The 123,846-nt window shown below is 53.2% G+C and overlaps 3 protein-coding genes across 4 annotated transcripts; 2 read left to right on the top strand and 1 right to left on the bottom strand.

Moving 5' to 3' along the window:
• The first annotated feature begins 5,212 nt into the window (after positions 1-5,212).
• On the top strand, positions 5,213-22,254 carry SPATC1L (spermatogenesis and centriole associated 1 like). The gene is made up of 4 exons (XM_058523316.1): positions 5,213-5,492; positions 13,063-13,413; positions 20,466-20,617; positions 21,685-22,254. The coding sequence occupies exons 1-4, from the start codon at positions 5,294-5,296 to the stop codon at positions 22,009-22,011; spliced, it is 1,029 nt and encodes a 342-aa protein (XP_058379299.1). The 5' UTR covers positions 5,213-5,293; the 3' UTR covers positions 22,012-22,254.
• Positions 22,255-23,591: 1,337 nt separating this feature from the next.
• Positions 23,592-42,394, top strand: FTCD (formimidoyltransferase cyclodeaminase). Its single transcript, XM_058523368.1, has 15 exons — positions 23,592-23,666; positions 24,506-24,673; positions 25,401-25,584; positions 26,453-26,581; positions 27,478-27,566; positions 27,706-27,885; positions 29,079-29,216; positions 29,438-29,569; positions 34,839-34,900; positions 35,394-35,523; positions 35,684-35,845; positions 39,289-39,332; positions 39,555-39,693; positions 40,920-41,015; positions 42,196-42,394. The coding sequence occupies exons 1-15, from the start codon at positions 23,592-23,594 to the stop codon at positions 42,280-42,282; spliced, it is 1,815 nt and encodes a 604-aa protein (XP_058379351.1). The 3' UTR covers positions 42,283-42,394.
• A 7,733-nt stretch (positions 42,395-50,127) lies between these two features.
• On the bottom strand, positions 50,128-84,341 carry COL6A2 (collagen type VI alpha 2 chain). 2 transcript variants are annotated; one of them, XM_058523310.1, is made up of 28 exons: positions 84,270-84,341; positions 68,886-69,025; positions 68,136-68,734; positions 67,848-67,868; positions 67,024-67,089; positions 65,244-65,297; positions 65,109-65,153; positions 64,780-64,806; positions 64,519-64,545; positions 64,370-64,414; positions 63,576-63,629; positions 63,194-63,256; positions 62,455-62,517; positions 62,112-62,201; positions 61,389-61,451; positions 60,756-60,818; positions 60,472-60,534; positions 60,055-60,117; positions 59,740-59,790; positions 59,345-59,380; positions 58,987-59,049; positions 58,806-58,868; positions 58,604-58,639; positions 58,308-58,353; positions 57,905-58,057; positions 57,221-57,673; positions 57,032-57,070; positions 50,128-51,606 (listed from the first exon to the last, which is right to left on the bottom strand). In XM_058523310.1, exons 2-28 carry the CDS (start codon positions 68,995-68,997, stop codon positions 51,008-51,010), a joined length of 3,057 nt encoding a protein of 1,018 aa, XP_058379293.1. In that variant the 5' UTR covers positions 68,998-69,025; positions 84,270-84,341; the 3' UTR covers positions 50,128-51,007. The 2 variants fall into 2 exon arrangements, with proteins under 2 accessions (XP_058379293.1, XP_058379292.1); XM_058523309.1 differs by lacking the exon at positions 50,128-51,606 and adding an exon at positions 52,173-54,006 and having other exon boundaries at positions 84,270-84,323.
• Between the last annotated feature and the right edge of the window lie 39,505 nt (positions 84,342-123,846).

The following is a 123,846-nucleotide window of genomic DNA, read 5'->3' as shown; positions in this document are numbered from 1 at the left end:
ACGTGTGACCTTCATGCCTGGCATTTTCACTTGGAATTTCTTGAAGACCTGCTTTCCACACTCAAGAGGATGATGGTGACATGGATAACTTCAGAGTTACTTATTTTCTTTAGTGAAAATAACTGTTAGTTTATGATGACTATTGATAGCAGATGATTTCCAGCCTTCCTTGGGGGACAGTGATGCCCCAGGGGGTGTCTGAGACCCAAGCTCGAGACAAGTGGGGAACAGCTAGTTTACATGGCTTTAGGCAGCCTCAGACAGCTACCCCACAGCCAGGCCCTTTATGGGTGTGAGATGCAGTGAGCCTGAGGCTTGTGTTCTTGATGCCACTGTGGTTCTCTGGAAGATGGAGGAGCAGGGCCTGCCCTTGGTCCATCCAGGAATAGGTGAGTATTGAAATGGCCTGTGGGTGGCCAGGAGATTTAAGGACAGAGCCTCAGTGGCCTGTTGGATCCTACTGGCTGGTCTAACGCACGTATAATTGGAGCCCCAGAAAAGGGAAGGATGGAGGCGGAAACACGTAATCAGGGTTGAAATGTTCCAAATGTGAAATGTGTGTGCCCACAGATCTGTGAGGCCCAGCAGACAGAGGCAGAATAATCACACAGACCAAAAAACCAGAAGCAGAACCCACTCCAAAGCACATCATAATCAAACCGATGAAAACCTACGGTCAATAAGAGTCTTAAAAACAGGCAGAAAACCAGACATGTTACAAACGGGCGAACAAAGATAAGGATGATGCTGACTCCTCAGGAGCAACGCAAGCTGGAAGACAGTGGAAGGGCATCTCTAAAGTGTTGAAAGGAAAAGCTGGTCAACTTAAAATTTCATATTCACAGAAAACAAAAATGAAGGCAAAGTGGACCTCTTCCAGACAGACCGAAGTTGGGGGAATTCTCCAGCAGCCTTGCCCTACAAGAAATGTTAAGTTGTTTAGGTTGAAGGAAAGTGATACCAGATGGAAACCCCGGTCTTCACCGAAGAATGAAGAGCACCAGAAATGGTAAGTATGTGGTAAATGTTCAAGGCTTTTCATTCTTCATTTAAAGGAATTTCTTCAAAATATAACTTTTAAAAGGAAGAATAGTAATGGTGTTTTAACATAAAGAGAAGTAAAAGCTATGACAACAATAACAGAAGTGATGTTGGAGGATGGAGGTTCACTGCTGTGAGGTTCTTGCCTCATATATGAAGTGGTACGTCATGAAGTGGGATGTTATCTAGAGGTAGACTGTGATAAATGAACCCATTGTAAACCCTACAGTAAACCACTGAATTAAAAAAGAAGTATATCTAGTAAACTAATACAGGAGGTAAGATAATCCAAAATAAGGCAGGAAAAGAACAAAGAGCAGATGGGACACATGGAAAACAAATAAGAGAATAGACTAAAACCCAACTCTTATTTATGGACTGCAGTTTGTTCCCCACCTTCATATGTGACTGCATCTGGATATAGGGTCTTTAATGAGATAATTAAGATTAAATGAGTTCATGAGGATGGGGCCCTAATCAGATAGGACTGGTGTCCTTATGAGGAGAGAGACACATCGGGAGTGCACACACACACAGAAAAGGCCGTGTGAGGACCCAGGGTAAAGGCAGCCGTCTGTAAGCCAAGGAGAGAGTCTCAGGAGAAAGCAACCCTGCCAACACTTGGATCTTGGACTTCTAGGTTCCAGAACTGTGAGAAATTAAATTTCTGTTGTTTAAGCTACCCAGTCTTTGCTGTTTTGTTATGGCAGCCCTAGAAGACTAATACATCAACCATTTAAATAATCTTATTAACTGTAAAAGGCTAAGCACTCCAGTTAAAAGGCAGAGATTGTCACATTGGATGGAAAAGTATGAGTCATCTGTGTTGTCCATAAGAAAAAAGTTTTTTTTGTGAGGAAGATTGGCCCTGAGCTAACATCTCCCAATCCTTCTCTCTTTTTTTTTTGCTGAGGAAGACTGGCCCTGGGCTAACATCCATGCCCATCTTCCTCCACTTTATATGGGACGCCGCCACAGCATGGCTTGACAAGTGGTGCGTCGGTGCACATCCGGGATCCGAACCGGTGAACCCTGGGCTCCCGCAGTGGAGCGTGCACACTTAACCACTTGCGCCATGGGGCTGGCCCCTAAGAAATTTTAAGTATAAAGATATAGAGAGGATAAAAGTAAAAGTTTAGAAAAATGTATAACAAAAACACTAACAGGAAAGCAAAAGTGCTGTATTAACATCAAGGTGGATTTCAGGAAAAGGAATAGTACCAGAAATAAAGGGACTTAGTAACGACAAGAGTGTCAGTTCATCAAGAAAACAGCAATCCTAAATGTACATGCACCTAATAACAGAGCTTCAAAATACATGAAGCAAAAACTGGTTGGATCTGAAGAGAGAATTAGACAAATGCACAATCAAGTGGGAGATTTCAACACTTTTCTCAGCAACTGTAGACACAAACTCTTCAACCAACTCGAGGTAACTGGCTTTTATAGAACACTTCACCTAACATTTTTCCCAAGGGCTCGTGGACCATTCACTAAGGTAGACCATATGCTGGCTCATGAGATGAGTCTCAAGAAATTCAAAAGGGTTGAAACCATGCAGAGTGTATTCTCTGACCACAATGGAATTAAATTAGAAATCAGTAACAAAAAGAGATTTAGAAAATCCCAAATGTTTGGAAATGAAACAAGACACTTCTAAATAATCTATGCTCAAAAGTGGAAGCACAAGGGAAGTTAGAAAACATTTCAAGCTGAGTGAAACTAAAAACATGACATATCAAGATTTGTGGATTGTACTAAAGCAGTGCTTAGAGAAATGTTTGCAGGCTTATATTTGAATGCTGTAAATTAGGTTAAAATCAGTGATCCAAGTGTCCCCCTTAAGCATCTTAAAATCAGAGTCTGTAGAAGGAAGGAAATACTAGATAAAAGAGTAGATGTCAATGTTATAGAAAATAATGGAGAAGATCAGTGAATCCAAAAGGTGATGCTTTGAGAAAGTTAACCAGCCTCTAGTCTGATCAGGTAAGAGCAAACAACCATCAGGAATAAAAAAAGGATACATCACTACAGATCCTGCAGACATGGTCCAGCCTGCCCTGCTGAGCCTACTGTCTTGCTCTAGATCACACTGCTCCCACTTGCCCTGCTGGCTTTACAATCCTGCTGCAAAAACCTAATGCTGTTTCTCCACTTTCACATTTTGGTTTTCTGCCTTGGCTGGATCTATTTGTCCTCAGAGGCAGAGGGGCTAAAAAGGAAATGTCATGAACTACTGAGTGCCAGTATTGCACAACGTAGATGACATAGACAAATTCCTTGAAAGACACAGTTATCTAGATGGGTATGAGAAGAAATGGAAAATTTAAATAGCCTGATATCTATCCAAGAAACTGAATTAGAAATTAAAAACCCTACCCAGGAGAAAACTAGGCCCAGATGGCTTCACTGGTGAATTTTATCAAAGATTTTAAGAAAGAAATGACAATCTAACAAACACACCCGGAAAATAGAGGCGGGGAACACTGCAACTCATATTATAACGTCAATATGACTTTGATAGCAAAACCAGACCACGACATTACAAGAGAAGGAGATGCAGATCAGTTTCCCTCATGAACACAGAAAATACTTAACAAAATATTAGCGAGTTGAATCTGGTGATGTATTAGAAGCACAGTGCATCATGATCAGAAAACTGGCAGAATGCTGATAGGCCATTGGCTGGAGGGGATATGATGTTGAGAGGGTTTTCTTGGGGTGGGAAAGAAATGGCATTTTAAATGCGATGGGAGGAGCCAGTGGAGGGGAGCCACTCACATGCCCGCTGGCCTTGTCCTCAGGAGTCTGGGGGTGGGGGCATTTGGCCTCAGTCCTGGAAGCCCCTGCACACCCTTCCTCAGTGGGCACTGCCCACGTTCCTGCTGTCCTTGTCTGATGTGAGAGCCTGTGGGTCCAGACGCTGGTCTGTTTGGGATTTACAAATCCTCTTTCTCCACAGAGCCGGGGTCAGAGCTGACTCCTAGAAGTGACATTACACTATCTGGGCACTCTGGGGGAAGCGAAGGCTTTGTTCTGTCTGGAGCCACCTCTACCCACCGCCTGCACCCCGGTCCCCTTGCTGCTGAGTAGGGCAGCCCCAAGCATTGGGGCTGAAAGGGATGAAGGACATGCTGGTTCCAGTTTTGGACTACGTCCCTTCTCACGAGCATCGGGAGATGACCCATCTGTTGCCTCATGGCTGCCAAAAAGAAAACCAAGACCGTCAGAGCCAGGAAACAGCACTGAGTTTGTTTTCCTTGCTGAGTGGTCAGTTGGAAGAGCGAGGAGTTGGGGTGGGGTGCATGGTGGTCACACTGACTGAGGACTGAAATCCGCACTCGGGTGGGACTCCGGGGGCCACAGGTCTGTGGGTGATTGGTCCTGATGGCCCTCGTGCCCTGGTCCGGGGGGTCTTTGGTTGGGTCCGGGCATGGTCAGTGTCCCAGATACTCAGCGCTCGCAGTCCGTTTGGGGGCGCTGAAATGCTGGGACCCTTTTCATGAGGGGAGTGCGCTCAGCAGGCGGCTAACTGCCAGTCCCTGCGGAGCCCCCCTGAGCTTGTCTCCCTCTGCCCCCACGGCTCCCTCCTTCCTCAAGTGTGTGTGCCAGGGGCGTGCCCTGATAAATGTCTTCACCCCAGACACCTGCCCGGGTTCTGGGGGACTCAACCTGCCAGCCTCTGAGAGCCCTGCTGGCCCCATGGAGTTGGGAAGCCTCCCTCGTGGCGGGAGGGCCGATGCACCCTGGGGGGCAGCTCCACGAGTTGCTCAGAGTAAAGGCAGAGTCCCCACTAAGCCTGCAACTCCACACAGCGTGGCCAACACCTCCTTCAGCCCAGTGTTCTGGCTGTTCCTAGAACGTGCTGGAACATTCCTGTCTTGGGCCTTGTCATGTGCCGTTCCCTCTGCTGGGCAGCCCTTCGCGTGAGCGTCTCAAGCACCCATCTAGAATTTGTACTGTCCGCACTCCTCTCATCCCCTCCTTGTCTTCCCCTCGGCACCCACACTTGGCATCTTCTCCGCCTTCTCTGCATCTGCCTGGTGGGCGCGGCCCAGAGGCGTCTGTGGGGTGGGGAAGCTAGGGGTCGCGGGGCCAGGGCGCCGCCTCTTTAAGGGCGACATCACAAGGCCGCGGAAGGCCGGGAGGCCGTGGAACTCCGGGCTCTTGGGCTGTTCCTGGAGCCTCCGTGGCTCTGGATTTCCACCTCCATGGGGCCACGGGCCCACACCTGAGCACCGAGGAGGTGGCCATGGCTGAGGGGAGCGAGCTGAACAGGCTGATGAGCGAGAACGCAGACCTGAAGAAGCAGGTGCGCCTCATGAAGGAGAACCAGATGCTGCGGCGCCTGCTCAGCGAGAGCTGCCAGGAGAGCTGCAGCCGCGGGAGCCGCGACCTCCTCCTCCCCAAGGCGCCCGCCTACCCCGAGGACTGCTCCCCCGCCAGTGCAGGTGAGGCTGCAGGCCAGGGTGGCAGGGTCCTGCTGGCAGACCGGGGGTCCCGGGCACCCTTCCATTCCCTTGGGTCTGAGTAGACCGAGAGCGAGGTGCCCATTCTGCTCTGTGCCCTCAGGGAAGGCCCTTCTCTCTGGGCCTCGAAGTCCACGCCTCGAAAATGGGGTGGGGGGGTGGTCAGCCACTTGAGCTGGTGGGTGTGTCCATCAGGGACAGCCACAGAGGTGCTGCCACTGTGGTTAAAACAGGACTCACGTAACCTCCCAGGTCTCCAGGTCACCCAGGTCGGCCCAGCTAGGCCGGGCCAGCTGGGCAGCTTGCTCTGCCGCACGCGTCTCTCTTCTCTTGGGATCAGCGGGCTGGCCTGGGCAAGCTTGTCTCCCGGTGGGAGCAGGTGTGCCAACGGCACTAGCTTTGAGCCTCTGCTGTGTCTCACCTGCTCACACGCCATCAACCAAAGTAGGTCAAGCAGCCACCCACGGTGGGGGCCCTGCCGAGGCCCCTGGCCTGGGAAGAAGTGAGCGTGGAGCCGTGATCCAGCTCACCATGTAGTATCCACTCCAACATTCTATGACTTTTTACAGAAAAAATAGGCTTTGACTACTTTCTACAAAGTAGTTGGTTCTGTTTTAAACATTCTCGTGAAAATGTTCTCTTTTCATACCTGGAAAGTGTGACTTAGGGCACGGTTGATGGGCATGACCTTGGTCTTTGAGTGGTATGGATGTGGACAGTGGATGGAACCTCTGCTCCAGTGCTGCCCGAGGAGCCCTGTGACCAAGCGAGCTCAGTGGCCCCTAAACACGGCAGCCTGTGTGATCGCGGTGGTGGAGTGGAAGCCTCGTCAGTGCCCTGTGGACCTGCTATCTGGAAGGAGGAGCCCCTTGACCGGGCTGTGAAATGTTTTTCCGTTGTTGAGGCTCTTTCCAAAGCTGCTGCCGATTGCCCAGTGGGATGCCTGGGATGCTCCAGAGACTGGCTGCTGGGACCTGCGTTGGGTGTGGTCACTTCCCAGAGTCCATGTGAACGCCTGCCACCGCCTCTGAGCAAGCACGGCCAGTGTGGAAGGCACACGTGGGAGGTGGCTGTCACTCTCTAGCCCCTGCATGGAGCTCGTGGGCACAAACCTGTGAGCGAGCGTGCCCCCAGGGTGCCAGCGTCCTTCCTGTCATCTCGACACCTTCAACCTCAAGGGGGACCTTGAAGAGGGAGCTCGGACAAGCAGGGGGTCCTCATGGGGGGATGGCAGGAAGAGGAGAGTGACATGCCAGAAGGGGCAGCCAGGGAAACCTGAGTCCCCAGGGCCCGGGCAGCTGGAGGCCCCATGTCCTGAGCTCCCACCAGCGGCCAAGGCACACGCTTGTCACTGGACGCTTGCTGAGGAGGGCCTGGCCTCACGGTGCTGTGTCCCAGGTGTGAGATCCTGCAAAGGGTCAGTGCTGCCTTCTCAGGCCACGGGGGATGTTGTTGTGCAGTGGCTGCAAGAGGCACTTGTCCCCAAGTAGCATGTGACAACGGCACTGTGACAGCTGCCAAGAGTCACGTGCCTTATTCTCCTTTGTTGTCCTTCATCCCAAGAATTGAGTCAGGGCAGGGCCCTCCCTCAACTCGCTGCTGCGCCTGGTCTGAAAGGTGGACCTTGCTCAGGCTGGGCTGTTCCTAGAGGGACCCTTGTCAGAGTCTGACTCGGGGCTGAGTCTCCCGGATTGTGGTCTGCACCCCCTGCCTGTGGGCAAGCCCAGATCTTGCCGGACATCGGTCTTAGGAGGAGCTGCAGCCCAAGGCCACCAAGCCTTCCACCAAGAGGCCTCGGAGTCCCAGCTGCAGGGTGTGGGCCGAGGTCAGCATGGGCCCTGGCCATCCTCAGGGCCACCCCCCTTCCCTGGGGCTCTGGGATGCTGCGTTCAGGCCTGGCCCCAACCCTCAGCGTCCTGCAGAGGGTGAAGCCTTGGCCTTGGGACTGGAGTTTGGAGAACCAGCAGGAGTTCTTGCACAAGCTGCAGAAGTCTGTAAACGGGAGCCACCGCACAGCAACGGCTCACGTTGCCCACCGTCCCTTAGCGTCTGCGTTCAAGACAGGATGTACTTTAAAAACTGTTTTTCTTATTCAACAGCATGTGCTCACGGTAAACTTACAAATGCCCCAGGAGTACATAACATTTAAGGCTGAGCTGCGCTCCCGGCCCCACCCCCAAAGGCAGCCACAGTCAACATCTTCTTGGGTTTCTCTCTGAAATTTCTGGTGGCCGGCCGTTCATGTGTGTATCTAGGGATCTGTTTGGTTTACCTAAGTGGGATGCAGGTCTTCTCCACTTTGATGCTGCCCTGACCGTCCACCTCACCATTGTTGCCCATCGGTCCGCTTCTGTAGATCACGGAACACGCTTTACCGCAGAGAGCAGACTGTGCCATGTGGGTTCCCCACCACTCCTTCAGCCTGGACCTCACGACAGGCAGCGCCCTTCCCGCTCTCTGTGACCACAGACGGCCTCACATGTGCCTCTGTGACCTCTGCGGGGTGACTGCCGGGAAATCCTTGGGTCGATGGCTGTGTGCAGTTGAAATGTTTACACAGACACTGGTAAATGTTCTCCAAACCCCAAATGCCCCAAACGACTGTGGCCTCTACACTCTGCCAACAGTGGAGCAGGGTGCCTCCTGGCACCTTCTCAACATCCAGCATCAGGAACAGCCGTGTCTGTTCCTGCGGAGGGATGAACGAGGCCTCCCGCCGGGGTCTTCTGGGGCTGCTGCCTTCCCTTGGGTTTTCGAGCATGTGATGTATTTTCAAAGGGACCAGAGGGAGCAACAGGCTCCCCTTCTGCCCTCCTGGCCCTGTCCCTTCTGGGGCCTCTCTGCCACTTCCCTGCAGATGGTCTGGTCCCCACACATCGCCGGGCGCATCACAGACCAGGACCCTCAGTGCTGGGGGCTCCTTGTTGTTCTTGGTGGAGGATCCGATGGTTGTAAGCAGAGTTTGGTCTTCTCTATGGACGACTCTCCGCCTCTTTCCCTTGAACATCACGATACGGTTGTTTCTGTGTTGTTATAAATATGTTTTTAAATGGCTGTGTGATACTCCAAAGATCAGATGAACTACAATTTAATGAACTCTTCACCTCATGTTTGAAATCACAGTTCTTTCTTACCGTGAGGTAAATAACACAGCAAAAAGAATTTTATGTTTCGGGTTATTTCCTTAGCATGTGTTTCCTACAAGTAGAATCTCTGACTCAGAGAGCAGCTGTAATTTTTTTTCGCCTTATTTCTTTTTCTTACATTTTTCTATGGTGTTTTTATCTGTTTATTCTTCCCTACACCCAGGGGATGATTACATCCATTGCAGCTATATTAACCTATTTTTGCTCCCAGTTTCTTCAAGTCTCTTTAGCTATCCCATATATAAATCTTTCACATTTATTAATAAGTTTATTCCTGGAGCACTTTATGTTATTTGTTCCAGTTACAGATGAGATTTCTTTTCCATTGTATTTTAGAGTCGTCAGTGTTGATGTGTTTCGAAAGCTGTTGATTTGTAAATATCCATCCTCTATCCTATATCTGGCCACTTCATAAGCCGTTTGTATTCTCCCATGCTTTCTGTCTGCGAGTGCATCGTTTACAAACGAGCGTTTTAAATGAGATCGACAGTGCATGTACTTGTTACTCTCGTCTTTATTCCTGAGAATTCTCAGACCCCTGGCTTCGGCACCTGCCCCCTGTCCTCTTGGTAGGCAGTGGGCAGTGATGGCCCTGCCTGCCCAGGGGTGGGGGACATGCAGGCTGGGTGCTGAGGAAGAGTCCTTCCAGGCCTTACTTTTTTTTTTTTTTTTTTTGTGAGGAAGATCAGCCCTGAGCTAACATCCGTGCTAATCCTCCTCTTTTTGCTGAGGAAGACGGGCTCTGAGCTAACATCTATTGCCAATCCTCCCCCTTTTTTCCCCTAAAGCCCCAGTAGATAGTTGTATGTCATAGTTGCATATCCTTCTAGTTGCTGTACGTGGGACGCGGCCTCAGCATGGCCGGAGAAGCGGTGCGTCGGTGTGCGCCCGGGATCCGAACCTGGGCCACCAGTAGTGGAGCGCGCGCATTTAACTGCTAAGCCACAGGGCCGGCCCAGGCCTTACTTTTATAGAAGAAAAAAATTGAGAAATGGCCCATTTTGTTAAATTTTGGTGACCTTGTTTCGGCATTGGTGGAGGTGACCTCAGCTGCTTCCGTGGCTGGTCCTCGGGGTCTTGTTACACCTCCACTGAGAGACCCTGTGGCTCCGGCTCGGGCTGTGGCTGCTGTGGAGGTGGCTTCGCCCAGGTTTTCTGGGCTCTGCTCCTGCTGAGTCTGGGCTGCGGTTTTCTGGCTGTGGTTACATCGCAAGGATCTGATATCAGAGCTGTGACGGATTCATGACCTTAATCAAGCATCTTCTCAGGTTTCCGGGTTCTACCCTCACTTACGTCACATAGGGATTATGATTTTATTTATTTTTTTTCCCCCAAAGCCCCAGCAGATAGTTGTATGGTCATAGCTGCACATCCCTCCAGTTGCTGTATGTGGGACGCGGCCTCAGCATGGCCGGAGAAGCGGTGTGTCAGTGCACGCCCGGGATCCGAACCCGGGCCGCCAGCAGCGGAGCACACGCACTTAACTGCTAAGCCACGGGGCCGGCCCAACACATAGGGATTATGAATTGTCCAGGAACTTGAAAGAACTCACCCAGGCCTGCAGTCCTTTGCAGCATAGTTGTTTTCTAACTTCTGGATTTTTCTTCTTGCTTATTGGTCCGTTTAGATATTCTACTTCTTATTGAGTCATTTAAAAATAACTTCCCAGAAGAGTTCTCCTTTCGTTGAGATTTTCAATTAATATATGGTTGTATATAATAGTCTTTTATAATGTAACTGTGTTCTTTCTAGTCATTCTTTTGTGTGTGTGAGGAAGATCGGCCCTGAGCTAACATCTGGCAATCCTCCTCTTCCTCCTCTTTTTTTTTTTTTTTTTTTTGCTGAGGAAGACTGGCCCTGGACTAACATCCATGCCCATCTTCCTCTGCTTTATATGGGACGCTGCCACAGCATGGCTTGACAAGCTGTGCGTCAGTGCGCGCCTGGGATCTGAACCAGCGAACCCCGGGCCGCCGCAGCAGAGCTCACGCACTTAACCGCTTGTGCCACAGGGCCGGCCCCTTCCTAGTCATTCTTATATCACTTTTCTCATTTTCAACTTTATTCCTTGATGTTTTCTGTTTCTTTAATGTAGCTTTCCAGTTTTGCTATCTTATTGACTTTCCAGAGAGCTGTTTCCCTTCCAGTTCTGCTGTCATTTTCATTGTTTTATAACTTTTGCTTTCCTTAAGAGTTCCTCCTCAGATCTTGATTTGAATATTTAATTTTTTGGTGATTTTTAAAAAGTAATTAAAGGATTTAAGTTACTAATTTCACTCTAACTACAGTTTTAAATGTACTGATGTCTTAATATATAGTGTTCTGATTTTCGTTATTTCTCACTAATCATTTTTTCTTATTTTTATTTCTTCCTTGGTCTGATCATTACTTAGGAGAATGCTTTTAATTCTGAGGAGACAGGGTTTTCTATTGACTCTTGTTATTCATTTATAGTTTTATTATAATGTGGCCTGAAAATATACCTACTTTTTGGACTTGATGGAGGATTTAAAATTTTTTTTTTTAATGTTTAACACAACTTTATTGAAGGCTTGGGGGTAACAGAGGGGATCACAATTCACCAAATAGAAGCTGAAAGTGAAGCCCATACCCTCCTGACCACCACAAAAACCCCTTTAAAACAGGCGACAGGTCCCCAACTCCCTGACGTGAGCTGTCGGCCTCGCCCTGCTGCTGGGACAGCCACCTCCCCCGAATGTTGGTGTCCTGAGCACAGGGCTCCAGCCTCCTCTGGCCAGCCAGAGGAGGAACCCAAGCCTGGGGACATTTTTTTTCCTTTTTTTTTTTTGGTGAGGAGGATTAGCCCTGAGCTAACATCTGCTGCCAATCCTCCTCTTTTTTGCTGAGGAAGACTGGCCCTGGGCTAACATTTGTGCCCATCTTCCTCTACTTTATGTGGGATGCCACCACAGCATGGCCTGACAAGCGGTGTGTCAGTCTGCGCCTGGGATCCGAACCTGTGAACCCCGGGCAGCCAAAGCAGAGCGCGTGAACTTAACTGCTACACCACCAGGCTGGCCCTGGGGGCTTTTTGATGCCTCAAGTGTGGTGAATTCTGGAAAGGTGTTCTGTGGACAGTTTCTGGGCCATGTGGTTGGCTGGGGTGGGAGGCTGTGAGGCCCTGAGCGGGGCCACCAACAGACTGTGCTGGCCGTGTGGGCGGGTGGGGCAGGACACACAGTGCTGCCTCTCCTTCTCATGAAGGTTTTTTCTGGGAAAGCATTGCTGGAGGGAGATAAGTTGTCTCCTGAGTAGGCACATTTTAGGATACAGTTTTTCAATATAGCTCTTAAAAAACACTTTCTCAAATATATATTTGCCTTATTGCTAGGAAAACAAATTCATGACATGAGGGTAGAAAAGGATTTCGTAAATCACAAAAGAATCGATAAGTTAAATTCACATTAAAATTTTAAAAATTCTGCATGACAAGAGTCACCATAAAAAAGATTTAAATGTAAGCAACACATTTTATCAACTAGGAATTCGTATGCAGAATACAAAAGGAACTACCAGAAATAATTTTAAAAGACTACCCAACCAGAAAAATGAGCACAGAAAAGGCACAGGTAATTCACAGAATGGAAACCCGAGAGGCCAATGAACACAGGGAAAGACGTTTGCCGTCCCAGGGATTAGGGAAAAGCCATGTGTCGTCGTCAGCCTGGTCTACAAATACTGAGGACTGATACGAGTGTGGTGTCGGAGGCCGCTGGCAGGCAGGGAACTGCCACCGCTGTCGTAGAAAGCAAGGAAAGTTAAACATGCACACACCCGAGCCCAGGTGTGGATAGCAGAAGGTACTGCTGTGAGCAAGGAGGCATCAAGGGATGCCGATGACAGTGTTGCTTTTATAAGGAAACCTGGAAACAGCCCCACGTGCATCAATAGGGCAATGGATAAAAAAATTGCTGTGTGTGCATGTGTGCGTGCACGTGCATGCACACATGTGCCAAGAAATGATTAAATGAACCACGCAGCTACCAAGTGAATGAACATGGGTAAATCTCAAAAAAGATAATGCTGCAGCAAAAAGGTATGTTGCAGAATAAAACATGGAGAGGATGATCTCATTTATTTAAAATGTAAAAAGCATATAAAAGTCACTGTCGATTATATTGTGCGTGGATGCACAGATGGGTGGGAAGTGTGTGCGGGGACGCACACTCACTGTGCCCATAACCCCAAGGCTGGTAGCTTCCTTGAACAGGGGATGGCGCACACGGCTGCTGCACCCGCATCCATCACCTTCTCTGGGGGAAGGGGAGGGCTCTGAAGCACGGGGGAGAGCGGGCAGGTGTCAGAGCCTTGGCTGGGCCTGCGAGTGTTCTTGAGTGTTTTAGGAACAGCAGACTGACTTCTTGTCCCTTTCCTCCCTGTCGCAGTTGCAGATTTTGGAAGGTTTGCCAGTGTCCCTGAAGCGCCCTCCCAGCTGCAGACCTCCTCCCTAGAGGATCTGCTGTGCTCGCATGCGCCCCTCTCCAGCGAAGATGACACCTCCCCCGGCTGTGCCACCTCCTCCCAGGTGCCCTTCAAGGCTTTCCTCAGCCCCCCGGAGCTGCGTGCACCCCGTGGCGCTGACAGGAAGCTGTCCTCGCTCCTGAGCCCCTTGCAGGACCCGCTGGTGGACAAGGCCCTGCTGGAGCCCAGGGAGATGGTACGGCCCAAGAAGGTGTGCTTCTCGGAGAGCAGCCTGCCCTGCGGGGACAGGACCAGGAGGAGCTACTACCTGAACGGTAACCGCCAGGCAAGGGGCACTGGGGCAGGCACGGGGCGGGTGGCCGGCAGTAGACGAGGGCAGGTTTGGGTGGCCCTGCTGGGCAGAACTTCTCCATCCAGCCACACAGAGGGAGCAGAGTGAGGCTGGGAGGCCAGGGTCCTGGGCTGTGTCTGTTCAAATCTGTTGCCCATTAAAAAAAAATTGAGTTGCTTATCTTCCTAAGATCAAGTTGTAAGAGTTCTTTATGTATTCTGGATGCAAGTCCTTTTTTAGTTATATGTTTTGCAAATATGATCTCCAATTCTGTGGCTTTTCCATTTTCATAACAGTGTTTTTTGAAACGCAAACTATGTAATGAAGTCTAGTTTATTGATTTTTTCTTTTTTATAGTTTATGCTTTTTGTGTCCTATTTAAGAAATCTTTGCAAAACTCAAGGTCACAAAGATTGTTTCCAATGTGTTCTTCTAGAAGTTGTATAGTTTTTTATAGTTTTAGGTTTTACATTTACATTTCTGATCAATTTCGGGTTAATTTTTGTAGAGGGTATGAGGTTTGCATTAGATATCCACTTCTGCCAGTGCCAGTGTTTGAGGAGTTTATCCTTTTCCCACTGAATTGCCTTGACACTTTGTCAAAAACCAATTGTCCACATATGTATGAATGTACTTCTAGATTCTCCATGCTGTCCTATTTATCCGCGTCTGTGTTGATTCCCAAACACATTGTCTCAATTATGGTAGCTTTATAACAAGGCAGCAAATGAGGTTCTTCAACTTTGTTCTCCTTTTCAAAGTTGTTCTGGCTATTCTAGGTCCTTTGCGTTTCCACATGAATTTTAGAATCCACTTTGTCCATTTCTACAAAAAAGATTGTTGGGGTTTTGAGTGAGGTTGTCCTGGTTCTACAGCTTAATTAGATCAATTTTCAGAGAAATGACACCTTAACAATATTGAATCTTCAGATCTGTGAACACTTAAATAGCTCTCCATTTATTTAGGTCTTTAAAAATATCTCTTAGCAATGTTTTATAGTTTTCTATGTATAGATCTTGCTCAATTTTGTTGAATTTACACCTTAGTATTTTATATTTTTGATGCTATAATAAATAGTATTGTTTTTAACAATTCAATTTCTGATTGTTTGTTTCTAGTGTATAATAACACAATTGATTTTTGTATATTGACTCCTATGATGGTTAATTTTGTTTGTCAACTTGACTGGGCCATGAGGTGCCCAGATATTTGGTCAAACATTATTCTGGGTATTTCCTTGAGGCTGCTTTTGAATGAGTTTAATATTTAAATTAATAGACTGAGTAAAGCAGATTGCCCTCCTTAGTTTGTGTGGGCCTCATCTGATCAGTTGAGGGCCTGAATAGGACAAAACGGCTGACCATCTCCTGAGGAAGAGAGAATTCCTCCTGCCAGACTGCCTTTGGACTCCAACTGAAACATCAGCTGTTTTTGGGTCTCAACCCTGCCAGCCCTCAGAGGGGAACCCAACATTGGTTTTTTTGGTTCTCAGACCTTTGAACTCAGGAGTGGAACTACATCATCAGCTCTCTTGGGCCTCCAGCTTACTGACTCACCCTGCAGATCTTGGGACTGGTCAGTCTCCATAATCACATGAGCCAGTTCTTTATAATAAACACACACACACACATATACACACCCTATTGGTTCTGTTTCTGTTTCTCTGGAGAACCCTGACAAGTGCAACCTTGCATTTGGCAAACTTACTCAATTCACTTATTTGTTCTAGTGGCTTTGTATGTAGATTCCTTAGGATAGATGATCATGTCATTTGTGAATAGAGACAACTTTATTTTTTCATTTCAAATGTGTATGCCTTTTGTTTCCTTTTCTTGTCTTATTGCATTGGTTAGAACCTCTGGAACAATGTTGAATAGAAATGGTAACAGTAGGGATTCTTGTCTTTTCTTGATGTAGGGAGAAAGCATTCAGTCTCTCACCATTAAGTATGATGTTAGCGAAGGTTTTTGTAGATGCCCTTCATTAGGTTGAAGAGGTTCCCTTTAATTCCTAGTTTGCTTAAAGTTATCATGAATGGATGTTGGATTTTGTTGAATGCTTTTCCTGCATCTATCAAGATGAGCATTTAGTTTTCATTTGTAGTCTGTTAATATGGTAAATTACCTTGATTTATTTTTGAACTGTAAACCAACCTTGCATTCCTGAGATAAACTCTACTTGGTCATTACCTATTATACATTTTTGTATTATTGGATTTAATTTGCTAAATTTTTATTAATAATTTTTGCTGTCTGTGAGGGATATTAGTCTACAGTTTTCTTGTAATGTCATTTTCTGGTTTTGATATCAGGTTAATGTTGTCTTCAGTGAATGAGGTAGAAAGTGTTCCATCGTCTTTAATTATCTAGAAGAGTTTGTATAAAATTGGTATTATTTATTCCTTAGATGTTTGATAAAATTCAGCACTGAAACCACCTAAGCCTTGAGTTTTCTTTGTAGGAATGTTTCCCCGCCAAAGATTGTTTCCTTAGTTGGCATAAGGCTATTCAAATGATCTATTTCTTCTTGGGTGAGCTTTGGTAGTTCACACACAGAAGTGAGTTTTGTGTCTTTTAAGGAATTGGCCCATTTCATCTAAGTTGTCAAATTTATTGGCATAAAGTTGTTCCTAATATTATGTTATTATCCTTTTAATGTCTGTAGGATCTGCCATCTCTAATTTCTGATAGTGTTAATTTTTGTCTTCTTTCTCTTTTTCCCTAATAAGTCTGGCTAGAGGTTTATCAATTTTATTGACTTTTTTCTTTGAAGAATAGGTTTTTGGCTGGATCTTGGAAGGCCCAGTTTGGACTAGAAATGATTTCTAGAATATCTCAGGTGTAACTTGTCTCTTCTACCTAATTTATGCTTTGGGGGGGATGGGGAGAGAAACTGATTCCCTGATGAGAGGAATGTATTACTATAGAAGGGGGAGTTTGCACCCTGCTGCTCCATGACCCTCATCTGCCCTAACTTGCTTCTGTGCAGTGTATTAATTCCTGGGTACCTTCTGTAGCCTTGCACGGTGCTTAGGGAAGGAGTACACTGGAAACTACAAAACACTGTAGAAAGAAATTAAAGAAGACGTAAATAAATGGAAAAACATCTTGTGTTCATGGATTAGAAGACTTAGTATCCTTAAGATGGCAAACTCCCCAAATAGATCTAAAAGTTTCAACACAATACCTATCAAAATCCCAGCTGGCTGCTTTGCAGAAATTGACAAGTTGATTCTAAAATTCAGATGGAAATGCTAGGGACCCCGAATAGGCAAAACAATCTTGAAAAAGGAGAACCAGATTGGAGGACTCACACTTCTCGGTTTCAAAACTTACTATAAAGCTATAGAAATCAAGACTGTGTGGTAGTCATTAGGACAGATGTACAGATCGATGGAATAGAATTGAGTCCAAAATACACGCGTGAATTTATGGGTTTGGTGTTCGACAAATGTACCAAGACAATTCAATGGAAAGCGAATAGTCTTTTCAACAAATGGTGCTGGGACAAGTGGCTATCCCCCTGCAGAGAATGAAGTTGGACCTTACACCACATATGAAAATTAACTCAAAATGGATTGAAGACTTAAAAGACCTAAAAGAGCTAAAACCATAAAACTCTTAGAAAAAAACATAGAGATAAATCTTATGACCTTGGATTTGGCAATAGATTCTTGGATGTGACACTAAAAGCATGAGCAACAAAAGAAAAAGCAGATAACATTGGACTTTATCAAAAGTAAAAATTTTGTATTTCAAAGGAACGCCTTTCAAGAAAGTGAAAAGTCAACCCACAGAATGGGAGAAAATATTTGTAAATCATGACTCTGATAAGGGAATAGTATCCAGAATGTATAAAGCACTCTTACAACTCAACAGTAAAAAGGCAAACAATTCAATTAAAAATGGGTGAAGAACTTGAATAGATATTTTCCCAAGGGAAATATACAAAGGGCCAATAAGCATGTGAAAAGATGTTCAGTATCATCAGTCATCAGCAAAGCGCAAATGAAAACCACAGTGAGACTCACCTCACACCCGTGGCTGGAATGAAAAACATGGACAATAACACATGTTGGCGAGGACGTGGAGAAAGTGGAACACGTGTGCACTGCCACTGTGGGAACAGTCTGGGCGTGCCTCAAAAAGTTAAACGTAGAGTTAACATGTGTCCCAGCAATTCCGTTCCTAGGTGTACATCCGAAAGAACTGAAAACATTTGTCCACACAAAAATTTTTATATGAATGTTCATAGCAGCATTATTCATAACAGCCAAAAAGTGGGAACAGCCCAAATGCCTGTCAGCAGGTAAATGGATAAGCAGAATGTAGTCCATCCATGCAATGGAATAGTATTCAGCCATAAATAGGAATGAAGTTCTGATACATGTTACGATATGGATGGACCTCGAAAACATCATGCTGAGTGAAAGCCAGACACAAAAGATCACAAACTGTATGATTCCACTTATATGAAATGTTCAGAATAGATAAATCCATAGGGACAGACAGGGGATTAGTGGTTGTAGGGGCTGGGGTTGGGGGGAGGGGGTTTGTGAGTGGCTGCTAACGGGTACAGGTTTTTTCTTTTTGTTGATGAAAATGTTTTGGAGTTAGATTGTGGAGATGGTTGCACAGTTCTTTGAATATAGTAAAAACTGCTGAATTGCATTCTTTAAGAGAGTGAATTTTATAGTATGTGAATTATGTCTCAACAAAAAAATTTAGGAGTGATTGAGGAAGCAGTGTCCCCTAAGGCTCAGTTCCTTTGTCCGTAAGTGGGGTCTAATGCCCCCTCGAAGGGTCATTGTGAGGATGATTCAAGTCACGGAAGGACCGGAAAATGCTCCTGGAGGGAGGAAACAGACGCAGGCGCTGCCAGGTCCGCATGACCTCAGCGCAGTCGGTTGCTGGCTTGCCTCGCCGGTACCTCTGAGGCTCCAGCTCCCATCACGCCGACTAGGAACCTCCCTTGCTGGTTTAACCCCGAGGTCCCAAAGCTCGTTGGAAGCTGTTGCCTGTTCTGAGGCTCCAGCTGCCTGAGCGACCACCAGGTCACTTTCTCGACACCCTCTGTGGCTCCCATTTCCACGGGCCACCCCAGCATTTCTCCTCGGCCCTCAGAAGCCCGGCCCTCTGCCCCAGCTCATCTCCTGCTTCCCCACCTGTGACCGTGCGACCCCAGGGCCCTGCAACCCTATGGCCCTCTTGTGGTTCTGGGTCATGTGGCTCAGGTGGGCCCCCTGCCTGGGGCGTCCACACCCCTGCGGCCTCTCCCTTGCCCCACTGCCTCCTGCAGAGCCCACCTGCCCTGAGACCTGGACTGTCTGGAATGCACCTCGTCCCTGGACGCTCCCTGCTCAGTGCCTGCACAGGCATGGCCGAGCATGTGGAGGGACAGGCACACCTGACCTGTTCCCCGTGTCTATGCAGCAGCCCGTCAAGAATGGAGGAGGCCTGGTACCTGGGCTTGACAGGCCCGTGCTGACTGGCCGTTATGTGCTAGGAGTGGCCATCAGGGTCCTGCAGCGGTGACGGGTGGGACACCGGGATGAGTGGTTACATGGCACAGTCACAGGATGCGGCTACGGGAGAGTGGACAACTGCCCGAGGTCGCAGGCAGAGCTGGTTCTGGAGCACGGCCGCACAGATGGCCGCACAGGGAGTTCTCCTGGGCTGGTCTCAGACAGCTCGGCGACTCCCCAAGGCCACAGAGCACCGCCAGCAAGGGTGGGACTCAGAGCCCACCTTTTCACGTGTGGGGTGTCCCGGGTGTCGGGGGCCTGAGCCCCGTCAGTGGGCACAGGTGTTGTGGGCAGCAGGACCTGGGAGCCGGCTCTCCACGCAGAGCACCCAGCCCGTTCACGCACTGCCTGCCTGCTGGACAGACTGAGCAGGGCTGCACCCGGCCGACACTGTTGGGGGGTCTGGACCATGGTCAGGTCTGGAAAGGTCACGGGGGCTTTAGGGAAGGCTTTAGAAATGGGCATCCTCAGGGTGACACAGCAGATGGTGGGGGTGACGGGCCTGTGGAGCTGCAGGGGCGGGACGTGGGTGCCCAGAGCCCTACTCTCGGGGGGCATCCCGGTTGGCATGGCGACCTGGCCACAAGCACCTTTCCTCGCTCTGCTGTCTCTCAGTTTCTGGTGCCTCTGACAGTCACAGTCGGCAGCGTGGTTCAGAGCACACCGGCTTTGGAGGGTATTGACAATTGTTTCCTGAATGACTAGGATGGCAGCAGAGGCTCCTCGGGAGATTTGGAAGCAGGTTTTGGAAGGAAGGGTGGTCGATGTGCCCGGGTAACGTTGGGGAAATAGTTAAATGGAATCTCCTGCCAACCCAGCAATCCTCCCCACGATCGTGGGGAAGAAAGTTTTCTTATCAAGTAAATGTGAAGTGGCCGTGATGCAGAAATTGCCAAGACAACAGAATCTCTCCTTCTGCGTAGCTGGGCAGGCTGTCCAGTTACATGCATCACACACGTGTTCCCAGGTTGACGGGTACCCGCCTGCAGGTGGGGGACCCGCCCAGCCCACATGAGTCCACCTGGTTGTGGGGGTGGGGCCTCTGTGACAAGCAGGGGGTCACACCTTGACCCTGGTGCCTGGGCAGACTCCCCGCTGACAGGGGGACGAGGAAAGCAATCCTGGGCTGTGAAACAGGATTTTACAACGTTTACATCCATCTCAAAGGGACAGAGAAATGACTTAGGATCACAGGTTCCTCAGAGAACACTAAGAAAAGGGAGGAGAGGAAAGGTCTATCCCGTTTGGGAACAGAAAGTGCAGTTTTCTTTTAACTTTGTGTTCACCCCACAGTGGGCGCGGGGGAGAAGGGTGCCCCCACACCTCGATCATGACCAGGTCCTTAGGGAAGGCCTGCCAGGGGCCCCAGAGCCTTCGCCCCAAACCCACAGCGGCGCATTTAGGTCGTCCTTTCCCTAAAGTGGATCCTGGAGCGCAGGCAGGAGGGGGCAGGCGGCCCTTGACCTCCGTGTCCCGACCCCGGCCTGACTCACCGACCCCACTCCCCGCAGAGATCCAGAGCTTCGCCAGCACCGAGAAGGACGGGCGCATCGTTGGGGAGATCGCCTTCCAGCTGGACCGGCGCATCCTGGCCTTCGTGTTCCCGGGGGTGACCCGGCTCTACGGCTTCACCGTGTCCAACATCCCAGAGAAGATCAAGCAGGTGTGCCTCTCTGCCCGGGGTCCCCTCCCTGTCTCCGGTCACCTCCCCTGCCCTGGGGTCCCCTCCCTGCCCCGGGATCCCCTTCTTGCCCGGAGTCTCCCCTGTTCCCGGAGTCCCCTCCTTACCCCAGGTCCCCTCCCTACCCCGAGTCCCCTCCCTGCCTGGGGTCTCTTCCCTGCCCTGAGACCCTTCCCTGGGGTCCCCTCCCTGCCCCAGGATCCCCCTTCCTGCCCCGAGTCCTCTCCCTGCCCTGGGGTCCCCTCCCTTCCCTGGGTCCCCCCCCATTCCTGGAGTCCCTTCCTTACCCCAGGTCCCCTCCCTGCCCTCTGTCCTCTCCCTGCCCTGGGGTCCCCTCCCTACCCTGAGTCCCCTCCCTGCCTGGGGTCTCTTCCCTGCCCTGGGTCCCTTCCCTGGGGTCCCCTCCCTGCCCCAGGATCCCCCTTCCTGCCCCGAGTCCTCTCCCTGCCCTGGGGTCCCCTCCCTTCCCTGGGTCCCCCCCCATTCCTGGAGTCCCTTCTTTGCCCCAGGTCCCCTCCCTGCCCTCTGTCCACTCCCTGCCCCAGGACCCCCTCGCTGCCCAGGTCCCCTCACTGCCCCAGAACCCCCCCACTGCCCCGGGAGAGGGTCCCCTCGCTCCCCTGTCACCCATGGTGCTCACAGCTGTAGGCCTGGTGTGGCTGCGGGGTGTCCGAGGCACACGTGCCATGGAGTGTGATGAGCCTCTGCCATGAGCACCTCTGCTCGCACCGTCTGCTTTGCGCCCTGGGACTGTCTCGAGTGGCCCCCGGGGCACAGAGCGCTTTGATGCTCGGTGCTGGCAGGCAGGTTCCTCCTCCGTGCCAGGGATGGAGCTCCCTGCTCCTGTCCCTGACAGTGTCATTGGAGGGGGCTGGGAGACTCGGCTCGGTCGGGGTCGGGGGCTTGGCTCTGGGCCTCAGCTTCCCATCTACGCAGCTTCATTCATGAAAATCTGGTCACTGTCCCCCCTGGCCCCGGGTCTCGGCCTCGGCCTCCCATGGCCGGGCGATGTGGCCCGGCCCCACCTGCCCCCTGCGCTGTGCCCCCAGACGTCCATCAAGTCCCTGGACGGCTCCGTGGACGAGAAGAAGCTGCGCGAGCTGACGCACCGCTACCTGACGCTGACGGCGCGCCTGGAGAAGCTGGGCTACAACCGCGAGGTGCACCCCGTGTTCAGCGAGTTCCTCATCAACACCTACGGCATCCTGAAGCAGCGGCCCGACCTGCGCGCCAACCCGCTGCACAGCAGCCCCGCCGCCCTGCGCAAGCTGGTCATCGACATCGTGCCCCCCAAGTTCCTGGGCGACTCGCTGCTGCTGCTCAACTGCCTGTGCGAACTCTCCAAGGAGGACAGCCGGCCGCTCTTCGCCTGGTGAGCCCGCGCCCACACGCCCTTCCTGCAATAAACGTGTTTGTTCCAAACCCGGGGGCCACCGTGCCTCCTGTGCGTCCCCTCCGGCCGGGGGCAAGGGCCATGTCCTGAGGGAGCACCCAGGGCCGCAGGCAGGCGCCCGGCGCCGGAGCAGGCACCTGTCATGGACCGGGCCGGGCACCTGGAGGTGCCCACAGCCCCACTGCGCCCACACCCGTGTGGCACTGTCGCACTTTATTAAAATCATCTGTTGACTTGTCTGCCTTTACCTTTGGCTCTTTGAGGGCATGGAGAGCGCCTTGGTCACTGCTGGGCCGCAGGTGTTTGTGGGATGAAGCCTGGACAGAGCCTGGAGGGGGAGGGGCTGCGGCTCAGGCAAGGCCCACAGACCCCCAACCTCGAGGACCTTCCCCGCCACCATCCTCTGAGGTCTTAGTTCCTCCCCTTGAAAGGGCCAGCAGGTCCTGACCCAGTTTGGGTTTCCCCAAACGCAGAGCCTGAGGCAAGGATTTGGGTGCACACAGGATGGCTACAGAATCTGCAGGACCCCGTGCAAAATGAAAACGCAGGCCCCTTATTCAAAACTTAGGAATCTCAAGATGGTGACAGCAGACCATTAAACCGAGTGGGCCCGTGCCCCTGTATAGGTTCCCCGGGGAAGCCAGTTTATCTGGGAGATGATTCAATGCACACACGCACCGTACTCCCCTGCCCACTGGAACCTTCCAGTCCCTGCCTCTTCTGAAGTCTAGAGGACAGGTGACTTCCTGGGCCCTGTGGTCAGGTCCAGGGCCCAGCGCTGGCACCTTCTGGGGCTTGGCTTCACCTGGAAGGTCTCCGGTCACCTCTCTGCTGTGAGGGTGAGGGTGAAGGTGTTGGGGTTTCTGGGCCAACCTCGACATGGAGTGACCTTGGTCCTCACAGCCTGCTGTGTGCCAGATACCCCAGCACCTCAGGACCATGTCTTAGCTCGAGCTGTCATAACAAATACCACAGATGGGGTGGCTGAAACAACAGACACTCATTCTCTCCCAGTCTAGAGGCTGGAGTCTGAGGTCCAGGTGTGGGAGGGTTGGCTCCGCTGAGGCCTGTCTCCTTGGTATGTAGACGGCGTCTTCTCCCTGTGTCCTCTCATGGCCGTCCCTCTGTGTGTGTCTGTGTCCTCATCTCCTCCGCTCACAAGGACACCAGTCAGACTGGATTAGGGTCCACCCTTAGGGCCTCAGTTTACTTAATCACCCCTTTAAAGACTCTATTTCCCCATACAGTCACATTCTGAGGTGCTGGGGTCAGGGCTTCAACATACGTTTTGGGGACACAATTCAGTCCATAACTGACTTGGTCTCCCCCTCCCAGCCGCTGGACACCAACCCCCGGCTGAGGGGCTCCCCGCGACCTCGAGGGCCTCTGTGGGGTGCACAAATGCGGCACCAGGCCTGTCTAGCAGAGGGGGGGCTGGCGGGCACTTCCTGGCACCCCCCGGGCTGCAGGCTCTCTCTGTGTGAGACTCGGCGTCGGGCGTGGGTTTGGAGAGCTGCCCTTGCTGGGCCTTTGCCATCTGCCCAGCGCTGTTGAGGCTCCCGCATGCCCTCATGGGACCCGGAGGTGGTACGTCTGTCACCCACGGTCCCCCGTGTTCACACAGGGGAGCCGCAGCTGGTGAGGACCGGCCTGCCCCAGGCCTCTGGGGGCCTGTGGCTCTTCTGGCCGCCCCAGGGGTGGCTGCTGGAGGGGTGGGGTCCCAAGGGCCATATGGCTGGGATCTGAGACCCAGGCATCTCCTTGCCCAGGCCCTGTGGTCACCCCCGCACTGCCACGGGGTGAAGTAGCCTCAGATGCTGATTGCCCCAAAAGCTGTGCAAGGGCACCTGTGTCCAGGAGGACGACAGATGGGGTGCAGCCTGCTCTGGGGAGGGGCCTGTGGGTGTCCATGTGCTGCTGGGATGACGAGGTCGGTGGGTATTTGCAAATAGGAAATGCCCGTCTGCTCAAAAATCATTAAGAACTTCGAGTGGCGCCCGGCCCTCTGTGCACAGTGTGCTGTGCTGCTGACCTGGGGCATGCGGCCCTCCGTGGGGAGCCTACGGCCCTGGGGAGCAGCAGCCAGCAGCTGGCGAGGTGTGTGGGCCCCATCCCACACACCTGCACACACCACCACCACTCTCCTGCTGACCAGCTGGGCCAACCTCTGCCCAGAGCCAGGTCCAGTGCTGGGGCCTCGCCCATGACACCAGGGTCACTCAGAGGGTCACTCTGGAAGATCACACAGATGGCCATCAGGTGGCCCTGGGCCCAGCTGGCATTGGATCCCAGGCTGACCTGGCCACAGCTTGGTGAGGACTTGTCCCTACTGAGGGTCCAGGTCACAGATGCTTTCTCAGGGGAGCCCACCCCCAGCTGGTGGAGCCAGCCCCCCTCCGCCGTGGTCAGGGGTCGTGTTTCTGCCCCCCCGGGGTCTGCTCCTATTTGCACAGGGCCCTTGGCTATCCCTCCTGCAGGGACTGGTGGTTAATAAGCAGCCTGGCCGAGGGGAGGGCCCCACCGGGCACTGGAGAGCGCCGTCCCTGCGTCCCTCCTTCTCTCGGCTGCCGTGTGAGAGGAGCGTCCTGACCATGTCCCGGCTGGTGGAGTGTGTCCCCAACTTCTCAGAGGGGAATAACCAGGAGGTGAGGCACCCGGGGTGCCAGCTGGGGGCAGCGCAAGGGGCTCAGGGCGAGGAGAAGGGGGCTGTTTGGTGTGCAGTTGGGGGTCACCTTCTCTCAAAAGGGATGTGCCTTGTGGGCATGGGGGCCTTAGAGGTGACGGACCGGGGGAGGAAGGGGCAGGGGGTGGGCAGTCAGGCTGGGGTCCTTGCCGGGTTTGAGGGTCCCGCGTGGTTACGCCTCCCCTCCCCGCGCCTGGTGAGGCAGGAGCTGTTATCACCCCTGTGCTCCCCTGAGGAGACTGAGAGTTGGGCCAGGCCACCAAGGGCCACCGAGCAGTTGGGCCTTGAGCCCCTGCTCCCAAACCTGGGCCATCCTGCTGCCTCAGAAGGTTCTGGGCCCTTCATGCTCCTCCCCGATGCAGAAGCTCTCATTGGAGGCCGCTTGGGAGGCTGGGCCCTGACCCTCTGACCTTGGCCTGTAGGTCACCTTGTCTGAGCCCCAGCAGCCCCTCCCCCTGGGTCTGCTTCCTGCCTCAGTTTCCCCTGGAGGGTGTCTCCAGTTGCCCCCTCCTTGGCAACTGTGGCCTGGCCGTGGGTCCCCCGGGCTCCCACTCTTTGGGGAGTCCCAAATGCTCAGCACCAGCTCCTCAGGCCCGTGTTTGGGGGGACAGGAGTGGCATGGCCCCCTTGAAGCTCCTGTTCCCTCTTCCAAGTGGGGAAACTGAGGCGTGGGAGGGCTTTGTCCTCAGGTGATCGACGCCATCTCCCAAGCCGTGGCGCAGACCCCAGGCTGCGTGCTGCTGGACGTAGACGCCGGCCCCTCCACCAACCGCACCGTCTACACCTTTGTGGGGCGGCCCGAGGACGTGGTCGAGGGGGCCCTTAATGCCGCCCGAGCCGCCTCCAGGCTCATCGACATGAGCAGGCACAAAGGTGAGGGGTCCTGAGCGTCGGGCCTGCCCTTCTGCCCACAGGGCACAGCGCAGGGTGTGGGGGCTGACAGCCCAGCAGGCTTCTCCCCAGGGGACCCTAGAGTCCTCAGAGGGGTCTCAGGTGCAGCCCATGGAATGTGCTGTGCCAGGCGAAGGTGCGTGGTGGCCCCCATCCACGTTTCAGGGGGTCCTTGAGAGCCGCTGGCAGTGAGGCTCACACTCTGAGCAGGCCCTGGAGGGGGAGGCAAAGACACCGCTCTGCTGGAAACTAGCCTGTCAACAACCCACAAAACCAAGCAGATTCGCTGGGACAGGCAGGGTCAAAGGTTGCTGGACACACAGGGAGCTCGTCAAAAGGGCAGGGTCTGGCCGCTCGCAGGCTCACAGCGGGGGAGGCCAGGTCCACGAGGAGCACATTCCTAGGTGATCCCATCTGGTGAAGAGAGAGGAGGCTTATCGGAAAGCGAGGAGCCGAGGGTGGGAGAGACGGGGGGCTAGAGGAGGCTTGCCGTCTTGTGGGGACTGCTGACCCACAGCAGGGGGCTCAGGTTATGAGAAGGACGCAGGGACCCGCAGCGACCAGGGAAGGGAGGGCTGGGCGGCTGGAGCTGGGTCAAGACGGCCTTGCAGCCTGGTCAGGCTCACTCGGAAAGTTATCTTTGTGGCTTTTAGGAGAGGGAGGGTTTTACCACAAAGATGGCAAAACACTGGGGCCTGCTCCCTCTCCCCGGCCCTCTGTGGTCAGCGTGAACAGCGGGGTGTGTGGATGGGGTGCAGGTTGGGGCTGGAGAGGGCGGGGGTCCGCGGGAGCCCATGGGGCCCACGCCCACCCCTGAGCCTCCCCTTCCTCAGCCCCCTTCTTTCTGCAGGGGAGCACCCGCGGCTGGGCGCCCTGGACGTGTGCCCCTTCATCCCGGTGAGGGATGTCTCCATGGACGAGTGTGTGCTCTGTGCCCAGGCCTTCGGCCAGCGGCTGGCGGAGGAGCTGGGAGTGCCAGGTGAGTGCCCCCAGGAGGGGCGCCCCGGTCCCTCCTCACTCCACGTGAGTTCCCATCAGCAGCAGGGTGTCCCTCACGGTCTCTGCTCTTGACTCCTTACAAATGCTGGTTATTACAAAAAATCTGCCAGGAGCGAACTGATGCGCAGGGAAATATCCGCTCCGTCCGCAATGAGATAAACGCAAATAGGAACCGCGAGGCCGCGCCCCGGGTCAGGGAGCAGTGGGGCTCGCACGCATTGCTTTGTAAAGTGATTTAGCAAGATGGACTGAGAGCCCGAAAAAGCCTGTGCCTCCCAGTAGCGTAATTCCACTTTGGGGAGTTAACCGAGTCAGGAACATGCCGTGGGACAGATGGAGACGAGCTGGAGGCAAAGTGCCTGCCCAGCACAGGACAGGACACAAGAGCACGGGCGCCATATCCAGCCCCGCGCAGCGTAGGCCCCCACATAGACTGGAGGTGACCCTGCCTCGGTGACCAGTGGTTGTGGACGTGTTAGAATTTTGTGGGGAGTTTTGTTTTCTTTTCTCTGTGTTCCTTGATTTGTGGTCATATTTATCGTACAATGAAAATACACTGTGGGAAGAAATGTGAACATCCCTCCATCCTGCATGTCCACTCCTAACTCTTGTAATTGTGGTGATGGCTTTTTCGGGGTTCTGTGCAGGGGGAGCAGCAGAGGAGGGGTCCTGGCCCATCATGAGTGTCCATGAGTGACCGCCCACACCCGTCCCACGAGGCAGAGCAAAAGGGGTGCTCCCTGTGAGACGAGAGCCGTGGGAGGGCTGCTCCCAGGGTGAGGGTGGCGAGATCGGCCTGCCTCATTTCTCCTCCGGCAATGGGGGTTCTGGACTGCACGCCGGCCGAGGGCCTGATCAGTCCAGCCCCCCTTGCAGTGTACCTCTACGGCGAGGCAGCGCGGACGGCCAGTCGCCGGTCCCTGCCGGCCATCCGGGCCGGGGAGTACGAGGCCCTCGCTGAGAAGGTGCTGTGTCCCAACAGAGGGTGGGCAGGTCTGGGAGTGGACCCTGCAGGGGTGGGTGCCCTCCTCCTTCCCCCTCCCCAGCCCCAGGGGCACCACCTCCCGTGGGGGACACCCCACCCTAGGGTGAGTCTCCCCACAGCTCAAACAGGCCGAGTGGGCACCAGACTTTGGCCCCAGCTCCTTCGTCCCCAGCTGGGGGGCCACTGTCACAGGGGCGCGGAGGTTCCTCATCGCGTTCAACATCAACCTGCTCAGCACCAAGGAGCAGGCGCACCGCATCGCCCTCAACCTGCGGGAGCAGGGCCGTGGGAAGTGCCAGGTGAGCGGAGCCGGGCTCGCGGCCCACTGTCCCCGCGGAATCCCCGGGGGCCGGAGGGAGAGGGTCAGAGGCTGGGCTGGCCGTGGCGTGGACCCGCTGACGAGTCCAGCCTCAGTGTCCATACCACGCAGGGCAGGGCAGGGTCGGGGCTCCAGGGTTTGAAGTTGGGGAGCATGTCTTTAAATGACATTTCCATGGAAGCAGGCAGGACTATACCTGTTGTTATAATATTGCAGCATTTTCATACTGATGGGAAAACAGGTGCTTCTGAGCCCCAGGTGCCCCCAGGTGCCCCCACACACCCCCAGGTATCCCTAGGTACCCCCAGCTATTCCAAGGTCCCCCCCATACTCCCAGGTACACCCAGGTATCCCCAGGAGTCCTGATCTGCCAAGTCTGCCACAGCAGCTGTCACCTAGTTTGAGCGTCACTCCTGCAGAAAGTCCGAAATTGGACTCAGGTAGACAGAGAGACACCTGGGGAAGGAGGTGGCGGGCGACGCCCTGCCCACCTGTCAGCACCACTCCCCCACCCCGGGACCTGGGTCCCGCCAGGTAGCTGATTCCCATTCCGCAGACCCAGTTGTCTGTAAGCACAACACAAAAGCACAGCGAACCCCCACTCCTTCTTCACGGTCCTGCTGGAGTCAGTTGGAGGTCAGAGGTCCCTTCTCAGGCGGACTGAGTCACCCCAAGGAGCAAGGGGCTGAGAGCCGGCCCCTGGGGTGAGGGGTGGGATGGGAGGAAGGTACCGAGTGCAGGAGTTTGGAGTTGGGTGGCGCGGCGCTGGGCTGGCTCCCAGGACGTGGGTGTGGGTGGACACTGGCCGGGAGGCAGGGCCTGGCCTGAGCTTGGTGACTGTAAGGGGTGGGCATTAAGGTGCCTGACTCTTTGGGGCCTCAGTTTCCCTGTGGTGGGTGGGCCCCACCCCAGTGGCTCAGATGAGAGAGCCGGAGAGCGAGCAGGAGAGCCACACGCTGACCGGCCATCCAGGGAGCGCCACACCAGAGACACGCACTCTGCAGGCCACGGCCGGCCAGCGTGCTGGCTGACCCTCTATGGTCCCCCTCTTCCAGGCATCTGGGGAGGAAGGGAGCCTCAGGCCAGCGGGGGGACGCAGGGCAGGTGCTCTCTGTGCAGGGTGCCAGGACAGGCTGCGCAGGGCCCAGGCTGGGAAAGGCTTTTCCTTTGCAGCCAGGACTCCTGAAAAAGGTTCAGGGCATTGGCTGGTACCTGGGTGAGAAGAACCTGGCTCAGGTATCCACAAACCTCTTGGACTTTGAGGTCACGGGGCTGCACACGGTCTATGAGGAGACCTGCAGAGAAGCCCAGGTGAGCAGGGCAGGTGTCCCCTGCCAGCTAGGGGGTCCGTCCAGATGACAAGGGTAGGTGTCTCCTGCTGGCTGGAGGGGACTGTCCAGGTGAGGAGGGCAGGTGTCCCTTTCTGTCTGGGGTGGGGATCTGTGCAGATGAGCAGGGCCGGTGTCCCCACCACCCTCTAGGGTGTTCTCAAGCCCACCCCCACAGGTGTTAATGATGCCTGGTCTCTGTAGGAGCTGAGCCTTCCGGTGGTGGGTTCGCAGCTGGTGGGCCTAGTGCCTCTGAAGGCCCTCCTGGATGCCGCCGCCTTCTACTGTGAGAAGGAGAACCTCTTTGTCCTGGAGGAGGAGCACCGGCTCAGGCTGGTGGGCTGGGCTCCACGTGAGGAGTCGGGCTGGCAGGGAGGCGGGAGCGGGCTCCATGCTCCAGGGAGCAGGCCCCCACACCCACAGCTGGAGGCCCCCACACCCATGCCCAGAGCCCCATCTGCGGGCCAGGCCTCACTCCTCCTTTTTTGTTCTGTTGTCCATGCTTAGAAGATGGGATCATACTATTTTCATTTTGGGGACACTATTGAGGTTTTCTTTGTGACCTAAAATATGTTCAATCTTGTAAAAATTATGTGGAGAAGAGAGTACACACAGCTTCCTTCTTCCCTTCTGGGGTCTGTCTTGGGGCATGTGGCTCTGATGAGGGACGTGCACCTCCCCTGTCACGCCCTCTGTGCCCCTTGCACATCTGGATTTGGGTGTGTGAATCTACCTCCCTTACTGATAGATGATTATTTGTTCCACATGACACCTTGGCCTGGAATTCATCAGGGCTGCAAGGCCTGCTCTGGGTGCATGTACTTTGCTGTTCTGTTGCTCTGGCCTCTGGGTCATTTTGTTTTGAGGGCCTTTCTGACAACGAGCGCATGACTGGATTTCTCTGACAGTGTCATCTTCTGGTGTGGAGTTGATCCCTGAGTATCTGCCTACTGAGCAGACACCTCTAGACTTCCTTTGTCCTATTTTCAGGCATGTGGGGTGTGGGTGTGGTTTCCTTCTGGTTACGTGGCAGAGTTAGTCTAGTTTTTAGGTATTTAGGCGATTACCTTTACAATGTTGACGTATTAGCCAATAACCACTGTATATATAGGAGAGAGACGGTGAGTTTTACATGAGCCAGGGTGAGGACTATAATCCCGGAGAGCAGCCTTCACAAAGGAAGAGATTGCTCAGGAGAAGCACGGTTTTCAGTACAGTTTTATACCTTAGAACACAGAACATACATCAAACACACCCCAGATACATCTTCATCAAAGTCTCCAAGAGATACTCAGTTGCAGATTAGCCGGTCCTCCTGACCCTGGCGGCGGGAGAGGAAACTTATCTTTAGGAGCACTGATAACGGGGGTTGAGGATTCTGGCCTCCTAGGAGGGGAAGTATGCATCCTTGTCTTCAAGGAGTGCATTCTTTTACTTTAAGATGATGTTTAATGCATTCTTTACTCTAATGGTTACAGCAGATGTACAATGTATGTTTGATAGGCTATAAATCAGGCTTCTTTAGTTCAAGCTGGATCAGGTTTAAACCAGAATAGCTGACCCATATACCTCAACATGTGAAAATTTCTGATCAATAACCTAATATATTTACCTCTACTTTTTTATTTTAAAAATTATCCAAATTTTCTAATTTGTCAATTTGATTTATCAATTTTTATCAGTACACTGACTGCCTTCTATGAAAATGAGAAAATAAATACACAGGATTTACTCTCATCATCTCCTTCTCATTTCCTGATTTTTTAGAGTTATAGTATTTTTTTAGGGGGAGTTCTTTTCGTGGTTAATTATTTTTCATTTTTTTTATTGTGGTAAAATACACATAACATAAAATTTGCCATCTTAACCATTTTTAAGTGTACAGTTCAGTGGTATTAAATACATTCACAATGTTGTGCAGCCATCAGCACCGTCCAGGATGGGTTTTACTGTTTCTGCAAAAATGGTCACTAGGATTCTGACACTGACTGCACTGATTCTGTGCATTGCTTTGGGTAGTATTACCCAAATGCACTTAACATCTCAGCAGTGTTAAGTCTTCCAATCCATGAGCATGGGATGCGTTTCCATTTATTTATGTCTTCCTTAAATTCTTGCAGCAATGATTCGTAGCTTCCTTGTACTGGTCTTTCACCTCCTTGGTTAAGTTAATTAATTCCTAAGTATTTTATTCTTTTTGATGCTATTGTAAATGAAATTGTTTTTGTAATTTCTTTTTCAGATTGTTCATTGTTGATATATAGAAATGCAACTGACTTCTGTGTGTTGACTTTGCATCCTGCTATCTTGCTGCATCTATGAGTTCTAGGTGGTTAAATTTTTAAGTTTAAGTAATATACTTAATCCCTTAGCTCTTTATCACTGTTAGACAATGTCTGTGACTCTTGGTGAAGAAAAATGAAAATTAATGCACTTCTGTGAGCACTCGTCTCTGCTCCATGTTTAAATTGTGGTGTTATTTTTACATTGTCAAATTTATAACATTTACCTTTTGTAACCATATTCACAAATATTAAATATATTATATATTCACAGATATTTATCTTAGCTCCACGTTACGTCAGTGAGGCCCTTATGCGCCTCTGTCCTTTCATGCAGCCTCCTTACTGGTCTGTTTGTCTGGATTTCACAATCAAGCAGATTTTTAAAGAAAGGTCATGGGGGCTTTATTCTGTGGGTTCTAGCATGTTTGGGAATGTCTTTCTGTGAGTTTATTCTTGGAAGACAGTTGGGCAGCCAGAATTCCAAGTCACTTGTTTGTCCCTGAGAGTGTTGCAAACATCTTTACTATCTTCTGGAATAAATGTCACACAGTGGGGGGGGAGTGTCTAAGGCCCCATGGTTGTCTCTCACCCCAGGTGGCTTGTTCTTTATGGTGCCTGAAGAATTCCTTTTTTATCCTTGAAATTCAGTGACTCTGCCGTATGTGTCTTGGTGTTGATTGTTCTACATCGTGCTTTTGTGATTTACAGATTTCATTCTTGTTTAGTTTCAGGAATATTTCCTTCTGTTGTATTTTTGACCCAGTTATGTGGTTCTTTTACTTTAGAGACACTGATTTCATTGCAGTAGCATTTTGTGTCTTCTATATATCCTGTCTTTTCTCTACTTTCTTTCCATTTCTTTCCCCTATAGTTACTGTAGTTTTCTCAAACCTGGCTTCTAAGTCACTGACATGCTTTATGGCCAGGACTGTTGTCTTTCTAGCTGTTACAAATTTTAGGTAACTTTTTGTTTGGATATCGTTTCCTACTCACAGAAGAGGTGCAGGAACAGTGCGAGAACCTGGAACTCTCCAGATCCACCAAGTGTTGGCATGTTGCCCGTTTGCTCGAACATTCTCTCTGTATTCGTGCATCATCACGTTGTTCTTTTCGGGACCATTCGACAGTAGCCGAAGACCTTGTGGCCCTTTAGCCCCTGATTTATTTAGGGTGTATTTCTTAAGAACAGGGACATTCTCTTACACAACCACAGTACAATGACCAAAATCAAGAAATTCAACATTAATACAATTCTAGGATCCATTCTATGGACCATAATCAAATTGTGTCAATGTCCCAATAATTTCCATTACAGCTATATATCCTCCAATCCAGGAACAATCCAGATGACACAGTGCATTTAGCTGTCATGTCTATTATCACCTTTGATCTGGAACAGTTCCCGTCCTCCTTGTCCTCCCTCGACCTGGACATGCTTTTTGAGTGCAGGCTGTTGGTTTTGTACAGTGTCCCTCCCTGCGTCCTGGTCTCATGTTTCTCATGACTAGATGTGGTTGGGTGTTTTTGGCAGGAGCAGCACAGAAGTGATGTGGTGTCCTGAGCGTCGGGTCGGGAGCCCTGCACTGCCCGTTTATCCCCGAGTGGTGACATGGATCCCTTGACAAGGAGGTGTCTCCCACCTGGGGTTGTTCACTGCAATCTTTCTGCTTCTCCTTTTGCAATAAGCACTCTGTGGAGAGGTACTTTAAGAATATGTAAACACCCCATTCCTCTTGAAATTCCAGCCACAAGTTTTAGCAGCCATTGATGATTTTCTAATTTCATCCTTTGTAAGAAAAAGCTTTCACCTCTCCCAGTGTTTGATGCTCTTTTCTATTTTTTAAACATATTATCTTATATTCTTTATCTGAAAGTTCTGATGTCAGCAGCCTTTGAGCGTCTGATTTTGCAGATTGTTGTGTCTGCTGACTCTTTCTCAAGGAGACTTGCTTCTTCCTGTGTTGTGTGATTTTTGATTGTGCGTGTGTATTCTTTGGCATTTTATCTGTGGTAATTCTTGGACACCTGGGTTTAGAGTTTTTGTTGGCCTTTGTCAGGTGCTTGGGGGTGTTACCACGTGGGACCATGTTGGACTGAGTCTCTTCTTTGGATGCACACAGGTAGAGAGTTCTATGGGAACCGTGGCCCATATCCCCATCAGGGTGGCTTGTGGTCAGAATTCCCAGGAAAGGCTTTTTTCCTGCTTCACCAAAGGAAGGCAGAGACTGGGAAGTATCCCAATTATTTCCTCCAGCGGGTGGTTCTTCTCTTATTCATCCTTGGAGATGTCCTCTTTCAGGGGTCTCCAGTCGGACCCCACTGTTGAGGGCTGGAGCTCTCCCCTACTTCAGGATGGGCAGGCCTCTGTGGTTCACCTTCTGGTTGTTTCTCACCTTGAGTGATCTCCTTTACTTCCCACCAGCTTAGCTAAACATTTAAATCCATTTAAAGAATTTTGTTTATCTTTCTGAGGTTTTCTGCACCAGGAGGGCTCTGCCATGTTGCCTGCTGACTCTACAGGCCAACTCTCAGGAGGCGCTTTCTGTTTCCATGTTTGTGGGGAGACCTCACGACACCCCGGGGCCCCACGGGCTTGTTTGTCTCGAGCAGCACCTGTCACTTTCTATATGTTGTAGAAAATGTCGGCCTGTTTGGCTCAGAATGGGCTGAAACTGTGTGCTGGCATATAGCCCCATGAAGTGTCTTGAATGTTTTTTGGTGGGAAGAATTCTAATCTTAAGTGGGGATTGTTCCAACTTTATTTTGAATTTAGGTAAAATTCACTGTTCCTCATATAACAAGTCTTACGTTCAGGCGAATCAGGCAGCTCATGGACTTTAAGAACCAGTGAGACACTGACACCTGAGGAATTAAAATCTTGTCCAAAGAGGCAGATTTTGTGGCCCTTTCAGCAATGGCCTCATGCATATGGTGTCACCTGTGGGACAAATGAGAAGGGCCCGTGTGGCTTAGAATGAGGGTCAGTTCACTGAGGGATCACCAGTGGACACCTCCTTTCTCTAGGCCTCAGTTTCCCTGTGGGGTAACACGAGTGGGCGGCTGTGTCAGGAAGACTGCACAGGCTGCTCTCTGGGCGGGGGCTTTTCCACGGGGGCTCAGCTTGGACAGGGAGCCAGGGGTCAGTGGGGCTCGTAGTGGGCAGGGAGTGCAGTCAGCTATAACCCTGCCTGGCTCCCCACACAAAGGATCAGGGCAGGGAGGCCACCGTGAGCTGAGGCGGGACCCTGACCAGTCGGTGGCCTTCCTCATGTGTGGGGGATGGGCCCTGTGACTCGTCCTCACCAGCCCCTCCTTTCTAGGTGGTCAGCCGGCTGGGCCTGGACTCCTTGTCACCCTTCAACCCTAAGGAGCGGATCATAGAGTGAGCAGCAGCCCCTCCACATGGAGACCTGCCTCAGTCCTTCCAGAGCCTTCTGCTTGGTCACTTATTTATCAGCAAACAGCAGGGTGCCTGTGCCAGGCATGGGGCTGGGGGCTCATTGGGGGGATGCAGTGAGGCCCCAACAAGGTCCCGCTCTGTCCTCACGGGGGCTCCTGGGTGTCCCACAGCCCCACCCAGGCTGCAGCCGCTCTGCAAACTGGGACCATGTCCCCTCCCCCGTGTTGGTGAGAGTGGGGCGTGGGGGGTGGCCTGGAGTCAGGGACCTGGCTCTGAACCAGCCCCACCCTCACAGCCTGGGAGTAATGACCTAGGACCCCGTCCCCATCCCTGAAACACCTAGGACCCATCCCCATCCTGGTATAACCCAGGACTCCAATCCTTGTGTCTGTCTTGGCATGACCCAGGACCCCGTCCCCCATTCCCTGCCCTTCCCTCCCCTCCCAGGCCTCACCGAGTCATCCCCTCCCCACAGGTACTTGGTCCCTGAAGGTGGGCCTGAGCAAAGCCTGGTGGACAAGCCCCTGCGCACCTTCATCCGTGAGGTGGGCGCCCGCTCAGCAGCCCCAGGGGGTGGCTCCGTGGCAGCAGCCAGTGCGGCCATGGTGAGTGGGGACTGGGGGTGGGGTGAGGGCCAGGGGTGAGGACAGGGGCAGGAACAGGGGTGAGGACAGAGATGGAGTGGGGGCAGGGACATGGGCGGGGACAGGGACAGAGATGTGGGCCTGGGGTCCTGTCCCGTGCAGCTGGCCTCTCTATCCATAGGGTGCTGCGCTGGCCTCCATGGCCGGCCTGATGACCTATGGGCGGCGCCAGTTTGAGCACCTTGACTCGACCATGCGGCGCCTGATCCCACCCTTCCATGCGGCCTTGGCTGAGCTGACCACGCTGGTGGACGCTGACGCCCGTGCCTTCCAGGCCTGCCTGGTGAGAGCAGAGGGGCTGCAGGGCCATGGAGGTGGCCCTGAGCGCGAGTAGGGTCAGTGGACAGGGTGGGGCAGAGTCACAGAGAACCAGCAGGGAGGGTAGGGGGCTGCTGCAAGCTCAGGTGTCTGGAGACCAGCAGTGGCTGGAGAGAGGGACAGTGGTCTGGCCGCTGGTGGGCCCCTCCCTCTCCTGCTTGGGCAAGGCTGAGTCCAGCGGGTTTGAGGGTTTGGCACAGGCTTGCCCCTATGTTGGTATCTATGCTGTGGCAGGGGTGGGGTGGGAGGGAGAGAAGGGCACCTCTGGGGGTCAGCCCAGGCTCAGCGTCCCCCTACCCAGCTGCCCCCTGAGCCCTGAGATGGGCTGGCACCCAGACCTGCCATCGCCAGAGGAAGGTCCCCAAAGAAGAGCTCGAATCCCAGGAAAGGCAGACAGCAGAAATCTTGAAAGAAGAAAAGCCGGTGATTAACTGTCTCAGAGAGATCAGAGAAGACATTTCAGCCACAAGACAAAAAGGCCCCCATGGAGAGCCGGGACATCTTCACCATCATACGGCGTGTTTGCTCCAGAACGCTCATCCCAGAGGGGCCGGGCGTCAGGCGGGCGACAGGGAAGGGACGGCGCTCAGAACCCAGGGCAACGCTGGAGAACGGTTGAGAGGGTCAGAGCCACGAGTTCAAGGTTGAGAATCCCCCAGCATGTCGGACAGCAGTTCATGACGGAGGGGACCCAGGAGAGGCGGGAAAGCCGGAGCTCAGACTTGGCTGGCCAGTGAGGACGACCCCCCGGAAGGTGTGAGCGCCACAGACTCACCCCCCAGAGGCTTCAGGACACGGCTGCCTTGCGGGCAAGACTGGGTGTGAAGACAGGGCTCAGGACAGGGGCCAGGGCTCAGATTTCCACGTGACCTCTGGGGAACGTGCGTGTGGGCTGTGTGCCCCCAAAGTGAATGCTGGGTAAAGTTCATGTCCCCAGGAGGAAGGTAGAAGTACTGATCACCTTATTCCATTCGTGTTTTTAAACGTGAATTTCACTCATTTGCTTTTTAAAATAGGCAAAACCTTCAGGAGGGTCAGGACTCTCCGGCAGAAGGGCAGCCGAGAGCAGTCCCAATGCCCGTCTCCTGCAGCGCCCTGCCCCAGTCCGCCCCAGCCAGTGCGGCCTCCAGAGCTGCCTGAGATACTTGCAGATATTTGTGTACATTCGATTTTCCTTTTCTCTCCTTTCGTACGCAAATGGCGACAGGCGTATTCTGTTTTGCCTCTTGCATTCTTCACTTGACGTTCTGTTGGATCTTTCTACATTGGCGCATGGAGACCCTGCCCTGGCTGCCCAGTGTTCTGTGGATGCAGGGTTGTGGCGTCTTCGACCAGCCTGGCTGGGGATTTAGGCCATTTCCAGTCTGTACTTGGGACACCGCAGGGTGGACACCCCTGACGTCCATCGCTGGGCATGCGGTGGGCAGTCTGCAGAGCGACTCCTAGAAGGACTTGCAGCCCGAGGTGGGTGCGTTTCTCATTTCGAAGGAGGCCACCACGTGGGCCCTGTGGAGGTTGCGTGGAAGGAGCCTCCGTGTGCGAATCTGCACTTCTTGTCTCTCAGCCATCAGACGTGGTTACTGCGGCGCTGTCCTGGCATGTGCTTCCCACTGTGAGCTGGGTGGGGCCGTCCTCACACGTGTCACATGGTTCATGTCCTTTCTCCCAGGTCACTCTCAGGGCTTTTCCTTACTGCTGACCAGGACCTTTTTGTGAACTTGGGAACGGTCTGTGCACTGCCCCAGTTTGCTCTTTGTCATCTGACTTTGCTGGTTTCTGACGATAAGAGCTTTGTGTTTTTGTTGCGGAATATTCAGTCTTTCATCTGCTCTTGTCAGGGTTTCATGTCATGGTTAAACGGCCCCCAGGCCAAGCGTATTGAACTTCTCCCATGGTACTTTCTAGACTTTTATGGTCTGATGAACTTCAGATGTTGAGAGGTGTTTAAGGAGAAACATCAGTTTAAACACAAATATTAAAAAAGTGTGGCTACCCACTGGAGATGAGAAATGAGATGAATAAACAGAAAACAACTGGAGAGGGAGTAGAAAATGGAAATCTAATCAAAAGGCATGAAAGAAAAAGGAAAGCAATCAGCAAAGATGTGTGGCTGAGAGAAAATCTAGAATACAGTGTGAGCGTGAGTGATGCCTGGTCGACAATCGCACATGGACGCGAGGGGGTCAGTGCCGTGTTGGTTATGTTCCCTGAGAGCAGCAAGAAGAAGGACTTGAGAAAAAATTAAGAAAACATCCTTTCCTTGCACCAAATACATAAATAATTTCCACGTGGGCTAAAAAGCTAGCTGTGTACCTCTCCCCAAAACAAACCTCACAATAAATTAGAAAACAGCTCTAACTCTGGCGGGCAGGCCTCTCAGCTGGACACAGATGTGGCCATGAAAGGTGGACTTGACTGAGATCAGCAAAGTTCTGCCCCGGGGAGACTCCAAAACACCGGGGTCTGGCTACTCAAATCTTCCTGCAGCCAGATGACAGCCGGGGGTTAACGTGCGCGTGTGTGAGACCTGATCCAGGTCCCCAAGGCGGACACCGGGAGAGCGACGTGTGGTCGTGGAGACGGATGACAGGCCAGTCTCCAGGGACAGTTGGGACCTTTTGTGCATCGACCACAGTTATCAGGACGACAGAATCTGGTTCTGGTCAGGTCTGGGGTCATTTGCTCTCACGTGTGGCTGATGGAAGGGTTGACTGGTAGCGACTTTTGAGCAGAAATTTGGCCAAATATACAGGACTGGACTGGCCACAATCCCCACCCAGCTGTGCCCTCAGACCCATCCAGAAATCCGGCGGGTGGGCAGGGCTCGACGCTGGGTGTGACGGGAGAGCCCAGACACGGCCGTGCTCACGGCACAGGGGTGTGTGGACGAGGGGAGGCCGGCCCCACCAGTGGCCAGTCCAAGGAGAGCGAGCTCATTGTGCAGAGAGGACAAATCCCGACGTGGCCACTCCTGGAGGAGAACTGGGTCGGGAACGGAGGAGGGGCTGAATCTTTTGCTCCTAGACTCTGGGGGGTCACGCAGTGGCCTGTGTTAATGCACAAGCAGTGACTGGTGGGTGCTGTAGGAAGGGCTGGGCTGGAGGACTCACGGACCCCTCTGCCCCTGAGGGCACCGCGCCCTCTTCTCCAGTCTCTTAGCACCCAATGTGGGGTCCCTGAACCAGGTCGCCCTCCTCTGCTGGGGCCCAATGCCAAAGACTTTAAACTGTGGAACCCCACAGAAGCACTGTCCCCAAAGTGTGTCTGTGCCCTGTGGAAATGCCGGCTCCCGGGGTGGTGACGTGGGTGTTGTCACGAGGCTGGCCCTCACCCCGCCCAGGCTCTCCGTGTGGCCGTGGGGAGACGCCCGCTGCTCACCCCACACGTTTCTGTGCTTTGTCCTGGCAGGAAGCCATGAAGCTGCCCAAGAACACCCCTGAGGACAGGGACAGGTGAGTGCAGCAGTGGCTGCGGGGGTGGTGCCCCCAACCGTGGACACCTGGTTCCTTGAAAGGACCTCAGCCCCATTTACTCCTCCCTCTGGGGAGTGTTCGTGTTGAAAGACTGTCTCCTCTATTGTGTCCCCTGATTAACCGCTCGGAGAGTAGCTGTCTGGCAGGTCGGCCATCCCTGGGTGCCCTGGGGCTCTGACCATCGACCCTCCACGGTTTCAGGCGCTCGGCCGCCCTGCAGGAGGGGCTGAGGCGGGCAGTGGCCGTGCCCCTGGCTCTGGCGGAGACGGTGGCCTCTCTGTGGCCGGCGCTGCAGGAGCTGGCCCTGTGTGGGAACCTGGCCTGCCGGTCGGACCTGCAGGTATGAGAGGGGGCCTGGCCTCCTGCTGTGGGGGAAGCACATGGGGGGTCATTGGGCAACCACAGCCGTTTACTGGGCATTTACTGAGCCAGGCCTGGACTTGAGCACTTCACAAGGTGGTCTCGGCCAGTCTTGTGCAGCGGGGTCAGCTTGTTTAGCCCGTTTTAAGATGAGGAATTAAGGATCTTGTTCCAGGTTGCGTGGCAGAGAGGCAGCGACTCAAAATCAGAGCAGGCTCTGCTCTCTGCAGCCCGTCCTGAGGCCCCACGGTTGACAGGGTTTTACAAAATAGACACCTGTTCTCAGTGTCTGGTCCTGAGGCCCCAGAGAAGTGTCCCCTTCTTTCCTGGGGAGGCAGTCATTTGTGAGTTGTCGAGAATGTTCCGGAAGCCACCTGCCACAAAGGCCGAGGTTCCTGCCATCCCAGCTTCCTCCTTGGGCCCCAGCCTGTGCTTGGACCATCTCCTTGGCCCCGTGGGGTCCTGTGAACGTCTAATACACTTGTGCTCACTCATTGTTCAGGACCCCACCTGTGGCCAGCTCTGGCCAGGGCCACAGAAAGGCTGCGTTCCGAGCGTGGGTCAGGGAGGCCGAGGCCAGCAAGACTCAAGCCTGGCTGTTGAGTCGTCAGCTGAGGGTGGGCCTTTGGACGCTTCATGGCCTGGGGGGCCTGAGAACCCCCCAGGGAGGGCCAGGCTCCTGTCCAGTGATGGGTCTCCTGGCCCCAGACGACCGTGCAGATGCTCACCCTGCCTGAGTGACCGGCCGCTGCCCTCACTTCGTCTCCAGTCACCTTCATGCCCGGGAAGCCAGGCTCAAGAGATTCCAAGACCTGCCCCCCACCCCCACCCCTGTGGCCGGCAGGCACAAGGCTGGGCTATGACTTAGACGCGTAGGCCCCAGCCCGGCCTGAAGCTGGTGCGCTTGGACTGCGCCATGCTCAGATGAGAGCGGCCTGATTTCTAAGCTTGAAGGTGGAGGAAATCGGGCCGTGGTTGTTAACTCTGCCTCTGGGTGGGATCAGGCCAGGGCCCACTCCTCTCTGTGGGGCGCAGCCAGGGCCTCCTTGGATGGGCCGCCTCATAGGGACTCTCAGGCCGCTCGGTTTGCTATCCTTAGGGATGAGGAGTGAGGCCCCAGGCTGCGGGCCTGTGCCGGGGGTGGGCAGGGTGAGCCCACCCTCCGCCCAGTCACTGATGACCAGCCCTGCCCCGGCGCTGTTGCAGGTAGCAGCCAAAGCCCTGGAGACAGGCGTGTTTGGTGCGTATTTCAATGTGCTCATCAACCTGAAGGACATCACCGATGACGCGTTTAAGGACCAGGTGAGCAGGAGGCGCGTGGGGGCCGGGCCCACAGAGGGGACTGGAGATGGCCTTCAGGGCCGTGGTTTGCAGATGTGGGTCCGGGGCCCCGGCCAGCAGATCCTCGAGGGAAGTGTCCATCTGATGAGACGTTCCTCCTGCGTCCTGTGGGTGGACAAGGCCTGGCCTGTGGACCGCAGGCATTGGGGGACGGCCGTTGTCCTCTCTCGGGGTTTCTGTGGAGGCAGGTGGCCCAGGCACCAGTTGGCACCCCCTCTTCCCCTCCCGTGGGGCTCTGGCTGGGCCTGGGCCAGTCCTGTCTGGGGACCGGGGAGCTGTGGGGATCAGAGCCCCTGTGCCCTTGATGGAGCTGCGGCCTGGCCACCCCGGCCTGCCCACCTTGCCCACCTGCCCGGTGGGGCTGCCCAGGGCTGGGGTCCCCCAGGAGGGCTGGACCATAGGACCTGCAACACAGGCCTCAAAGAACAGTCGCCACCCACGAAATTGTCTTAGCTTCAGCACTCGTGATAGTTTCCTTATCGTTGTTACTGTTGTAAAGTTCACAGAACATAGGATTCACCGTCTTAAAGTGTACAATTCAGGGCGTTTACACATTTATGATGTTGTGTGACCACCACCTCCATCAAGTTCTGGAACACTCTCATCACTCCGAAGGAGACCCTGCACCCGTTAGCAGTGACCCCCGCTCCCCTGGCCCCAGCCCCGCCGTCACAGATCGGTCGCTGTGATTTTGTGATAATCTTTAAAAAGCGATTTCATGGCTCAAAAGGGGGGCACTGTGGCCTTCTCCTCACCTGCCTGCTTTAGCCAGGCTGAGCTTGGCCACCCAGGGAAGTCACTGTCCACCACGTGGACACCACATGGGCGAGTTAAAGGACAGGCCACGTGAGCCCCTCTGGGCCTCGGGATGCAGCCCTGCCCTCGGCAGTCGAGGCTAAAGTAGGAAGACCAGGAGAGTCAGGGCCTGGGGCCTGGCTGTCCCCACATCTCAGGACAGAGGGGCCTCTCCCATCCCCACTGAGGGTCCCATGAGGAGCTGGGGGTCCCCAGGTCAGGTGCTCAGGATCACCCCAGAATGGACAGGCCAGGGAGCATGGCCAGAGAGGGTGCAGGGAGGGGGCAGGGCCAGAGGGTTCCGGTGGCAGGTGCAGGGTGATAAGCACGCCCTTGCGTCCATCAGGTCCACCAGCGCATCTCTAGCCTCCTGCAGGAAGCCAAGACCCAGGTGACACTGGTACTGGACCGCCTGGAGGCCCAGCAGGAGTGACGGCTGGGCGGGCAGCCTTGCAGGACTCTGCGCCTCTCAGCGACCCCCTCTTCCTTCTCGATAGGGTCCAGCCTCGCTGATCAGACAGGGCAGCCTCTGAACTCGGTCCCCATGGGGCCCAGAGGGGTGGGTGTGGGGACTGGGTGGGAGCTTATCTGGGGTTGGCGGTGTCACCCTCTGTCACCTGTGACCTCCAGTAAAGTCATGACACACCAGTGCCTGGTTGTGTGTTTGGGGTTGAGGGAAGGGCCGAGATGAGTGTGTAGGGATGGGGGACCCTGTGATGAGTGAGTGTGGGGAGACAGGGTTGGAGGAAGTAGGGGTGCAGTGCAAGGTGACACACCGGCTCCAGGGTCCCACAGACATGTGTGAGATGCCACCAGGGCCTGAGCCCGGCCACAGGTCACTCAGCGCAGGGTGCCTGGAGCAAGGTGGCCTCCGGGTCATGCATGGGACAGAAATCCCCACGGGGACAGCAGGGCTCCTCCCCTCACATCCTGGGATGCACTCCCTGATGGGTAGGGAAGCGGTGGGCCAGCATCTGGGGGAGGTGGGGAGGTGGCCAGGTCCCAGTTACTCGCGGGGTAGGCGAGGATGAGGAGGAGCAGGTGAGCCGAGAGTTCCTGGGAGGTGACAGGGACACTTGGGCCAAGTTCCCATGTCCTGGCTTGGAGGGGGTGAAGCCTTGGACCCAGGGTCCTGGGAAGGGTGGGTGCCGTGTGCCAGGCCCTGACTTCTCTCCCAGTGGAAGCTCAGGGGGCTGAGGCCTGGTGATGGGGATCCCCGGGGGGTGGCTCCCCTATCTCCTAGCTACGGCCCCTCTGCCTTCTGCCACATCCCCCTGCAGGGCCTGGGCAGGAGGGACGGGGGTGGAGGGTGTTGGTGATAGCCCCAGGGCTGGGGCAGCAAGTGGAGACCCAGCCCCGCCCCGGGCAACCCCAGGTCCAGGTGCCACCAAGCCAAGCGTGATGGCCGTGACGGAGGCAGGGCCACGGGGTCCTGGATGGGGACTCCCAGGGGAGAAGGGCAGGAGATGTGCAGTGGGGTGTGGGCTGCAGTGGTCCGACCCTGGTGGGGGACACCTGGGGAGGCCCAGCTTCGAGCCATGAGTGAGCGAGGGTTGGCTCTGCTGTGGGGGAACCAGTCACCACCAGCTGCAGGTAGAGGTTTCCATTTCGTCTTCTCAAATAGGCCATGCTGGGATGCAGTACAAGCCCAGGATAATGCAGCGAGTCCTGTGGAGAAGCCTCGCCACCCCGTCCCACCAGGCCCCCGTCGTACCCTCTTCCTGAAATCACTGAACCCCCTCTTTTGTGCCCTGTAGTGTTTGTTTATGTGACACAAACACGTGTGGGTATAAACTCTTAATTCCTCCTCCACTCCACAAAGAGAGCAGGTTATACGCTGAATTGCGTTTCTACTGCACGAGGTGGCCTGAGACCCACGTCTCAGTGTTTCGAGAGACTCTGATTTACCATATGTTGTACTTTTCCCTGTATTTTCTTAACCGTTTCACTGTGAAATATGACACATTCAGAAAGGTGCTCAAAACAGTGACTGATGGCTCAATGATTTGTGACAAAGTGTGTCCTAGGAGGCCATCTCCCCATCATGGAATCCTCCTGACCTCTGACCCCCACAACCCTGCCCCACGGCGACCGCACCCCTGCTTTCCTGTAGAGCCACCAGGCACAAGGGTTCAGTGTTCTCTGTTAGCTGACTTTTAAATGAAGGGTTCGCACGCTCCCCGCCTGGTGTCTGGCTGCCTCCCTCAGCACCGTCTGTGCAAGTCCCCGTCCTCCTTGTGCGAGTCCCCATCCTCTTTGGGGTGTGGGGTGACCGCATGCTCCTTGCAGGGAAAGTGCTTTGTTTATACCTGCTGGTGCACGCGTGGGTCGTGTCTGGTTCTGGCATTGCCGAAGTCCTGTGTGAGGCTCACACGGTTGGTGGAACTGCTGAGTCGTGCAGCGTCGCCTTCCCAGCTGCTGTGCTGCTGCGTGCCCCACGTCCCCCCATGTTCCCCACGTCCCAGTTCTCAGCACTGAAGGTGGAGTGTGTCCCCGGCTTGTAGACATTGGGCTCAGCCACACGACTCACGTTGGCTGATGGGATGTGGGCTGAAGGGACAGCACGCAGTGCCTGCCCGGCCGTGGGAGGCTCACTTGTCTCTGCTTGCCCCTCTGGGGGCTTCTGACCTCCACCCCCAGAACACCTTTGCTGAGCGCCTGCTGCCATCGGCCTGAGCCCCAGAATGGACCCACAGGGCGTGGAGCCTCCCCACTGACCACAGCCCCACGGTGTGAGTCGGGACTGAGACGATCCCCAGAGTTTTAAGTGGAGCTGCTCCAGTTGGTCCATGAGTGGAATAAATGCTAACTGTCCATCCATCCGTGGGACTGTGTGGCTGGTCGTTACAGAGCAGTCGCTGACTGATACGCTTCCCAACAGCATGTTGTCAAATTGGGGCCTTTGCCCTGAGAGGTGGAAGGTGAGCGTCCTGTGGCTTCACGTCTTTTGTTCTCTCTGAGGTTGGCCGGCCGTCTTTTCACGTCATTGATGCTCTACCTCCTTTTCTGGGGTCATTTGATGTGCCTGTGTCTCTATTGAGCACGAGACTAAGTCCTGACACCCACCAGCCTCCAGCTCCTTCTGGGGGCGTCTCCTGCCTCAGCTGCGCCTGCTGTGGCCCTACACCCTCAAATTCCTTCCAGATGGTTACTTACACGTAAAAAACAAAAAGTATGAATGTACTTACTAGACAACAATATAGGATATTAAAAGAAAATAATTTCGAGAGTACATCCTTCTTAAGCAAGGGGAGACCCCAAATACCTTAAACACTTGTTTCTGGTAAAAGACATCCTAACCCAGGGAAATGACAAGAATCCTATTGGAAGGAGACAAAATCCAACCCCTGTAACAGGCAAAGAGTTATCATTGACCAACATAAAAAGCTCCTACAAATCAAACTGAACAGGGTGGCGCACCCTGGAGAGAGCCAGTGTGTGCACGTGTGTGGTGAGTCTGCTTGTCTGCATGCACGTGTGCATGTGTGTGAGCACGTGTACATGCGTGTGCGCAAATGCAAGGAAAGCTCCTGGGGGGTTCCCAGCCGTGGTGACTCTGGGGGAGGGTCTGCAGGGGGAGGGTCACCAGTGCCTTGGCTGTATTTCTTCCCTTGTGGCTTGAATTTGCTGGCAACAAATGCATGATGGAGTACTACTTCATATGAAACACACCCAGGGTCTCCCTTGCCCCTGCTGATCGAGCAGGCCAGTGGGGGTCACACTGGGAGCAGAGGGGTCTCAGGAAATGAGGAGTTGACACACCGTGTGCTGCCGACCCTGGCTAGAGGAGCTGACTCTAATCAAGGGCCTCCCCGATCCAGGGCATGTGCCTCGCTTGGGTTCATCCCACAGGCTTGGCCTCAGCTCCCCATCAGCCGCCCCCCACCCTGGGCTTTATGGGTGGAGAGACCGAGGCTCGGCACGGTTTCAGGTCAGAGCTGGGCTGTGACCCGAGCGTTGGCACGGGCTCTACGGGCTCTGCTCAGCGACCCCAGGAGGCGTCCAGCTGGCGTCTTCACCTCCTTCCTCTTGTCCCAGTGCCTCTGGAGACCCACGCTGGACCCAGGCCACTGTGAGCTGGATCTGTCCCACTCCTTGTGACCAAGGCTGGGCCAGCACTGGGCCCCCTTCCCTCCATCACTCATGGTCTCAGGGACTGGGTAGGTGTCATTGTTTACGGTAACATCTCCTCCCGGGGGCCTGGGAAGACCATGGACCCTTCCCTGCCGGCCGCCAGCCCTGGTCCAGGGGTGCAAGCAGGTGAGCTTTTTGGGGCAGGGAAGGATGGCAGCTTCTTTGGCCCTTGAGGTCAGGTGAGCCTCTAGGAGGCAGGTGGCTGTGGGGACTGGGAGCTGCTGTGGGAGAGCGGCTGGGCTCTCTGTGGCCTCTGTGGCCTTATGACCCTGTGGCCTCTCCAGGGACGGGCGTGAGGAAAGGAGGCTGAATGGAAGGTAAACCACCCGGGCAAAGGAGAGCAGAGGCCAAGTCACACCAGTGACAGGAAAACTCAGCTGGGGCAGTGCCCTGCCCGGTGGGGCCGGCTGTTTCTGAGGAAATGCCCTCCAGGGCTGGCAGCTCGGCTGCCCCCAACCACCCAGCATGTGAGGGGCCTGCGAGGCCACGCACCCCACAGCTGTCCCCTCACTGCGGGCCCTGCTGCCCTGAGGATAAGCTCCTGCTCAGCTCTCTCCACCTTGTCTCCTCCTGGGAATTTTCCGTGGGGGTGCCATCCATGTGTCGGGGCTGCAGACACAGGTGCAGAGAAGGCCGCTGAGCTGAGCTGGGTCTGGCTCCCCAGAGTCCAAGTGGTTTGGGGAGTGCTCATGGGGCCGAAGGTCAGCCTAGCCCTGAGCCTCTGGTCCTGAGTGTGTGCCCGGGGGGCCTCCTCGTCCCCCTTCTCCTCGGTGACCACGGAGGACATGGGCTCTCCAAGATGCAGGGAGCAGGAGCCCCCATGTGGCCCTGCACAGCTTTCAGGCGGCAAGGCAGGGCTCCGCCCGAGGGTCAGGCCTCCCTGGAGGAGCCTGCTGTGGGATATGACCCAGCGTTTTGAGCACTGGGTTGTCCACCGCTACCAGGAGGTGGGTCCTGGGGCCGGGGAAGGGAGACGGCCCTTACGTCAGGAGCACAGAGGAGTTGGATGGTCTGGCTGCCATTTGGGACCCGCTTTGACGGGATTGGCCTGGTTGTATCCTACATTCCCCCTTCCATTTCGTGGGTCAGGAGGTGGGCATTAGCGTTGGGTTATTAGTGAGAGCATGTTGGTGAGGGGATGTATATGAGGGATGTTGGTGAAGGGGTGTAGGAGAGGGGACTTTGGTGAGGGGACCTTATTGTGGGGACATTTGTGAGGGCCAGTTTGTGAGGTGATGTTTGTGAGGGAGGTTGGCAATGGACGTTATTGAGGGAATGATTTTGAGGGGACATAATTGGGGGGATGTTAGGACGGGGACATGAATGTGGAGAAGTTTGTGAGGGGACATTGTGGGGGATTTTGTTAAGGGGACATTAGTATGGGGATGTTGGTCAAGTGATGTTAGTGTGGTGATCTTAGTGAAGGGACATGGGTGAAGAGACGTTAATGAGGGGACATTAGTCAGTGAAAATTATTGAGGGAATGACAGTGAGAGGATATTGGTGTGGAGACTTTGGTGAAGAATGTTCATGGGGGACATTGTGAGGGCACATTGGTAAAGCAATGTTTGTGAGGGCTGTTGGTGAGGGCATGTTGCTGTGGGGATGTTGGTGAGGGAATTGTTGAGGGGACATTTGTGAGAGACGTTAGTGAGACTATACTAGTGAGACGACGTTAGTTGGGGATATTAGTGAGGGGATATTGGTGAGTGAATGTTATTGAGGGGGCATTAGTGAGGGAGTAATGGTGAGGGGATGTTAATATGGGGATACTGGTGATGAGAATTTAGTGAGGGGACATTGGTGAGGGATGTTGGTGACAGGTTGTTACTAAGGGACATATGTGAGAGGATGTTATTGAGGGGACGTTAGTGAAGGATGTTAGTGAGGGAATATTGGTGTGGGGATGTTTATAAGGGCATAGTGGTAAGGTGACATTTGTGTGGGGTGTTGGTGAGGGGACTTTTGTGATGGGATGTTAATGAGGGAAGGTTAATGCGGGACGTTAGTGTGGGGACGTTAGAATGGTGACGTTTGTGAGGGTCATCAGTGAGGGGATGTTTGTGTGGAAATGCTGTTGGGGGATGTTAAGGAGGGGACATTTAATGTGGGCATTAGTGTGGGGACATTAGTATGGGTGAGGGGACGTTGGTAAGGGGATGTTATGTACGGACATTAGTTAGGGCACGTTAGTGGGAGGACATTGGTGAGGGGATGTCGGTGTGGGCACATTGGTGAGGGAACCCTGGTGAGGAGACATTAGTGTGGGGACGTTAGTGAGGGGCTGTGCCACTGTGAGAAATGGGAGCATGGCTGGTCCACGCCCCTCACTGAGACTCTGAGGACCTGGATCACTCTGGTCTGATCTGTCCTTCCTGCTGGGAGTGGGACTGACAGGCATGACATCCACTCAGGCCAAGGGACCACCTTGCACACTATGTCTCAGAGGTCACAGAGTAAGTGTCTTGTTCCTGGGTAAGGGGACCCATGGCCTTGTGCACACTTTTGAGACCTGGGGACTCCCCTGGGCTCTCACAGGGACCTGGGACCTCCACTCCTGGACACTATATGCTGGTGATGCCTCGTGGTTGGCACCCCTCGCTTTCCTGGGTGGGTTCTGTGGCCACTCTGCTGTGTGCCTTGTCTGCCCTGACTTCCTTCTGTGACCTTTGCCCCAGGCAAGCCCATTTGGGTTAATCCTTGCTGAGTCTCCTTCACTCATGTCCACTTCTCTCAGGGGACAGGAAACATGTCCGAGTGGGACCCGGTGGGGATGAGTAGGCAGAGCAGGGGGCCCAACCAACTGGGCCATGGTAGAGGCTCTGAGGGTGTCCAGTGTGTATGGAGTGAAAGGTCCTGTATGAAACCGTCACAGAATCCTAACTCAAACATCACACGTGGCAGGCAGTGTGCCTGAGGGTCCCTCCGAGGAGCTGAGGGCTGGGGAGGTGGGGCCTGCTGGGGCTGGACCTCAGACATGGGGGCTCAGAGGGCAGCCCCGAGAGGGGGTTGGCACCCTTGCCCTTGGGGAAGGTTGGGGCCCCCAGCAGAGAACTCTTCGGATACCAGTGTGGCGAGCACTCTGAGGGTCTCGGAGCTGGCCTCCACCCTCAAAGAGCCCCACCCACCTGCTTATCCATCTCATAAGTCCCTTCCAAAGGGACAGATGTTCTCGCCTCCTGAGGGTCAGAGCTGAACACGCAGGGGCCGGTGGCACAGAGAGGGACGTCCTTTCCCTTGCAGAGGTGGACCTGGACAGGGCTCACTGGGCAGGACTCGGGGTGTGTGGAGGGAGGGGCCTCTGCCTCCCCCACCTCGACCCCAGGAAGTTCACAGGCAAGCGCTGCTGTCTGAGGCCTCTTCTCTTTCTCTTGCTGGCACTTTGTAGGTTCTTTGGGGAGAGGGGAAATGGAGGCAGGGGAAGAGAAAACACTGGTTTGAAGCCCTGCCCTCCAGCTGCAGGCTGTGTAGGCAGATGTCAAGATAGCTGGAAATACCGCAAAATGAGTTCATCATCCCCAAAAGGGGATGAGCAAGGTGTCAGCATGTTCTGGGCTGATTGTGTCCTCCAAATTCACATGTTGAAGTCCTAGCCCCCAGTACCTCAGAATGTGACCTTATTTGGAAATAGAGTCCTTGCAGATCGAATTAGTTGAGATGAGGTCAGACTGGGGTACGGTGGGCCCTAACCCGTAGTGACTGGTGTCCTTGTAAGAAGGGGAAATGTGGACACGGACATGCACAGGGAGAACGCCTCGAGAAGATCGAGTAATGCTGAGAAGTCAAAGGAACCATCAGGAGCTGGAGAGAGCCTGGAACAGATCCTCCCCTAGAGCCTCCAACAGGAGCCTGGCCTGCCGACACCTGGTCTCAGACCCTGGCCTCCAGACCACGAGACAAGCAATTTCTGTTGTTCAAGCCACTCGGCTTGTGGCAGCCCTAGCACAGAGTAACAACAGGAGCAGAGCATCTGCCTGTGGGAACCAGTGGTTTAATACGGCACTTCCCAGAGGGTGAGCTTCAGACCCGGGGGTCTGAACAGAAGGTCACTGAAGTTGCCAGAGCAAAAAAGAATCTATTTATCTGTCCACAGAATATTTTCATACAAACCAACAAACATTCTTAAAGCACGTTAGCTCTGGTTTGGGGATAGAGAGAGACTTCATCGATCAAGCAGTATCCTTTTCAGCCCAAAGCCGACCAGACAGGGTGGATTCCACGGTTGAGGTGTCCAGTCTGTGCACTTGGAGATGGTGTGGGTGGCCAGCGCCTGGAGGCAGCACCTGCCCCTAAGAGAGGAGGCCAGGCCAGGCACCACTGCATGCACAGGGCAAGTGGGGGGGATGGGGCCCTGGGGGTATGGTGAAGCCTGGTGGGCATAGGAACGGGCTGAGCGTCCCATTGGTTGCCCTGAGGGGGTCCCTGGTGGGCACAGACACATAGAACTGGGGAGCAGGAGGGGGTTCAAAGCCTTTATTGGATGGGGGTGTGTGCACACACGGACATGCTGGGCCTGCTGGCACAGCTGTCTGACCTGGGGCAGGTTAACCCCAGAGGTGAAGGGGAGACCCAAGAGTAGGGCTGGGAGGGAGCAGGCTCAGAGAGCTGCTGGAGGGGCTGGAGGGGTGGATGCGAGTCCTGGGATGAGACTGGGCTGAGGGAGGCCAAGGGGACAAGGGGCCTGTGGATGCAGGTCTGGAGCGCTGGCCGCTGGAGTGGCTCTGGGAAGTTTCTGAGGTCCGTGAATGGCGTGGAACGCAGGGAGTGGGAGACATAGAGGAGGGGCCGTGGGCGTGGGCTCGGGCTCAGGGCTGAGGGATCCCTGGAAGCAGCTGGGGGTGGGCGAGGTCCTCCTCTCCTGACTTCACACCACACACGGAGAGACCGAGGCCGCACGCAGCGCGCAGGACCTCTGGGTGGGTCTGAGCAGCACCACGGACAGGAGGACGGCGCCCGCGGGTGCGGGGGAACTAAAGGGCCAGGGCGCGGCGGAGGGCGCGAGGCAAGGTCTGGGGTCTGGGGGACTAGCAGATCCAGCGGATGAACCTGTCGAAGAAGCCGGGCTGCGCCAGGCTGTCATAGTCCTTCTCTCGGAAGATGGCGGCCGTGTCGCCCAGGCTGATCTTGGAGAGCACGTCCGCGTCCACGTCGCCGCCCACGGCCACCACGGTGGGCACCACGTTCTGCTTGCGCATGGAGTGCACCGCCTCCTCCAGGCTGTCGTTGCCCGTGACGCCGTCCGTGAGGAACACGAAGCCCAGCTCGGCGTGGCGGCGCGCCCCTGCCCGCGCGCCCTGCACCACGTAGTTGATGGCGTGCACAATGCCCGAGCCCACGTGCGAGAAGGAGTTGAGGTAGCGCGCGCCGGCCAGCGCCTCCTGGATGGCCGTCAGGTTGAAGGTCAGCGGGAAGGCCACCTGCTGCTCGCCCGGGCCCCCGAACTGCAGCAGCGCCACGCGTGCGTTGAGCGGGTCGTCGTCCCTGCGCGCCAGTGTCAGCCTCCGGGACACCTCTTCCACGAAGCGCCGCGCCTTGTGGAAGTTCTGCTCGCCCAGCCGCTCGGAGCCGTCCAGCAGGAAGACGATGTCCACCGGCCGCTGCGTGCACTGGGCCACGTACAGCTCTGGGGGCAAACGGGGTGGTGGGCGGGGCGATCCAGGTGAGGCCCCCACGGCCCTGCCCTGGCCCCTCCCTGGCCGCGCCCCTCTGTGGCCACACACGGCCCAGGCCAGACTCCGCTCTGGCCAAGCCCACTCTGGCCATTTGCTGTGCTCCGTCTCTTTATGCAACCCTTGCTCACCGGAGCCACATGGACACTGGGGCTTGGGAGGGTCTGCACCCAAAATCACCCGTGCTGGGCAGGGGTCCAGCATCCCACCCCATCTCCTCAGACACATAACCATCCCAGCAGGAAACCACCCCAAAGCCAAGGGCTGAGGGGCCCGTTTCCACCATCCAAGCACCATCTCTGCCCAGTGGCCTCCTCAGGCCCTTGTGGGTGGGAAGGGGTCCATAAAGCCCAAGAACTGAATACCCCCAAAAGGGCCACGATCTGTGGGAAGTGGGGGTGGGAGAGAGGGGCAGGGGGCTGTCATCAATTTGCGCTTGTGTAAAAAGACCTCATGAAGACCCCCAGCCCTGAAGACCCCCAGACGCAAGGACCCACCTCCGGCTGTGACCCCCTCACTTTCCCTGTCCCAGAGCACTGGCTGGGCCACATCTCACTGGCCTCGGAGCATCGGAAAGAGGAGCCCACGTCCACTCCAACTGGACAAGGCTTTGGTGGGCAGTGGCACAGGTATGGCCAGACCCCTGCAGCAGCCCAGGTGACTCCCTGTCACCTGAGGAGACCCCTGCCCCCATCTGGTGGTCACTAGCCCTGAACATGCCAGACAGCGTGGGGGTGAGGCTGCAGCCATGACTGAGGCTGGGCCTCTGGGGAACATGGATGCCACGGCCCAGCCTGAAAACCAGCTCTCCACACTCATGAGACCACGGGCTGGGACACAGCCCACCCACCACGGCCACACAGCCAGGCCCTGCCTTGTGGCCTTGCCCAAGACCTCAACTCTAATCACCACTGGGGATGGGTAGGGATGGGGCTGCTCTCCCTGCTTGTGTCCAGCTCCTCAGCCCCACAGGCCCCACTCCTGGACGTGGGTGCAGAGGCCTCTGGTCACGGCTCAGGTTTGCCAACCCCCAGGAGCGCGGGGATCCCACTGGGAAGGAGATCCTGAGATGCAGCACCACAACTAGGGCCTGAGCCCAGGACCCGGCTTCCGGGTGGCCACCTGCGCAGCGACGGCTACGGTCCAGCCCCAGCCAGCAGCAAGTCACCCCAGCACCACACTCAACCAGAGCAAGGCATCCACGATCTTGGTTTCTCAGCCTTTATAGAATGTTTGCGATGTGCTCACAGCATCTGAAGGACACTCCCCAGGTGCCGGGCGGCCGGCAGAGGGAGCGGGCGTTTCTGGCAGAGATTTTTTTCTAAGGAGCTTATTAATGATGTAGCTTATCTGGGCGGAAGTGCAGACGAAGAGCAGCTTCTGCTTTAAATTCAGCAGCTGGAACTTGCAGAAAACGTCTCGCAAGTTCTCTAGGTGCCCCTGGACTTCCGGGTCCCCACGAGCAGAGATGGATGCGCGGGGGCGGCTGGTCTGGGGGAGTTTTCCTCAATGCATCACCGGGAGGCCGACGACAACGCACGGTGACAGCGGGCACAGAGGCCGGAGGTTAAGTCGGGAGTTGTGCAGTTGTTTACTAGGCTCTGCTCTTCACTTTCCCTTTTTGGCTAAATAAGGGCCCCCCAAAAGACGCCACGTCCTAATCCTGGAGCCTGTGAAATCAACCTTGTATGGCAAAAGGGACTCTGCAGATGGGATCAAATCACAGACCTTGACATGGGGAGACTATCCTGGGTTACCTGGCGGGCCTTAAATGCCTCCGCAAGTGTCCTTACAAGAGAGGCAGAGACATCAGGCTACAGGAGCGGGGAGGCCACGTGACAGGGAGCAGAGGTAGGAGCCGGGAGAGGAGGAAGAGCCTCCCCAGAGCCCCAGACGGAGCACGGCCCTGTGACACCTAGACTTTGGACTTCCGGCCCCAGACGGAGAAGACAGATCCATGCTGCCCTGAGCCCCCCATGTACAGTGGGCAGCCCCAGGGAGCTAACACAGCTGGGTGGGGGCACTTCCGGCCATCTCTGCACACAGGTGGCCTGCGCTTCAGCAGAGCGCCAGAGCAGTCTCGGGGTCCCCCACAATGTCTTTGTGCACCAGCTTGAAGGTGTCAATGAACAGCTCCATCCAGTCCTGCCGCTCATTTCCCGTGGCGAACTTGGCCCGCTCGGCGGTGTACACCAGTACGGCCACCAGCCGGGAGTAGGCGGCCGGGTCCTGCGTGAACTCCGTGGAGTTTAGCAACTGTTGGATCAGGGGGATGGTCTTGGGGAAGGAGTTGTCCGGGCCCTCTTCTGTGCGGAGGAAGGTGACCGGGGACTCGCCGCCGGGCCACGGTCCATCTGCGGGGCATCCAGAGAAGGCCATCAGGGCCTTGGTCCACGTGAGCGGGCCTCCGGCGCCCTCCTCGGCCAAGAGCAAGGCGCCTCTCTCCTCGGAGGCGAGTTAGGACCAAAGCGAGGAAGGAGGATTAGCTCAGCGTGGGGTCGGCGAGGAGGCAGGGAAGCACGGCCCCCACCGAAGGCACGGGGCGCCAGAGCTGAGCAGGGGCCGGGGGAGCCAGCGGCAGAGCGCATTGCCGAGGAGACGGGGAGCGGAAGCGCCTGTGGGTCACCATGAGCCTTGGGAACCACAGGACTGATGGCCAAACAGCCGCAGTGAGATCGACCAGACACCAGTGCGGCTGCTGACAGCTCACGGCCAAGTGCCCGCCATGACCCCAGGGCCCCTTAAAATGCTCAGCACTGCCAGGAGAATTTCCTGTTTGTTCCAGCCCAAGCCTGGTGTCCACAGGTGGCCCTGGACCCCTCAGAGCAGGGACGTTAGCTTGCCACTATCAGTTCTTCTCTGCCCTTGAGACGCGACTCCTCCACCGCCCAGACTGTCTCCTCCGGGGCCTGGGAGCAACTCTGAGTATAGACACTCCCTCTCCCAGTCCCCGTTGGGGGACACGCGGGAGGTCAGGGCCCAACTCCGTGGGCACCGTGCTCCGACTGCACCACCGCCTCCTGTCCTGAAGGTGAGAAGTTTCTCTCTCCTCTGGGCAAGTGCAGTCAGCAACCCAGGGGGCTGGCCCCACGGCCCCCAGTGCCCTCAGTGCCCTCCCTTCAGCACTGGCCTTCAGTCTCCTGCCTTCCTCTGGAGAAGCCGAGCTCAGCCCATCCCGGATCCTCCCTGCCGCAGGACCTATCCATGCATACGATCTGTTTCTCTTTGACACCCTGTGGTTCTGGCATAACCGAGCTGCCCCCTGGCCTGGTCCAAGCCCAGGCGTGGCTGGGGCTCCGGGTGGACAGGGCCATTTGGCCCAGAAGGTAAGGGCCACAGCAGAGCTGGTAGTGTCCACCCTGCGACCTATTTGCAGCCCCGAAATGCCGGGTCCACGCATGTCAAGGCGATGGTTTCTATAGTGACGCCTGCTTCCTCCCCCTCTGGGCACAGCATCTAATTTGCTGGGAAATTTCTAGTCGTTTTAAAGGAGGACGATTTAGGAGAAGGTGGGGAGGGTCTCCAGGGGGGCTGCTCCCTTTCCCTGTCAGGTCCTGCGGGCCCCGGGGGCCAGCGTTACTCTAACACCAAAACCAGACCAAGGCCTCACAAGAAAGGTACCACAGCCCAAGGCCTCTCGTGAACATCGATGCAAACACCTTCAGCAAAATATTAGCAAATGGAATCCAACAACGCATAAAAAACGTACACACCACAACCAAGTGGACTTATCCTGGGTCTGCAGCCTGGTTTCCCATCTGAAAATCAGCTAACGGAATCCATCACGTCAACAGGCTAACAATGAAACACCACACGGTCGCACCAACGGATGCAGAGAAAGCGTGTGACGAGGTCCCACACTCACAATAATTACTCTCATGAACCAGGGACGGAGGGAACGGTCCCCGACTTGACAAGGAGCCTCCACAAACAGCCTCAGCTGATGTCACGCCCAGCAGTGAGAGACTCGCAACTTTCCTGCTAACATCAGGGACGGGGCAGGGCGCAGGGCCCTCCTGGGCCCTGGCACCAGGGGCTGGTCTGGTTCCTGCCCTTGAGGGGCAGTTGACCCTGGGACCCCACCCCGGGAGGACCCGCGCCTGGCAGGGCGGCTGCAGCCCAGGGCTGACGCTCTCAGGCCAGCACCTTGGGTTTCCAGTGGCTCCGGGCACCACACACAGCAGTCCCTAGCTGACTCTGGGGACCCCAGGCCGTCTCCCACGGGAACCCCACAGCTCGCCGACGGCCGTAGTGTGGTCGTGATAGAACCTCGACGAGCATTTCCTTGGAAGTTCCCCATCAGCACAAATGTGGGGACCCTGCCCCAACTCCCCACGGCTCCTCTCCTCAGTCACCTCATGCCTTTGAACCTGCCCAGGAGCCCACCTGATGCCCCGGAGGAGCCTACACGTGAGCCCAGGAAACGCTGGCTTCACGGGCAGATGTGGATGCCCCGCGGCCCACGGTTTCCTGTCTGCATCCTCTGTTGGACCTGCCAACACAGCTGGGCCCTGTCCCCCTTCACGGCGGCCTCGCCTCCCACAGCCAGCTCTGGGGTCCCTGCCTCAACGCTCCTGGGAGGAAACAGACCTGGCGCCCATGTCCCAGCTGGAGGGTCCCCTGGCTGCAGGACCCGGGCAGGTGGGGTCAAGGCTTGCCGAGGGGGCTTGGCTCCTGGTGCCCCCAGGGCACTTGCGTGGGCTCCATGGCCCCAGTCACTGTGCTGCCCAGTAGAGTGTGGATGACCCCGTCCTGCCCCTTCTCAGCCCCTGGGGGTCCCCTCAAGGACAGGCTCTGTGCACCCCTGTGCTCCAGCCTCGCATACAAGTGCAACCTCGTCTGGCGGGAGGCACGGGCCCTCCGGGCAAGCTGGGTCTGCTCCCAGAGAAGCCCGCGCCGTCAGGGGTAGAAGCAGGCGCGTCAGCCGGTTACTGTGTGCCTGTCGGCGTTCACCTCCCGGACGCATTTCAATCAGCTGTTTCATTGACTGGATCCAGGGCTCCAGCCTGTGGGAGCTGGGCAGCCCTCCAGTGTCTGTCCCTCCCGGGCGGTGGGGACCACAAGGCCCGAGCACCTCAGCTGACCAGGCCGAGCATCTGCGTTCGAGACCAGTGGCCCCAGAGCCCAGAGCAGCGCCAAGAGGGCAGCCCCAAGAGGGCAGCACCCTGTCTCCACATGTGCCGGGGGAGTGGGGACAGTGAAGGGCTCCCCCTCCTCAGATGTGCTGGGGTCCTGGGGCGGAGACCGGCTGGTCTGGGCTGAGACGGGAGCCTGAGGGTGTGTCGCTCGGGAGAGGCCCCCCTTCCTGGGCCCCTGCACAGGCCCCTCCTCCCCTGGCCCCGGCTGCTGGAGTCTGGGGGCCTGTGGTGCCCGCGTTACCTGTCTGGCAGGGAAGGTCCGGGCACACGATCTGAGGGTCTAGAGGAGAGGAAGAGGTGGGGTCCCGTCAGCCTCTGCTGGCCAGGGCAGGGCTGGGCTCCCTCAGCCGCCCTCAGACGCCCAGCACCCTGCCCCCCCCCCCCACCGCCAGGACCAGGGCTGGGCAGGCGAGGGGGCGTTGCTGCTCACCCGGGCACAGGACGTCTTCCATGTCGTCGATGAACTTCTCGGCCACCAGGTCGGAGAAGAGCGTCATGTTGCGGACCTGCTGCGGCTTGTCGCAGGCGATGGAGTAGAGGTTCTCGCTTTCGTGCCGCTCATGGAACATATCGCCGATGCCGATGGCCGTCACCGTGACATCGTGGTTGCAGAGCGCCCGCAGGTTGAGGTCATCGTCCCGGGGGTCGTGGCGGCCGTCCGTGATGACCACGGCGAACACGCGGGTCTTCTGGCGCCGGCTCTCCTTAATGAGCTGGTTGTAGGCGAACTTGAGGGCCGAGGGCGTCCAGGTCCCACCCGCGATCCACTCGAGGTTCTTGACGGCCTCCTTGAAACTGGACAGCGAGTCGATGCGCTCGTCGTCCAGCTGGATGGCCTCGAAGGTGCCCTCATGGCTGTATTGCACGACGCCCACACGGGTCCCTGTGCCGGCCACAGCAGTCGTGAGGGCCTGGCCCCTCCCCGTCACGACCCCACACGGCTTGCCACCCTCATGTGGGGCCTTGGGGACCTCGGCAAAGCTGAGACCCTGTCCTGGAATTTCTGTGGCTGGATCTTGGGGTGTCCTGCCCGCCCCCCTGTTGTCACGAACAGGGCCTGACGCCTCCCCGCCACGCCAGCCCCCGGCCTCCCCCAGCCGCGGGCGCAGCTGACCCGTCTCCGACTTGGGGTCCTTGGCGATGGCGCCCAGCCTGTTAACCACGTTGATGACGAAGTTCTTCTCCAGCGTGAAGTTGGTGTAGCCGATGCTCTCAGAGCTGTCGATGACGAACACCACGTCCAGGGCGCCGCAGCGCTTCTCACAGTCTGTGGGCCAGGCTCGGGGTCAGCGTGGGGGCGAGTGGGGGCGTGTCTTGACCCCAGGCCCCGGGAGACACCCCCAGACCCCAGGGACGCACAGCCAGGTGCACAGTGGGAAAGAGTGACCCTGAGGGGGAGGGTGGGACCCAGATGATGACCCTGACCCCTGGACGAGAGCCCCCAAGAACACAGTGTCCTGGCCCCATGGCGGCCCAGCTCCACCACCACATGGGGGTCACGAGGGGCTGAGACTCACCGCAGCACCCACAGGTCTCCCTCACGTAGGTCATGACGTCACATTCCTGCAACACAGCGGGGTCAGCCCCGGCCCAGACAGCAAGCTCGTGACAAGCCGAGGAGGTGCTTTTGCAGGAGTCTGAGGGCCCCTGCTGACCTCACCCCAGTGACCTCACCCTCTGGCCTTGCCCCTGCTGACCTTGCCCTCTGACCTCACCCCTGCTGACCTCACCCTTGCTGACCTCATCCCTGCTGCCCTTGCTTTTCCACTTTAGGAGGGAAGAGGACACTGATTCCACCCCGACTACCACCTACCGTGAGGCCGGGGTCTCCGGGGGGTCCGGGCTCTCCCTGGAGGAGGAAGGATGACAGTGAAAGGCGACCGCTGTCAGGGCCCAGACCCCGCACATTGGCCCCGTGTCCCAGCACCGGCAGAGCCCAGAGGTTCGGGGTGCGTGTCGGCCCGGCTGGCCCAGGGCTGAGGCCGGAGGGCCAAAGGGACCGGCGACTGACCTACCTCGGGTCCTGGGGCTCCTCTCGGCCCCCGAGGGCCGGGCTCACCGGGGGGACCAGGATCTGCCTGCAGAGGGAAGAGGTAGGTGGGCTCCAGTGGACACCAAGCTCCTGCACATGGCCCTGGGCCCCCTGCCCGCTCTCAGGCCAGCGCCCCCTGACCGCAGGGTGATGAGGGTACTCACAGGCTCGCCCTTCTGGCCTTTCATCCCCGGGGCTCCTTTCACGCCGAAGTCGCCTCTGCCCCCCTGAGACACAGACACACAAGTTAGCCCAGGAGAAGGAGTGTCTTTTGGGGGCTTTGTGCTGCTCCCCCACCCCAGACTCCCGGTGATTCTGCCAGACACGAGTATGGCCCCATCAGGAAGGACCTGTGCCTGGTGGTCCCGCCGGGTGGGTCAGATGGCAGCCCTCTCGGGCACTGGAGCCACGGATCTCAGGTTGAGAGACCAGTGTGCGGCCTCTCCCACCCAGAGCTCAGCCCGGGTTGGGAGGGAAGGGGAGGGCAGGCATGCGGGCGCGGGAGCGGGGCCCCCTACATACCTCAGGGCCGGGAGGGCCGGGCTCGCCTTTGTCTCCCTGGAAGCAAGCACAGGTTGGGGTTCAGGGGGCTCAGATGCGGCCACCGCACTCCTGCCCCGACAGGGGGCTCCCTCCCCCGGGGCCTGGGTTGTCTCGGCCCCGTCCTTCCCTCACAGGCGGTCTTGGTGGTTACAGTCTGTGCAGAGCTGCACATGCTGCGGCCAACACCATGCCGCCTGTGCTGCATCTGAGACGGTTCTCAGGGACCTGCCTCTGCACCCGACGGGTGGCCCCGTGCCCCCTCCTCACCGTTGCCCTGCCCCCAGGAGGAGGCCTTCGTGGGAACAAGGGGGAACCTTCAGGGCCCTCCCCACAATGCCCACCCCCTCCCGAGTCCCTGGCCACGCGGGACTTACGGGTGCTCCTCGGGGTCCCGGGTAGCTGAATCCAGGCCTGCCGGGGTCTCCCTGGAGAATGGGCAGTGGTCAGGGAGAGTCCAGTGGGAAAGGAAGAGACCAAGTCAGTAGCATGGATGGAGGGCGGAGGGGCTGGGCCCCTGGGGAGGAGCTGCGTGCTGGGCCCGGGCTTGGGAAGGACAAGCCACCCCGAGGGTGGGAACATGGGGGCCGCCTGGCCCTCGACGTCCTCCCATGCCACGGGGCCAGGCCTGGCACTCCAGGCAGCCTCACTCTAGAGCCGAGGACAGGCTCAGGGGTGGGGAGGGGGCATACCTTGGGGCCAGGCTGTCCCGAGTCTCCACGGGGACCAGCGTCACCGGGGTCTCCCCGAGATCCCTGAGGTCAGAGGGAAAGTGGGGAGTCGGCACAGACAGGGACTGACTGTGTCCAGCTCTGACCACCACCCTCCCTTGCTGCCCTGTGGGGGCCGGTGTCCTGATGGTCACTGACTGGCTCCCAGGCCCCACACCTACTGCCCCTCGCCACCCCCCACCTGGTAAAGCTGGACCCCTCAGTGCACAGGGCCCCTGCCCCTGTCCCGCTGCCCAACTTTGCATGGGGACAGCATCCCGCCCAAGGACAGGGGGACCAAAATGGCAAGGGAGGGTGGGGGGGGATGGTGGGGTCAAAAGACAGTGAGGGGCCTGGGCCCCAGAGCCAAGGGGCTCTCCCAGGGGTCCTGCCACTGACCTGGTTCCCGGGCTCCCCGAGAGCCCCCTGGGGTCCTCTGGGTCCAGGCAAGCCACGATCTCCCTGGAGAGAAAGAGGACGAGACACCTCAGAGACCCCGCTGTCAATCACTGTGGACGTCGGCAGGGTCCGGGGGTCTGCTGCCCTCCAGGAGGTCCTTGGCTTGGCCTAGGTCCTCAGCCCTGACCACAGTGGCCCCTGGCAAGGTCTGCAGGGGAGGACAGGGGTCCCAGGTGCAGCCCCTCCAGCCAGGGAACTGGACGCCTGCCCGCTGGCCCACTTACCTTGGCTCCTTTGCTGCCAACCTCTCCGGCCAGGCCCCGGGGCCCCTCAGGGCCAGGGTCCCCCTGTGAGGAAAGGCCTGGTTAGTGAGTGTGTTCCAGGGGAGGTGGGGAGGGGTCACTTAGCTCCCAGGAGGAGAACCCCATTGGAACAGCCACAGCCCTGCTGCGTGGCCTCGCACAGCACAGCAGGGACCACCTCACTTCTCCCAGGAAGAAGCCCCTCCTTCGAGCCCTTCACCCAAATCTCACAGGGAACTGGCAGCCCTAGGATTTTGCCACAAAGACAAAGGCACCCCACACCAGCTACAGGAGCATGTGTGTCTGCGATGGGGTGCTGTGGGGTGGAGCAGTGCGCAGCCTTCACAGCTGTGCATGGCACTCGTGGAACTGGCCACACTCTGCCCAGAAACCCCAGCAGGGAACACGGGTGGGGATGGCCTGTCTGCCTCCTGCTTTAGGAAACCTCCCAGGAAATGCCCCCTGATGGCCCTGGGGGTCGCTTTTGTTCTGGGTGGACCCTGGGGGGTGGTGGCTGTCTCTTGTCACTGGGGCCCTTTTGGCACCATGGTGAGACCCCAGTGGAGACGCAGACACGCTAGTGGTGCCCCGCGGCTCCCCCACGAGGACACTCACCTTCTCACCTTTGGGGCCATCGCTGCCCGGGCTGCCTTTGGTTCCGGGGTCTCCCCTGCGTCCCTGCAGAGAACGAGCATGTGGGTGGGGTCCCTGATGGTGGGGCCACACGGGGACCCCACGCTCTGCCAACCCCATGAGGACTCTGGCTCTGGGGTCTGGGGGCCCCTCCAGAGGGCCTCAGCCTAGACCCCCTCCTCTGCGGGGTCGGCTTTGTCTCAGCCAAGGATTTAGGAAACCTTGGGAGGGGTCCCTGGTCAGCCTGTAAGTCGGGGTCGAGGCGGCGTTTCAGCTGACGTGATGGGGACCCGGCTGGGACCGGCTGTCAGCGAGGTCACTGGTTCACTTCCAGGCCAAGCCAGGCCTCGGGGTGTGCCCTCTGAGGATCAGCCCTGGCACTGGGCCCCCCTCCCCCCATGGCAGAACACCTGGGGATGTCGTGCGGGACCCACAGAGCATGCGCCTGCCGGGGGGGGGGGGGCAAGATGGGGACTCTGGGCCACATCATGGGCGCTGAGTCTCCAGCAGGGGTGTGGCTGGGCCCGGCCAGCACTCATCAGTGGCCCTTCCTCGTGTCGGCTGCATGGGGGACGCAGGGGCCCATTCGGAGAAGCCGGAGGATGTCGGGCTCAGAGAGGCCCAGAGGCGCGTGCTGGGGCGGTCCTGCGGGAGGGGCCCCAGACCCAGGGCTGTGTGAGCAGTGGGGGCTGTGGGTGGACTCACGGGCTCGCCTTTGGGTCCTCGGGGCCCAGGCCCGCCCTTGGCTCCCTTCACACCGGGACTTCCTGGAGATCCATTGTTGCCTTGATAGCCCTGCAGAGAAGGAGCCGTTCAGCCACGGCAGGTGGCCTGGCCACACCTGCACTAGGCCCAGAGGGAACGGCCCGGCCACTCCTGGACTCGGGCCTGCTGTCGTCTGGTGGGACTGTGGTCGCCTTGGCGCGTGGGGCGCCCTGGTCTCCTGGCAGCGGGGACGGAGAGGCGGGCAGTGTGCTCAGGGCACAGGGCCGGCACCCACGTCCGTGGGCCCAGAAGGCACCGCTGGTGGGCAAGCACGGACACTTACCTTGCTTCCTTTGGCCCCGTCTTCTCCCGGGGGCCCTCTGCGTCCTGGGCGGCCGGGGTCCCCCTGGAAGGATTTGGAGAAATCAGCCTGGTGTCCTTCGGATGCTGACAGGGGAGCAGGACGCTGCGGGGCTGAGAGCACAAGCTTCCCCCCCCCACCCCGCCCTGTCCGCAGAGCCTGCGGGACGCCACGTGCTGGCGGCGGCTGCTGATGGGACCTGGCACCAGCCAGTGAGCCGAGCATGCATCACTCCCTAGTGCTCCTTGGGGAAGGGCCCCCGGTGCAGTTGCTCAGGTGAATTGATGGGACAGCCCGTCTGAGGACAGGGCTTCTTGGGGGAAGGGAGGGGATGCAGGCAGGGACAAAGTGACACGCCAGGTGGCCTAAGAGGGCAGAACCCCCACAGGCGCCTGAGAGCCTTCCACAGGGAGGCCCCGAGAGGGCTGGCAGCAGGGTGAACTTGTCGCTGTGGCCATTCGGGCACTGTAGAGCTTCCTGAGCTGGGACACACGGTCCCAAGGTGGACGTGAGCTGGTGAAGCCCTGGGCAAGCGCACCCCATGATCCCCCTGGGGCAGGACCCCCCACGGCCCTCTCCCAGTTTTCAGAGACAGGCCCCTCCCCGCTGGGCTTCTCAGCCCAGGTGACCCCCAGAGGCCAGCGCTGCTGTGGGGAGATGGCTGCGGGCAGTGGCGACCCCATCTGCTCTGCCCGCCCGCTGCATTGGCCAGGCTGCCTACCTTGGCGCCTTGATCTCCTTGCACCCCGGGGCTGCCTGCCTCCCCTGTGTACCCGTCGGGTCCCTGCGAGAGAAGGGCGAGGGGTTGTCGGGGGCTCCTGCCGAGAGCGGTGCCTGGGCTTCTCCCCTAAGCCCAGGGCCGGCTGACGTGGGGGAGGCAGACCAGCGCCCCATCTTCCGGACTGGACGCTCTACCTGGGTCTCGGCTGCCAGGACCCACCGGGCTGGGCAGGACGACCAGAGAAGCCACCCGCATGGAGAGCCCATCATGACTCTGGGAAGCAGCCGCCCTCGACCTGACCCAGAAGCCCCCACCCCGCCTGGCTCCCGGCGTCTCCCAGAGCTCGGGGTTTAGTGGACGAGGACCGCAAAGCCACGCTTACCCGATCCCCGGGGTCTCCCTTGCAGCCAGGAGGTCCAATGCGCCCCAGCTTGCCCTGAAGGAGGAGAGGGGAGCAGAAGATGCGTCAGAGGGGCATTCAAAGGACAGCCCACATGCCAGTAACAGAGGTGCAAACGGCAGGTGCAGTCCATGCCAGGGCTACACGCAACGGACACAGCTGTGCGAACATGTGTCAACGGCTCGACTGTGTGGTGGCAGCTCTGCAGAGGCAGGAGTGAGTTCCAGGACAGGGACCGGAGCACAAGTGTCCAGAGTGCCCCTCCCTGACGTGCGTGTGTATGGGTGATGTATGTGTGTATGCATGTGTGATGTGTGTGCAACTGTGTACCTGTGATGTGTGTGCATGTGTGTGCATGTGTGATGTATGTGCACTCACTCGTGACATGTGCACATGTGATGTGTGTGCATGTGTGACGTGTGTGCGTGTGTGATATGTGTATGTGTGTGCAAGTGTGACATGTGAACTGCCAGTAGACCAGATCTGGGGGTTCTGCAGGACAGGCTGGGAAGTTCCCGCAAGGCTGGGCTTTGGTTTTTAGAAGCACATGTTCACTCCTGCTCTCGCAATGTTCTTATTTGTCCTGCGTCCACTGGACAGGTGCAAACTGGGGCTGCCCAAGCCACAAGTTAGGGCAGTGGCCAGTGGGGCCCACAGGCCAGCCCCAAGGAAGGACTCGCGAGTCTTGAGGAGGTTCTGCTCATTCCCTCAACATGAGGACTGCTACCAACGCGCTCCCCAGTCCAGCCCCGGGGACAGAGCCCGAGGCGCTCTACCTTCTGTCCATCTGTCCCGTTCTTGCCGGCCAGGCCGGGGGCGCCCTGGAGGGAGAAGGAAGAGGGGACTCCATTAGCCCTGATGGTCATCCCTTTAGAGCAGCAGGAAGGGGGGGCGCCTGCCTGCCTAGTCCTTCCACCAGGCTTACCTTCCTCCCATCGGCTCCAAATTCACCCTGTGCAGGAGGAAAGGCAGGCGTTAGCTTGGCAACTCAGCATCACAGACCCTGCTGCCCCAGGCGCCCGAGTCTGCCCTCAGACCACACACAGGGCCACAAGGAGCCCAGAACAAGGCCCCCATGGGGGCAAGCTGCGTCTTGTGTCCCCAGCAGGGACCACAGGCTCGCTAATGACGCTGCTGAGGGGCCTGGGGCCGCGGCTCCTGGGGTGGCCGTGGGAGGAAATCTTACCTTCTCTCCTTTGAAGCCAGGAACACCCTGAGATTGGGAGGGAAGAAAAGCAGCATTACTATGGGGCGTGTGCACCTGGACCCTGTGGGCCCAGGGAAGAAGAGCAGGTGTCGCCAGTCTCAGGTGACAGGCGTGACCAGGGCTCAGGCCAGACACTCGGTTTGGGGACGATGTTCAAAATACTGAGGCGCTTCACGTCCTTGGGTCAGTGGTGGGGAGGGTGGGCTGGGCTGGACACATCCTGACTCGTTGGCCAGCCCACCTGAAGCCAGGCAGCCCTTGGCCAGTCCCACGTCCCCAGCCATGGGGCGGGGAGGGCAGCAACTTGCCTTGGGTCCTGGGAATCCAATGGGGCCTTCGATGCCTGGATCTCCCTGTGGAAGAAGAATATAGCCGTGGGTATAATCCCAGGGGACCCGGGGACAGGGGCCGACGGACGGGGTAGGGGGGCGGAGGACACTCACCTGTCGTCCCTTCTGTCCAGGTTCTCCAGGTTCACCCATGTTGCCCTTGGCGCCCTAAAAGCAGATGACAGAGAAAGGGTAAACCGAGGCAGAAAGGGGTGGGGTGGGCTTCCAGGGACCCTGTCACTGGCTCCTGGAGGTGGAAGAGTGACAGTTCCGGGGGCAGCGTGGTCAAGGCTGCTGGTCCCACCCAGGTGATGATATCACATCGGGATGGCACAGAGTCGGGTCAGCTGCCACTGAGAATTGCGGCCTCTGTCAGGCCAGGGCCAGTTTTGACCCTGTTTCTATGAGCCCTGACCAACAGCTTTCTGAGAAGCCACCCTGCAAGATGCGGCCGGAGCAGCCCCGGGGGTGGGGGTGCCCACACAGGCCCGCAGTGGCCTCCCTGCAGCAGCACCCGGCCTGGGCCGCACCCACACCTCACACCGTGATGTCAATTCCTCTTGACCTGGGGGCCACTCACTAACCTGCACGTATCAGTGCTTTAAAAAACTCTTGAAAAGTTACACTTCTTGGAATTAAAGTTTTTACTATATAACGTAGAACTTTAGTAAGTAAATGCGTCTATTTATTAATATACTTCTAATTTCAGTGCAAAGAGGGGCAGAGAAGAGGGGAGGAGGTGAGGGGGGTCAGAGGAGAGAGGAGGAAGGAGAGGAGGGTCAGAGAGCCAGGAAGAGGAAAGGAAGGTAGACAAAACACAGGAAGCAGGTGGCGGGCAGAGGCTTCTGAACTGCTGGGCCCTGTTTTGGGGGTCCCTGTGTGTCCACTGCCACACTCGCTGCCCCTCAGATGCTAACTACGGTCATCCCTGTGGCAGCTTCCAGTGACCCCCCCCCCATGAGGACCCATGAGTCACCGCCCTGCTATGGTGGCCAAAGCTGCCTTCAGTGGCAAATTCATTCCCAGGCTGTGGTGCGTGGCACTGCCCCCAGAACTGGAGAGGCCAGGGAGGCACTGGGAGCGTTTGGCCAGAGGCCTGGCAGACGTGTGTCTAGATCCTACTGGTCTAGGCAGCTCTCTTCCAAATTTAGGAAGAAGAAAACAGGAACCTACTTGGTAACGACCTTCTCTGGACTGTCTTTCAAACCCCGTGTCTCATCTCCTCAGAGGCTTCTTTCCCCTCCTCTGCCTTTCTTTGTAATTTCTGACATGAATTACTGGTGTTTCCGATGCTCTGGTAGTGAATTCCGTTTTATACACTTCTGTTGTTAGGAAATACAGGGCCAACCAGACCCTGAAAACCCGCTTATTTGGTGAGCGACAGCAGTGGGTGCTTGTGTGGGCCTGCAGTCACACCCCAGGAGTCACGTGTCATGTTTTGTCTATGTACACGAGCAGCTTGCTTACTTCACAAGTATTTTTTTTTTTTTTTGGTGAGGAAGAAAGAGTGGCCCTGAGCTAACATCTGTGCCCACCTTCCTCTGTTTTGTATGTGGGGTGCTGCCACAGCATGGCTTGATAAGCGGTGTGTAAATCCGTGCCTGGGATCTGAACCCATGAACCCAAGGCCGCCGAACCAGAGCACGTGAACTTAACCACTATGCCACCAGGCTGGCCCCTATTTCACAAGTATTTTAATGGCAAATCTCAATAATAGAAAAAAGTGTTCCTACTTCTCTCAAAATGTAGGAGGAAGCGGATAAAAATTGAATTTTAGCTCCTCCAGGGTCGGAAGTGTTGAGCTCACTCGAGATGCAGTTGGCCCTCTATTCAGATCTTTACAGGTCAGGGGCATCCCGGCGGTGGGGGCCCCATGGTGGTCTGGGCATCTTACCTTCTGTCCGCGGTAGCCCTTGGGGCCAGGGGGCCCGGGGATCTCCAGACAGCTCACCTTGTAGCACTGAAATGAGAAGCAGGTGGCAGTGCGTGAGGCCAGCATGACAAGGCCCAGGTTGGGGGGCAGCTGCGCAGGCCTGCAGCCTGCTGGGCAGTGGGCCACCTGAGTGTGGGGCTGGGTGAAGGAGCAGACTCAGGAGGCGCCCACCACGCACAGGCTCGGGGGTCTACACAGCGCTCCAGTCAGGTGTGGAAAAGGGGGCAGGGGTGAGCAGTGACTGATGGCAGAAGGGCTCACACAGCTGCCGGCCAGCATCGCCAGTGCCTGTGTCTTCAGCTGCGTTGTGAGCGGCCGTTCTAGGGAAGGGCATGTATGTAGGCGCCCAGCTGAGTGGGGTGCACCCTTCCCGGGTACGGGCTGGTGCTGGGGACGCGCAGGGACGGGTGCATGTCAGGGGCCTGGAGCTACAGGTCCCCGAGCTAGGCACCCCACCGGCCGCTGCCTTCTCCTCCTGGCCTGGCTCAGGTGGACAGAGCCTGTCAGCCTGGAGGGTGACCCTCCACCTCCATCCTCGTCTACTTGGTGTGTGCTCAGCGGATGACCCTAATGCTGACCTCCTGGCTTTAAACAGCCTGGTTTTGGCCAGGAGCCCTTTGTCCAAACTCAAGAGTCTCAGGCCCAACACGAGGCAGAGGGGTCTCCCTCCCTTGCTCCCTGGGAGCGCCAGGGAGCTGAGGAGGCGCCATGTGATCATCTTTGCTGGGTCTGTGCCTCTGAGGCCCAGAGGTAGGACCAGGGCAGGGCTGGCAAGTGCCCCTCACCTCTCCATAGGCTTCGTGTTTCTGCAAAAAGACAGAGAGAGAAACCCTGGTTAGCCGGGAGCTGGAGAGCCATTGCAGCTCTGCGTCTGGGGGGGACGCGGCACCCTGGAGTGGGAATGGGACCCCGCCCGGGCTTTCCCCGCTCCGTGGCCTCACTCACAGCGGGGTAAACTGAGGCCTGGAGCGGTGGACTGGCCACGGCCATGCGGGTGAGCGGATCCCAGGCTCGGGACCGCCCCATCCCCGACGCCCGGGGCTCTGCCTCCGCCTGGCGGCCGCGGAGCTCACCATGACCCTGATGATGCGGTTGATGGTGTCCTGGTCGATCTCGGTGGAGTCGGGCCGCATGGTGGCGTAGTTGCTGCGGTACAGCTCGAGGGGCGTGCTGGCGATCTCCCGCAGGCCCGGCTCGTTCAGGTTCCGGTTGGGGGCCACGGCGAAGAGCCGGATGCCCTCCTCGCGGGCCCTCTCGGCCTGCAGCTTGATGCCCCCGCAGGGGCTGCCGGTGACGTGGCCGTCGGTGATGACCACGGCGAAGTGGACCACGCCCTTGCCCCCGTGCTGCCGGACCTCCTGGGTCATGTTGGCGAGCGCGCAGTCGGTGAAGGTGCCGCGGCGGAAGGAGCGGATGCCCTGCAGGCTCTTGGTGAAGGAGGCCCGGTCGCTGCCCGGCGGGCTGAACACCTCCACCTGGTCGGAGAAGTGCAGGCCGCCGTAGCGCCAGCTCAGGGCCACCTGGCTCAGGTAGAGCTCGTCCTGCAGCTGGCTGATGAACTGCGGCACGAACTGCTGCATGTGGTAGAGCAGGCTGTCCGTGGGGGACTGCATGGTGACGCTCTCCGAGGTGTCCAGCACGAAGTACACGTTGATGGGGCAGTCGGTCTTCTCTGGGGGACACGGGGCCAGTCACGGCGCCTGCGCCGTAAGTCCCGACCCGAGGCCCCGCGTGCGTGGGTGGCCCTGGGCTCCGCCCCACCCAGCCCAGACCTCACCTGGCCCCACTGCTCCCCACACCGGCCCCAGCCCACACGCCAGTACCTGGGCAGTTACTGTTTCTCTCCGAGTTGTCAGGTGCGATGACCTGCTGCTGGGCGTGGAGGGTCCCCAGGAGGCCCCAGAGCAGGAGGGCGGAGCAGGCGCCTCGGAGCATCTTGGCAGCACCCGTGCGCCCCCCAGTCCTGCAACAGGGAGGGGCGACCGCTGCAGACATCGCCCCACCACACGCGTGACCGTGCCCCTCCTTGTCCCTGGAGCTCTCCTCCCCGACGGAGTGGGGGGGCGGGGCGGCACGCACAGAGAGTCAGCTGGACTGCGGGGCGCTGCCTCTCACTCCCCAGTGAGGCAGGGGTAGTGGCCCAGGTTGTTGCCAGCACCTGGGCTCAGGGAGGTGGCCTCGCCCCCTGCCCTGGGTGGGGGCCACAAGCATTTCCTGGGTGCAGGGACTGCAAGGTTTGGGCTGGATTCTGGGTGGGATTTGCAGGTTCCCGGAGGTTGCAGAGCCTGGGTGCACGAGGCAGACCGGCGCATTCGAGGGAACTGAAACGCCAGTGATCGGCATCAGTGACCACAAAAGGGTGAGCAGGGCAGAGGGGTCAGCTGGGGGTGACTGGGAGGAGGGGCATCAGGGGAGGGGAGAGAGAGGCCCAGACTAGGGTGGGATGGGCCCTCCAACTGACCCCACGCAGACCCAGTAGGTGGAATGGCCTGGGGGGTGGAGTGTGGGGGCTGCGATGCAGACAGGCCTGGGGGGCCATCAGGCAGTGGGCGCCAGAGCGAGTCGCTGTGCCCAGGCACATCTCTATGGGGTCTGAGGTTTCCTGGTCACTTGCTGCCCTCTGCGCCCAGGCCCACCCTGTGACCAGAAGACAGGGAGAGGATGTGAGGCGTGGGCGGGCAGGCTGGCCAGGCTCTGGGGACCAGGAGAGAGAAGAGGGACCCTCTGTGGGAAGTTGGGAAAGGGGTTCGTCACCTGGCTGCTCTGGGGGCAACCCCACAACCTGGTTCGCACAAACCTCCCACTGCCCCTCAGCCCCCAGAACAGAGGGCAGACCCTGTGGAAGACGCGGCCCCTGGGGACTCGAGGCCTGCTGGTGGGGAGTGCTGGCGGCTGGCCCTGACAGGCTGGGGCCAGAGGTGGGCCTGGCGGGCATAGGGGGCACTTGGTGCAGTTTTCCTGCTGACGACCATCAACACTGTGGGACCCTCTCATTGTGAGAGGAGGCGGATTTGGGGCGGCAGGTGTTACTACATCTGAGTTTAAAGTGAGAGGGGCTTGTCCTGGCGTAGTTAGGGGTGAACAGCACGTGGCACTGCCTCCCCCAACATGGGGTCATGGTCAAGTCAAGAGGCCGTGGCCCTGCAGGGTGGCAACAGTTGCTGAGATCAAAGCAAGCCCAGTGGGAGCACCAGGGAATCCAAGATGGCTTCCTGCAAGAGGTGATTGATATGCCCAGACTGGGGGAACTGGCCAGAGGAAGAGGAGCTCCTGGCCGAGGGAAGGCTCGTTCAGGGAGGGCTGGGAGCAACACACGGTTGAGGTGGAGGCCCAGAAGGTGGGGTGAGAGGCAGCCCAGGGACCTTGCAGAGCCAAGAAGCCAATAGGGAGTTGGGATGTAACTGTCAGAGCCATCAACAACCGGTGTCCGCCACAGTGTAACCTTGGTTGGGGGGCTGGGGTGGGGCGGCTCAGGGTTGAGCACCGGAATGTGGGCATAGCTGTCCTCCACTACCCCTCACCCTGCTGCCCCCATGGGGGAGAGATCCCGTGGGTCCCACCCTGTCCTTTCTGCTCCAGGTTGGGGAGGAGGGTACCGAGGGGCCAGGGAGACTGCGCCCAGCTTGGCACTGCTCTCTGTGCGCGTGCACACACACACAATAAATTAAAAGAGGTCTGCATAAATAACGTGTCCTGGTGGAAAATCTGACTCTCAAATATAGTAAAAAATTCTAAAAATATCTACACAGAGGAAAAACACAAAAGTAAAAAAAAAAAAAAAATACAGGAAACACCTAAAGGAAAGAGTCACTTTGGCATTGTGGTAGGCAGCCTCCAAGGCTGCCCCCAATTATTCTTGCCTCCTGGTATTCATGCTCTTATGAAGTCCCCTCACACACTGAATCGTCTCTGGCCTGTATGACCAACAGAATAGTGTGGAAGTGATGGTGTGTGACTTCCAAGATGAGGACATAAAGGACACCCTGGCTCTCTCTTGGCTTGCTCCCCACAACATGAAGACACTCAAGCAGCCTTTGCAGAAGCCATGTGGGAAGGAACTGAGGCCTCCAGCCAACAGAGGTGAGTGGACCGTCTTGGAGCAGATCCTCCAGCCCAGTCAAGTCTCCAAATGACCGTGACCAGGGACAAAATCTTGACTGCACCTCATGGGGACCCTGAGCTAGAACCACCCAGCTAAGCCACTCCTGAATTCCTGACCTGCATAAATTATGAGATGGTAAATGCTTACTGTTTTAAATCACTAAGTTTTGAGGTAATTTATTATACAGCAATAGATAACTAACAGAGGCATCAAACTTTTTCTCCATAATATTGTAGACAGGAAATAAAAAGACAAGAACTTCAGAATTTTGAGAAGAAAATAAAATGACCCAAGGATGTCACCCCAGCCAACTTATCTTCCATGTACAAGGATGACAGTCTCAGATGTAAATGGGCTCAGACCTATGCCACCTACCTGCCATCCCTAAAATAATTATGCAAGGAATTTCTGCAGAGAAATGAATGAAAATAAATTTAAAAGGCAATGAAACTTGAGAAATACAGTAAAATATAGAAAATGAAGGAAAAAAGAAGAGCCAGGAAACATAAAATTAAATGCCAGAAATATCACACAGAACAGTTGTGACAATAAATGTGAATGGTCTAAATTCTCCTATTAAAGACAAACATTCCTAAATTGGGTCAAAAAATGAAACCCAATTCAATGAGGTTTATGAGAGTCACATTTTAAATAGGACATCACAGATGGAGCAAAGGAAATGGCGTGGGGAGGGGTGGATGCGAATGGAAGGGAGAGAGTGGCAGTGTTGTATGAGATGAAGCAGAATTTAAGGCAGAGGATGAGGGATGGAGCCAAAATGAAAACAAAAGCTGAAGTCCAGTTATAAATCTTTGTGTATTGAATTTCATAATGTAAAATTATATAAAAGCAAAACCTGTGAAAAATCGAAGAAAACACAAACTGCAATCATAGTGGAAGACTTTAACTTATCTCTTTTAGTCATTGACAGATTGCCTGAACAAAAAAAATGGAGGATCTGAATGTCACCTTTTATAAATCTTTGACAGTAACAAGTAGGAAATATATGTTTTTCTAAACAAAGAATTTGGATAATGTGCATAAAATACACACACATATTATATATATATAAATATAAACACATATATATCTGTGTCTTTGAAATCTACAAATACGGAATATACATTCTTTTTTAAAATTTTACACAATTCAATCCTAGAGGAGGCCACAAAGAAAGCTTTAATTAAAAAAAAATAGAAATTATACAGATCAAATTCTCTGAGCTACAATGCAAAACCAGTCACTAATAAGACACAGAAAAAAAAATCACAGTACTCGGGAATTTAAACTCTCTCTCATAAACACTATGTAGGTATTAGTGACAATGACAATGTTGCACATAAAAAAAAAATATGAGAAGGCCAAAGCTATAATCAGAGGAAAATATGTAGCCTTAGATGCTTTAGTTTATAAAATAAGAAACTGGTGTAACAAATTAGGCATGTAGTTGAAGAAACTAGGGACAAAAAAATTAACAACAAAATGAATTTCAGCAAAGCAAGAGAGGGCAAATAATAAAAAATAAACTAATTGATTAAGAAAATACCCAGAGTAGAATAGTAAATATATCTAAGAGCTAGTTCTTTGTAGAGGCCAATAAAATAGAAAAGTTTTTAGCAAGTCTAATAAAGAATAATAAAACATGAAGCAGGGCCGGCCCCGTGGCTTAGTGGTTAAGTGCGTGTGCTCTGCTACTGGCGGCCTGGGTTCGGATCCCAGGCGTGCACTGACGCACCGCTTCTCCGGCCATGCTGAGGCCGCGTCCCACATACAGCAACTAGAAGGATGTGCAGCTATGACATACAACTATCTACTGGGGCTTTGGCGTAGGGGGGGGAAGAAAGGAGGAGGATTGGCAATAGATGTTAGCTCAGAGCTGGTCTTCCTCAGCAAAAAGAGGAGGATTAGCATGGATGTTAGTTCAGGGCTGATCTTCCTCACAAAAAAAAAAAAAGATGAAGCAGAAATATAGAAATATACAAATTTAAGAATGAGTAAAATACTATAACGATAGATGAAGTTTGTCATTGTTTGCTTTTAAGAGCATACCAAGTACAGCTCTATGCTAATAAATGTGAAAGCCTGTTTTCTAGGAAAGGTCCCAAGAGGAGGTGAGGCACTGGCTGGACTCTGCCCGAGAGGGAATGGAAACACTCGAAGGAACTATGTCCCCCAAAGGCTCTGGCCCAGGCAGCTTTTGGGTGGGCTCTTGTACATCTTCAAGGACACTGACTTCTCTGCTATTTAACCTGTTTCAGAACATAAAGAGATAACTTTCTTTTCAATTCACTTTTTTTTTTTTTTGTGAGGAAGATCAGCCCTGAGCTAACATCCATGCCAATCCTCCTCTTTTTGCTGAGGAAGACCGGCCCTAAGCTAACATCTATTGCCAATCCTCCTCCTTTTTTTTTTTTTTCCCTTTTTCTCTCCAAAGCCCCAGTAAATAGTTGTATGTCATAGTTGCACATCCTCCTAGTTGCTATATGCGGGATGCTGCCTCAGCATGGCCGGACAAGCAGTGTGTCGGTGTGCTCCTGGGATCCGAACCCGGGCCGCCAGTAGCAGAGCGCACGCACTTAACCACTAAGCCACGGGGCTGGCCCCTCAATTCACTTTTAAACTTGGCAAAACCTGAGACCAAAACTTGATAAAAGGAATCCCTAAAAGGAACTCTATAGATAAATCCCACTTTTGAAAACAGTTGTAAAAATTCTAACTTATAGGATTTGATACTAGGAAATAAAATCCAGTAGCATATTAACAACTACTATACCAGAACTAGGTGAAGTTAGTTAAAAATACAATGATGGAACACTAGGAAATATATTAACGTAAGTCACATTAACATAAAAAGAGAAAATCTTGTAGCTGCTTTAATAGAGCCCCCAAACATCCATTTCTGATTAAAAAAAAAAACCAGACAAAATAGACAAGGCAAAAACCTTATAAAAAACTTAGGAGTTGGATTAACATTATAAAGGATATAAATTTCAAATCAACAGCCAATATTATGTTTTACACAAAAAACTAAACTAATGGTTCTTATCTTTGTGGGTCATGGACCCCTTTAAGAATCTGGACTATTTCACTTTACACAAAGGCACAGATATCCATATACAAAAAATCATATCCTTCATGAATTCATGGAGTCCATCTACTCAACTGACCCTGGATTAAAAACTCCTGCACTTGATGAATGCCCATTAGAGACCAAAAAAAAAAAAAAAAGGCAGAATGTTGCTCTCACTCTGTCATTCAGTGTTATGTTGGAGGCCAATGCAATAAGGCAGTAAAATGAAACAAAGTATAAATCTTGGAAAGGAAGAGATGAAACTGTCCTTATTAAAGAAAAGATGGGATTGTATACCTAGAAATCCCAATAAAATTAACTGAACAAAGTTTAGGGGAGGAAGAGACAGAGAGAGAGAGAGAGAGAGAGAGAATTCAGTGAGACAGTTATAAGAAAAATACATACAAAAAGGTACTGATTTTCTTCTATCAGCAACCAATTAGAAAATGTAATGAAAAAATACTATTTACACTAGGAAGAAAAACAACATAAGTCCAAGGAATAAACTTAGTAAGAATGTAAGAATGTGCAGGACTTATGGAAAAAAACCTCAAAAATTTTCTGAGGAACACATTGCAGAGCCAAACCTTGTTTTTGGATGACAAACATATTTAAGAATATCAGTTATTTCTAATTGAATCTACAATTGAATGTAGATTAAAAATGTAGATTAAGATCTCCAAGAAAAATTTTTGCTTTTTTGCTGGTATGTCTTGACAAAATGAAATGTTGACAAAATGAGTCTAAGATTCACCTGGAAGTATAAGTAAGAGTAGCTGAGAAAAATAACAAAGAGTGATAGGGAAACTTGCACTATCAAGTGAAAATGACACAATAAAATGACAGCAATTAAGCATTTGTGGTTTTGGTGCTGGAATGGGCCAAGAGACCCCACAGCAATGGGCAGAACAACCTACAAGAACTTAGGGAACAAGATGGTAGCCTTTCAGAGCAGTGAAAGGGGCTTGGACAAGGGCTCACGATGTGACTGGAATTAAAGGTAATCCTACCTCACGCAGTGCACCTGAACAAATTCCAGGAGAAGTAAGTATCTGAGTGCAAAACACAGACCAAAAAGTCTTTAAGAAAAGAGAAAGGGTGATAAGACAACGAAATATCTTCCGTGATTTACTCTGCACCAGTCATCTCTTCACATCTTTTCACTTAGCATTCACAACAGTTCTTGGGCATTGGTATTGTTATAATCCCCCTTCATAGATGAGGAAACTGAGACCAAGCACAGGTAACTTGTCCAAAGTGCTCAGCTAATAGCTGAGATGCAAACCCAGGCAGCACGGTTGCTAGTCCACACTCTTGATAACTGGCTCCCACAGATGACCATCGTTACAGGAGCAGAGTAGAAACAGACCAAGAGCCAGGCAACAGGCTTCCCAACATGTGGTCAAGATTTCATGTTCTTAGGGTTTAAAAGTTTTGATGGCCTGTTATTGGGTGTGTAAGTGTTTATAATTGTTATATCTTTTCTCTGTATTAAACCTTTTATTTTTTATTTTATTCATTTATTTTTTTGAGGAAGGTCAGCCCTGAGCTAACATCCATTGCCAATCCTCCTCTTTTCTGCTGAGGAAGACTGGCCCTGGGCTAACATCTGTCCCCGTCTTCTTCTACTTTATATGGGATGCTGCCACAGCACGGCTTTGATAAGCAGTGCATCAGTCTATGCCTAGGATCCTAACCTGCAAACCCTGGGCGGAGTGCATGAACTTAACCACTATGCCCCTTGAACCTTTTATTAATATATAATGTCCTTCTTTGTCTCTTATAATTGTTTTTGATTTAAACTCCATTTTATCTGATATTAGTATAGTCACCCCTGCACTCTTTTGGTTACTATTTGCATGGAAAAACCTTTTCCATCTTTTCATTTTCAAACTATTTGTGTCTTTGGATCTAAAATGAATGTCTTGTAGACAGCATATAGTTAGATCAGTTTTTTTTAAATCCATTCTTCCAACCTCAGTCTTTTGATTGGATAATTTAATCCGTTTACATTTAAAGTAACTACTGATAAAGAGAGATGTACTTCTGTCATTTTAAAATTTGTTTTCTGTATGCTTTATAGCTTTTTTGTTCTTCATTTCCTGCATTCCTGTCTTCTTTTGTGTTCAGTTGATTTTTGTAGTAAAATGTTTACATCCCTTCCTCATTTCTTTTCATGTATATTCTTTAGACATTTTCTTTATGATTACTATGGGGATTACATTTAACATCCTAAAGGTATAACACTCTAATTTGAATTTATACCAGCTGTATTTCAATAATATACAAAAACTCTACTCCTTTAAAAGGTCCATCCTGGTCCCTTTCAGTTACTGGTGTCAGAAAATTACATCTTTATACATTGTGTGTCCAAAAACATAAACAAATATTATTTTTAATGTATTAGTCCCTTAAATCATGTAGGAAAAAAAGTGGGGTTACACATCATTGTCATAATAATACTAGCTTTTATAATTACCCACGTGATTATCTTTCACTTCACCCTGCAGGACTCCCTGAGCAATCTTGCAGGGCGGGTGTGGTGGTCACAGGCTCTTTCAGCTTTTGTTTATCTGGGAATGTTTTAACTTTGTCCACACTTTTGGAGGACAATTTTGCTGGGTATAGGATTCTTGGGTGACAGTTTTTTTCTTTTAGCACTTTGAATATACCATCCCACTGTCTCTGGCCTCCAAAGTTTCTGAGGAGAAATCTGCAGATAATCTTACTGAGGATTCCTTGGATATGATGAGTCACTTCTTTCTTGCTGGTTTCAAAATTCTCTTTGTTATAGACAGATTATAATGCTTCTCAGTGTGAGTCTCTTTGAGTTCATCCTACTTGGAGTTCACTGAGCTTCTTGGATGTTTATATTCACGTGATTCATCAAATTTGGGAAGTTTCCGGCCATTATTTCTTCCAATATTTTCCCTGCTCTTTTTCTCTCTCTTGTCCTTTTGGGACTCCCACAACATGTATGCAGGTTCTTTAGGCTCTGTTCACTTTTCTTTAATCTTTTTTCTCTCTGTTCCTCAGACTCAATAATTTCTATTGTCCTATCTTCAACTTTGCTGATTTTTTTTCTCTCTGCTCAAATCTGCCTTTGAATTCCTCTAATTAATTTTTCATTTTAGTTACTGTACTTTTCAGCTCCATTATTTTTTTTGGGTTTTATTTAGGTTTTCTCTTTATTGATATTTCCATGTTGTTCATACACTGTTTTCTTGACTTTCTCCATGCCTTCCTTTAGTTCTTTAAGCATCTTTAACATGGTTATGTTAAAGTCTTTGTCTAGTAGATCTACCACCAGATCTTTCTCAAGGACATTTTCTTTTGGTTTATGTTTTTTCCTTTGAATGGGCTATACTTTCCTATTTCTTAGTATGCTTTGTGATTTTTTTTTTGTTGTTGAAAACTGGACATTTGAATCTAATAATGTGATAACTCTGGAAATCAGATTCTTCCCTTTCTATAGGGTTTGCTGTTTTTTTTCTTTTTTGTTTCTTTGTCTTTTGATTGTTGTAGGCTGTCTCTGTGCCAAGGATCAGCCTGAGATGGAAACTTAAGGTCTTCTCAGGTCTTTTCTGAGCCTGAACCTTCCTCTGGGCATGTGCAGTGACTTTTTAATTTCCTTTGTATATACAGTTGCTTTTGAATGTGCTAGTCTTCAATGTATGGCTCCCAATAGGAGAAAAAAAAAAGAAAAATGAAAGGGGGTGGATGCCATACCTTTAAATCCTCTGGAAGTCACTTCAGCCAGAGAGGGAGGAGCTTGCAACAATGGGGGGAAGTGTAACAACAGTGGCAGCCTCAATAGATTTAAAAAGAAAATATTATACAAAGTATCTCCTCTGACTACAATAGGATGATGTTAGAAGTCCATAACAGAAAGAATACTGGAAAGTTCACAAAATTCTGGGAATTAAACAACTCACTCTTAAACAACTAATAGATCAAAGAAGAAATAACAAGGGAAATTATAAAATACTCAGAGACTAATGAAAATGAAAACACAACATACCAAAACTTATGTGACACAGTGAAAGCAGTGCTAAAGAGGAAATTTATAGCTATAAACATTTACATTAAGAAAAAGAAAAAAGAAAGATCTCAAATCAACAACCTAACTTTACAACTTAAGGAATTAGAGAAAGAAGAACAAATTAAACCCAAAGCTAGCAGAAGGAAGGAAATAAAAAAGATTAGAGCAGAGATAAATGAAATAGATAATAGAAAAATCAATAGAGAAAAATCGATGAAACCAAAAGTTGGTTCTTTGAAAATATCAACAACATTGATAAACCTTTAGACAGATGGACTAAGACTCAAATTACTAAAATCAGAAATGAAAGTGGGGACATCACTACCAATTCTGCAGAAACTAAAAGGATTATAAGAGAGTACTATGAGCAATTGTATGCCAAAAAATTGGATATCCTAGAAGAAATGGGCAAATCCCTAGAAACACGAAACCTACAAAGGCCAAGCCATGAAGAAATAGAAACTCTGAATAGACCTAAACTAGTAAGGAGATTGAATCAGTAATCAAAAATCTCCTGACAAAGAAAAGCCCTGGACCTGATGGCTTCTCTAGTGAATTCTACCAAACATTTAAAGAAGAACTAACACCAATACTTCTCAAACTTTTCTTAAAAATTGAAGAGAAGGGAACACTCCATAACTCATTCTCTGAGGCCAGAATTACCCTCATACCAAAGCCAGACAAAGACACTACAAGAAAAGAAAACTACAAACCACTATCCCTTATGAACATTGATGCAAAAATCCTCAACAAAATATTAGCAAACAGAATTCAACAGAACATTAAAAAGATTAAACACCATGACCAAGTGGCTATTATTCTTGGAATGCAAGGATGGTTCAACATAAGAAAATTGATCAGTGTAATACACTACATTAGCAGAATGAAGAAAAAAACCCACATGATCATCTCAATTGGTGTAGAAAAATATTTTGATAATATTCAACACCCTTTCATAATAAACACACTCAGCAAACTAGGAATAGAAGGAAACTACCTCAACATAATAAAAGCCATATATGAAAAAAACCACACCAAACATCATACTCAATGGTGAGACACTGAAAGCTTTTCCTCTAAGATCAGGAACAAAGCAAAGATGCCAACTTTCACCACTTTTATTCAACATAGTATTGGAAGTCCCAGCCAGAGCAATTAGGCAAGAAAAAGAAACAAAAGGCATTAAATTGGAAAGGAAGAAGTAAAATGATCTCTGTTCACAGATGATGTAATCTTATATGTAGAAAACTCTAAAGATTCCACCAAAAGAAACTGTTAGAATAAACGAATTCAGCAAAGCAGCAGGATACAAAGTCAACACACAAAGATCAGTTGCATTTCTATATACCGACAAGGAACAATCCCAAAAGGAAATTAGGAAAATAATTTCATTTACATTAGCATCAAAAAGAATAAAATACTTAGGAATTACCTTTACAATGAGATGAAAGACTTATTCACGGAAAACTACAGAATATTTCCAAGAGAAATTGAAAAAGATATAAATGGAAGGACATTTCATGTTCATGAGTTGGAAGACTTAATATTAAGATGTCAATACTATCCAAAGTGATTTATAGATTTAATGTAATTGCTATCAAAATCCCAATGATGACTTTTGCAGAAATAGAAAAACTCATTCTAAAATTCATAAGGAATCTCAAGAGACCCTGAATAGTATAAACAATCCTACAAAAGAAGAACAAAGCTGGAGTAATCACTCCTGATTTCAAAAATCATTACAAAGCTACAGTAATCAAAAGAGTGTCGTATTGGCATAAAGACAAACATATAGACCAATGGAATAGGATAGGGAGTCCAGAAATAAACCCTTGCATGGAGTTAAATAATTTTCAACAAGGGTGTCATGACCATTCAATGGAAGAAAAGACAGTCTTTTCAACAAATGGTGTTGGGAAAACTGGATATCCACATGCAAAAGAATGAAGTTGGACCCTTACTTAACACCACACACAAAAATGAATTCAAAGTAGTTCAAGACTCAGATCTATAAAACACAAGGCAAAAGCTTCAGGACATTGGATTTGGCAATGATTTCTTGGATATGACACCAAAAGCACAAGCAACTAAAGAAAAAAATACGTGAATTGGGTTTCAGGAACATTGAAAAATTTGTGCATCAAAAGACACTATCCACAGAGTCAAAAGGCAACATACAGAATAGGAGAAAATATTTGCAAATCATATATCTGATAAGGGATTGATATCCAGAATATATAGAGACCTCCTAACACTCAGCAACCAAAAACCAAACAACCTGATTCCAAAATGGGCAAAGGACTTGAATAGACATTTCTTCAAAGAAGATATACAAATGGTCAATAAGCATATGAAAAGATGCTCAACATAACTAATCATTAGGGAAATGCAAATCAAAACTACAATGAGATACCACCTCACACCCATGAGGATGGCTACTATATAAAAAAAAAAACATAAAGTAAAAAGTGTTGGAGAGGATGTGGAGAAACTGGAACGCTTGTACACTGTAAAATGGTGCAGCCATTGTGGAAAACTGTATGGATAGAATTACCGTATGATCTAGCAAGTCCACTTCTAGGTATATACTCAAAAGAATTGAAAGCAGGATCTCAAAGAGTATTTTGTACACTCATGTTCACTGTAGCATTACTAACAATAGCTAAAATGTAGAAGCAACCCAAGTGTCCACCAACTGATGAATGGATAAACAAATGTGGTGTATCCATACAATGGAATATTATTCAGCCTTAAAAAGGAAGGAGATTCTGACACTTCTACAACATGTATGAACCTTGAAGATATTATGCTAAGCGAAATAAGCCAGTCACAAAAGGACAAATACTACATGATTCCAATTATATGAGATACTTAGAGTATCTCAAAAATCATAGAGACGGAAGATAGAATGGTGGTTACCAAAGGTCGGGGGAAGAAGGGAATGGGGAATTAATGTTTAATAGCTATAGAATTTCAGTTCTGTAAGATGAAAAGAATTCCAGAGTTGGTGGAGATGGCTGTACAACGTGAATGTACTTAACACCACTGAACTGCACAGCTAAAAATAGTTGAGATGATAAATTTTATGTGATGTGTATTTTATCACAATTTTTAAAATTCAGGGGGAAAAAGCTCTTACAAATCACTAAAAAATGAGTACCCATTGGGAACGTGGGGAAATCCTAACCAGGCAAGTCACAGCCACACTATGAACGGTCAGTGGTTAAAATGTTGTCCTGCGTAAACCAGGGACATGCAGACACACCAACAGGCACCGTTCCTCATCTACGAAAATGGGAAACAAAAAAGACAGGGCTGCTGCCCACTGTGCAGAGCACCAGGGTCCTTCTCCTCCTCTCTGGTGGGCGTCCGACACAGGCTCAAGAGCCTCAACACCTCTCAGACTTCTTCACCCAGACTCTGTTCTCCCCGAGGCAGGGCCCCTCCCAGCTGGGAGCCCCGCCCTCCACCGGTTCATCACGTGAGGCTGACCAGTGGTGTGGCGTCGGGTGCTGATGTGTTTAGGTCTCCTGGGCGGGTCTGCGTACAGTCTGTGGAGAATGTTGCTTTATAATATGGCCCAAGCCCCAGGGAGCTCTGCTTCTTTGCAGGTGTGCCCCATACCAGGTCCCCCCAGCTTTGCATAAACATGGGAAAAAAAGCCGCAGGAGGCACCAACCCATTGAAACGTGGGGCTGTGCTTAAAAGGAAATAAGCAGACTATTTGTGTCTTTCTTAAAATCACAAGAGCTAGATTTTCCAGCATTATAAAGCATTCTGTGACTGCAAACATGGTTTACCTACACTCTGTGCACCTGGAGACCCCTGGCAGCCTGGCAGGTAAAAAGGGTGATGGTATTAAGCCTGACCTCCTTCTACGGATGAGAAAACAGGGGCTGGAGAGGAGGATGGGCTCGGCCGACGCCCACCCTTTGCTGAGGCCCCAGGAAGAGCCTCCAGCCCCAGCTCCTTGTCCTGGGCACTGGCCATTACACAGGGCCTCCAGTGGTCCTGGCCCATCCCAGGCAGCTGTGTCCCTGCCCCCGTGGCTCCCCATGACACCCAGGGGACCTCGGGTGGGTCCTCCACAGCGGAGCTGCCCTCGCTCGCCTGCCATGCAGAGTTGCTGCTGGGCATGGATGTGTGCTGCCCAGTGCAAGGGCCTGCGCTCCACCTGACCAGGTGGCCCACTGGCATGAGCCCGACCTTACCCCTGGACATTGCCTTTCCAGTGGCTTCCTTGCAGGTGTGCCCAATATCTGCCCCCCCGACCTGCTGCAGTCTTCATAGTCTCCCAGGTGACCTGCAACAGCACAGGGTGGCAGCTTCACAGCAGCCAGGGCGACCTGGTGGCCCATAGAGACCCTTGTCCCACCGAGGGGACACAGCTGGCCCCTATGCCCACCCTGCTGTGCACCCTGGTGCCCAGCCCCTCTAGTCTGGCCCAGGAGACTCAGCGTCACCTAGGCCCTTGGGCTCAGACCCACTCCCGGCCCCATGCTCCTTCCTCGGAACAAGGAAGGCAGGCAGGCAACTCGCCTCCTCAGAGCCCAGTGCCTGTCCCCCTCCTGGCCTTGGTGAGACAAGGCTGGAATAAACCCCAAATGCCTTTTCTGTTGTTAAGCAAATGTAAGATGGACTCCAGGCCAGAATTGCTTCATTGGAAAAAACCCCCAGGAAAATCTGGGGGTCTGAAGCCTCCTTTTTGGGTATCCATCTAAAAGTGAAGACCCTTTCCTTGTGGACAGTGGGGGAGACCGGGGGTGTGGGCGCAGGAGCCGGCGGCTTCCTGCCTGGGTGCAGGGGAGGATCCTCTGGTGGGCACCGGGCGGGACGGCGGCACAGCTGACCTGCCGGGTTTGTGTTTTGTGTTTGGTTTCAGCAGAGACCTCTCAGCAGTTGATACCACCGCCCCCCCCTCCCCCTGCCCCACCGAGGGTGCTGGGCCCCCAGGGCTCTGCTATTGCCCAGTGAGGAATCCTGGACCGGTGTGGGGGGCCCAGCAGGGGAGTGTCCACAGGCATGTCCAACCTGGGCTCCCCTCTCACTCCCTGCGCCCCCTGCTTGGTCTCCCCGGGCAGACTTTGGGGAGAAGCTGCCCGGTGGGGCGCCTCCAGCCTCAGAGGAGTGGGGGGCAGGCTGGGCTCTTGCCGACTCCTGGGGTAGAGTTGGAGTGTGACTGTGCTCTCCCCTCTCCCTGCCCTGTCCGCTCCTTTGGGGTATCGGAGACGCCCTCCTCCCCTGTGACTTGAAGAGTGCCCCAGGGCCGACCCCTTAGGAACTCGCTCTAGCCCGGGCTGCTCCTCTGAGGCCCAGGGGAGAGGGGCCAGCACCACTGGAGACCCTGTGTCCAGTTCCAGGTCAAAGGGGGGTGGTCTTCCCATGGGGGTGATTTAGTTTCCTCAACCCTCTGAAGATGTCCTCCAGGCCAGAGACAAAACCAAACCTCCCAGGAACCCGTGGGTCTGCCCGCAGATGCTGCGCCTGGGGCTGTTGGTGACCTGGGAGGTGTCCTGGCAGACAGCCGGAGTCCGAGTCTCAGCACCACGCCCGGGAATGGAGGAAGCCCCCAGCTCTGCCCTAGAAGAGGCCAAGGGGGACGACCAGACAGCAGCTCCCCCCACACAAGTAACTCAGCGCCCGGGGTCCCGAAGCTCTGAGCGAGGCCCAAGAGGTTGAAGAGGGGCCGCTAAGGCGGGCGGGCCCCCAGGTGGTGGTGGGGGACATTCACCACTGCAAGGGACAGCCCCTGCCAGGTCTCCGCGCTCCTGTCCTGTCCCCTGTTCCTGGTCCTGTCACCCCCCCCCCCCGTTCCTGTCCTGTTCCCGGTTCCTGTCCTGTCCCCCCCGTTCCTGGCCCTGTCCCCCGTTCCTGTCGTGTCTCCCGATTCCTATCCTGTCCCCCGTTCCTGCCCCGTCCGCTGAATTGCCGAGCGGGCTGCGGACCGGACACAGTCCCCGCAGCGGCCCGGGCCTGGGCCGAGGGGCGCTCACCTGACCCGAGCGCGCGCGGGGCGCCCTCGCTGGACACGACCCGAGGCGGCTCCCGGTGCGACGGCCAGACGCGGCGCCGAGCGGGCAGGAGGGAGGGGACGGCGGGCGGGACCGCCACTTTATACCCGGCCTCCCCCGCCCCCGCCGGCGCGCCCGGACCCTGCGGCCACCGGGAGGCGCTGCGGCCCCGCGGATGGGCCGGAGGGGGGCGGGGAGGGCTGGGGGGTGGGAAATGGAGGGGGACGAGGCAGACCGGAGGGGGGACAGAGGAGGCGGGGCGGGCCGAGAGGGAATCGGGGCGGGAAGGGGGTCGGTGAGGGTGGGGCGCTGCCAGCTCTCTGCGGACCAGTCCCGGGCGAGGTAGGAGTCCTCCTCCCCGCCGGTACCCGCCCCCTCGAGCGCCGTAGCCTCCGGGAGAGTCCCTCCCCCGCTGCTGGGGTGTCCTGGGCGTGGGGACCGCGCCCTGCACGAGGCCGACGAGGGCCCGGGACTCGTCCCGCAGGAGCTGCCCGCCCCCGCCCCGCCCCGCCCCCCCAGGGTCCCGCCTGGCCCACCGGCCTGGCCCTGCTCCTCGTCCCGACCCCGCGGGTGAGAACGTGGCCCGCCGGGCGTGCGAGGGGCGTGTCGGGGATGAAGGGCCGGCTGGGAAGGGCCAGGGAGGCCGGCCTCTGGGGGGAGGGAGGGCTGGGGGTGCTCGCTAAGACGCCCCTTCCCCGCAAGAACCCCACAGGGGCTCTTGGCCTGGGCCCGGGGGCCACCGTGATGCCCCTGCCTGAATCTGGGAGAGGGCGAGCGGGGTCCATGGCAGGGCTGTGGTCGGGATCCCACTCCCCACCCTGGAGCGGCAGGCTCCCCAGGGCCAGCGCTCCTCCTTGAGGTGGGGTGCAGGCAGGGCTGCGGGCAGGTCCCTGGGCTCAGGGACAGGCCTCATCACCGTCATCCTTGAAGGGGCCTGACAGCGGGAAGTGCTGCCCAGCCTCAGATGAGCAGCCCTGCAAATCTCTGATTTCGCCCCCTCCCCACAGCGGAGAGAGACCCCAGAGCCTCTTGGTTACCTGTGTGTGCCCCAGGAGGCTGCTCTCTGGTCTTCACAGCCGTCCTCTCTCCACCCGCAGAGGCCTGACCGCCTCTTCCCATCTGCACCCTGATTCTGGGCACGGTCCCGTCTCCTGCTGGATGGTAGGTGGCTGAGGGCAGGGTTCTTGTGTTCTCGGGAGCCCGCAGTAGTGACTGTTCAAGTGGAGGGGGAACACCTTCCCAGTGTGAGGAGGACACGCAGCCCCTGCTCTGCCATCCAAAGGGCCTGCAAGTTATGCCCCGGCCCCAGCACACTGCCTCCTTCCTGCTCCGGCTCCCAGGGCCCCTCAGGCTGGACACCTATCAGTGCCCACTTGCCTGTCCACTGCCCACCTGCCTGGGCAGCACCAGTCTCCTCTCCTCTACCACAGAGGTGGATGCCTGGAACCAGGAGGCACTGAAGAGGGTGGGGTGTGAGTGTGAGCATGTGTCGTGTGTGTCTGTGTGCACCTGTGAGCATGAGTGTACATGTCTGTGTATGAGTGTGTGAGTGTATGTGAGTGTGTGTTGGTGTGCACCTGTGAGCAAGTGTGCGTGGTGTGTGCATCTGTGGTGTGTGTCTGTGTATAAGTGTGCATGAGCGTGGCAGCCACGTGGTGGCCGTGAACGAAAGCCCAGCTGCCTGCTCCTGGAGCACAGCTGACGGAGGCCCCGCGTGCTGTCCCCTGGACCCACCTGCACTCTCGGGGCCACGCCTCCCACAGGGGCTGCTCCCAGGGGTGTGAACAGGGCCCATTTCTACCAGACCCAAATCCTTTCCGGGATTAATTTGGCTCCAGGTGTCCCCACCAGCCTGGCCAGGACAGCCCAGGAGCTGCTCCGTGGGCCACCACCTCTCGTCCAGGCTCCTCCTCCCGCTGTCCTTCACAGGGGGAGGAGGGCGCCCCGGCCTCTTCAGCCTCCACCCCTGTGACCCTCACAGCCATTGCCGTAGACAAGCTCAGTCAGGTCCAGCCCCGCTCCTCCTTCTCAGAGGACGCCGGGGAACACAGAGAGTACGGGAGAGGGGCTGTGCTGGCTCGCCCAGCACTGGCAGGAGAAGGGGATGCCGTCCTGGTCGGCGTGTGGGGTACAGCTAGTTCTTGGCACAAGGTGCAAGCCCAATTGCTAGATTTCACCAGGAGTGACCTGGGAAAACGCCCTGGTGCAAAGGAGCAGGTATGACGACCCAGGTGTTTGAAGAGGGTTTGGGTGGGTTACTGCTGAGTTGCACCCATGGCCCTGCAGAGGGATAACGGGAGACCAAGTTAACCAGCAGTGAAAGGCTAGGTGTGAGAACCAGAGGCTTCTTTGGCCTGAAAAGAAGTCCACCTCCTGCAGGGGAAGAGCTGATCTGGCTGAGCAGCAGCTGAAGATGATAGTGAGGACTTCCCGGCTCCAGGTGTGTTTGAATGCTCAGCCAGCGCTGGTCTGTGCAGGTCAGCACCTCAGCCAGGAAAACCTGAGATCCTGAAAGTTGAGCTGTGTCATCTGGGCGGAAGCCCTGAGGATGCGGCTCTGCAGACTCCTGACCCTTCAGAGCTTGCAGAGAGGCCCACCCCTCTCTCGGAAGAGCCAGCGCTTCCTCTGTGCTGGAAGATTCTGCAGGGGCCTCCCAGCAACAAAGCAACAGGTGCCCACATCGGGGGCCACCCCAGTCTGTCTCCTGGCTGCCGGGCCAATGACTAGGGAGCACGTCCAGAGTAGCCTGGACGGGTCCGTGTTGGGCTTGACCAGGGGGGAAAGAGGTTCCACACCAGCGGAGCTGCAAGAGAGCTACCAGGCATCTGTGGAAGGTAGGGAGTGCCCCTGGGCTGGGATTGGAGGGGCCTTGGCCCAGGGGCCGAAATAGAGGACTGGATAAGCAGAATTGTTGACTTGGGGGCACTTTCTCGGAACATAGGATTTCGTCCCCTGGCGGGGTCTTCAGGTCACAGGGCAATCTCAAATCTGGCGTGGCTCACAGAAACCTGGAGGGAGTGCTGGCCCATGTTGAGCAAAACAGAAATGCCCACGCCGCCCTGGTGGACGGCAGAGGACGGGACGGAGAGGCCGAGGGCGGGGGCTCCAGTGAGAGGTCACGATCCAACTTGAGCCCGTTTTCCCCTCTGGAACTGCAGAGGTGGCTGGGGGGCCAGAAGGAGGAGCCAGCCCACACCTTGGCAAGTATATACTGTAGGACCCCCCAGTCCTCCCCCAAAGAGACGCACAGCATTTACTTGGGTGACTGAACACTGGGGAGGGGGACAGCTGGACACTGATGCCTGGAGACCCAGTGTCATCGTGGCCTCCTTGTGGAGGAGGGATTTACGGGGCTGGATTACAAAAGGACTCCTGGTTGAATGCTGGTCGCAACGTGTCCCCTGGTCAACAGACCATCCAGTGGTCATTTCCTGCTCCCCAAGTGTGTAGTTGTAACTCATATACTTGGCCATTGGGTTCCTGGCCTGTGTGGCCGCAGATCTCTTAGTGGGGAAGCGCAGGGGGAAACCCTGGACTCCACCCCCTCCATGGCCTAGAGAGAAAACCACAAACAGTGTGGCCTCCCTGGAGGCCAAGACCTGGAGGGTGCAGGCATGGTGGGCAGTCCATCTCCATGCCATCAAGGGCTGGTCTGGGTCTTGCAGAGACTGATGGATCCTGGCGAGTGATGGTGGACCACTGAGGCTTACCCAAGTGGCAGCCCAACCGCGTCGGCTGTGTAGGACGTGGTGTCTGTGTTACAGCAGATTAATCAAGTCATCATTCTGCCACAGCATTCTTTTCCATCCCAGTTGGGAAAGAGGATCAGAAACAGTTTGCACTCATGTGGAAGGGACACTGGTACTCAGTAGTACTCTCTTACGGTTTGGCTTCAGGGCCGTGTTAACCCTCCCCTCTGACCTAATGTAGAAGGAGACTGGGCCCCTGGACATCCGCCAGGTCACGACATGGATCTGTCACAGTGACGACATTGTGCTGACCGGGCAGGACAAGTGAGAGGAGGCTGGTGAGCTGGAGGCCTTAAGACACGTGCACTCCAGAGGGTGGGGGATGAGCCCTGTGTGAAGTCAGAGATCTGCACTTCAGGGGATTTTCAGGGGTCCAGTGCTTGGGGGCCTGCCAGGATGTCCCGCCAAAGTAAAAGACAGATTGCTTCGTCTTGCACCCCCTGCTCTGCAGAAGGAAGCTCCTGCCTGGTGGCTGTGGGTTCTGAAGGAACATGTCCCACTCTTAGGAATATTGCTGTGACCCACATCTCAGGGGACACAGAGGCAGCCAGCAGCAGGACGTCTGTGCAGCAGGCCCAGGCTGGTGCAGGCAGCCTGGGCCACGTGGTATTGGAGGTGTCAGTGTGGGGAGAGATGCCTGTGGAGCTTATGGCAAGGCCTGGGGTCTGGAGCAAGGCTGGGCATCTGCAGAGAACCTTCCGAGAAATGCTTCCTGCCTGCTGAGCAGGGGGAGCAGCCCGGCCACACGTCTCTGCACCTGGGGACACCAGGCTCTGGGTTCGGGTTGGACCCGTAAGGGGAGGCTGGGCACTGCTTTGTGGCCATGCTGGGACCCTGCCATTCCTGCCCACTGCCCTCGTGAAGGGTCCTGCTGCAGCCCATCCGCGTGTGGCCCCGCCTCCCAAGGTGGTAATCGTAGTGTCAGTCATATGACAGCTCCGCATCTTCCGGGGAACGGGCACATCCCAGACCCTGCACGTGCAGCTCATGAGCCACCTCCTGCCCAGCACCCTCCTGCCCTCAGCTGTCGAGGAGACAGGCCAGAGAGCTGAAGTAACCTTCCAGAGGCACAGCCTAAGTTGGAGGAGCAGTGCCCAGGGCTGGACCTGCCTCATGTGACTTTTTGTCTGCAGGACAATGCTTGGCATGGAGCAGGCACAGGGCGGGCACAGGAGGGGCACTGGGTGGCCCTGGTGGGGGTTGCTCAAGCAGTGAATCCCAGAGCCTCTGAAATGCGGGCTCCTTAGGGCCCCGCGATTCCATGGAGATTCACGAGGGACCCAGACCCTGAGAATTGCCCTCTGGGTTCTAGCAGCGTCCATCCCCACCCTCGGCTGTGGGGATGACTGGGGTGGGTGGGGGGGTCTGGGCAATAAAACCAGAGGCCCCATGTTTCTGTGAAAATCAGCAGGGCCTCCCAGCTATGGCTTTGTTGAGACAGCTCAGGAGGCACCAGGCTCTGGCCTCTGCTGTGTCTTGGGCCTGAGGAGCCTTCCCCCTGTCTGTCCCAGATTGGTTTTCCCTGATGTGCCCAGAGGCGGGCTCATTTGGACATTCTAGAATTGCAGGTGGGCTGGTCAGCCCCTCCTCCTCAAGCCCCTCTTGCAGGATGGAGGCGGGTGATTGCTCATCCTCCTGTTCCTGGTTTGGACCATTCCCAGTTTCCAGTGGGGAAGCCAATGCCAAGGTCACATGACTGTGCCTTTTCGCTGCTTTCGACCCTGTTTGTGGGGAGGTGGCACGCAGATACACTTTGACGCTTGGAAGATTCACCAATAACTGAAGAAAGACATGTGCAAGCCGTTAGCGAAGGAACCTTCTATATTTGGGTGCACGCTGGCCCAGCCAGAGGAGAATTAAGAAATGCTGTTTCTTCTCTGCCCACATGTTCTCAGGCCAGGGGTGGCCTTAAGTGGTTCCGTGTGGACAAGCCCTCCGTGGCTTTCTCATGCTCAGTACATCTTGTGGGCCCATTCTGGCTGGTGGGGCGTTGCTCTTATGGCCTTAGGAATGCATTTAGGAAGACATTTGAGAAGATGACTCTGCACTTACATTTTCCTTTGCTCACCCATGGGGTTGACAGGGTAATGTTCTCCTCTCCCACACCATCGGTTCTCGATTTTCTCCAGGGACAACTCAGAAAAACATTAAGGCATTACAAAACCCACCATTAATGGGCAATGGGCAGGAGTCAGCGTGTTGCAATGTGTGTCTCAAGTTGGTGGTAGAAGAAGCGGGCTTTTATTTTTTTAGGCCAAAGCTACGTCACTAGTCTCAATAGTCTTACTGGGCCTTGGGCAGTGGAGTGCTTGCACTTTGGTCTTCCAATTTAACGACAACACTAGTGCACTGTGTTGGCGTAACGGCACGCACAATAGTTCACATCTCCAATGGGAGCCGAGACAGATGCCAGGCACCTTGGGAGGGCCCCGCACGGGACAAGGGCGGCAGATGGCAGGAAGGGTAAGGGACACATACTGGAGGGCGAGAGCTGCCCCCTCGGTGGAAAGGGGCTGTGAGTGCCCAGTGGACTCAACCCAGCCATGGCGAGGCTCCTCTTTACTTCCCCTGTACGTCTGGCCGTGGGCACACAGTCATTTCACGGAAAGTGAAGCCAGCCTGAGGGTAGCAGCACCCCAACGTGGTGTCCACAGAGCTCCCCTCACACACCTGATCTAGTGGGATCCTGCGTCGTGACAGTCTCACAGATGGGAGGTGGAGGGTCACAGGGTAGGACAGGTCCAGTGGTGTTCTTTCCCCTCTGCCACCCCTGAGTACATCTAAACTACATAAAGTTAGTTTACAAAATGTTTCAAAATATTTATGCCTCATTTAAAGCTCCTCTTGACCAGCTGTGCTGTACTGAATTGAAAGGGTCACCAGAATGTCATGCAACTCAGGTCTCTGCTGGCACAGGAAGGCCATACTGACAAACACTCCAGGGGTGGCCTGGCCTGCTGGGCTGAGAATGCCAGGTCACCACACCACAGGGCTTCTCATTGGGGGTCTGCCCCAGGGGCCAGGGTCACCAAGCTGCCACAGTCTGAGCAAGACTTTGCCTATGTGCATCTTCCTGGAAAGATGGCCCACAGATTTCATTGGATTCTCAAAGGTATGCGTAATTCCAAAGGCATTGCATATTTTTAAAAAACTGGGACACAGCAAAATACACGAAAATTATGTTGAACAAAGTTTAGTCTTCCTGTGATGACTTAGGAGGTCCAGAGTCATTGTCATCATCATCACCATGACCACCACCATCACCACCATCACTCCTACCACTGCCAGCACACCATCTTCGTCACCATCACCACTTGAGTCAGTGATCTATTGCTCCATAACAAACCATCCTAACACAATGGCTTAAAACAACAATCATTTTATTTGCTCATTTTTTTGGTGGGGTGGCACTTTGGGCTGGGCTCAGCTGGGCGGTTCACCTGATGGTTTTACCTGAGCGCATTCATGTGGCGGCAGTCAGGGAAGCTTGGAGGGGGTTGGATGATCTAGGGTGCCATTACTTATAGGTCTTATAAGGCCAGCTATTGGCCAGGGTCTTGGTTCTCCTCACCGTGGCCTTTCTGGAATGATAACTCAGACCTGTTGACATGGCAGCAGTGTTGTAACAGAATGAGAGCAGAGGCTGCAAACATTCTTGAGGTCGGGGCCAGAAGTCATACCATATCACTTTGCCACATTTTGTTGGTCTAAGCAAGACATAAGGCCAACCATGACTCAAGGAATGAAGACATAGACTTCAACTCTTGATCGGAAGAGCTGCAGAGATAATGAGACCATATTGGTCTATACCACCACCGCCGTTACCATCTCCCACTGCTGCCTCCATCACCCTCACATATCCCACCATCCTCTCCCCAGGAAGGCACTGACCATTTCAGGGGCTTGGATCTTAGTATAGCCTCTGTTCTCAAAGGTCTTGCCAAGCAGATGAAGATACGAGACATATTCATGATGGACAAATAATGGTGTTATAAATGCTCATGGCTTGCTCCTCACTTACACTTACAAACTCTCAAGGGAGAAAGAAGGGCAGGGGTCCTGGGTGTCTGGGCCTCTCCTGTCTGAGGGCAGGAGGTGGGGCCTCTGTTTGATACAGGACCTGAGTGTGCCCATCTGCAGGACTGTTCTCTTTGTCAGTTGTGTTTACAGATACTTTTCTTTGCCTTTTAAATTTTTACTAATTTTTAAATTTTACTACTAGTTGACATTAATTTGCTTATTTTGCAGCAAATAATGCATGTTCATTGTGCAAAGTTCAAAAGGTGCAACAGGGCACAGGATAAAGAGCAGGCATCCCTCCTAGCCCTTTCCTTGAGGCCTGATGGAGATTCACTCCCAAGCTCACTCAGGCAGCCGTGGCAGCCTCAGCTCCACAGTTTCCCACACACAACGTGGCAGCTTGATTCCCCCAGAGAGGGGCTGAGAGAGAGACAGAGACAGAGAGAGACAGAGAGAAACTGAGAGACAGAAAGAGAAGCAGAGAGAGAGAGAGAGAGAAGGAGAGACAGATCTAGCAAGAGAGAAGCCATCATCTTTTTGTGACCTAATCTCAGGATTGACATCCTGTCCCTTTTGCCATAATCTGTTTGTTAGAAACGAGTCACAGAGTCCACACTCCGGGGGAGGGGGTTACACTCCGTGGTGAACACTAGGAGGCAGGATTGCTGGGCCATTTTAGAGTCTGCTTACCACCATTTTCTTTAGTGTGGGTCTGTTGGCAATATATTTTTCCAGTTTTCATTTGTCTCAACAACTTTTTATTTAACTGTCAGTTTTGAGGGCTATTTTCCCAGCTGAGAATTCTGTCTTAGCAGTTATTTTATTCCGAGTCTCTAAAGATGACGTTCCATCATCCTCTGGCTTCTGATTTGTGGAGAACCTGTCTTTCTGTCCCTTTGAATGTAGCTCACTTTCCTTCTCTGGTCACTTCTGAGATTTTCTCCTGTATTTTCTAGGCTGTACCCAGCTGTGGGGTGCTTTGTATTTATCCTGTTTGCATGTGTAGATTTATTTTTTGAATCTGCAGTAAGATATCTTTTACCGGTTTTAGAAATTCTTGGCTATTATCTCTTCAAGTATTTCTTCCACTCCATTCTGTCTTTATGCTCCTTCTGGGCCTTAAATGTCACAAACGTTAGGCATTTTCATCATGTTCTAGATCTCTTTGCTCTTTTCTGTATTTTCTATCTGTTTTTAATTTGTCCTTCAGTTTTGCCCATTTTCTGTTCACCTGTTTTCCAATTAACTCATCCTCTCTTCTGTGTCTAATCTGCTAGTTAACTGCAATCCATGGCGTTCTTACTGTTAGTTATTGTATTTTTTATTTTTAGAATTTCATTTTATCTTCAATTTATAGATTACAGTTATCTATCTCATCTTCCACTTCCTTGAGATATTAATCACATTTATTTTAAGGGTCATATAGGATAACTTCTATAGATGGCCACAGGGCCATCTGTGGGTCTGCTTCTCTTGACTGCTTTTTCCCATGTAGTCATAATCCTGACTCTTGACTTGCCTAGAGATATTTTATTAAATGCTGGATGTTACATGTGAAAGATTGTAGAGGCTCTGCTTGGTGTCACCTTCCTTTTTGTTGGATTTGACTTGATTTTGGTGGGCAGTTAGCGTAGGGACAGATGCCTTTTTCCAATTAGGGACTGATGTAACCCAAATCTGGCTCTGTCTTTGTGCAGACTGGTACGTTACCACATCTTCCCACTCCTGGAGCATGACTTTCTCAGTGACCTGGCTGAGAGCCTGGGGTGTTTACCAAGGCTTCTGTTCATTTGAGGGTCCTGAATTCTAGGCATTGTCTCCCTAGTAGTGAGAGACTGGCAAAGGCTATGCTTAGCTTTTTTTTTTAAACAGGTTTATTGAGGTGTATTTTTCATAACACAAAATTCATCCTATTTGGGTGTACAAGTCAATAATTTTTGGTAAATGTGCCACGTGGTGTAATCATCACCACAAATCAGTTTTAGAACCTTTTCATCACCCCAGTAAGACCCCTCATGCTCATTTACAGTTAACCCCCTCCCTTTCCCAGCCCCAGGAAACCACCAGTCTGCTTTCTGTCTCTATAGACTTGCCTTTTCTGGATGTTTCATATGAATGGAATCCTGCAACATGTGATCTCTTGTGTCTGGCTTCTTTCACTCAGAATCATGCTTTTGAGGTTCATTCCTGTTGTACCATGTGTCAGTAGTTCATTCTTATGGAGAGACAGTAGTTTTCTTGAATGAACACTCTTCAGATTGTTGTAATCCTTTGGTTAATCTCCAGACTTCTGAAGAAGTCAGTTTTGATAGTTTTGCCAGTAATTTCAGTGCTTTTAAGGAGTGGATTGATAGAGGTCCTCGCTCGACTGTTCCAGAAGACCTGCCTCACAATTTACTTTTGTATACTGATCCTATGCCTTGCTAAATTCACTTATTGGTTCTCACAGCTTCTTTTTGTGGGGGAGGGGGGAGATTCTGTAGAATCTTCTAAGTACACAATCTTATCATTTGTGAATACACAGTTTTACTTCTTCCTTTCAATCTAGATTCCTTTTATTTCTTTTTCTTGCCTTTATGCACTGGTTAACCCCCCACAACACTGTCAAAGGGCAGTGGCAACAGTGGACACCCTTCCTGTGTTCTGGGTTCAGAGAGAAAGCCTCGTTTTTCACATGAAGTATGAGATTAGCTGTGGGGTATTTTCAGTTGTTGTTGTCGATGATGCTCTTTATTAGGTTGGGAATGTTACCTTCAATTCCTAGTTTTCTTACAGTCCTTTCATAAACAAGTGTTGTATTTTGTCAAATATATTTTTAGCATTTACTGAGGAGATCAAATGGTTCATCATCTTTATTCTGTTAATATGGTGAATTAAGTGTTTGATTTTTAAAAATCTTAAACCCAAAATTGCATTTTGGGGATAAACCCACTTGGTCATGGTGTATTATCTTTTTAATAAATTGGTAGGTTCAATTTACTCATGTTTTGTTAAGTATTTTTGTGTCTATATTCATGAGGAGTGTTGGTCTGTTTTTCTTTGATGTCTTTCTCTGGTTTTGGTGTCAAGGTCATGCTGGCCTCATGAAATAAGTGGTGAAATGTTCCCTTCTCCTCTCTGTTTTGAAAGACTTTATGCAGGATTGGTGTTACTTCTTTCTTAAATGTTTGATAGAATTCTCCAGTGAAGCCCTCTCAGATAACAAATTCAATTTTTTTAACAAATGTATGACTATTTTTCTTGAGTTAGTTTAGAAGATTTGTATATTTCAAGGAATTTGTTTATTTCATATAAGTTGTCTAAATTTATTGGCATAAAGTTGCTCATCATATTTCTTTCTCTTTTTTTGAAAATAAAGTGGATAGAGAAGAATTCTCTACATTATTGTTCAAGAACCAGGAATAAAACAAGTCTGAATCTGTAAGCCCACGGTTCTCTCAAGTGTAGTTCTTGTTGTGTTGACGGTTGGTGAGCCTTTTGCTGATGCTTCTTTCTTCTCTCAGCAACTAAACAAGTAACCATTGGATTTCTTCATTGTCCTTCTAGTGTCTGTTGGATCTATAGTGATGTCTTCTCTTTCACTCCTGATATTAATAACTTGTGACTTCTCTCTTTTTAAAAATCAGTATATTTAGAGTTTTGTCCAACTTATTGATCTTTTCAAAGAGTCAGCTTTTTGTTTCGTTGGTTTTATCTTTGGTTTGTCTGTTTTCTACTTCCGTGCTGGTGTGTGTCAGCCTGACTTCCTGTGAGGCTGAGCCTGGCTCTATCTGTGATGATAAACAGGCACGGTCCAGGCCAGGCCGGTCTGTCTGGGAAGACCAGTGCCTGGGGCTGGTCCATCATGATAGTGGGCAGGATGATGGGGCCCAGGCACACAAGTGAGCATCACGAAGGGCATGACTCCGAGTCACACCTGTGTCCTGCGATGCTGGCTAGGCCATGGAGCCACTCAAGCCGCGGCTTCTCCTCTGTAGAGGGGGCTTTTCACAGCATCCATGTGAGGTGAGCTGTCGCCTGTAAGTGACTTTGCTGGGTGCCAGGGTCCAGACAATGCTGGTTTGTGTCTTGAACCCTCAGGCTTCTCCCCAGCTCCCTGGGTGGGTGCCAGCACCACTGGGTGTACATGCATGTTGGCTGACATGATCATGTGAGAACTACGTCCAGCTGAACCCGGGGAAGTACATCTCAGTGTCCCATATGGAGGGAAGAGGAGAAAAACCTGTCATTGGCTTAAGAGAGGCCAAAAATGCATTTAACAACATCCAACATCCATTTCTGATGAATCTTATTCTCATGGTATTAGAAATGAACACTCACGCTGGTGGTGAAACCTGGGAAGCATGTTCCTCATGTTCCTGACTCCTGCCCAGCACAGCGACTTGCTACCACCTGGACTCACCTCTGCTCTTCTTACAGTGTCTCTACTGTGTCAGCTGCCCCTCCATGGTGCCTACTTGCCCCCATCTCCTCCAGCATGGCTGCAACCTGGCCCCCAGGATGGCAGGATGTGAAGACAGACCTCAGGGAACACAGGAGCACATGGTGTCAGTCATCTCCCACTAGAAGTCCCAGGGTAGGGAGGGGCAGAGGTGACCAGTGGTGACCACAGAGTGGGGCACGGGGCAGAGCTGGTCACATGTGCATGTGAGGCGAGGGGATTCGAGGAAATCCTGGCTTTGTTCCAGTCTTAGAGGGGAGGGGACATCACAGAGCTCAGGACAGGGCCCTGGGTCATCTCCCAGAGCTGGAGTTCTAGGCCTGGGGCCAAAGCTGACCTGGGGTGAGTTTAGACCCAGTGACTGGACACTGAGTTTGAGTCAGGCTGCTGCTGCTTGGATTCCTCCTGCCCAATATGGGAAAGAGAGGGGAGCAGAAGGGGCCCCGGAGCAGCCAAGCATTGGAAATGAGACGTTCTTTAGAAATTAGGACACTGCCTGGAAGGACCCTAGGAGCCACTGGGAGGGACCCCCACCACACAGTCCCCCACTCCCAGCTGCCCCCTGCGCGGCCAGGACTCAAGGACTTGTCGTCCCCCCACTTGCACTGCAGCGCTCCCCTGAATGAGGAAGGGTAGGGGCTGTCAGAGCCTGTTTGTGCCCTGCCAGCTTCTTCTGGACGCCGATTCTCTGAACGTTTGCACAGACCCCTCCCCTGGTGCGCACCCACTTGTGTTGCCTTCCGGCCCCCCTCCCCGTGGGCTGCCTCTGGGAGGGAGACTCGGCGACACCAGCCACAGGGAAGGATCACTTCCCTTTGATGGAACCACTTTCTGGCAGGAAGAACATTCTAAATTGTCTGACAAATCAAGGCCTAAACAGAACCAGCTTGTCTGAGGATTAACGGTCTCGAGACCCAGAGTAAAGGCGCAGCATCAGTGAATTCCTGCAGACTGGCTTATGGAGGGTGAGCCCACACTGTGGGCGGTGGCTGGAAGGGATTTAGAGTTGGAAGCGACTTCAAGAGAGTCCTGATTCCAGGGCTCAGGGTAATCACGGGTGTGGGATTTTCTGAAATGCCACAAGAGCCTTATCGGTTTCTCCTCAGGATCAGGGACTCCGAGGGCTGGGAGGGGCTCAGGCTGCAGCTGCCACCGCCCTCAAGATTCAGAGCCGCCCCTTGTGTGGCCCCGAGGAGAGATCTGGCAGTGCTGTACAGGCTGTCCCTTGTCACAAGCACGGGGCCACTGTGCTGTGGATGAGGTTGAAGTAGGGCCAGCAACGTGTCGACCACCTCCCTCCCTCAACCCACTCAGTTACTCCACACACTTCACCCTCTGCCTGTGTAGACATGGCGGCCGGTGAGGAGGGGAGCTGGTGGTCACTGCTTCCATCTGCCGAGGAGGCAGGCCTGTCCAGGGTCCTGTGAGTGAACAACCTCACATCCTACAGAGAGCGAGCCCTCGCCCGCCCAGAGGACCTACCCCATGAAGCAGCCCGGCCGTCCTCAGGTCACCTTTTCCAAGCTCGGGTCCTGCTGGTGCGTGTCTGAAGGGTCTGGCTAGGCCTGGGTGTTCCTCAGACCCAAAACGAGTCTGCACTGTGGGCCCAGCTGCCCTGCCTGTCCTGGAGTGGCCCTGAGGCCTGTGCCCATCACTGCATCTGAGCCTGGCCCATGGCGAAGCCCCCACCCCGGCCAGTTCTTCCTGGACCCCACCTTCCACCAGCTCTAAGACCCACTATCAGGGTACCCAGGCCACCCCGCCCCACCCCAGGTCCCTGCCAGCCTGTCCTCTCACTCAGCCTGTGTCTGGTGACCTGGCCTCCCCATTCTGAGTGGAAGCTAGGACCGCCCTGGAGGAGGCGCTGGTCGACTCAGTCCTGCCAGATCCGGAGTCCTCCTGAGCCTTCTCTCTCCCCTGGTCTGCGTGGCTGCCCCTGCAGCCGGCAGTCCCAGGCTCAGCAGTCAGGTGACTTGGGGGCCCAAAGTGAGAGGACCCACTTCTCTGCCCAGCTTTGCAGTCGAGGCCTGGCCCACACAGCAGTTTGAGTCTGGAAGAGTCTCTGGAAGGCTGGCTGGTCCCCTGGATTGGGGGTCAGATGAGGGACAGAGGGTCAGGCAGCTGTTGGTGGCCCTGGAGGGCACAGCAGTGCCTGGAGGACATGTGTGGTAGTTCCTGAACAAGTGAGCGAGGGGCTAGGTCACTCCTCCGGGAGGAGAGGCCGCAGCACCTGCCTGGCCTGCTCGCTCCAGGACGGATCTCGGCCTCCTAGGGCCCCACAACAGTGGCCCAGCCATCAGCATGGTCGTCTGACCATGGCTGACGGAGGCTGTGTGGCTGCTGGGGTGGGTGGCCAGCCTTGTGGACCCAGAAAGTCATTCGTGACACAAAGCCATGGAAGTCCCCATCTGCGGGCCCTCCTGCCCCACCCTCTCGGCCTGGCCTTGGAGCTGCCCTCCTCTGAGTGGGCTCTTGCACTGCCTGTGCTGGACGTTCATGGTCAGCCTCTCCTCATCCTCTCGTGGCTGCAGCCTGACGGAGGGACGGCTCCCCGCTGGACCTCAGGCTCTGGGCACCTGCACAGTGGGCGGGGGTCTCCCTCCACCTCTCAGAAGTCGCCCCACCCCCACGTCCCCAGAGTCCAGTCTTGGTGCTCGTGCCCTCTGATTTCTGCCCACGTGTGGCACTGACGGGGGAGCTGGGTGCACGGAGCCCCACGTGTCTGCAGCTCAACCGAGGCCAGCCATTTGCTCCCTTGTTGCCTCAGTCTCCCCACCCGTGACGTGGGCGTCCGTGTCATGTGGGACAGTCCGTGAGACCCAGCAGGTACTCCTGGCTGTCAGCTGGTATCTCCTGTTTCCGCGTGAGGTGGCTCAGCTGAGAGAACCAGTGAAGGACCAACGAAGGCCGGAGGACATTGCCGTTCACTGTGTGGCCAGCGGGGAATTCGATCATCAGCCTCATCAGTTAGTCCTGACAATACTGGTGAAGTCAACCCGTCAGCCCCCGAGGTCCCGGTGTACCTGCTCTTCCAGCCCTCCTGGGGCCGGGCCGCTGCCGTCCACACTGCACCCTGCAGATGAGTCCTCGGGGCTGCTCCTCTCCTGCTCCAGACGTGGTGCCGACATGACCTCTGACAGTGGCCATCTCCATGGCTGCCCCGACGTCAGCGCCCCCATCCCCCAGTCGCCTGGGGCTGGAAGGCACTCGAGGCTCTGAGCTAGCTGCCATTGGCCCAGGGAACCTGGGCAGGAGATCACCAGGATCCTGGGCGCCAGAGACGGAGTGACTGGTCAGCCCACCAGCCCCACCCATAGCAGAGACCCCGAGGCAGGGCTCCCTTCTCCCATCCTCCCCGCTCTGGCCTTGCCTCTCAGTTCCTAGGCTGGGGACCAGGGCCTTCTGTGGGGTCTTGGGGAAGATTCACATCCATCCCTCACCCCACTGCTGGGGGAAGACATGGCCACAGCCCCCTCCCCTGGGGGGCTGGCTGAATGGGCCACGGTGATTCCTGTAATGACACACTTTCCATAACTGGGCAGTTGAGCCGTATTAGTCACTCAGAGAAAATGTTCCGAAGGTGCTCGGGTCCAGGTGGATGTGTCACACAAATTTGGAGGAGGGAATTGGGGCTGTTTGTGAGTCATGTGGAAACAGCCACCACCCACATCTTCTGCAGAATGGGCCTCTGTGCCTGGCACTCGGTGGAGACCCAAACATTTGACTGATCCTGAGCCTCCTGCTCCACCCCGTCGTCCTGGAGAGTCTCTCGATGCACATGAGGTCCTTGGGGCAGTTTGGTGTCTGACTGGCTCACACACTCCCCGCCTCGCTGCCCCGGGAAACCCTTCCTTCCCGGCGCCCGCCCACTCCTGCGGAGGTGGATTTCTATGATGGGCTCCGGGGCTGGGGCGGTGGCTGCCACGTCACATTCGTGGACGTAATGAAGGTGGCCAATCAGTTGACCTCAGAATGGGGGACCATCTGGGTGGGCCTGACGGGATCTCACGGCCCTTTCAGAGTTTTCTCCGGCTGGCAGCAGAAGAGGCAGCCCGAGGGATTGGAGGCCCGAGGGGACTTGGGTGTGAGGGAGCTGGGGGTCCCCTCTGCTGAGGTGGAAGGAGCCAGAAGACCTAGTCCTCCAGCTGCAGGGAACAGGATTCGGCCAGTGACCCATGTGAACTGGGAAGGCGGTTCTCCTCAGAGCCTCCAGATCGGACCCTGCTGGCTGTCCCCTGGATGGCGGCCGTGTGATGACCAACTGAGCCCTGGACTTCTCACCCACAGACTGTGGGCTGAGAGTGGGTGCCATTTAAGCCGCAGTTGGTGGAAAACTGACACGCTCCGGGGTCCCCTCCTGCCAAGCCCAGTGGTCTCCGTCTCCTCACCAGGCCGGCAGCCTCTCTGCTTCTGCCCCGCACATTTACGACTCCACTGGACAGCGCCCCAGGGACCTCATCTGCTCAAGGGCTGGCACCTGCCTGACACTCACTGAATGTGCTCCTCACTCCCAGTAAGAAGCTCACATTCCAAAGAAGACATACACATAGCCAACAGCTGCATGAAAAGACGCTCACCCTCACTAATCATCAGGAAAATGCAATCAAAACCACAGTGAGCTATCACCTCACACCTGTCAGAGGGCTATTATTAAAAAGACAAGAAATAACAAGTGTTGTCGAGTATGTGGAGGAAAGGGAACCATTGTGCACTGTTGATAGGAATGCAAATTCAGTATGCGCTGTTCAGTATTTCAGTAGTCAGAAAATAGTATGGAGGTTCCTCAAAAGATTTAATGGAACTACCATATGATCCAGCAATTCTACTTCTGAGTATTTATCCAAAGGAAATGAAAACACTAATTCGAAAAGATATCTACACCCCATGTTCATTGCAGCGTTATTTACAATAGCCAAGACATGGAAACAACCTAAGTGTCCATCGATGGATGAGTGGATAAAGAAATTGTGGTATATATATACAATGAAATATTATTCATCCATGAAAAATAATGAAATCTTGCCATTTGCGACAACATGGATGGACCTTGAGGGCATTATGCTAAGTGAAATGAGTCAGAAAGAGAAAGACACATACTGTACGATCTCACTCATATGTGGAATCTTAAAAAAAAAAAACAAAACCAAAAAAACCCTGTGCTCATAGATACAGAGAATAGATTGGTGGTTGCCTGAGGCAGGGGGTGGAGGTGGGCAAAATGCGTGAAGGGAGTCAAAAGTTACAAACCTCCAGTTATTAGATAAATAATTCCTGGAGATGTCATGTATAGCATGGTGACTACAGTTAATCTACTGTATTGTATATTTGAAAGTTGATAGGAGATTGGATCTTGAAAGTTCTCATCACAAGAAAAAAAATTTTTGTAACCATGTGTGGTGACAGATGTTAACTGGATTTATTGTGGTGCTCACTTTGCAATATATACAAATATAGAATCACTATATTGTACACCAGAAACTAATATAATGTTATACGTCAATTATACTGCAATTAAAAAAAGGAAGCAGCTCATGGCTCATCCCTGGTCCCCTGGTACTGGGTTCTAGAGTTGGGAAGCCAGAGATCAGGTGGGGGTGGACCATCCTCCAGGGAACAAGAGCAGGTAACGTGAGGATGAGGTACAGGAGGCGAAGGTGCTCAGGCTGATGGGGCAAGTCTGGGAGCAGGTGGCATGTGTCCTCCGTAGGGGGGGCACCCCTTGGCACTCTCCATAGTGCACATACCCCATGGTGCACACACCCCATAGTGCACATACCCCACGATTCACAACCCACCCCACCATCGCACACACCCCCATGGTACAGCCTCCTCTCTCCCCGTGGCACATATGTCACAGCACACACCTCCCACGGCACACACTCCCCATAGTGCACACCCACAGAGCAGGGGCTGATTTGCTGTGAGCATGAAGACTATTTTTCAGTGTGGGATGAAGGAGAGTTGGAGCCTGGCAGGAGGAACTCGGTGGCCCTCACCCCCCACTGCAGACTGCCTGCTCTCTGCTGCATTTTCCCAAAGCAGAGCCCCTGGAGCAGAGCCCTGAGTGGTCGCTTCAGTGCACTGGGATCCCATGTCCTGGCAGGTGTGAGGAGCTGGGTAGAATGTGCTCTGTGTATGAATGTATGTGTATGTATGTATTTACATGTGTGCATGTATGTGTATGTATGTGTGTTTGCGTATATGCAAGGGTATGTGCTTGTATGTTTACGTGTATATGTATGTGTATGCCTGTGTGCATATATATGTATGTATTTATATGTGTTTACATGCATCCACATGTATGTATATGCACCTGTATGTGTATACATATGCGTGTATGCACAAGGGTATTGTCTGTGTGTGTATGTATGTGCATGCCTGTGTGCATGAATGTGTGTATACGCACACATGTGCATGTTTGTATTTACATATGTGCGTGCATGCATGTACATGTATGTGTGTGCACGTGTACATGTGTGCATGTACAAGGATATGTGTTTGTATGTATGTGTATGCCTGTGTGAGTATGTATGCACGTGTATGTATGCCTCTCTGTGCATGTATGCATGTGCACACTTACGTAACTGTATGTGTGCATGTATGTGCATGCATGTAGCCAGGTGCTCTTGGTGGGGATGAAGAATTGTGGTGACTGCTCTCTTGGAGTCATGGTGGACGTGCATGAGAGCAGAGCCTTCTAGAACACCCCAGCTGGATGAGATTAGCTGTGTGGCCTATACATGTCAGCCAGACCGAGCCAAGGGCTCACAGGAAGTGACCCCCCCCCCCGTAAAAAGGCTGTGTGAGCCAGTGGGGGAGGGTAGTGCGGCTTCCTCTGACTCACACACAGGGTCTGTTTCCAATTACGAGTCTCACTGGCATGTGTGGAGGCTGGAGTCTGAGAGTAGCTGTCTGCAGCCTGCTATACCACTCAGACTCCACGGGAGCCTGTCCCTGTCCATGCTGGGCCATGGCGGGGCCTGACTGGGGTCCCATCCTACAGCGGCTGCCTCAACACTTATGACTCCACACCTGGGACCACTTGGCACAAATCCTTGGGTTTTGTTGACGTGTTGGCAGCTTGGTGGCCTGGGGTCCCTCCTGAGAGGGCATGGCTGTGGCGCCCTGGGATGCTTCTCCAGCCTGGCAGGGCCTGGTCCTCTCCGAGGCGCCCCTGTGGCACTTTGCGCCCACCCTCAATGTGGCCAGGACACCACATCCTTCATTTCCTTATAACTTAGTTCAGTGGCCGGAGTAGTCTGGGAGCATGGCCGTCTCATCTCCGTCACCAGGAATTTTCTTCTCCGGTAAATCCCAGGAGGCCCCTGTAGCCTAGGCATGGGGGGCAGTGGGGGCTTCTGCCCAGGACTGAGCCAGGAGCAGCCCCTGACCAGCCGAGTCCTCAGTGCCTCAGCCCCAGGCCCAGGGGTCAGCTCGTTTTCTTCGATGAGGCCCGTCAGGGACTGCGGATGCCCCTTCCGCTCCGACGTTGTGCCGAGTGTGGGAATTCTGGGAGGCAGTGGGCCAGGTGGCCCTGCTGTCAGACCCTTACATGTGCCCAGCCAGTGCCCCATCCTGGAGGCCAATGCTTCTGTGCTCTCGTCGCTTCCCCTTCCCAGGTCGCCTTTCCCAGGCTCAGCCTGCGATGCAGGATCTTTCTGGAATCTTCCACCCTACCTGAGGTTCTTCTAACCCCATCAGGGACTAAGATTTTGAAACATGAAAGTCAGAACAGGCTCATTTTCTCTGCTTTCTGTGCTAGCTGGAGTCGGGAGGGCCAGGAGCTATGTCCAGTGGGTAAGCCAGTGGCACAGAGAAACCATTGGTGACCCCCTTGACCATGGCGGCCCCCATGGGCCACGCAGTGCAGGATGTAGCAGCTGCGAGGGCTGAGTCTGTCAGAGTCCTCAGTGAAGAGGAAGGCACACGGATGTGTGATCTGGTACGGGAAGAATCCTGAAGGACACTGAGGGCCTTGGCCTGTTACTGGCTCTGCACCTCCAGGCTGTGGGACGTTGGTGAGAGTAGTAGTCAGGGTTTTCCAGGAAACAGAACCAATAGGATCTCTATGTATAGCCATATCTATGTCTATATCTATAGATACTCCTATAGACATCTACAGACATATCTATAGACTTATAGGATGCCTGTAGATATGTAGATCCTATATATAAATAGATCTTATAGATATATCTTATAGGTACATGTATATAGGTATATATATATCTAGATATGTATAAGAGGAGATTTGTTATAGGAATTGGCTCACATGGTTATGGAGGCCAAGAGGTCCCACGGTCCGTATCTGCAAGCAGAAGAACCAGGAAAGCAGGTGATATAATTCAGCCCAAGTCCGAAGGCCTGAGGATGGAGAGGCTGATGGTGTCAGTCCCAGTCTGAATTTGAAAGCCCGAGAAACAGGAGCACTGATGTCCAAGGGCAGGAGGAGATGGAGGTCCCAGCAGCTCAAGCAGAGAGCAAATTACTCCTTCCTCAGCCTTCCAGTTCTATGCGGGCCCTCAGAGGATTGGATGATGCCCCCACATTGGGGAGGGTGATCTTCCTTACTTGTCCACTGATTCAAGCACTCAACTCTTACAGAGACACCCTCACAGCCACACCCAGAAAGAACGTTTTATTGGCTCTCTGGGCACCCCTTAGCCCATTCAGTTTGACACACAAAATTAACTGTCACAAGACCACCTCTTGTCAACTCAGCCCCCATACACACCTCCTCCAAATAAAGGCAATACCTAGGTCATAATTCCACCTAATATGACACAACTTTCCTGTGTACAACTGAAAACGCACTAACCCCTTCCCCAGAGGAGGAGGTGAAACTCCTGAGTGATGCTGACTCTTCTCCTGATCTCCCGTGACTTGAATACAAGGATGTAAAATTAACAATACTTCCATAGTGACGTAAAGTCAACACAGCTTATATTATAAGAGAATAAGAGAGGAAAGAAAACAAAGATGTTTGCTTAATACATGTGTATAGACACACAGGTATTTATGACAAAATTAGGAGGAAACACGCATGGTGATTACAGTTCTTGTTTCTGTTACTGGTCATGTGGTCGTAGCTGGTATTTATAACCACCTTCTTCCACTACCCATTCTGTATTCACTTTGCCCTCACCAAGCATCTCAGCTGGTTGTGGTTCTTTACCTGGTGGGATGACGAAACTTTCACTCCTGAAGAGTCTGGGCCATTAATAGTCCTGCCTGGACTGGGCTCTTGTAGTTTTCCATTGACCTTAGTCACAGGGCAAGGTAATACTGAGAGACCCTAAGGGAACTCCTGTGTCACAGACATGCTCTTCCTCACCCCCATTGTGGAGTAATGGTCCCTTTCCCCTTGGTGGTCAGGATCCATAGCCCCAGCCAGCACAGTGACTCCCCTTTACACCTGTTGATTCAGAGACACGAGGAACCCAAAGTGGCCGAGTGGCAGCCTTAACTTCCAGTTCGATGGAATTATTGTTGTGTCTTGGTGCAAGAATTCCTCCTTCTGGAACTGAGACCTCTAGGCCATCAGGGCATAAGGTCACAGGAACAGGAAGTAAAAATTTTGCTAGCGGGACACTAGGGGTGTTAGTGAGTGGTGCCCTTTCCACTTCCACCCCTTGATTCCTGGATCCGTGAATCCTGGCTGTCAGAGAAAAAGTACCAGGCAAGAGGATGCCGATTCAGAGCATATACAGCCTTCTGGAGAACCTTGCCCAGCCCTGAAAGGTATTGCCACCTAGCTGGCCTTGTAAATGAGTCTTCAAAAGGCCATTTCCCCATTCTATCAAGGCAGCTGCTTCAGGATGAGGGGAACATGCTAAGACCAGTGAATTTCACAAACATGGGCCCATCGCCACACTTTTGCTGTGAAGTGAGTTCCTTGATCAGAAGCAATGCTGTGTGGAATGCCACGTGGTGGATAAGGTGTTCTGTGAGTCCATGGATGGTAGTTTTGGCAGAAGCATTGTGTACAGGGAAGACAAATCTGAATCCAAAGTAAGTATCTATTCCAGTAAGGACAAAATGCTGCCCCTTCCATGGTCAAGTGGTCCACGTAATCAACCTGCCACCAGGTGGCTGCCTGGTCACCCCGGGAATGGTGTCATACTGGGGCTCAGTGTTAGTTTCTGCTGCTGTCAGACTGGATACTCAGCAGTACCAGTAGCCAGATCAGCCTTGGTGAGTGGGACCCCATGCATAACCTCCCTCCCTGTCACCATGGCCACTTTGTTCATGAGCCCATTGTGTGATGACAGGGGTGGCAAGGGAAAGAGGCTGACTGGTATGCACAGAATGGGTTAACCTATCCACTTGCTTATTAAAATCCTCCTCAACTAGGGGGGAGGGAGGAGGGCGACAGGGATAATTTGGCACAAGTGTGTGGTGATGGGTTGTAATTAGTATTTTGGTGGTGAACATGATGTAATCTATGCAGAAATAGAAGTATAATGATGCACACCTGAAATTTATACAATGTTATAAACCAATGTTACTGCAATAAACAAAAAATTAAAAAAAAATCCTCCTCAACTGAGGTCACCCTTTGGTGAGCATTCAGATGGGACACAAATATCTTCACATTTTCTGCCCATTTAGAGAGGTCTATCCATATTCATCTTCCACAAATTTCTTTGCCACCAGTTTTCCAGTCATGGTCCTTCCAAATCCCTGACCATCCAGCCAAACTATTGGCTATAGCCCAGTAACTGGTGTATAATCACACATCTGGCCATTTCTCCTTCCAAGCAAAGTGCACAACCAGGTGCACTGCCCAAAGTTCCTGGAAGGATTTCCTTTCACCACTGTCCTTCAGGGATGTCCCAGACATGGGCTGTGGTGCTGCAAGTGTCCACTTCTGGGTGGTGCCTGCATATTGTGCAGAACCATCTGTAAACCAGGCTCAAGTCTTCTTTTCCTCCGTCAACTGATCCTAGGGAACTAGGGAACTCAGCATGTGGCCACAGGTGCAGGCTGGGAGGGAGAAGGCAGTGAAGCAGGAGTGGGGACCATAGGCATTTGGCCACTTCTTCATGTAACCTACTTGTGCCTTCAGGGCCCGCTCAGGCCCATCGTGTGTATACCACTTCCATTTGATGATGGAGCACTGCTATGCATGCTCAATGTTATAGCTTGGTAGGTAACACTCGGATACCACTCAGGTTGCAATGGGCAGCTTAGATGCATGGTAACTTGGTGACCCATGGCCAAGCATTCATTTTCTACTAAGGCCCAGTAGCAAGCCAAGAGCTGTTTCTCAAAAGGAGAGTAGTTATCTGCAGATGATGTCAGGGCTTTGCTCCAAAATCCTAAAGGCCTTCACTGTGATTCAACTATTGGGGCTGCCAAAGGCTTTAAACAACATCCCTTCTGCCGCAGACACTTTCAGAACCTTTGGATCTGCTGGGTCAGATGGCCCAAGTGGCAGAGCAGCTTGCATGGCAGCCTGGATCTATTGCAGAGCCTTCTCTCATTCTGCGTCCCACTCAAATCTAGCAGCTTTTTGGGTCACTGGGAAAATGGGTCAGAGTAACACACCAAAACGAAGAATATGTTGCTTCCAAAATCCAAAGAAGCCTCCTAGGCATTGTGCTCTTTCTTGGTTGTAGGAAGGGCCAGATTCAACAACTCATCCTTCACCTTAGAAGAGGTATCTCAGCATGTCCCGCACCACTGGACCCCCAGAAATTTCGTTGAGGTAGAAGGCCCCTGAATTTTTGTTGTATTTATTTCTCACTCTCTGACACTCAAATATCTTACCAGTAAGTCTAGAGTAGTTGCTACTTCTGGCTCCCTAGGTCCAATCAGCACGATGTCATCAATGTAATGGAGCAGGTGATGTCTTGTGGAAGGGAAAGGCCATCAAGATCCCTGTGAACCAAATTGTGACATGGGGCTGGAGAGTTGATATACTCCTGAGGTAGGACAGTGATGATCTAGTGATGGCCTTGCAGCTGAAAGTTAACTGCTTCTGCTGGCCTTAACGACAGAGATGGAGAAAAAGGCATTTGCCAGATCAATAGCTGCATATCAGGTACCAAAGGATGCGCTAATTTGCTCAAGCAGTGAAGCCACATCTGGTACAGTAACCACAGTTGGAGTCACCACCTAGTTAAACTTACAATAATCCACTGTCATTCTTCAAGACCAGTCCATCTTCTGCACAGGCCACGCAGGCGAGCTGAATGGGGATGTGGTGGGAATCACCACCCCTGCATCTTTCAAGGTCTTGATGGTGGCACTAATCTCTGTAATCCCTCCAGGAATGTGGAATTGCTCTTGGTTTACTATTTTCCTAGGAAGAGGTAGTTCTAATGGCTTCCACTTGGCCTTCCCCACCATAACAGCCCTCACTCCATAAGTCAGGAACCCAAGGTGGGATCTGCCAGCTCTGAGTGTCCCTATTCCAATTAAGCATTCTGGAACCGGGGAAATAACCACAGAATAGGTTCGAGGACTCACCGGACCCACTGTGAGATGGACCTGAGCTAAAACTCTACTGATCACCTCACCTCTGTGAGCCCTTACTCTGACTGGACCACTGGACCAGTGATGTTTCCTAAAATCAACGTCAGTTCAGAGTCAGTGTCCAGTAGTCCCCGAATGGTCTGATGATTTCCTTTTTCCTAATGCACAGTTACCCTGGTAAAAAACTGTAGGTCCTTTTGATGAAGGCTGGGGAAAAGATTAACAGTATAATTTTTGGCAGTGTACCAAAGCCCTTCCTCAAGGGGACCCAGCCTGCTCTTCATTCAAAGGGTTTTGAGTCTGTAAACTGGCTCAAGTCTGGGAATTGATTGAGGGGCCATGACTCTCTGTTTTTATGATTTGACTTAGACTTTTGTTCAATTGATCTAGAACTTTTCTGCTCATACAGACCAAGTAAGAATTTAGTAGACTTCCTGTCTATTTCAGTTCTAGGAACATCACAATGAACTAGCCAATGCCATAGATGTATGTGAGTCAGACTATTCTGACTGCTGTTTTGACTCTGCTGTTCGTTACGGTGACCACGCCCACCTTGTCTTTGGTGGTTGAGTGCCACCACTTAGCCCCTGCCTTCCCAGGATCCAAATACTCCCGTTGCATTTAGGTTTTCCAGTTGAGTGGCTGCAGTTCCCACTGTAAGGTCTGGCCTACAGAGAAGGGTGATCACAGAGCTCTTCAAGGATGCTGGGGCTCCCCTCACAAATTTATTCCTCACAGTCGTGGTGAAAGGTATGTCTTCTGGACCTTCCCAGGGTGAATGAGTAGGTCTTAAATGACAAAATCATTCAACATTCCAGTCTCCCTAAGCCTCTGAATCATTTCCTCTACATTAAACCAAGAGAGGTCAGGCGTTTCCAAGTCGTTAATGGTAGGCCATCTTTCAGTCCATGTTTTAACCAACCAACCAAACAAACTCATAGAGCTCTTTCTAGCTGCTGGAGCTGCAACATTAAAAGCAAAATCTCTGCTTCATGGGCCCATATCAATAAATTTGGCCTGATCCAACTTTATATTCCTTCCACCATTATCCCACACCCTTAGTATCCATTCTCACATCTGTTCCAGGATTTCTGCTTGTATAAATTATAAAACTCAAGTCATTCTTTGGAGTGTAGCACACCTCTTCATGGGTCACACTTTGTACCTCACCTTTAGGGCCCTGTTGGGACTTGAGTCTAATTATAGGTCTAGAGGCAAAGAAGAGTGGTGGGGGTGGGTCCTGAGGAGAATCAGCATTGTCTCGTAGAGAAATTGCCTCAAAGGAGGCCACTATGGTTTCCTTAGGAAATGCAGGGTTAACCTCTTCACATGGAGGTAGAAAGGCTGTGGGTAGAGACTCTGCTGGGGAGGCCATTTCTGCTGGGGGTGGGGAGGTCTCTTCCACTGATAAAGAAGACTCATCAGAATTTAGGGGCTTAATGTCCCCAGTTTCATCAAGGTTTTCCCATATATCCCCATCCCAACTGATAGGCTCCATTCTGTCCCAACCATTGCCCTCTACAGTAGACACTCTACAAGACTAGGAGTTCAACCTGTGTTGTAATTCAGATAATTGCATGGATGAGGTACTGTGCTGATTTTGAGCAATTTCATTCCTTCTCTCCTTCAGGGCACATCTAGAAGCTCTTAGGTCATTTATGCAGTACTTGAGCCGGGAATTTGAATCCCTGAGCTCATCTTTTTCTTTCAGCACTTCATCTAGGAACATTAGGAGCAACCTACCAATGTCATTATATTCCTTAGTTTTCCAAACGTTCCACTGTATCATATACAGAGTCACTTAGCTCCTTGCTTCTTATAAGTGGTTGATTAGGGGTATCCAATGCAGATATTTTGCATATCTCTATAAACAGTTCATGCCAGGGGCTATCAGTGCTCTCTTTACTATTGGAAATAGAGTCTTTAGTGTCTTTATATCTAATTAGATTAGAGAGCTAATTCCAGAAACCCCAGAAGCAATTCGGAAAACTCATCCTTAAAATTCTGCTTCTCTAGAACCACTCCTGGTACCAAAATCTGTGTTAGTCAGGGTTCTCCAAAGAAACACAACCACTAGGATATATAGAGAGATATATATAAGTGGAGATTTGTTATAGGAATTTACTCACGTCGTTATGGAGGCTGAGAAGTCCCACAGTCTGCCATCTGAAAGCTGGAGAACGAGGAAAGCTGGTGGTGTAATTCAGTTCAAGTCCAAAGGCCTGAGAACCAGGGGAGCCAATGGTGTAAGTCCAGGTCTGAGTCTGAAAGACCAAGAATCAGGAGCACCAATGTCTGAGGGCATGAGAAGATGGATGTTTCAGTTCAAGTAGAGAGAGCAATTTCTTCCTCCTTTCTGTTCTATTCAGGCCCTCGATGGTTGGATGAGGCCCACCTGCATTGGTGAGGGTGCTCTTCTTCATTTAGTCTACTGATAAAATGCTAATCTCTTCTACAGACACTGTCACAGACACAACCAGAAAGAATATTTTATCAGTTATCTGGTCATTCACATAAAGTTAAACAACATAGCAAGTCACCTCTTCTCTCTGGACCCTAGTATCCTTACCTGGTGCAAATGTTCCTGTAGCTGTACCACTTGCATGGAGGGTGCTCCATGGGTCAGAAAACCTCCTGTGGTTACACCACCTCCATCAGCTGGGATGCTCCAGAGATCAGGAAATGTCCCTTGGCTTATAGATGGCTGTCTTTTGTCTGTGTGTTTACAGGGTCTTCTGTTTGTGTGTGTCTGCATCCTAATTTCCTCTTCTTATAAGGATACCAGTCATATTGGATCAGGGCTTACACTAATAACCTCATTTTAACTTAATTACCTCTTTAAAATCATATCTCCAAATAAGGTCACATTCTGAGATACTGGGGGTTTGGACTTCAACATATGAATTATACAGGGCCACAATTCAGCCCCTATCAGTAAGCGAAGGGGTGCAATGCCCACAACACCCACCATCTGGTCCATGTCACCAGTGAGTCTTACAAAATGGGAATGTGAGCCTTGGACTTGGGACTGTAATTTGTTTGAAGAGACTGGGAATCCAGCAAAATGAATGAACACAGAAGAGCTGAGGGGGACGGCCTGAACATCCAGCTTCTCAAGTGACATACAGCAGCCCTCTCCTTCTCACAGATATTCCTGAGGTCTACCTGGAGGCATTGTGATTTCATTGGAACATCCAGATCCCAACAAGAGACCAACTCATATCCCAGGGGCAAATCAGATCCTCCTACCTGGGATTCTGCGTGTATCTGTGCATGGAGAAGGGATGGAGTGGTCATGATGGAAGGCTTACTCATGATGGAATGTCTTCATGAGTGTTGCCATGTTCTAGGCCCTCTGTAGATGCAAGGACACAAACGGGCATCTGTCAGACATGCCCTTTCAGAGGGCCCCAGACGGCTGCCCTGAGATGGTCCATGAATCCTCAGTACTGCAGTAACCTGTCTGCCCCACTCCAATTTGAGTGACCTGATGATAGGATAGCTTTTAAAGGTTCTCTGGGCCATGGAGACCTGGTGAAGTGACTCATTCAGTCAAAGAGCCACCCAAGTACTAATCTTCAATCCAAAATTACAAAGTTGACATGTTTTATCCACATTTTCGAAAAAGGAATTTTATTTTATGCATCTGACTTAGAGTCACTATCTTTACCCAACATCTCAAACAAACAAGAAACTTAGAGTTCTTAACTCCAAGAACTCCCTCCCATCCATCTCCCTCCCATGTTATATCACTTCCGTCCAGGACTTTAGTTTTTTCTTTCTAACTGCATAAATTACACATTATAAATGTTGTTTCATACTGTTGATGTCAATATAGATTTACCCACATGTTTAACAATACTTTTGATCATAATTCCTTCTTACTTCTCAGATCTTCTATTTGTATCATTTTCTTCTTCCTGCAGCACATCCTCTAGAATTTCGCGTGGAAAGAGTGTGCTGGCAGTAAATGCTATTGGTTTATGTTAGTCAGAAAGCCTGTAGTTAGCTCTCATTCTCCACAGAGACGTTCTCTTGGCCACGAGTCCCAGGCCAGCAGGTCTTTCCACTCAGCACGCTTGAAGGTTTCAGTCCCCTGAACTGAGCTTCTGGTTGCCTTGGAGAAGAGAGCTGTCAGGCTCAATGCCATTCTTTGCAAGTAGTCTGTCCTTTCTCTCTAGATTCTCTGAAGATCTCCTCTTCGTATTTGGTGTTCTGTGGTAAGACTGTGGTATTTAGGTGTGGAGTACTACCAACTCTGGGCCATCTGCTTGGAATTTTAATTTAAATTACGTGTTTGAAAAGTTGCAGATAATAAAAGATTCCTCCAAGTTTTTTACATATCCTCAGTGGGTATCTTATACTTTATACCTAACTTTTGGGTTATGAAGATTATTTACTAGCTGGTCAACCACACATTTACAACACTAACAGTTTTTTTTGGATCCAGCATTTTCAGTTGTGTTCAGCATCATTCAGGGAATTTAATTTTCCATACTGGGAAATTAAAGTCCATGTCTTTTTTTTAAAATAAAATTTATTGAAGTATAATTTATATCCTCTAAATGGCACCATTTTTAAGTGTACAGTTTGATGAGTTTGGACAAAAGTATACATCTTTGTAACCAGCATCCCAATCAAGCTTTAGAACATTTCCATTACTCCATAAAGTTTTCTTGTGCCCTTTTGCATTTAATTTACCCCTATTCTTAGACAAACCTTAATTTCCTGTCACTATAGATCAGATTTTCTTTTTCTAGAGTTTCATATAAATGGAATAATACAGTACTCTTTTTACTCAGCATAAAGTTTTTGAGATTCATCTACATTGTTGTGCCAGTCAGTAATTGGTTCCTTTTTAATTGCTGCATCAATCCATCATATGGATGTACCACAATTAATGTATCTATTCTCCTTTTGGTGGATATTTTGTTTCAAGTTTTTGGCTATTATAAATAACACAGCTACGAACATTCTGTATAAGTATTTGTGTGAACATATATTTTCATTGCTCTTGGGTAAACATCTAGGAGTGCAATTGGCAGGTCATAGATAAAAATGTGTTTCACCTAATAAGAAACTATCAGTTTCTCAAAATAGTTGTACCATTTTGTGCTCCTACCAGTCACTCCACATCCTTGGCAGTGGGAGTAAACTCCACATTGGGTTCTTGACCTGTGGGTTAAGAGCTATAAAAAAGGGAAAGGCCAAAGGGAAACCTCTGAAACTGCTCCCCATCCCCTCCAGATAGTAAATCAGAAACAATATCGCATTCCAGAGGGGATGATGGAGAGGAGCGCCATAATTAAAGACCTGAAATATGTAGGCTCACTCTCATATCTCTGTTTAAATGCACCCCTGCAGCAACTGGATGGACCCTGGAGAATGACTACAGTCTGCCACAAGAGTAACCAGGTGGTAACTCGAATACAGCTGCTGTTCTGGACGTGGTATTGTTGAGAGAGCAGATTAGAGAACTCAGGTCCGTGGTGTGCAACCATTGATTTGGTGAATGCATTCTTTTCTATTCCGATTAGAAAGACTATCAGAAAAGTCTGTAATCATGTGGGATGGACTAAAATATTCACTTACAGTTTTGCTCAGGTTCTGTTAACTCTTCTGTCCTCAGTCAAAATGTAGTCCAAAGAAACCTGGACTGCCTGGACATCCCATGGAACATGGCACTGGTCAGTTACACTGCTAACCTCACACTGATCAGGCAGGATGAGAAGGAGGGATTCTGGATCGGCCCACACCATCAACAGGAGAAAATCATATGCACTTGGAGAAATAGCTCCTAGACTGTTCCAGAGTCTTGAGGGGACAGGGCACTTGACTAGGGGACAACAAATGACCACTGTGTCTGAAACTCCCCACTCTGGGGTAGAGTCTGTTGGACTCACTGGATCGTAAAGCCACATGGGTCCAGCAGCAGTCTTTCAAAAGATGGACAAGAGGGTATGAGTAAGCTGCATGGGCAGGTAGCCCTGAGACCCATGTCACCACAACAATGACACCAGTGCCTCTCCCCCAGCTCACACCTATGGCCGTGCGTGGGGATCTGTTATGACCAGATGAAGAAGGAGAAAAATGTCTGAACTTGGTTTGTAGATGGAGTCAGCTTGTTATGGGAGGAAACTGAAAATGGATGGCAGCTGCATTCCAGCCATAGTCAAGGGTATCTCTGAAGACAATGGAGAAGGAAAGCTGCCAATGGGCAGTGCTTCAAGCACCTGGTCACCCACTCTGTGTGGAAGGAGAAGTGGTCAAGGTGAGAATATATACAGAGTCCCAGGCAGTACGTCATGGCTGGGCTGTCTGGTCAGGAACCCAGAGGAGAAGACTGAAAGACCAGGGATGAGGAATTCTGGGATGGAGGCACATGAATGGACATCTGGGAGTGGACAAGAAGTGTATCACTTGTTAACACTCACCAGGAAACATTCACCATGGAAGAGGCTCTGAACATCCAAGCAGACAAAATGACTTGGCAGGTAGACATTAAGACTGGGAGACTTAATTAAGATTTAATTAAGACATGAAGACTGAGGTCTTCACTATCAGTTACTCCAAGACTGGCAGGATGGGCACAAGAATGGAGTGGCCACAGTGGTGGAGATGAACCCAACAATATGGACTCCATGTGCAAGGCAGATCCAGCTACCTCTGAATGTCCAAATTCTCAGCAACAGAGAACAGCACTGGGCCCCCATTATTCCCCAAGGAGACCAACTGGATACTTGGTGGCAAGTCAACTACTTTGGGCTATTTTCATCCTGGAAGAGCTCAGTGAATAGACGTATATTCCAGGCACAGGTTTACCCTGCTCACAGAGCCTCAGCCTGCACAGCTACAGAAGGCCTGATCCACAGGCATGGAGTCTCACAAGCATAACATCCAATCAGGGGGCCCTCTTCCCAGGAGGAGTGTGGGAGTGGGCTCCTGACCAGGGGACCCACTAGTTATATTGTGTACTGCACCACCCAGAGTCCGCCGGCCTCATCAAAGGCTTCAAAGGCTTTCTAAGGCAGAGCTGAAGCACCAGTGAGGAGGGAACACTGAAAGGATGGCCCTCCTTCAGGATGCAGAGCCTGCGTTAGATCAGAGACATTTACGTGGTGCTGTGTCCCCAAGAGGAGAGTATACGGGCTCAGGAACCGAAGGCTATAAGCAGAAGTAGCCCCACCTACCATCACTCCCACTAGCCCATTGGGGGATTTTGGGCTTCCTGTCCCTGCAATTCTGCGACTCTTCTACAGGGTTGAAGGTCTGGTCCCCAAAGGGTTCCATTGGACCACCAGGGCACTTTGGACTCTTTACATCCAGGGTCCAGCAGATGAGAAGAGGAGTCGCTGGCCTGGCAGGTAACTGGCTCTGATCATCAGGAGACAGGACCGCTTTCACACCATGGGGGCCGGGAAGGACACCTGTGAAACCCAGGTGATTCTCTTGGGTGCCTCCAGGCACTCTCTTTCTGCACCGTCACTGTGATGGAGAGGTGCAGCCAAGGGCCTGAGTAGGTTTGACTGCCAAGTGCTCAGACTCCTCCAGAATGAAGGTTTGAGTCACACCCCCAAGGAAGCCATGGAGACTTACTCAGGGGATGGCTGCTCAGTGTGAGGGGGATCCAGAATGGATGGTGGAGGAGCGAGAGGATGAGGAGACCTACTGCAGTGATGGGGGGCTGTAGTTCACCCCACTGACCTCCCTCCTCTAAGTTTCCCCCTGGAACAGAGGCCTGTGGGAATCATGGAGGAGCAGCTCTCCAGGCCTGAGTGGAGAAGTCGATCCACGTAGTGCAAAGGGGGGCAGCCATGAAGTGCCTGCGAGGGCAGCAGAGGTGGCTGACAGTCCTGGTGGTGCCCTTCATGGACCTCCCACTTGTGCCACAGCCACACTTCGCAGGAGATGCTCTGGCCCAAGACTCAGCTCATGGCAACACTAATGCAGGTCATTCCCGTGACACATGGGACTCCGTGAAGGGGTGAACTGGCTCCAGAAGCCTCCACGGCCTGTGCAGCAGTCCCAGACTTCCTGCCCATCCTCCTCTCTCCCCCACACCTGCCCGGCTCCCTCCTCTTTATATTTCACAGATGTTTCTCTGTCTTGGCATCTGCCTCTTGAAGGACATGAACCAGCACCTCTTGTCTCTTTTATTAGAATGGCAGCATTTTTTATTAAGTCCAGTGATTTTCTTTATGCAGTGTTTTTAAAGGAAGTCTCTGTTTAAGAGTTCATTGCCTATGGCCATGTTGGAGCTGAGATGGGCCCTGTCCGAGACTAAGTATGCTCTTGTCAGCATTCCTTCACAGCCAGATGCAGGGAGCAAGATTTGCCCTGAGTTTACGTGTGTGGCTTAAGATCCAGCAGCCAGTGAGGAGGGCCATGGCGGCAGGAGCTGCAGACAGTTCTGGAAGGGAGCGGAAACTGTGCCAGTGAGGACGGCTAGTCCAGGAACAGTCCTGAGGTCTCTCCGCCTCCTCTCCTCAGCAGAGATGAGGGAGCCTGGGCAGCATCTACGTTCCCCAACCGTCCCAGGTCTGCCCTCCCTCTGGCCCCGTGTCCTGGGCCTGGGTCACTCGCAGGAGAGCCTCAGACAACCTCGGCTGGTCCTGACGGGTGTGTCATCTACACAAAGGCTGCGAGGCTTCTGGGAGGCAGCCCAGCCTCTCCCTTGGCTTCTGGCCTGGACACATTTTTAAGGAGTGGGGAATTGCTAGCCCAGATATTTTCACAGGGCTCCTGGTTGAGAGTTAGACATTGCTTTTCAAAATTCTATTTTGCTTAAAATTCTCTCCCCGACTTTACTGTAAGCTGTAAAGTACTGTAAAATTACACTGTACTTATCTTTGTATATGTTCTCATTGAACGCACAGTAGGTGCTCAATAAGATCACGTTTAGCCAACAACACGAAGATAATTTGAGAATCTTCCGCTATTATCTCATCCAGCAGAGGCCCAGAGGGGTGAACAATGGCCAAAGGTGACACAGTGAAAGGGGTGGCTTAGAGCAAGGACTGCACAAAGGACTTCAGGACACTTGGAGCTTTTATAATCAGTTTACTATTTTGTTTCCTTGGGGTAGGAATATGGTAATGTAAGTATTAAATTGTTTTGCCAAGAAGCCAAAGCAGCAGATATTCTTACCCTGTAAACACTGCAGAGGGGAGGACATTTCCATGACAATCTGTGCTGGTGCTGTAGCTTGCACTGCAGGCGTCACCCACCTGTGCATCTGTCTGCCACACCACGGGACACCAGGAGCTCCTGCGCTCTTGGAGGCACAGACCTGGTCGTACCCACCCCTGCATTCCCACCACACAGGGCCTCACTCACAGTAGGTGTTGAATAACCATTTGGTAAATTAATGAGTAAAAGGTGAAATTTGGCTGATATGCTAGTATGTGTTAGAAAAGTTTCTATATCGTCAGAGTACATATTTGAGATTCAAAAGTGGGTAGAAATGTGAAATTCCTTATTTAGAACAAAAATAGAACAAGTCAGCAAAAACAGAATGGGTGAAAGAGCTAGTTCCTGGAGCCTGGGGGGCCTTCCAGATTCCACACACAGCAGCCTCTCTCAGTGGGGACCAGCTGAATGGCGTGGAGGGCGGCCTGGAGCCAGGAACGGGGCTTCCTCTTTCTGGCTTTGCCACTAATTTTCTGTGTGGCCTCCTCTTTGCTCCTTAGCTGCTTCCTTTTTACAATGAAACAGTTGCAATAAAGGAACAGTATTTTCCTAGCAACCAGATTCTATGGCTTCTAGAGACACGGAATCCTCAGCTTCAGGGTACATATAGCCTGTTCCACCATCAGAAGCTCTGGCTGTTAGAAGAAGGGAAGGAAAGTGCTGTGAACACTTTTCGTTCTTTCATTTAAATCACGAGCAGGGTTGGAAGATACGGGAGCAGAGATTTCTCCCCCTGCAAAGGTCTAGGGAGAAGCCTGTTCCTGAGTGGTGGAAAGAGTAGCCACAGCCCTTTCTCCCTGGTGCCTAGAAGAGGGCGTCTGCCCAGCCAGCTCTGTGGGGGGGGGTTGGTGAGGCCCAGAGAGAAATGGTAGAGAAGGAGTTAAGTAAGAGTCCGCTTGGATTCTGGAGTCCAAGTCCTGCTGAGTTTCCAGCTGTAGGTGTCTCCTGGAAAAATGTAGCTGGGAGCCAGGTGACACAGCTGTGTGTGTTTGTTTTTGATGTTACCAGAGAAACAAGGGGGAAAAATGAAAAATGAAGGTTCCACAAAAATCCAAACTCACTTCAAAAACGTCTGTGTGCATGGAGAAAGGAGAAACACTCAGTCCGTGCTCCAATAACGGTGTGCTCTGTCCTGCCTTGGCAGCCCCCACCGCACCCACACCCAAATGCATGTACACTCATCCACAAGAAGTGGAAGACCAAGTTGGTTTTTCCACGTGGGAACCGGCTGCCCCTCTGTCTCAGTGCCGGGAGTGGTGCCACCACACAAAGTGCCTCTCAGCCAGAGTCAAGGGAAACACACTGCTCTGACTGTTAGCATCAGATTACTGACTGGATTAAATCAAACCGCCCAACCACAGAGAGACACTGGTCTGCATTATTAAGTGGTTATAAATAGGAGGGGAGGGACTGCTATTAGCAATTAAATATCAGGAATCAGGGGACCGGAAAGGAGGAAGCTGTGAACTTAAAGAAAAGGCAGAGAGCCAAATGCGGCAGGCCAGCAGGGCTGTAGTTCATTCCACAGGACCTAACATGGGCCCTTCTCCAACTTCAGGTCTTTCCGGAGTAGACAAAGTGCCAAGCACTGGTGATGCTCTCTTCACGGCATGAACGGGATGGGACCAGTCTTCCTTGAACCAGGCCCTGGACACTGCACATGCAGGGTGCTAGGCGAGCATGGATCTTAGCCCTGCTGCCAGCTGGCCACTCTGGGCGGTCACTGGGCTCTGGTCTATCCATAAAGTGGCTTGACACCCCCTCTGGGCCTCAGCAGGTACACTTTCATCACTCCTGCACAGCTATCAGCACCATCGCTGATGCCTTCCAAGGGGGTGCTCCTCAGAAAGACTAAGGCACAGGCCTGGCCTCAAGGCACTTTCCATGGAGACAGTCAACTTAGGCCCCCTCCTTCCTTCCTTCCCTCCTTCCTTCCATTAGATAAAATTCATCATTTTAACCATTTTAGTGTACAATTTATTGGCATTTAGTAAAATCACAATGTGCAACTATCACCTCTACCTTGTTTCAGAACGTTTTCATCACCCCCAAAGGACACCTTGTACCCATCAAGCAGTAGTTCCCCTCCCCACTCCTCCATCCCCGGCAATCACCAATCTGCTTTCCATCTCTATAGATTTGCCTATGCTGGACAATTCATAGAAGTGGAATTATATAATATTTGACTTTCTGCATCTGGATTCTTTCACTAAGCATATTTTCAAGGTTCACCCCCCTTTAGCATGTATCAGTGCATCACTCCTTTTCATGCCTGAATAACATCCCATTGTATGGACATACCACATTTCATTTACCCATTCAACTGTTGGTGGGCACTTGTTCCCACCTTTTGGCTATTGTGACTAAAGCTGCTATGGTAACCCTTTCCTTTGAGAGTCACGTGAAACTGTCTTCACTACCCCCCATTTACTGTGTGATGGAAGCAGAGATGGGCAGCTGGGACTATTTCACCCAGCACTGATCCTGGACAAGCTCCCAGGCAGGGCCGGCACGACGCTCAGCAGCCACTGGAATTTCCAACGCCAGGAAGTGGATCCAAAGCTCCAAACCTACATGCTTCTTGGGACTTCTGGCCTCAGCCCACGTGACTTCCGGCAGGGGTGGGACTTCCTGCCCCAGGACTCTGCAGTGCAGATGGAGGTGGAGCCTGCCTTCCAGGGCCCACATGACTTCCGGGGCGGGACTTCCTCTACGGGCACAGGTAACCCGGGCGCCTTGTACTTTCGGGATCCTGGGGAGGAGCTCCGGGCTCTGTTTCCGCGGGGGGGGGGGTGCGGCTGTTGGTCCGCGTCATGAGCATGTTTGGGGTCAGAGGGCCCAGGGCTGCTCGAAGCTGGGTCGTGGGCGTGGGGTGGGTCCTTCTGCCTCCGAGTCTCAGGCCGCACCCCTGCCCCGCTCTTGGTGGTCCCGGAGCCCATGTCGGGGCGGGCTGTCGGTGCTCGGCTAATTGCACTCAGAATTGAAGAAAAGTGAGAAAGGACGTTAAAGCCGCAGCGAAGGAGAAGCCGGACGGGCAGCGTCCGCCGGGCCGGATGGAGGAGCATCTGCTCAGGGTGTGGCACAGAACACGCCCGAGAACAGCACCGCGGAGTTTCTGGGGACATCTCCAGGGCCTGGGGTTCAGCCTTGAAGAGTTAGACCCCAACCGGAGATTGGGACGACTCTGAGTGCTTGGTTCTTCCTCTCTGCTCTTCTCACTGCTTAATTAATGATGAATTTCATTAACAAACCCATGAGGGGGTCATATTCTTGAAGTGTTGGCTCCACCTGGTTCTCCTTTCTCCAAATTTGCATTTTCCTCTTTTGTAGACAGTGCTTGAAATGGGTGGGTGAAGAGCGGACTGAGAGAAGGCACTAGAGGGAATGCCACCTCAGCTGTCTTCGTTAGAACCTACCACAGTTTGACTCTTAAAAAATGTTGGGGAGGGCAGTCCTGTCTAGAGGACCATGCCTGTTGACCAGACAGGGTGGACTTAAGGTTTTCCGTTGACTGTGGAGCTGAGTCGTCTGGTTTTGACCCTACCACCCCACACTTCAAACCCAATTCTCGGGCAGGGCACGTTTCTGCCAGAGCCCGAGTCCGTGCTAATACGAGAAGGTGATCACGACAGCTGGGAGTTAGGGAAGTTCTGCCTGGTTGGACAAAATGTAAGAATGTCTTACCACAGCCAACATAGGAGTCATGTAGAGGGTCTAAAGTGGTATGGGAAGAGAGAAAGGAAGGTGGAGATGAGAGGTCCCCACTGAGGCAGGATCTACATTGACAGCTAGTTAGACGGTTCAAGGGAGAGAGTGAGTGAAGCACAGCTCTGAGAGTGAGCCTGGGGACTCTGGGATTATGGTGGAACCAGGAAAGGACTCAGAAAGTTAGGAAGGAAGGAAAGCATTGGCACGAAGGGGAGACTGTGAGGGGACGCTCTCCACCCCACAGTAGCCTGAATCTGAGACTTGGCGATGTGGCAGGTACTGTAACTTTTCCTGTCAAAGGAGATGCTCTCTATTCCTAGGGGTGGTGTGTGAGGTCTCACCTCCGTGATTTCCCTTATGTTCTTCCCAGTGTTTGAAGTGCCTTGCCCACCATCTTCATCTATCCAGATATCAACCACTCTCAAGACGTGAACATGACTCCTGCTTGAAAACTTGTCCTGATACCATCCAAATGTATGTGGCTTTTGCCCCCCTGTGAGATAGTGCACAGGGTTTGGAAAAAGTACCTTCATAAAAGCTCAATAAACATACATTTTAAATTGAATTGAGTTGAATTGATTTCCTTAGTGTTCCCACTGGGACAGACCATCCCATCCTTCTTGGATCAGAAGTGGAAACTTTCCACTGGAAGTTCCCGGAGGACCCAGGCAGCTGGGGGCGGGTGTGTGCGTTGTACCGCATCCAGAATGACTCACTGTGGTCACCCTGTGACCCATTTTCCACTGTGAGCTTTAGCTGAGTGGATTCTCATGATACTTCATTTTCACCACAGTCACCTCCTCACTGAAAAAGCAAGACTAAATGAAGCAAGTTTGAGCTTTACAATGACACTTCGAGGGTGGAAAAAATGAATGGGAAGGGAAAAGGCAGGTCCCTCAGTACTGTGGCTTTACCTGAATTGCTTTTCTTCTCCAAAATAAAGTAGGTTCCTTCACGTCTTCATAGAACCGCAAGCCCTGTGACAAACGGGAAAGGAGTCTGGGTGACTTGCTGAAGGGTAGGAGGACAGCGGGCTGTAAGTCCAGGACTAAACCAAAGTGCTCTTACTCCAAAGCCATGTGGCTCCTGGCTCAGGGAAGTGAGGAATTTCTTCTCCCACAGGATCATCTACAAACGAGTTCTTAAATGTGACCAACTTTTAACGAACGCTTTCACGGATGTGGCCTCTTTAACCTTCAGAGAGTTCCAGGATGAGCTGCCTCAGCTCTCTCTGTGCCTGTTTGTGCCCTGGTGTATTTCATAGTGTGCTCCATGGTCTTAAGGGGGGCTTGGGGATCTTGATTTTCAGCTGAGTGCCATCAAGCACTCCCTTTAATTAGAAATACAGAGCATGCTGTTAATTGTTCACAATTTAGGAGGTGGTGCGTACAACTTTGCCAAGCAAATACTGCAAATAACAACAATATTCTGATTTTTTTTAGGTGGCCCCATGTGAGAAAAAGAACAAAAATGAGAGATAAATGAACACACAAACCTGTCCACAGACACGCTGAAGGATGGGGGCGCCCAGCCAAGCGCTGATGATCTAGCATCCCTGCTCGTAGCCTCCGGTTATTTGAAACTTGGAAATAAGGCCAAGAGGTGAGTGATGTGTCCTTTCAGTGTCGTACTGGGCATTGTTTGACAGCTCACCCAGGACTGGTGAGGACTGAGGCCCTGGGTGTCTGTGTTTGACATCTCCACTCACTGAGGGCTCAGGCTCTGTGAAATTCCATGCTGGCTTGCAGGCTCTTTCCAGCAAAGGTGCAAATAATCCCTGTTTGGTAGAAGGATAACCCTAAACGTTATCATCTGACTGCTCCGTAGGACATAACACTTCTGTCTCTAACTCAGCACCCTCATTTCAGAAAGTCCTTCCTGATGGACGGACCGTCCCTGCTCCCGGAGGTCCATCTGAACCGGTGCTGCCATCTGCCTGGTTCCTCATGAAGGAGCTGAAGAGAGCCTTTGCCGT

The sequence above is a fragment of the Diceros bicornis genome, chromosome 27, assembly GCF_020826845.1.
Source record: "Diceros bicornis minor isolate mBicDic1 chromosome 27, mDicBic1.mat.cur, whole genome shotgun sequence".
Classification (NCBI taxonomy): domain Eukaryota; kingdom Metazoa; phylum Chordata; class Mammalia; order Perissodactyla; family Rhinocerotidae; genus Diceros; species Diceros bicornis.
The sequence above is the reverse complement of the archived record's forward strand: the minus strand, read 5'-3'. Positions and strand labels throughout refer to the sequence as shown.

Excerpts from the sequence above, each read along its gene's own strand:
- FTCD (XM_058523368.1), top strand. The coding sequence starts at position 23,592 with ATGCCCTCATGGGACCCGGAGGTGGTACGTCTGTCACCCACGGTCCCC. Across the intron at positions 24,674-25,400 it reads CAGAGGGGAATAACCAGGAG|GTGATCGACGCCATCTCCCA; the intron begins GTGAGGCACCCG and ends CTTTGTCCTCAG. Across the intron at positions 41,016-42,195 it reads ATGACGCGTTTAAGGACCAG|GTCCACCAGCGCATCTCTAG; the intron begins GTGAGCAGGAGG and ends TGCGTCCATCAG.
- SPATC1L (XM_058523316.1), top strand. The coding sequence starts at position 5,294 with ATGGCTGAGGGGAGCGAGCTGAACAGGCTGATGAGCGAGAACGCAGAC. Across the intron at positions 13,414-20,465 it reads GAGGAGCTACTACCTGAACG|AGATCCAGAGCTTCGCCAGC; the intron begins GTAACCGCCAGG and ends CACTCCCCGCAG. Across the intron at positions 20,618-21,684 it reads TCCCAGAGAAGATCAAGCAG|ACGTCCATCAAGTCCCTGGA; the intron begins GTGTGCCTCTCT and ends CTGTGCCCCCAG.
- COL6A2 (XM_058523310.1), bottom strand. The coding sequence starts at position 68,997 with ATGCTCCGAGGCGCCTGCTCCGCCCTCCTGCTCTGGGGCCTCCTGGGG. Across the intron at positions 67,090-67,847 it reads AACACGAAGCCTATGGAGAG|TGCTACAAGGTGAGCTGTCT; the intron begins GTGAGGGGCACT and ends TTCTCATTTCAG. Across the intron at positions 61,452-62,111 it reads GAGGACCCAAAGGCGAGCCC|GGACGCAGGGGAGACCCCGG; the intron begins GTGAGTCCACCC and ends CGTTCTCTGCAG.